The sequence below is a fragment of the Hermetia illucens genome, chromosome 3 (assembly GCF_905115235.1).
Source record: "Hermetia illucens chromosome 3, iHerIll2.2.curated.20191125, whole genome shotgun sequence".
Classification (NCBI taxonomy): domain Eukaryota; kingdom Metazoa; phylum Arthropoda; class Insecta; order Diptera; family Stratiomyidae; genus Hermetia; species Hermetia illucens.
Window position 1 is genome coordinate 170358404 of NC_051851.1, and position 144179 is coordinate 170502582.

Genomic DNA, 144179 nt, shown 5'->3' on the forward strand with positions numbered 1-144179 from the left:
TCGATCCTACTAACTTAAGCCCTGCTCAATATTTTTTTCCCATTCTCTTGGTGGTCAACCCTTGTCACTACAAACCTCCTTTAAACTTTTGGTTGAGGATTAGGGGGGGGGGGGGGGGGGGTCCTGACCGGACCACTCGGGAAGCAACTTACTTCCTCTTTTGTGGTCCACGGACTCCTCTTTTTTGAGTTAAACCCAAGTTTTCAAAAAAGAACGAAAAAGCTAAAGCTGTTTGGGTCTTGACTAATGGCGCATTTCACTTGAATATAATTCGTACCCATTGCGTGTTTGCGATAATATTTATCCATCTGTCGTTACTTTCGTGATGTTTGATGAGTTGCCTCTGCCCTGGATGAAACCGTCAATCAGTTTTTTCGTTCTCCTTTCAACACCTGGGTATATTCTTCGATTTTAAACTTGATTTCGAATCCCACTACATTGTCATCATCTATCGTCCGTCTAAAATGCCTGGTTTTATCCTATATTGATTCTTCGACTTTATACAGAAGCATCTTAAATGTTGATATGTAATCTGATCTTCCTCCCAAAGCTGTGACTGCGGCTCTTTTTCAAAAAAACTATCCCCGTGTGGACTGTCTTTCAATGTGTAGCTAGTTGCGTAACGTACATTATACTCGATCTGATAGTATTCTTCTATTGCACAAGTTGAAAGCATGCCTCACTATGAGGGCAACAATCGGACAGCACTTTCCCATACAGATCTGCCATCTAATGCCTACAGTTGCTTCCTTTGGCAACCAGGCCGCTGATAGCAGTTCCTGATGATTGAACAGTGCGAAATATCATACATGTTCTTGCTACGATATGCTTCCTGTTTTTCAATCTGGAGGAGCCACTACGGCATCAGATCTTAAGCGTTTCATCACCTTTCGGTAGCCCAACCCACCGATTTTGCTATTGACGCGAGGCTCGCAGGTCTTGCTTTTATCCCCATTTTCAGAGTCACGTTAGGTACTACATCCAGCCCAGGCGTTTTGTTGGTTCTTAACATTATGCAAGCAATGTTAGGCTCTTTTTCTGTCACAACTGGAATGATCTCTGCAGGATGGTGTCCTACAGTAGTAATGGTATCACCTTGCCTTAGAGTCAGAATCACTATCTTACGAACCAAAACTGGTGACTTGACCTGCATGGCCCTGTCACCTTTCAGCTTATATATTATCACTACATAGACTCTTCAGGATGGTTGATGTTAGTCTCTACGCACATTTCCTTAGATCGGTTTTGTCGCTCCTCATTCGGTCGTTGTTGTTCAAATAAAATTAATAATAATGGATATCCATATTTTGGAAGTTTGCCAGGAACCACCCCTATGTCCACTCTAGAATGAGGTAAGCGACAATGTAGTGCTTGATAATGGAAAGTTTGGTCGAACTCCCACTATTTTTAACACAGGTATTCTGGGTCGAAATCGCCACTTCTGTGTAAATTTATTGCAACCAGAAAAAGTATGAACAATGCTAATATCTTATTAAAGTGAATGAGGTAGGCACAAATCAAGCAACCGTTTTGCGACAAGTTATTTATCATATTGCAGTGCTATCTACAATAGATATCTAATGAATTCGATTTTCCCCCAAAAAAGCTTTTATTAAGATACGCTGGATGGGAATTTAAAAGCCTCGAGATTGCACCCAGATCAGGCATGCGATAGAGCCAAATGGCGAAAACGATCACGACAAGCGGACCCCGCTTGTGAACGGGACAAAGGCTGAAGAAAAAAAGGAAATAGAAGGAGAAGATCCTTTCTTGCCAGCAGAAAAAGGAAGGTGGCTAATAATTTTTGTATATTTAGCATTATTTCAGGACATCCTTTTTCTGTGTGTAAATTTCATATGCCCAACCCAATTTTAATTATCTTTTCTACTTCGCCAAGCCAAACAATTTAGAACAATGAATTATTTGCTTAGCTCAGTGGATATCGGTAACACTTTTAACGTAAATTTCCCCATGCGCAAAATATCTCAAAAATTATGCTCTCTGAAAATTTCCCCAAGTATCTTTCTCTCCTAGTATCTTTTAAATGAGGCAAACAGGTTTTTGAGGGGAAATATCTATAGCAGAACAAAACAGACGGACGGTATTTATCTAGATACGATTACCGAAGTTTCAGTCTGGAGATTCCGACAGAGAGAAAGTGGCGATTTTAGACTCTCCGACTGCGCTCAAAAACGGGGAAAAGATATCAACTCCCTTGAAATTCCTCTCATTTTCAGGCGCAGTTCAGATACATATGATTCGAATGCACCTTCAGCCCTCCGAAGTCCTGCCATTTCTAGTACGAAATCCTATGCACCGCGGTGATACCGTTGAAACTCCATACGGGCAGTACTAGTGCGAAATGAACTTGTTTTCAACACCATACAAACATTCTGAATGTTATTTTCGTACTAAATTCCATTTAAATGTATCTGATGGATTCCGCTCTGTGCGCTCCCTGTGTTGGCACAATCTGGTCTGGTCTTAATCGTGTGACGGCCCCTATATCGCGGCGTCGAACTACTGCGACTACTTGGCTTCAGTGCTGTGGAGGTTTACTACACTGAAAAGTATCTGAGAGAGATATACGAGCGTAGGAACAAAAAAAAAAAGATTTTTTTTCGTTGCATGTTGTTTAGTCGATGTCAGATAGTCGTACTGTCTCGATTATATTATTGCGTTACGTTAGTTGCCGACACGTTACGTGAAAATTTTCACACTATATGTGTAAATCGATAGTCGCGAATTTATTGTATATAGTCCTGTACGTGAGCAATTGACGGATTCAATACATACTGACATATATATATTCTGTTTAATATCATACGAAATGTGGAGTAACAGTTTCAAGGATCTGTAAGAATTTTAAAAATTGCTTAAGTTTGGTGCCTTTTTTTCGCAAGAGATCTCCAGTATTCCCTGTCCGATATGGGAAATTGGGGATGTCAACAGTTTTGACCACCCTCCGAGTATAGTGTTGAGTCCCGGTTTCAAGCCCAATTAGCCAAGCTATGGATACAGTGTTGCTTGTGACTAAAGCTGTTTAACTGTGCCCGGAAATAATGAGTGTCAAGTGATATTTCCTATGAAGTTTTTGCTGGATTCAAGGGAAGAATAGAAGAAAGCCCCCGTTGAAAATCTAACCCAACGTAGAAAACGGTTTGAAGCCGTTACAGTGCTATAGTGCCCGTTACTAATTACAATAATTCTCAAGCCCAGAAAGGATTAAAGCTCAACGCCAAAGTGGATTTTAACGACTACTACAAAATGCTGACGTCTAGTAGTCCTAGTAATCAGTATCTTAGACCGGATTACCTGGCACCACTACCAACAGCGGTGAGTTTTTTAGAGGAGCAAGTTTTAAGAAGGGTGGAATCTAAGTAAATGCCCGTGTAATTTTGAAAGTAATCCCGAGTAATTCCGTTTGGAAGTGAATAGACCCTATCAGGATTTGACTTAGCTTTATTGAAGTGTCGGACGTGAACTGATGGCTTATGATGATCTTAGGAAATCTGGAAGTTAAAACTATCCCCCAGGACCCTGTGGGGATTCTTCGTTTCGTTGACATTTTTATTAATGCGGTTGTACCTGCAGAATCTTCCGTTAAACTCTATGGAGTCAAACCAAAACATATTGTCAAAAACCCACATTGGGCGCCGATTTGAAAAAGTTGTGAAATTCCTTTTGTAATGCACTAGGTCCATAGCTTTGTCAAAATCTACATATCTCAAGGAAAGATACAACCTTCCGCCCTAGAAAATTGCTCAGACACCAAACATATCACCTTTATTTACGGATCTGCGGGACACAAATCCATTCACCCACATTGCAATTGCCCTCCTAGTGAAAAACTTTTCAAACTACATCCAACATCCCAACCTCGTCCTCTCCTGCTTCTCTTCCACCGGACACTTTGCTACATCTTTTTGGCTCGGTGGTCGTCCTTTTCGTGTCTTAATGACTTCGATAAATTTCAACTTAGTCGTAGCATTTAATACGAGTGGGTGGACAACACTTGACAACCACCTGGTGGGCATCAAAATTTATAGTCCATCGAATTATGCCAGAGTAAAATGTTATAGAGATAATTTAATGATGGAGCTTACTACTCTATAATTGACACTAATCTTGATACGATTTAGTGCTATATGATGAGCGTAATGGGGGAGGTATAAATATAAAATATGTTAAAATATGAATGTTGGCTTTGATGCGTAGTGACTTAATCCTAGAAAATGGAGACAGTTTTTTTAGATTTCGGGAAAGTCGGGGGGTTGTGGGTGAAGTTGGTTTTGAGCGTGGTGTTTGGGATCAGAATATCTTTTTCTACTTCAATAACATGAAATGTTTATTCAGAATTATATCCCACAGCGGAATCAATAGATACTAAGGAACAGAGCCAGCCTTGTCAGATTTGTTTCCTTCTTTGTTTGTGTTCCAACTGGATCAGTGGTTTGGTAGTATTTCTATTCTTATTCGCATATCCCGCTATTTCGAGAACCATTTGTTCTCTTCTTCAGTGCTACAGTGAAAAACTGTCTAATTAAAATTTTAAAATCCAAATTTCGACCTTCTCCAAACTTAGGAAGTTCTTCGAGATGTGACAACTTAAACTCGCGGGCTTTATGTAAAAGAATGGGTGACAATGGATTCTCTACTACTCCCTCCTTCTTCCTTATTTAAGACCCTCAGTTTGATGTCTAACTTTGACCTTTCAAAGTCTCTCTCTCGATTTATCCTTCGTTGTCGAGCGGATACAACTTTCAGTTCACAAAAGTGCTTACAATTGGAGTTTTCAATTGAGCTCTCCTCGTTTTTGTCATGGAGTCTATACAAAAATTTATAATCATCTAGGTTCTAGTCTGACCCTTTATGCTGGTTGCCACCTTCCCCTTCCACCTCAAAATGAAGAGACGAAGCTTTTCTACCATCTATATACTTCTGTGAATAGTCAAGGTCCTTTTTTTCAGCTGGACCATCAAAAATGCATGTATGTAAGGTTGCCAGACTGAAACTTTGGTGGCCTTCGTTCGTTCCTTGCACGTAATAATTATTAACCTCTCATAGTCCAGATTCTTACCCGAAAAAAAGAGATTGTCGAACCCAGATCTATTTTGGTATCGGCTAACAATTTGAGGCAATGCCAGCTTCCGGATTTATACATACGACTTTCTCCTCGAAAGTTTCCTTGAAAATGGGTAATGGTATTTCATTGACCTCGGTAAAGTTAGTTGATATAGGTCCGCCATTTGCCCTCTCATTCAGGAGTGATAAAATATGATCCATTTTTCTACCCTAGACGAACCTGTACCGCTAAGAAAATTAGCCTCCCTCATTTTGCGCTTTTGAAAGTGAACTGTAAACTAGAGCAAATAGGAAGAGGTATGGGGGTAAGACTATTTCTAACCACACAAGTGACCTTCTTTCTTTCAAGTCTGTCTTTCAAGCTTTTGGTACTTATGAGATCGGAAAACAGATAGAGCACTTCGAAAGCATGCATCTATATTTTCTCGATTGGTTCTTTTCACTTAAGGCACCGAAACCAACGTTTCCTTGCTGACTGTGATTCATAATATGCCAGAAAAAACAAACAAAACAAACAAACAAACAAAAACAAACTCCGCTGGAATGATCCATCTGAAACCTACCCCATACACCCTCTCATTTCTAAATTCAAGGTTGACATACCAGTATATAATGGTTGTAGGGCGGCAAATACCATTGTACAGACCGAAATTTACTAAAATTTCGACAGCGGTTCAGAAAATGGGTGATCTCTTGAAAAAGATGAGATACAGCAACATCAACCCCCATATCAGCAACCGGGTTTAATGCAATCCTAAAAGCTACTTCCGATGGGCCAAAGTGATTTCTGTTACCTTCACCACCTTCGAGATTTTTATGAATTTGTTGTAGTTTTCAAATCCGCTTGCACTGACGGAGCTGGTACTAAGCTCTTCCCGGTTGGCTTCTCGGAGACCAAGTAGGACGAGATGCAAGACCCTGCATCCAGGACGTATCGTCGCGGGCCAATGGCGGATTTCAGCGTCCGGGACAAACGTTCTAACATCCCATTGGATTGCGGGTGGCATGCAGTGGTCCTATGGCGTTTGGATCCCAGGAGTTTGTCTAGCTCAGAGAAAAGGGTGTACTCAAACTGCATTCCCTGATCAGTGGTTATCACAGCCGGGACTCCAAAGCACGGGATACACTCTCGACAAAGGGCTTTGGCACAAGATTGTGCTGTAATGTCAGCTAGAGGTATTGCTTCAGGCCACCGCGTGAACCTGTCGATGATTGTGAGGCAATACTTGAAGCCGTGCGAATCTCGCAAAGGGCCTATGAGGTCGAGATGGATGGTGTGGAACCGCTTTGTCATTCGAGGGAATGAATCCACTTATTTTCTTACATGCCTGGTGGCTCAGGAGCTAATCTCTTTGTTCATAGAAGTAGAAGTATTTTCCTGTAACTAACCGATCCGTTGTCCTGATGCCTGGGTGCACCAAATCGTGAACTACATGGAACACTTCCTTCCGAAAAGTGGCCGGAATGTATGGCTGAGGTCTCTTCTCCGAGCCTTCGCAGAAAATAGTGAGGTTTGAGCCAAAGGTAGGCAACTTTCGAAATTTGTATTTGTGGTTGGGCTTGAGGCTATGGAGTACTGTGTCACCTTCTTGTACTTTGGCCATAACCGGAAAGTCGACTGAGGCGGGAATGTTTACTTCAGAGACACGTGACTATGTTGTACTTGCTGGACACGTGTTATATATTAGAAGTGTACTGGCTTATGAAGCTCAGGTGTCGAAGCTGGTGTGGGGACGTTTTGTCGGGCTTTTGTTTTAAAGCATAGGTTAGAGGCTTGTGGTCCGTTAACACTGTGAAAGGCCTGCCTTCTAGAAAGAAAATTTTATGCTCAAGTACGCGGCGAGCAGTTGTCGATCATGAATGCTGTAGTTCCGTTGACCGCAGTTCAGCTGCTTAGAGAACAAACTCAGCGTTTGCCAGATTTGATTCACATTTTGGTGAAGAACAGCACATACTGCGATGTCAGAGGCATCAACGAACACCGCTGGGGGTGCATCTTGTTGAGGAGATGACAAGACTGTAGCATCAACCAGCTGCTGTCGGGATTTTTCAAACGCCTGGACAGACTCTTCAGACCACATAATCACTCGTGTCTCCTTGGTTTTGGGTCAGACAAGCGAGCGTTCAAAGCAGACTAGTGGTGGGCGCCCTTGTACAGGAAACGACGATAGAAGTTTAGCATGGCCAAGAACCTCCGCAGCTCTTTCACTGTCTTAGGATGCGGGAAGCTTGAAATTGCTTGCGCCTTGTCTGAGTCGGGTAAGGAGGAATTTCACCTGATTCTGGAGAAACTTGCATTTGTCCCCGTTTGGGATTAGTCCGGCCTGAAGGAGACGTTGGAAAACGCATTCGAGGTGGGCCAAATGCTCAGACTCTTAGGAAGAAGCGATCAGAACATCACCCGGGTATACCAAATCGAAATCAGGGTTTCGCAGGACTAAGTGGATAAGCCACGGTTGGCACAAGATTTTTACATACGTCAAATTTTCGATACCGGGATATGGAAAAGGATAAATAAGCTCAAAATTCAATAGGAAAAACTTATTTGTGTGGCCTCTGCCAGCTCCGTGAAGATTGTTAGACTTCACCTAAATTCCAACCACATTTCCTTCAAACTTAATCTGTAATTTTTGAAATGCATGAAGGAGAGGTTAATTAACTAGCTCCCATCGCCACCACTTCTCTCCTGATGATGATAGTATAAAACCAACCTTCCATCTTTACTTCTATCTCTCTACGTTCGTTTCGAGGACTGTTGCACCATCCGCGCGAAGCCTGAGGAATGATATGTTCGATCAGAATCATATCGAATAAGGACGAAAAAAGAATTAAGACTCATTCCAAACCTTACCTGATAGACCAAGACAAAATCAAAGCAAAGTTACACCCCTTTGTTAAAATTATTCTCATTGAAAGCGCGGCAAAAAATAAGTCCTTTTTCGTCAACGAAATTCAGGGTGCATCCTCTCCGATTATTTTGGACCAGCTGCCTCAATAGGTTATCTGAATTCGACTTATTTCAATAACCACACCAAACGGAATAGACCACAGGCTTTCTCGAAAAGTGTCCTCCTTCGATTCCTTCGATTACAGATTGACCCCCTGTAAGGGTTTCAATTTTTGTGATTGATGCTCATAAGTGATACACGCATTGAGGTGTACAGTTTCAATGTCTTCCTTAAGTTATAGGACTCGTCCCAAAAAGTGAGGTAAGAATGCCATTCTCATTCGTTTGTTTGTTTTCAATGACTTCAGTGCGTTTAAAAGGCCACCCCATTAGAGATCAGTTTCTACTAACTCCTAGCTGCAATATCCCAATGAGTTTTGCAACGCTTATGGTTTGTCGTTAAGTTGTTCTCGCCTAATTTAAGCCACCGCCCCTTTTCTTAAATGAATTTAAAAATTTTAGGATGTTCGAAAATTGGAGGACCTATTTTGCCTATTTTGTTCAACTCAGCAATTTTTCCAAGAATGGTGGCTTGTATAAAAGCTCCTTCCTGTATGTCCTTTTAAAGGACAACGTGAGTGTATTATCGTCCAAGGTCTGTTTTCGAAAGTCGACGTTGGACTGGTTAAGGTTTTCCTTCTATCTTCGGGGGTCCGAAAAATTCCATACCTTTCAAACCCTTCTTAAAGTGACGTAGGCGGTAATCTCTAGTATTAAAAGTTTGAATTTGATTCAGTTTTATTTCTAAGCTACTCACTGACTGTCGACCTAGAATTTGTTCCTTGAGAGGGTTCTGTTGTGATATCAGTACAATGGCTCGTAACTAGGACCTTGCTTTATTAGGCAGGCCTCGTATAAATTTAGATTCTATCGATAATTCCAGAATGCAGAGAGTTAAGAGTTAAATCTTAATTTTGGGGTCTTCCTAGAATATACATCCTTTGTGCATACATTCACCAAGACCTTCACTCTACTGAGCAAAAATTTCCATTGAATATCGGGCCCGTCTTTTTGGTTTCATCCAATTCCTAACTTGGTTCTTACTATTCAATAGAGAACGGGAGACGAAATTTGGTGCCATGTGGTAAGATTTGAGTAAACCCCGAATGTAGACTCGCGTCAGTTAGGTATACCGATGACACTACCAATGCTTAACTGGTGCGTGTGATGGGCATGTGTGCATATGTGCATCAGAGACGCAGGACCCCCTATGAATATAAAAAACCTTTCGTAAAGGAAAGGTGTTCAGAAACTACCAAATATCATACCTCAGAATGCGGTGATACATCAGGCTTGATCTAGCGGAATAAACGGATGAAGTTAAATGGAATACTTGGGGTATTCGCTACAGTTCTCCTATTGGTAATCATACACACCTTCATTGCTTGAATACGATAGATTTAGAGCCGTAATTTTAGTAGTGGCAGCTAGCCAATCCATAGGTACTTCAAGTTATAAAAGGCTATTTCGCTATACCTTGAGTTGAATCCTCACCCTGACCTATGTTTCCTCAGTTGATTTGAGCTACAGCGATGAGCCATATTGATTTTGATGCTGTCCTAAAGAAGACTTGATATTCCGGTCAGTCCCGCCCATAATAGAACCTACTTTATTAAAAGTCGAGTAAGATACCCAGCCACTTACAATGCTTGGTGCTACGGCTACTCCTTGCGCTTAACTCAACCTGACTGAAGCCGCCAGAATGTCATAAAAATAAACTAGGAAGCGGCGGGGCACCAAAATATTTCTTAACTTGCCAAATGGTGTACCACGTCAGCCACCAATTATAATGAAATTCAGCTAAAGGACACCAAAATGTCAACAAGTTACATGAGGAACTCACCTTTTTCCAAACTGGCGCCCAATGTGGGGTTTTATTCATAGTGAAACTTATATCTACATTGACTTCGGTACCCACGGTGCAGCCAAAAAAGATATGCGAAATGGCGCCCAACGTGGGATTCATTTTATAATGATTTGATTATCTCTTGGAGGAGTTTTAACTCTCTGACACCGACAGGAATGGCACAGAGTGGACACCTGTAAAAGGGTTGAACCAGTGAATAACAACAACCCCTGAAAGTAGAACCCGTGCGCCCCTCCATGGAGGTAGCACCAACTCATCTAAAGGAAATTTGGCTAAAAAATTAGTTCCATACTGAAATCGGTATCGGCCATCTATTCCTTCGCCAAGTTTCTGGGAAGGAAATGTATCCCTCAACTCACCCCTTTCCCCAAAATTCAGAAGGGTATTTTGCCTAAGCTGGTAGTGTTGAATCAATTCTTCACCCGGCTCTACTGAAAGCTCCAAACTTTTCAAAAACTTCCCTAAAAAAATTTTACAGAACGGAAAACTCAAGCTCTGCTGGTGAGAAAAGTCCAGACAAAGAACTTTTCCTGCCATTGGTACAGAACTAAATTCCCGAAAATCAAAAAGAAAACAACTTTCTCAGGAAAGGAAAATAATTTCACCTTTAGTCCCGCTAAACTCCTAGAAAGTGTTTTAGATATGATTCGGTTGAGTGTTGCTTGCGTTGTTCCTATTGCTGTTGTTTGTTGGCTTTTCTGTTTTTCAGCTCTTGTTTCTGAGACTTTTCCTAACAAAGAGATTTATGGCGACATGTGAAAGTTTATGGTGAGTTCTTTTGCCTTAATTTATTGGCATCATTGGTGTGTTGTCCACACTATTGTCGTCGTCGTTGAAAACGGTTTTCCTTATAAATTGGCAATAAATTTATGTTGGATCGAATAAAGTCGCGTGATGCAATTGGGGCTTATAAGGGTAGAAGATGGCATGGGAGAACTGTTACTTCAAGCGGATTCCGTGGGAAATGGAGTCATGAATAAATTCTCAATAATTATAACAATATTAAAGATATTTCGAGACTAATTAATTAACAACGAGGTTAGCTCTTGCAACAGGAAATACACACTCATAAATAACGCTCAAAATGTCGCTCGAAGGTAACCTTAATGACCCAAATCAAATTCCACAGGTTACAGTTGCTCCACCGTGAATCAAGATTATTAAAATTTATGATCGAAATCTGCTCAATCATAGATTATTATCACTTTAATAAATTACCCTAAGCCATTAATTGCCAACTAAAACAAATCACCATTTCGAAAATATTCAAATTTAAAAAGTATCTTGTGAAAAACTGGGACTATCATCGCTCAAAGACCAAAACTCATTTTATCTAAAAACTATTAGTTATCTTTAAGAAATATTTGAGGTTGGCTGGTCGGTCTAAATCAAAGCCCTACCTTGAGGTGCTTTTACTTCGTCTGTCTTTGATAAATTCATGATAAATGCAACTAACACGGGTATGAGGAAATTTTTCAAGATAAATAAAAAAAAACTGAAAATTTTAATTTACGATGGTACCTCCTTAAATGACAAAAACGAATTATAAAGTTGTACATTTTGGTTGTAGATTAATTAATCTCTTCTTCTGGTTAATTATAGATACAGATATGCGGGACCAGAGTGCATGAAAAAAACAGACAAGAGATTAATTTGATAAATGTATGAGAGGATGACTAATGGATATGGAGTTTTATTTTGCTACTAGAAATATTACGGAAAGATATAATTGGATGCTGACTTCCTCCAAATAAAGTTGAAGAAAAGAGCACGAAATTCGCTTTGATGTATTTAATGAAAGCAGTTATTTTAGATTTTATTGGGCAGTTCCTAGAAATGGCTCCGTTTTTAGAGGTAAACTTTTCTATGCAGGGTAATATTTGGATATTTCCGACTGTAATCAGACCTTGCTTTCTGCACAAGCCACTCGTCAGCGTTGTCGAAAAAGTGAGTTCTTAATTGCATTTGCTGCAACAGGGACATCCGTGTCTTCTAATGTGCAATATGTGATCATTCCACTGCCACTTTTGGCTTTTAATTAACTTAACTTCTCACATCCAACGTCTTATAGCAGGCGCAAGGTAGGTAGGTAGGTAGCAATCACGCAGGAAAGCAGCTCCCCCACTTTGCAGCTAGAAATCTCTCTGAAGTCCCCAAAGAATGGTTTACCATGTCCATGTCCATAGTCTGACTCTAGCTAGAGCTGGGCAATCGCAGAGAAACTGCATGAGGGTTTCTCTTCCTTCTCCGCAGCTTCGGCAATGCGAATTGTAGGGTATGTTGAGTCCGGTGGCATGGTCCCAATGGGTCACTGCCCCGTGCATTTGCACACGTCTGGCACAGGAGCTCTCGTGACCGGGCTATGTTATAAGCGGGCCAAATTCTTGTTGATTTGGCACAGCTCGGAAGCCTACGCCATCTAAGGCCCGCACTGATAGCCGCCAGCGAAATACCGACTGTATTCACCGTCAGCCCGCTCATTCCTCTCTCTGTTCCTAAGCCCAGGAACCCAGAAGAAGGTGACCTTAAACGTGCCGCCCAGACGGTTTAGCGCATCTCTGCACTTCCCCAACAACCTGGCAAATGTCGTCGCTGAGTACAAGGCCTTGATGGCCGCCTGGCTATCGGTGTGAATGGCTATGTTACGCTTGGGGCTCGAATTTCGCTCCAGCCATCGACAGACTTCCAGTATCGTCAGTACTTCCGCTTGGAATACACTGGCGAAACTTGGGAGACCATACGATTTAGACACACTGTGTGTATTCGCGAAAACCCCCACGCCGACTCCAGAGGCCATCTTTGATTCATCGGCAAAGAATACTGAGCCATAACCTTGCAACACACTGTCGGTCTTCCGGCTGGATAGTCCACAGGAAAGTTTCTTGTGAAGTTCAGCTTGCGTGTCGCATAGTCCGTGGGGCATACCCAGATTTCTCTAGGTACTTCGTCTAGGATGTTACTTTGGCCGTAGGATTTCGCTGCCGACCATCCAGACTCATGTAGTCTGACGGCACTGCACGCTGCAACGTATTTAATGTGGAGATGTAGAGGAGAAGATATCAGGAGTACATTGAGACCATTTGGCGGGTAGGACTGCAGAGCCCCAGTATCACCTGCACACGTGGTTCTTTGAATCCTATTAAGCTTCATCCTATTGTATTTGTTACTCAAAGCCTGCCACCATACAATAGAGCCGTACGTTAGGATCAAACGCATTACAGCGGTGTACATGCAGAGAACTATCCTCGGCCGGACATCCCCATTTCTTTGCAAAGATCCTCTTGTAGGCATAGTAGGCTATACAGACCTTCTTAACTAATCATCAGAAGCGAAGCACTCATAAGACTCAATGAAGACCGATAAAACTGGCAGAAAACTCCTTCCTATGATTGGAGGGAACTGATAGGTAAATAATAATAATCGTTAACGTAGCAATCCAATTGGATCAGGGCCTTGAAGTGTGTTAGAGCCTTTCATTCAAGACCGTACCAGTACGCTACAGGATTACAGTAACCTGCAGGAAGCAATGTATTCAGAATTTCACTCGCTCGTGATTGTTATCCTGATATCCGGCGCCAAGTCACGATTCAAATGCCGCTGATACCAGTGAGATTTGAATCATAACCTTCCGTACGACAGCCTAGTGCCCCCTTATAGAAGCAGTCTCAGATAGGCCGATCTATGCAGTCACCTTCTCCTTCTTTTTCCTCAGTCTTTGTCCCGTTCACAAACGGGGTCGGCTCGTCATGATCAGTTTCGCCACTTGTCTCTATCGAATGCCTGTGCTGGGTTCACTCTCCATCCATCCATCCAGCGTATCAAGCCACCTTTGTTTCGGCCCGCCTTTTGGTCGTTTACCATCGCCTTAATGATATCAATACGAAGATGAAACCAGTGGAGGCCACAAATTATCAAGATTTTGTTTTTTTTTTATTTAGAATGTACAGGGCGCTCAATCTGCCACCTGGTATCCTCAGGCTTATCAGTAAAGTTCACGATCACTGTCGTGTTTTTACTATTCTTCTTGGTCAGTGGTCATTGAATGAAAACGAACTTAGCAGGGCTTTATTTTGCGGCGCCTCAACCTTTCTCCATTTTTTTGCCTTGTTGTCCTTTTGGTTCTATTCAGGCTGTTTCGCTGGTAAGGGTGGTATTATCGGGATGATTTCAGTAGAAAAGCTCATTTCAACAGGTTGTTTTTCCGCCGACATCTCCCGGTTGAAATACTTTATGAATCAATACTGGGGTTGAATTCCACGGTTGTCATCTATCTACATTTTAAGCTGCTTAGCCGTGGTTGTGTAAGGATTTGCCAGTACTGATTCTCGTTTGTTTTTGCTGGAATAAACCACAATTCCAAAAACACTATGAGGGGACGAGGATTCCGGTAGAGTTTGCTGAAAACACCATTAAGGCACCTTTTAAAGTTCTGAGTTGACGTTTTATGCGGTCGTTGGCTCTATTCGGAACAGCTTTATGAAGACAGAAGAAGAACTGGCTTCGCTGCGGCGTCCGGTGAGGAACGCCGAATCTTGCTATCAAGGGTTCATAGGCAATTCAGGATGTAGTTTCAGAAAATTTTCGCCTGCGATTGACTAAACAATATACTTGTCGATGATTGCCTGCAGTCCTGTGTGAATGTCCATGCTAAACCAGTAGCCCTTGTGGAGTGACGGGACCATACAATTCTTCGAAGGTACTGAGGAGGTAGAGTTGGCTTTCCGCTATAGAAACTTCGCCGAGTAGACACTCTGGCATTTGACAACTGTGGGATACTTGTGTCACTTTCTGTGCAGAGACTAAAACAATAATGTCTCCGTGGAGTTCAATATCCCCCATTCTTGAAAAAGGGTCGATTGTGATATATTCATTATCTTTGAAGGGCTTTATGTTGATGGTAGTTTGACTAATACAGTTCCTTTGCATTGGCAGCGAATTGACGCTCTTCAAATTGAAGAGAAAAGTCGAAAAGTCAGTGGTTTCTATTCAGAATTGTCACTCTTCAAAAAAGTGAAGCGATGGCGGCTTTACGGTTTCTTACCAGGGCAGAGGCAAATCAGAATTGTCACTCTTCTATTTGTGGCTAGACGTAGCCCAGAATAGATAACTGCATGGATTTCCTGTGATATATAAAATATAATTTTTCTGTGCCTCATCTAAAGCTTTTGAGAACAATCTCAGAATATTGGCAGGTTGTCTCAGAGCGTTGCTGGAGTGCGGCTCCGACCCATAGCATTCCAGCCGAGTGGAATTCCTAATTTTGGTCAGGATTTTCTAGTGGGAGAGTGTTCTTGAGCTTCGCTTTGCGTTTCAAAAATGCAGTTATCACGGAGTCTATCCAAGCTATCCGAGCCTTGTCTTTATATTACTTTCGTCTTGGCAAGCATGGGTGGTAAATAGGGAGAATGGCGCATTACACGTAGCTACACTCCTATGGAATGATTTCTTGAGACCTGAATCCTGCAGTCTAACAGACCTGTTTAAAGATTGAAGTTGATTTCATGTAATGAAAGGTTCGGTAAAGTCTTATGCAAATTACCTCAGAGTTCCTCAAAGGTGAGGAGGCAAGTACTAGTGTTGTAGAAGAAATAGAAGAAATCGGTGAACAAAGGCTGGAACTCGGCTGGAATTCGGAGATTATTAACTGTGGGTATCTGGGAGACTCCACGCCAACTCCACAGACCAACATTGATCTATCGGATCCATCGGTGAATACTGTATCATAACCTGGCTTGACATCGCCGGCCTTCCATGCTACCTTAATTAGAAAGCCCGCAGCAAAATTCCACTTGGAGTTAAGCTTCCGTATAGTGTATTTCGTTGGTAATGCCAAGAATTCCCGAGGTACCCCATCCAGGATGTTACCATGGCAATAGGGCTTCACTTTCCAAAATCCATATTTAACTTGGAGACCCGGTTGGAGGAAGTGTAGGGGTACATTGAGGGCATATGCCTGGCAGGACTGGTCAGTAGTACCTACACATGTAGTTCTTTAAATGCTATTAAACTTAATTCTTTTTTACTTGTTGCTCAGCGTTTTCTTCCACACAATAGAATCGTAGGTCAGTTTGGGACCACGGCTGTGTACATCTTAAAAATCATTCTCGGCCAGAGACTCCATTTCCTTACAAACGTCCCCTCGCCAGCGTAGACGGTTATGCAAGCCCTCTAACCCTCAGTTGTTTCTTCACTCTTCACTTTAACTTTGGATCCATGATCACATCTTGATAATTTACATTGGAGGTAAGAGTCACTCTTTGTTCATCTAGACACGTGGGGTGGAATTCGGGTAACCTTTTTTTTGGTGGTAAATACCATCGACTCCGTTGGTTAGATTTATGCCGAGTTTTATCCTCAGCATTATTACTCAAACGAACAGGCAAGGTTCTCACTCAAAGTCCTTTACGCTAGCAGGGAAGTTCGTATGGACCTGCAGGTCCATAGTCTCACTAGAAGATTCCATCCTGGGGCATTCTAGCCTTTCAAAAAGGGATGTACTCCTATGTTCCTTGGGGAGAATCTTCCTAACTTTTACAGACTGTTTGGCACCATTAACAGCTCAACTGGGACCGCTTGCTGGCAATCTTGATGGCCGACTTCTCTCACTTCAAGTAATCCTTGCATGGCTTTCAGTATTTGTTCCTACAACAGATGTTCAATATCCGGAGCTACCCAGAAATGAAAAGTAAATTCTGAAGCTAACTGTGTAACCTATCCTTGTGCTATTGTGTCAATCTGATTTGTAAAAAATCATGAAACGTACGCATCAGTCTGACAAACAAAGGCCTCAAGAAACTTCAAATTCAAAGAAGCGCCAGAGCCTTATCTCCAGCTACTCGGTCCAGTTTGCCAGATTCTCTAAATGATTCAAGTCAATGGGCAAAACTTTGCGTTTAGGGGAAAACATTAACTGGTCCTTTGTCTTTTTCTTCATGCAGCAGTCATAGCCGGTTGACTGTGCTTCTCAGATTCTCCTTAGGTACGTCTACTACTTTAAAAACTTCGTCAAAAACCTGCTTGGTGTTTTTGCGTTCTTAGCATTTATTGTGGAGACCTCAAACCAGGGATTGGGGGTGTATTTCAATAGAATTTTGCAAAAATTTCACCTTTGTTTGATGAGGCCATTTCCTAGTCCTCATTTCAGTCCATCTTCTCTAGCTCCGCATTACAAATCAGCCATCGAAAGTTGCCGGGAAGGTACCAACTAGTTTACTATGGAACCATTCGGATTTGGCAGCCTCGTTGACTTTGTCGCTGCAATAGTTCCCATTATGCTCAGGACATCATAGCATGATAGAATGCTCCATATGGTCTTTCGTCGTCTTATCGCCGCTAAGTAATTGGCAGGTCTTTTATTTAAGATAGTTTTGTAGCCATGTAGTGAGTCTATAATAGTTACAATCTTGGAACATATCTCTAAAACTTCCATCAGGGGCCAACCGCTATAATCGAGCTGAAAGTACAGGAATTCTCCTGAGACATGTAAATTCAGAGGGCAATCTCGGTTCCCATGGTACCAATATATCCCTGGCAAGCCTTCGTGACCGAAGCCGCTTCAGATGAGCCTTCGTGCAGGCTCTGGTCCGATCGCCTGTATAAGCTTTAAAGCACTACTGCTGTCTACCGAAACTTCTGAAATAAGTCTCTCCCACTGGACCTAAAAGTTGATGGGACCAGTTGTTCGTTGATGGTACCAGTGATGTTTTTGATTTATACCGAATCAGTTTTTAAACATGGTTTGTCCAATTTCGAATGAACTAATCTCGGTCACCATAATATTCAGTGTGGTTAAAAAGTTTTCCGACCATAATTCGAGCCTAACTAGCGCAGAAGAGCGCTACTTACAGCTCCACTTCAGTTGAGCTGCACTTAGGTACTGGTGGACTTGCGTAGCTAACTTTCGCCAGATTTCTCTAGGCTTGGGAGGCTCTCGTGATTGGCCACAGTCAACCCTAACGTTCATTACAAAGAGACAGATGTGATTCAATTTGAGGATCGGATTGGATGAGATTGAAGTTGTTGCGAACCATTCCTTGTTCCTTCTTCGAAGGTCATTGTTCCGAGTTCTAGTGTCAACGCAACCTAACTAATGGCATCCACGTTTGCATTTAGTCCCCAAGGAGTCGATGTCACAGGCAAAACCCAGCTCTTCAAGGCATGAGGTGAAGTTTTAGAAACGTCACAAGAGAGGAGTTCGAGAAAGGTTATGATTCCAAAAAGGCCATCAAAACCTTGATGAGGAGAAGTGGAAAATACACCCCTGAGACGTCAAAACTAATCCCCGCCTTGAAATTCCCATAATTTCTGACTCTTGAAGAAGATACCTTGCATGATATTTTGGATACCTTGCTAGAACGCTTCGACATCCTCAGAAGGTACCCGCTACTGAATGACATGCCTTGAGTCACTGTTTGACGCGAGATCACTAAAGGTTGAAATTTCCATCTAGGTTGGAGAGAGGATTCAGAGGACGTTCGTTGTTGGTAGCCAGGGTTGTTAGCAGATTTAGGTATATATTTCTTGCAGGAAAGTCCATACTGGATATGAATGTAAAATTTTCTCAAAGTTAAGTAGTTAGGTAAGCGCCGAAATTTGCAAAGTTTTAGGTCTGAAATTTGAGCCCGCATAGTTTTTCAGAGCAAGCAGGGAGTATCCGTCGCTTCAGTGGGCCGGCTGAGTAATAAAGCTGATATTACCTCCTTCGATAGTCAAATGTGGCAGGTTTTCTCTTATCTAGTCCCGATCCTTGCCTCAATATTTTAGACCATTCAGACTGGAATGGTTCTTTGTTCACCACTTTTTCCACCAAATCTGGAACTAGGTTCTCCATCCAACATAAATTACCCAATTTTCTAATTGAAATATCAATATCACATGCCCCCTGCATCATCTTCCACTCCTTGCTATTTACTATAACTTCACCTCATTACCATTAACCGCAAAAACCAACCGTCACGGGTTCAACCAAGTTATTGTGTGTATATTTGGAGTACTACTTGCCACATATCCCACATTTCCAACAACAGAAGCCTGACGAGAAATTATTGGATATATTTGCTAATTTCGGGTTGTTATATGTATTTTTTTGCTAACCTTAATTAGAGAGCTCCAGTGAGCAATGGACAATATAAAAAGCACAATGAATTAGGTTTTCACAAAAATATCTGAAAGTGAGAGATGAAATGTTGTTAAAATTCATGAAGACACGAATGGGTGGTTTTAATAGGAATTTGTGGAAAAATTATGATGACGAATAGAAATTGCTAATTATAGTGGCTAAAATGGAGAGGTTTTTTTGGGGGGCTAATTCAGTTTCGGAAACCTAGTTGATAAAATTGGGTATGAAGTTTGAAGCTCAACCTGGCCGTGATCGCCTAATGGTTAGGTTAATATGGTACAAAGTAAAAAAAAAAATTGGCAATCAAAAATTATATTTTTTAATCGCCAGGAAAAGGAATTGTTTCTACACGAATAAAGGCAAAAAATTGCTTGACCATTTCCAGAACTGTCCCTGCTTCAGACGGCACGGAAATTCCCGGAATAGATAAATAGTCGACCCCACCTTTGCCAAGGCAGCACCCTACATTAACCTTGAAAATCTATCTATCTTCAAAAGCCCTAAGTTCAGTCGCTCATCTGGCTGACTGTAAATTGATGTTGAATTCCCTGACGAGTTCGGTGGTCCAATCCTCAAAAGGAACCTCCTAAGGACCCAATTTGATGAGACGCTCCTTCAATAGCCAGTTAGTATTCCATCGTACTTTTCTCAATCCCCGATCAATGAATAAATGAAAGGAATAGTTCAGGTGCGAGTACAATGGGCCAACACGGCCTGAGTGCTCAGAGGCTGTAGCTTCTCCCCCACCATACATACACAATAGTTTAGGTTGATCTATGTTTAGCTTTACCAAAAGAGGAGCTGCAACATTATCCTACTTTCTTTTACAATGCAAAACACAGGAACTTTCAGACATTTCTTTCTGGTTGTAGACGTAGACCTGAAACATGAATTTACATCCATTTAAATCGAAACGCACTATGTAATAGGATGTCCCTCATTTCTTCTGCAGCAACAGAATGCACAGAATTGCGGTGATTCTATCTCAAATGCGGGCTCTGGAATTTCTTAATTTTCCTTTTGGCTAACTAAGAAAGCTATTTCGAGCACATGGTTTACTGAATGGCCACTATAATATATGGTATAGTGACTCTTCTCGATGAAACCCGCCCCTGTTGCCGGGTTCCTCGTTCTGTAGTCAATCCAGTCCAAGGCTCCTTTTGCAGATTCGTAACAAGTTACTTTCCGTGTAGAGTTGTCACCCCTACCCAACCCCCAACCTGGAGGACCAGTTGGTACAGTTTCTCCCGTTTTTAGGCGCGGGAGGCTCGCCTTCATCCTCCTCCTTCTACAGCTTTTCGTTAAGAAAGAGCTGCCAGCGGTCACCACGTGGAGGTGGAGATAGGGTTTGGTAGCAGAGCTGTTAGTGTTCGTTCAGCAGGCGTTTCCCAGGTTTGGGCACCAATCCCTGGGTAGGTCCCGATCGAATTTTCAATAATGCAAGGATAACAGTATTATGTAGAACCAAACGTCTTCGCGGGAGGCAACAGTTGAGAGGCATTTTTTTATAAATTTGTGTAGCCGTTTATCTGCATTGTAAGTCTTTGTGCTTTTTAGTCCGTAGAAGGTTGAAAGCGGGAAAATAAGATATTTATCTGAAGTGCATCCAGGTTTTACAAAAACACTATGTGTGGCTACTACTTTATATTCACCGACCCGGGAACCCAATTCGAGTCTTCTCATTTCTCGGAGTTAGGTTAACTCCTCGGCTTCAAACGCCGTTGGACACCCGCAGTCCAAAGGGATGCTCGAAAAATGGGACACTACGCTGAAAGCCGGTGTGATGGCCCAAGACGACCCTTTTTGATTGTAAGGCCTGCCACCCATCTTACTTGGCCTCTAAACAACCGCGAAGAGTTTGCTGCAAGCCCCGTGGAACTGGTATACGAGGAGAACCTGAGATTCAACAGCGACCCTATACTCGACAGTAGGTTGAACCTTAGCATCCCTGGGTTGTGCAGTGAGGAAACCCAAGCACTGAAGCAGCCAACAAGTAGTCGTCGAAATATGTATATTTGCATATTGACCCTTTGAGAGAATTGCGGTCCTAATTAAGTGATTTCGTTGATTATAATTCCGAGTCTTTCCGGGAGATAAGAGAACATCTGACAAATCGCCTCTGCCTTGGATGAAACCACGATCAACTCTCTGCAATATCTCATTGGACCTAAAGTAGTATAGGAACCAACTACCGTATTTAACTCGTATATCTCTAGACTCTTTTAATATTCCTGACTGCTCATATGGGAGTGCACATCTAGTTTTCCACTAGATATTGGTCTGGCTAGTACATCCGGATCACTCTTCCGTAGATCTAAGGAACGCTAAAGAAGCCCAACCTTTTCTAGACTATATATATTCCACCGAACACCGGAACTACTGCATCTGAGCGTAACCTCCAGTCATCGTTCTGTCACCAAAATCTGTCTTGTCTACTTAGCCATTATACTTGCATCAGAACATGGATACTTCATCATGGATTTCGTTTTAGTCATTAATGAGTTATCTTTCTACTTCTATTAAAACCTATGTCAGCCCTCGTTTCAACCAGTATTTTTGAAGATGCACATGCCATCGAAATGAGTCACTTCCAAAACTAGCCTGTCTTGAGCCTATCCAAGCTTTGATTTTAGTGTTTTCAGTATTTTAAGCATTAAAAGGTTGAAAAGAGTTAACTTCTTTCCATTCGTGCCTCTTAATGGTAACTGAAATTCGACAGCCTTAGCTCGAGAATTTTTCAGTCAACCATTCTAACCCGCTTTTGTTGTGTTCAAATTTGTGGTTTGACTCGAGTTAGACCACAGTTTCAACCGTTTGGTGCTATACCCGGCGCATACTCCTACTTCTTTGATGAGCCATTTGCTAATACCAGAAATCTCTCTGCATTCCAATACGCCAAAGAGGTCAAACAGAGGGATCGTAAGTCCGTATGCACTTGATGTTGGACCGCACCGGATGGAGAGAAACTTAGTCCTCCTTTTTCTAGCCCACGGAACCCCCGGCTTATTATCCAGGTACTTTCCCAAACGAAAATCTATCTTTAGCCCAGCTTAAGTTGTTGCGGAGTTTGCATTGAATAAAATTCATCCCCACGTTATGTTTGCGCCTATAAAGAAGGGAAACCATTAATCATCTTTGTCTTTTTTGGTCATCTGTCACCCTCAAAGAATAAGGTAAAAAGACAATGAGCTGCTGCTCAGCAGAGTCTTAAAAAAATGGTCCCCAATAATGAAGCAATGACATCCACCAAAGTGCCCTTACTCGAGGAGCAGAAAGAAGCAGAACAAATTAATGTGAGATAGCAATAACACCAGCCACAGTCTCAAAGTGAATCAATTTCCACGTAAACACCTTATGCTGGCAAACCCATGGACTTTAATCCTTCATAGAACGTGGTAACTCAATGTCCTCACAAGGAGGTACAAGTTAACTTATTTAAAATAGTATTCAAGTGTTAGCACTCTGTTACCTCACTAGCTTTCTTTTGATTCGGTGGTCACCACCACGCCCAATGCATGATCTGATGGCTGCATTGGCCCATTTGAACCAGGCTCGACAATTATTTCGGTCACAGGCTTGGCGCGGGTGGAGTCAAAAAGTCCTTAAATTACAATCTAACTTATCAAGCTGCCGTTGTTTTGGTCGGCCATTGGCTTATTTCCTATTTATCTCGACGTTCAGATCAATCTCAGTCTACTGACAATACCATCAAAGACGCCCTTTTCACTAGGAAAAGCTCTACTCACTATGACTTGCTGGCCGTGATGCAGTAAACGAATGCTCCAAGGCTTATATAGGCGATCAGATCAGAGCTTCCACGGGGCTAACCTAAAGTGCCTTTGACCACTGGTATCATAGGAACCGTAGAGCTCTAGTAGGAGTTTCATGTGGGTTGTGGTTGCACCTAAGCGCATAAGAGGGGCCTCAAATTGGGAGTTATGTTTCTAATCGGGTGTCCTACTCCTTACTCCAACAGAGGTTTAGGTAGGTCTTGCATCCACCACTCAGCATAGATTGGTATCTCTATCCTTGATACAGTCATAAATAAGCCTCACATCATCTCTAAGAATTAAAAGGGGTTGGGTTTTCGATAACTTGGATGCTGCCACAAGGAACTCTTAGACAGGACTTTTTACTTCCTTCGCCCAACCCTTTGCCAGCTTTTCTTCGACCAACATGTTGAATATTCATTTGAAGTCATTTTGCATAATACAGAGATAGAAAGGAAACTTTTTGATCTAGGGAAGAGGATTCCGAACTTGTATGGCTGTTCAGAAAGAGGTTGCAACCTCGCAAGACGCCATGTCATCCTGATAAAAGAAAGGCACGTTATATGTAGAGCCCTGTAAAGATGTCCTCCAAACCTTCAAGTTTTACGGAGTACATGCTATCAAAATCTCACACTGTCCAAAGATGACTGACAAGGACGTCGTTAAAGAATCTAACGTAGCTCGTCCTTTAACAATCGGAAGTACATCGGTGGGCAGGAGAGTAGTTGAATCGCTATAGCCTGAAAATTATAGGTAATAAGGGAAATATGTTAAGGGTTTAAAGGCGGTCCACGTTTGACTTTGACATTAGTTTGCTGAATGGCTACCAATTATCGATTTTGTAACGTCGTTCTAGGTTTGCGATTCTCATAAAAAGGAAGGCACATACCAGTCAGCATTTTTTCTTCTCTCCTTTATGACAGCCTCGTTTTATCTGCGCTTAATTTCTATAATTACCGCCGATTAAAATAGAAATGGGAGTGATCGTTCATGTAGATTGGTCGTTTCTTTTTTCCAATTACATTTCCGCCCAAGCATTGTAAAGTTTTATTTAATGGAGAAAGTGAAAAATTAAAGTGGCCACCTTTTCTTATCGTAGTTTTAATTTAACCTGTACTGTCCTTCTGAAATCCACGACGTGTTGCAATGTCTCCTAACACATCTCCTTCCTCAGCTATTGAATCGTAATGTGCGTGGTGTCCCCAACTTTCTTCAGCACTTCCAGTTAGATTCTTTATATGGAAATTGATTATGATGTGGAGCCAGAGAAAACAGCAAGGACAACAGTTGGCCTGCCGAGAGTTTCGTTGACGCCATTTATTAATTCCACTTCTATAAAGTTTCGAGAGCGTCGTCAATATCTGGAGCACTCTATGTGGGAGCAGCATTCCCGGAAAACAAATAGCTGTTGTCAGCATGTCTCACGGCGAAATCGCGGTGCGCGCTCAAAAGCTGGATTGATCCCCTTACAAACTCGTACTAAGTGCCCAAATTATGAACCCTAGGGGCTGAGTCGAGGAAGCCATTTACATTGCTCACAACTCAGATGAAAGAAGCATTCGAGGAGGCCTGTCCACCTAGAATCCGATTTGGTAAAATAGAGAAGAACGACAGGAGTCTTTCCCAACCGAGCTGCGTAGTCTGATCCTGGGAATACTGGAATCTTAGTGAAGAGGTTCAGAAAGCTTGAAAAAAGATCATCATCACTCCACGACATTGCGGTAAACATTTAACCGGCGTTGTCCGAAAAGGACTTAGGCACATTCAAGGACATTTAAGGTGCAAGACATCATGGCCTCATCGCAAGTGAAATCCTCGCTTTCTTGTTATGGCTCGTAGTATTCAAAACAGAGGCACAAAAATCTTCTCGCAAGGATTTACTTCCGATCTAGCCGTAATACCTGTTGAAAAATTTGCAGACCCGTTATATAACCCCTTTAACGCAACTCTACAGATAATCCATAATTGGTGCTTCCGTAACGGCCTAACTCAGGAAAACGCTAGGAATAGTGGACTAGCTATTTTCACTATCAAGATTAGATCGGACAACGACACCATTACCTACGTTATTAGGGGTGGAAATCCGCTGGTGTTAACAGTCAAGTATTTAGAATGCATTTCAACTCTTAGTTCCAAATCAAATTCTAGAAAATCCTGCATTTTCCTTCGGTCCATCCTTACTTTTTCTCTAGCCAACTTCTGGCGTCGTGTTCAGCGATAACCAAAGTAGGTTTGACACCCGTATACACCATACTCTCACATATGAATGACTCATGCATTATGAATACAGAATCCCGATGTCGTCCGTCCTGTCGCGCTCTATGGTTCTGGGTGTTGGCCGACTATAAAAGACAATGAACGACGTCTTGCGATAATGGAGACGAAGATGTTACGTTGGACTAGTGGCGTCACACGTTTTGATCACATTCGAAATGAGAATATCCGCGATCGTTACGAGGTTGCACCGATCGTGGAAAAGTTGCGAGAGAAGCGCCTTCATGGTATGGTCACCGAATTCGTGCTAATGAGAATTCACTTGCCAAGATTGGTCTGAACATCGAAGTCGATGGGGAACGACCAAAAGGCAGGCCGAAACAATAGTGGCTTGATACTCTGGATGGGGATTTAAAAGCCTCGAGATTGCACCCAGATCAGGCATTCGATAGAGCCAAATGGCGAAACCGATCACGACGAGCCGACCCCGCTTGTGAACGGGACAAAGGCTAAATAAAAAGAAGAAGAAGAATCCCACATTGGGCGCCAATTACTAAAACCCCGTTGAGCCTTAAAAAATTTACTTTTTTCTACGAACGACAATTCAGTTTTTTTTGGGTAGGTTAGTTGTTAGAGCTGTCACAGCTGAAGGAAGTGGCCCCAATCTCACTGGTGGCAGGGGGACTTGTATGGGATGTCAGAGACTAGCCGACTCAGCTGTGAATGTGTATCTGAATCAAATCAGAGTAATAATCGCGGACGAGTGCCATGCTGACCACATTGCCTTCTACATGGTACCATTGTCCTGTAGTGTACCGTGATGGTCTTGGATGAAGGGCTCTAACACGCGTCAAAGCGCTGATTGAATTGGATTGTCGCACAGAGATCATGGTCGTTCCTCCTCTTCTTTCGCTTTAAGCTCTTTTCTTCAGTTTTATCGTGGATAAAACTAATTTAGAGGGGAAACTTTTATACAAAAAGTTATATGGAAAATTGCCCACGTTGGGCGCTCTTTTGGAAATTCTTCTTACTAGCCAAATGTTTTCCTTTTTTCATGATGGTCAAAATGGGGGCGCACTGGGGGCAAATGACTAACAATTTTCCAATAACCTAAAATGCTAACCAGCGGTTCTTAGCCGTTTTTGGCCGAGATTCCACCTTTGTTATTGCTGGGACCCTTGTTGACAGATAAGAGTGTTGAAATTCTTCCTCTGACCGCCTTAACGACAGTCTTAGGTCACTTATTTTAAAAACCAATTTCAATCAAATCGCTTGGACTACACGTTGTGATCCGTAAATAATAGATCAAGAGGATCTACCATTCTGGGGAGGCAATATTGACAAGGCAATGACAATTCTTTCTTCGCCTTATAATCCGAGGAGGTTTTTCTTTCCCCTGAACCCCACAGACACCATTGACCAATTCTTCCCTCATTTCCCAACAAATGAAAGATTAACCATTGCTTGTTGATTCCTTTCGCATTGTGAACTCATTATTTCTTACAAAAGAATTCATTTTCATGCCATATACACTTCCTCTTCCCATTATCAACACCATTTCGCCATGCTTTTTGCTTGGAAATTTATTTTCCTGGCAGTAAGTTCTCGCATCCCAATGTCTGCACTATGCTGCTTCATTCCGTCCCTAAGTGCGCGGTGTTACGTTTTGTGCCATGTTTTCTTTTTATGCTCGATGCCTTCCATTTCATTGCGCTCCATTCATATTCTTTCGGGGGGCTCTGTTGTGGCTTTAAATGCTCAATCAACACTCAGCACACAGCGTCTTATACATCAAATAAACGAGCTCAGCACGCAATCTTCAATTAATCACCTGACGTCGACAGCTCAACTTTTCACATTCAACTCTAATTACAGTAGCTTACCGCGGCGATAATGTCGAGTCTATGACTGACGCTAGGAGCGCTCGCTGGCACAATATGGCGGCAGGGACGCTTATGGTCGGCGTCATTTGGGGAATATAGCGGTAGTGGTGGCCTCAAGTTGCACACGATGTATTCATATGGGACCTAGTCAGGGGGCCAGACCCGGTGGGTGAGCATGAATATGAACTTGGCAGCGGGCAATTAGTTTGGGAAACACAACGATGTAACCCTCGACCGATTCCTATGAAATGTCTGTTGTCCAGCAACTTGCCTTGGTCATCAATCATCGTCAATATTAAACAATGTTTTTTTCGCCTCAAGTCGAAGCATGGACTGCCACTATGTATTTCGTCTCCGCCATAATCATGGGCTCCATCATCGTCATCGCTCACAACAGTTCATCCATCAATTCTCGTTAGAATTTTGAAAATTTCATCTTGTGCAAGAACTAAATATCTGATGGCTAAATCGTGCCGGTCGGTGTTTTTCATTTGTCCATTTCCGCCTGGAAAAACTTCGCTTCAAGACGGGAGCGATTTGATTTGGCTTCGACCCGTGGAAACGGCACTGGGACGAGGAACCACTGGGGAGCTCCAAGTGAAATATTAAATCAAGTGATTAATGTTCGAGATAAATAATTGATTTATGATTAATTACTCGCCGGCATCACATCGCATCATAGTCACAGTCAGTTAAAGACCTTCACACCATTCCGCGTGGCACCACGCGTTGACGTTGATGCTGACGAACGTTTTCTTGTGATCGCGTTTTTGCTGGGGCATGCTCGATTTGTCAATTTCTGAAAGGCTTGAGTTACCAGTTGGGGAGCTCTGGAACAACTCTTTTTGGAGAAAATTGATTTTTGAGCCCCAATGGGTTGTTCACGAAACTTTTCAGCTTAGCTCCAATGAATGGCAACTCGTTTCATTAGTGGCCTCAACTTTTCTTACCCCGTGAATCCATTCACCGCATGTGATGGAAAAGTAGCGCTATTTTTTCCTTGGAGGAAACTCCTGTCAATCAAAACTAATTTTTTTTTTCTGTGCACACTCCTCACTAGAGCCTGAGATTGTTCGAATGCTCATTTTTCTTCCGTACGACAGCTGATACTTTGACTGATGATGGCAATCCGAAGATAATGAAGAGAACGACAGGAGCACAGACATGCCATAAAGACATTAAACGAGATGAGCGATTAGTTGCTGCCTGGCTGGTGGCATTATCCATTATCTAAACCCTGTACCATCCGAAAAATCTATCCGTACTCTCCGTATGTATCTGCTATCCATCTTCCAAGTGTAAGATGCTTTGTGAATCTCGGAATGGTTTGCAGAGAAATCTATCCCTGTAATTAAAATGATGGCCTGTCAGATGCCTCTTGCTCTCATTCCCTTGTCTGGTCCTTCGAATGGATGCTTTACCCCCTCGGGGTGGGAGGATGGTGTTTTTGTTTGTCAGTCTTTCCGTCATTTGCCGTCTTGTCTGTTTTTCTTTGCTCTCTCCGAAATGTAGCTGACCCGGCCAAGAACCAAGAATGGACCTTGGCTCGGGTAGGTCATCTTGTTACATTGTTTGGATACATCATTTATGTCTTCATATATTTCAGTCCATCAATCAGTCAATCCCATCATTTGTTTTGATGGCAGAAAATTATAGTGTATATTTCAGCTTGGGTGTTTGTTGTTGCTACTCTTTCGAGGCTACGGAAAATTTCAAACAGAAATATATTTCACGTCCGAAGAACAACAAACTTTGATTGAAGTAATGGCAATGAAGGCTGTATGGGGAGCGTCAAGTAATTTCGCAAAGTAGACTGGTCTTCCCGAGTGCTTTAAGGACTACCAAGAGGGAAGTGAGTCTCGGGGATGAGCCTGTACGTGGCCCGTCTGTTTGCAAATTATAAGTTGGATGACATAGTCAGATTGGAACTATCCGACTTGCGCTCGGATCTCAGATTAGATCTAACCAACGGGACCAACTTTCAGAACGACATCCCACCGCCGCTAACTAGTCAAGCCATCAAGATTCAGTAAGTCCGTAGACCAGATTATACAAAAGGCTTTAATTCAATAATGTCAACCACCCACCGACTCACCATACCAGACCCCAACTGGCTGCACAACTAATAAGATAATTTTTCATCTAAACAAATTATTCATCATTAAAAATTCATAGTGACTGAACGTGGATAATATATTATAATTACATGCCTCACCGTATCTCTGTCACTTAGTTTAAATTACAGAGACAAATGCGAACAGATTTCAAGAAAAACAGAAAAAAAAAGATACTTCTACGCTTCAAAGGAAAAATTCAAAGCAACCCCCACACGAATTATGGTAATTAGTTTATGAAAGACATCCACAAAATCATTTTGTGTAGTTTATGGGGTATCATTAAAGTCGCCTACTACTTGTCGTTACGAAAATACTGTATAATCGATGGCTATTGATCACGGTAATCGCTCTATCGTTCATTATTATCATTCGATGTATGGTCGTTATTACTACCAGATCGTCCAGGGAATTATACTCGTTTAGGGGGCTCTGTTTATTGCAGTTTTCTATAGCGGGACCAACATGGAGGCTTTTATCGATGACACAAATTATTTGGAACGTTAAAATGTGAAATTATAATAAAATGTCTTGATATCAGTCAGGCTGTGTGGAAGAGTGAGTCAGGGGTCCCAATGGGGGGTCGGAGTTGTGGAAATAGAGAACATTGCGAAGGTTGGTCTTACATCTTTTTGGGTCCTTTGATAAAGCTAGAAGTCAGGAAATGTTCCTTTGATAAACTGTTGTCTAAAACTCATCAAGGATTGGCTGACAGTTCTTAGTCTTGTGACCAGCTGGGTTGTTATTTAGGATCTGCAGGGTCCTAAGTCCACATCCACGTGATGGTGGACCGGACTAAATGAGGAGCAACTTACTCCCACGTTTTTTAGTACATGGATCCCTAGTTTGGAGCGTAGCACCCCAAACATTAAAAATCGAAAAAAATCAAAAATTGACTGACGGTTTCGTCCAGGGCAGAGGCAACTCATCAGACGCTGCCTCACCTCTGCCCTGGGAGCAGCGTGACCAAAAGTGCCAACATGTGGAAAGACGCTCCCTTTTATCATCGCAAAAACACGACAAGTGACCAACTTTCAAGGGGCATTACGGAGAAGCTAACTCGGATTTTGAAAGTCTCTGCTGGTCTATAGTCCCAATTTTGGCGAATCTGCCCAGATTTTTTTCTGCCGTTGTGCTGGGTGTACCCTTTCGAATCCACCGAATATGACCAAGCATCCGAACCAACTTCATCCGCAAGTGGCTTTGTACTTTCGGAGCGACTTTTGGACCAAAAAGAAAATATGTGATCCAGTCTCGGTCTCCTTTTAATCTAAATTATTTTTCAAAATGAGGCTGGTTTCATCACTGTCGCAATTACAGCAGCTTCGAGCATGACGCCTCGGATAAAACATGGTGGGTCTGAAATCCCACATTGGGCGCCATTTTTAAAATCCCCATTATATCTTAAAAATCGATATATCCATTCATTTCATCGATTTGTAATCAACTTTCGAGGTTGCTACCTCAAGCTTTCCTTCCTATCAAATCCAAATTCAGACTCCTGGCGAAGTAAGTAGCTCCCTGCGTAGGCACTTCCGACGTTGAGACTCCTTGAAACTGCAGCTTTTGTAAGGATGCCTATTCTTCCTTAATTTGACTATTCCTTTTATTATCAAAATGGAAAAATATGCAGCAGCCCTATTGTCGTACCTTACAGTGCCTAGTTCCCTAACACCATGAGCTCTTAAGCAATCTTGATCGAATCGCGAGTTGGAATCGAGAGCCAATATCGAGATTTCTCGCCAGAATCTGTTTGTCTTTCTTGGAAGTGACGGAAGGATATTTCTGGGTATTTAAAGTTATAAAGGGGCACATGCGGTATATCGATCACAAAATCCACTCCATTCATAATCATCCTCAACGGTGCACCAACCGGTATCCGGTCTATGCCTGCCTTAATAAGGAACTCCAGACATCCCAAATTTTGCGCCAAGGTCCGCCAATTCGATATCCCTTCGTCTGACGTCCTGACGCTCCATCTTAGGCAGGGTCTGGCCCGTCTTCTTGTTCTACCGTAGATATTGCCCGTATAGACTTTCCAGCCTGAATCTTCCCCATCCATATGAACTAAGTGACCCACCCACCGTAACCTATTGAGCCGGATTTTATTCACAACCTGACGGTCATGGTATCGCTCATAGATTTCGTCGTTGTGTAGGCTACGGAATCGTCCATCCTCATGTAGGGGACCAAAAATTCTCAGAGGATTCTGCTCTTGAACGCGGCCAAGAGTTCGCAATTTTGCTTGCTAAGAAACCAACGAGGAATACATGAGGACTGGCAAGATCATTGTCTTATGCAATAAGAGCTTTGACCCTATGGTGAGACGTTTCGAGCGGAACAGTTTTTGTAAGCTGAAATAGGCTCTGTTGGCTGACAAAAACCGTGCGCGGATTTCATCATGGTAGCTGTTATCGGTTCTGATTTTCGACCCTTAATAGGAGAAATTATCAACGGTCTCAAAGTTGTAGTCTCCTATATTTTTTTCTCTCGTTTGAACAGTGCGGTTTGATGTTATTGGTTGATTGGTTTTTGGTACTGACGTTGCCGCCATATATTTTGTCTTGCCTTCATTACTGTGCAGCCCAAGATCCCGCGGCAATTATCGCCTGCTCGATCTAATTGAAGGGAATTTGTACGTCTCGGGTGGTTCTTCCCATGATGTCGATATCGTCAGCATAGGCCAGTAGTTGGGTGAACTCAAAGAAGGCCGTACTCCTCGCCTTTACCTCAGCAACACGGATCACTTTCTTTAGGGCCAGGTAAAAAAGGACGCATGATAGGGCGTCCCCTTGCCGTAGACCGTTACTGATGGCCAATGATCTTGAGAGTGATCCTGCTGCTTTTATCTGGCCTCGCAAATTGGCCAGGGTCAGCCTAGTCAGTCTTATTAATTTCGTCGGGATACCGACGCCTATCTCAGGCGGCTTTAAAGTCGATGAAAAGATGGTGCAACTGCTGTCCACATTCCAACAGTTTTCGCTTCTGAAATCTGATCTGTTGTTGATTTGCCTGGAGTGAAGCCTCTTTGATGTGGGCCAATGGCGTTCAGGGCGTATGGGGCTATCTGGCCCAGCAAGATAGCGGAGAATATCTTATAGATGTTACTCAGCAATGTGATACCTCTACAATTGCTGCACTGCGTGATATCTCCCTGTTTAGGTATGAGACAGACCTCTTTGCCAGTCGTTAGGCATTGATTCGCTGTCCCACAACTTTAGCACAGATTGATGAACCACTTGGTGTAATTGGTCGCCTCTATATTTAACGAATTCGGCTGTAATTCCATCGGCTCCTGGTGAGTTATGATTTTTAAGCCGATGAATTGCACGGACTGTTTCTTCTATACTTGGTGGTGGCAGTATTTGTCCACCGTCTTCAGTTGGGTACCTCCAACTCTGCCGATTTCCCTCTTTGTCTCGGTTGGATGAGCATCGAGGTGTGTAAGGTTTCATCGTATTGACTTGTTGGTAAAACTGCCGCGCCTAGTACGGTTGCTCCTTGTACTTTTAGAGTTCACAGACCTGTTGGTTCTCCCAGGCTTCGTTTTTCGTCTGTGAAGTCACTTCTCCGCTCGCTGGAGTTCGTGATGAATCCTCACGCTTGCCCGCGTCCTTTGAGAATGCCACATTACTCGGTATGCAGCATTCTTCCGTTTCGTTGCTAGCTAACATTCATCGTCAAACCAGCCGTTTCGACTCTTTTTGCGGCTGAGGCTAAGTATGTTTGTAGCCGTATGTATGATAACGTTCTTCAGGTGATTATGAAAATCATTTATTGATACTTCTTCCGCAGGACCTCTGTTGACTGCAGTTATTGCGGCATCCATTTCCCTCTTAAAGGTATTGCCGAGGGCTGTCTTGGTGATGGCTTCAGTGTTAGCTCTCACCTGATTGTCAGAGGGGATTCTGGGTGGTGTTGTTATTCGAGTTCGGAGCACTATGCCAACGAGATAGTGATCCGAGTCTTTATTGCCCCCCCTATACGCCCACTGATATGTCATGACCCAAAATGTCAAGTTTATTTCTAGTACCATCTCATAGATATGCTACCATCTTAAAGTGTACGGACCTAGTTCTGGTGAGGCCATTTATTGAGAACAATCGAAACTTAAAGCCTCTTTTTAAACTGCTGTTGTTCATCAGTTCCCACGAAAGGAAACCTAGGAATGGTTTGTTTCTATATATACGTACTATCGTCATACTATGGCTTTGTGATACATGCTACGAGTTTCCCAATAAGAGGTTGATGTCTCATAATGACCATATTGGAAATGGCAAGCGAAACGATTGTAGAACGGTTCCACTGACTGCGACTACTAGCATTGTTGGCTTCAACTATATTAATTCAAAAAGTCAACACGAATATGAATCATAGCGAGGGACACACCGATGGTTCAGGTCTTATTTGGCCTAACCTAGTTTGAGTTTGAGGCTTCGTGTTGGTCCTGATCTCTCATTTACTGGATCACACTAACTCGATGAGTAGCTGTCTCCTGCAGTCTAGTCCACGAGGTACTCCTTTTGGAGAAAGTACCTCAGTAACTTAAGGACCAACCCAAAACGTTAAGCAAAAGAATGTTTGCCTAGGCTTAGGCCAGTTAGGCAGGAAGAGACAGTGTATCATGCAAACAGATGTGAGGCAGCTTCTGAAGAGTTAATTCTACCTTTTCAACGAAACAGTAAGAAATTTTTGAACTAGAAAATTTGGGGGCTTGGCCAAAAACGAATGGTTCCTGCACTAGAATGTAGGCGCCAGATACTCCTCGAAATTATTGCCGTCTGCCATAAGTAGAACGGAGCTCAGCGCCTCAGGTGCCATCATTAATATTGCGATAGTGTCTAGAAATTGTGGTAACACTCTATGCAAATTCAATCTGAAAACAATGTTCTGAGAACCGAGGTCAATCCTATAGATATGGTCTTCCGCGGCGACCGGATATTCCCTTCCTAATGCTCACATCCTCTACCTTTTGGAATACGTCTAGCTTATTCATCACTCATGAGCCGTTTTGATAAAAACGTATGCCAAATTTCTTTTGATCAAATTCAGCAAATTAGCAGATTCATATAAGTATATAGATGAGGATGATCAACCTAAACTTTAAGGGTGTTCACAGACTACCTTTCTCAGAGGCTGCAAACAAACTTCCGCCAATCTCACCTACCTTCTTCTTCTCGCCTACCTCCCAATCTTATAATAATTAATATTCCCATTAGCACTGAAATGCTCTGAACATTTCCTACCAGCCAAAATACCCAGTAGGGTGCCTAATTATAAAAAAATATTCCGGAGGTCTGCACTCACCACGCCATGGAACGAAATAACGCTATTAATTTATTTTCATTTTACGTCCACTTAGTCTTTTTATGTGATCGCGCCATTTACTATAGATCATGTCAAATTAATAGGACAACATTTATATTATACATTCTAATCTCCCAACATAATATCATTGAATTCCATCTGAGAAAAAAAAATGTGGAAAATCTCAGCTCTTTATTTATTCAGGTTTTTTTTGTTTTCATTTGTCAAGCGTGATTTCAAGCCCGCCCCTAAAGGCCTGACAGCCCAGCTTCGTTTGAATGGACCAGATAGCCGAGATGAAGGCAAAAACTTTGTGAAATGAGATGGATATGAATAAAAAAACTGTCCCAGATAATTAACATTCGAATATAGCGACAATCTTGACAAATGACTCTCATATAAATAGTTGTCATCGAAAGATGGATAAAATACGAGTAAATTATTGATTTGGAGATATTTCTGCGAAAATTTGTTGTTTGGACGATTTGAAAGGTTCGGTGGAAATTATCATGGATTTAATATAAATTTTTTGAGAGAAAATACAAAGAAATGATGATTAAAGATTTAAAACTATAAATAGGAAATGGCGACCTAATAATGAAGTTGACAGAGCTGAAATTTATTGTTAAATTTCAACTTAACAAATAACTGTTTAGTGTCCACCTATTATATGCAAAATTTAACATTCACTGGCAATTTGTAGGAAAAAGTTGATTTGCTAATTACAAATATCATCCATTCTGGTTATTAATCGTTTTATCTCTGTTTTCTGATATAATTTCTTCGAATATAAAGGATTTTTTGACATTCATTTATTGGCGCCCAATGTGGGTAGTTGCCGGGCTAAAAAAGTTTGAAAAAAATTGGTTCCTTGCAAATGATACTCCACCGTAAGACTTGTGACAGACAAACTTCTTCCTTTTCTTCAGCCTTTGTCCCGTTCACAAGCGGGGTCGGCTCGTCGTGATCAGTTTCGCCATTTAACTCTATCGAATGCCTGATCTGGGTGCAATCTCGAGGCTTTCAAATCCCCATCTAGCGTATCAAGCCACCGTTGTTTAGGTCTGCCTTTTGGTCGTTTACCATCGACTTCGATGTTCAGACCAATCTTGGCAAGTGAATTCTCGTTTGCACGAATTGCGTGACCATACCATCGAAGACGCCTCTCTCGCAACTTTTCCAGGATCGATGCAACCCCATAACGATCGCGGATATCCTCATTTCGGATGTGATCTAAACGTGTGACGCCACTAGTCCAACGTAGCATCTTCGTCTCCATTACCGCAAGACGCCGTTGATTGTCTTTTATAGTCGGCCGACACTCAGAACCATAGAGAGCGACTGGACGGACGACATTGCGGGAAATTTTAGATTTGAGACGTTCGTTGATACGTCGATCACAAAGAACACCAGTTGTGGAACGCCACTTCATCCAGGTTGCGTTAATGCGTGAAGTAATTTCATAACGCAGTTCTCCATTGGTTGATAGGGTTGACCCGAGGTATTTAAATCGCTCAGTCCTGGCAGATTACTGCCGCTCCCTAAAATACAAGTATATGACTTCCTCTGCAGTGGGAATGGGCATATCATAGATTTCGAGGGAAAGGGTGGTAATGTCCCTTCTTGTTTTCGGCGTCATCCTTATGTTAGAAATTCGAAAAGGAACATGCGCGTTTTATAGGATTTTAGTGGGATTATGGTTAAAACTCGATTTAGGCAGATCAATGGTGAACGAGGAAAACAAGGTGGCTGGGATGACTGAACTCTAAAGAATATGTGTGGGGATCAAAGGTGTTGTTGAATGTTAATTTAAAATTTGCGCCCATTTAAGAAGGTAAGGATTAGCTTGCAGACATGCGTTTAAAAGTCGAAAATTCCGGAATGCTTAAAGGGACGTACGGACTGGCAGATCGAAGGATGAGTTGGAAGTCCGGAAGTGTGCATTTAGAGCCACGACAATCCTTTCGAAAATCCTGGCAGGAGAATAAACTATGCGAATAGGCCTATACCTATCGGGATCAATGGGCGTTTTCAATTTTTTGCTGTGGCAGTTATGTGACCACTGTTCTCATGAAGGGAATTGAGCGTGAAGGAGACAGTGGATGAGAATAGAGGAGAGGAAGGTGAGAATTCTTGGAGTATATATTTTTAGGACTACGGATGGATTTTTTTAAAAAGCTATTGATTTGTTGGTTTTAGATGTCACGACCGTCGTGCTGACAATACCGAGTTTAACTAAATGGATAGGTAGGCTGCTGATCCGGGTGAGTTGGGCGATGAATGAAGAAGATTTACGTGGCTTGGATGCATAAAATAATCGGATCGACTGGAGTCGGGAAATTGATTTGCTAATCTCGAAAACTTGATCGCTAATGTGCTGGGTGCAATAGTGTTCTCGGAGCGACTGCTTTGCCAGGACTTTCTCCTTTTCGACGGGTTGATTCTTTGAAGTAGGATTGAGATTTGATGGGTTATTTTTCTCAGGCAAGGACCAGTTTTTATAATTCCCTGGAACATGCCACGGTTCAGTTCGATGTTAGAGAGCCTGTTTATAGAGGTAGTCGGTTTATAAGATTGAAATTCATTTACAGATTGACCTACCAAGATTGCAGATTTTATTATTGTGGTTAGAGGTCTGCAGGGAGTATCTATTTCTAAATAGTTTGTGGTTTTCTATTTGTTACCGTCGAAGATATCATTATAGACTGAAATTAGGTTATTGTAATTGAGGAAGGGGCTGGAATCAGTTCATTGTATACTTTCTAAGTAACCTCAGTATGATTTCCTGGCGAGCGGTTGATGGTGTCGTTAGACACCACTGAGGGTGATAAAGGCAATTGATTAGCTGACTTTTAAGGCGGTATAACTATACCAGTCAGAGATAACTCTCTATACAGCGTAATGGAAAGGAATGCACCCAACCAAACCCCAGAAACTTCCCATATGTACTTAAGTGCCAATAGAATGGTGAGTTGTTTCGTCTTCAGTTCGCCCCACTTCTACTAACCCATACAGGTATCTTAGAGGGCTTTAAAGATTGACAAAAACAGTAAAGAAAAGGTTTACGCAACAGCCCACGGAAATCTCAATTTATGTGCCCAGTAAACCATGAAAAAATAACTTCATCAGCTTCGAGATGCGCAGTATTCCGTGTATTGTAACCAGATGACCCATCTTTCAGATGACGCTTCCAATCTCCAGCTTGAAAATCATTCGGGGCTGATTTCTTTAATGAAAACTAGATAGTGACCGCAGCAATGAGTTAAATATTGATAAAACCTTGTGATAGGGTAGAAGAAGCTCCAAGCCTAGGTGATACCCTTAGGAAGATCTTTGAAGTTTCTATGAAGCGTAGCGTATTTGTAGTATCACGAAACCGTATAATACACAAGAGATTAATTCAGGTTGTTGCAGTGCAGAACTGTCAGATTGACAGTATTATTTAAACTCATTCTCATTAGATCATCCACTGATGCCAAAAGAGGCTTACTGTCTTATGTATGAGGGATGCCGCTTAATAGAGCTTCTGTTAGTTTTAGTGATCAGAGGTGCTGGATGCTGTGAATCTGAGCAAAATTTTTCGACATCTTTGACTTATAGATGCACAGATATACGGAACAATTTACCGACGTGAAAGAACATGAACGAAACCTGATCATCTCAACCATACAGGAGACTTGAAATTGCTGAATGATTATACCCCACCGCCTTTGTTCGCGAGCAGCTGATTGGTATTTAAGGTGTAATCGGTTGGCCGAATGAAGTGAATGGTCCTACATCTTTATCAACGTCCCAACGACCAGTATTTGGTCTAGGCCTGCCTTAATAAGGAACTCTAGACATGCCGGTTTTGTGCACAAGACCACCAATTCGACATCCTTAAAAGCTGTCTGGCGTCCTGGCCTACGCCATCGCTCCATCTCAGGCACGGTATGCCTCATTTTCTTTTCTACCATAGATGTTACCCTGGTAGACTTTTTGGGCTGGATCAGCCTCATCCATACGGTCCTTACTTTATTCAATTATTCAACAGACTTAACTCTAAGCTGATACTGGTTTATGACTCAACTCATATCATCGACATAATGCTTAAGTCTTCAGCAGTAACTCTAAAGTATACCCTATTGATGGGGTAGGTACATTAAAAGCAATTTTACTGGATATACGCCGACCATCCATAGTAACCAAGAAGTCGACACTGTAAATTTTAAGCCCCAGTGTGGCATGTAATACTAAGGGGTATCAGAAGTAGCATGGGTACCATACGAATGTTTTTAGCATTTCAGCTAGGTTTCATTCCTTATTCTCATACGTTAGAATAGGAGCGCCATTCGTCACTCATGACCAACATCAAAGCTAACTGTGTTCCTGTAAAGTAAATCTCTCAAAAATCGTCGTATGTATTATAGTCCTTCGCATCTGAAAGCAGTTTAAGTAGGGACGGCTTTCAAATCTATCAAACCTGATATGAAAAGCGCGCCGTTAAGGCAGTAAAGTTTCTTGGTTCGCCGTCGAGTCACCTGACGATGGAGGATTAGCGCTTGGTGAATTCATACCCGCAGTGCTGCCGAAATCGATGGTAAACGACCAAAAGGCAGACCTAAGCAACGGTGGCTTGATACGCTGGATGGGGATTTGAAAGCCTCGAGATTGCACCCAGATCAGGCATTCGATAGAGCCAAATGGCGAAGCCGATCACGACGAGCCGACCCCGCTTGTGAACGGGACAAAGGCTGAAGAAAAAGAAGAAGAAGAAGAAGTGCTGCCGAAATCGGCAAACTGTTTCCTTCGGTTCATTCAAGAGAATATTACCAAAAGACCCAAGTTGTGGTAGACCCTGGTTTGCTTTGGAAACTGGTTGCTGCATTTGATCGTTGCTCAGTATATTTCCTCAGCCCTCTTATTACTTTGTTCTTATTGCCAGCATGCAATGTTTCTTCGCAAAGAATTGCTCCCATTTTACTTCCGCTTTGGCCTTGAGTCCTTAATGCAAGGTATCAGACAAGCTGGGGTCACTCTCAATATTCGAACTATCAATATCTTTGGGTTTGTTCCGGCCGTTTCTTGGAGTCGACCAATGTCTTCTGGTTTTCGGTAAAATTATAAATATTTTCAGGGAGTATATAGGGCAGGAGGTGATGGGTCTTGAGATGAGTACTAACTGACGATAATTTGTTGATTGAACAGAGACGGAAAGGAAGATTCCTTTTCCTTCTCTGGTTAACGTATCTAATCCAGGTCCGTTGCTTACCTCGTTCGTACCTTTCGTCCCAATCGTATCGAGATGTTTTTGTAGTAGAGTCTAGCAAGTCAGGTCGACATTATGTCGGCCTGTCTTTCGCCTTTTCCGAAGGATTTGGATTTTTAAGCTAACCTAAGCTAGCCAGCCATCATCAGCTTGGACAACATGACCATGCCATTGCGCCAGTGCTTTTCTGACAATCTTTTGGCGATTTAAACCACACAATGCTGATCAAGAGTGTTCTCAATTCGAAAACAATGACAACGAGTTGTCATTATTAAAATTAATAAATTTGGTGCAAATCCTACTATTGTTAATGAAAAAAGCGATTGGAAAAAACTATTTTCATTTGGAAATTAGGTCGCCTTTAAACGTCCTGTGATGACAAATCAGGAGCCTCAAAGACTTCCTCGTTTAATGCCAGTATAAAATGAATTAACGGGATGACCATTCCTCTTTCAAAAAGGATTCAGCTTTCGGTTAGCTATCTTTTGAAAAAAATATTAGCAATCTTAAAACTAAATAGAAATATTCGACTTTCTATTCAAAGCTTTGATACGAACCCATCAATAACCTATCACTCTCGACATATTGGTACCAACCCCTTGTATACTCCTCAAAAAACGCACAAAACCGATAAAAACGCCACTTTCCTTACTCCATCATATAAATCACATCATATCCAACCAATGCCGCCTTAATCGCTGAACGGTAATTTCCGTAAAATATATCTCTATCAACCCCTCCTTTGACAGCGAGAAAAGGTTAACCACACGAACTCAAATGGAATTTATTTTTATATGATCCTTTCATTCCTTCTTTTCTGAGTTTGTTGAAAATGTCGTTCCCAAGTGCTATCAGTTATTTAAATTGTCGTGTTCTCGACATGAAAAAAGGACGACCCTTCGCCATCGTTACATTATCGCAGCTATTGCTGTCACATCCTTCGTTCCAATTTCATTAGAAACTAAGTACCATATGATATTAGCTCGGCAGGAAGGGGTTCCACCGCTAAAATTGAGCGAAAGGACATAAAATAGAGATATGTGTTGGAGCTTGATATTTTGTCGTTCTAATAAAATTTTACGGCATCTTTTATCATAACGAATGGCGGATCATAATGTTGAATTTATTTGTACCCATTTTTCGGTTTTATTTTGTGTAGGAAGGGGACAAAGGGTGTGGATTTAGAATAGAAAGGGGTGCTTCGAAAGTGAACATCTATTCATGAAGACAAATGGGCATTTGAACTTCTAAAATATAAATTTTCCCAAGGGAGTTCATGACGAATTATCTGAATGCAATAACCATTATTTAATCTGATGAAGCTCCTTCCATAGGTCTAAATGGTATCCCTGAGGATTTGGAGGAAGTTTCGCTGTCTATTCCTTATTTGTATTCCAGGACAGCTTAAGTTCTGCTCCCCACTAAGCTTCCGCAGGGAATGATGATTGGAATCATTCATTGAATAATGGGAATCATAACTACGTAGTTACTAAAGTCTCACTCAATAAACCTGAATGGAATGTAATGAGCCCCCTCCACTTGGCAGCGGAAAATAAAGGGGCCAAGAGCTGCGACTCTTTTACTTAGGAAAACAGAATGCAGGAATGCCTTATACCGGGAAATACTGTCTCAAATACAGTCAAGAAAAGCGATCAGACCTTATTCTGTGACAGACTTATCTGAGGCGACTCTTTCCACGATACCTCACTAGGCAAGTTACCTTGCACCTTACGAACTGGAACAAGATAACTCTTAAAGGGTGTGCTTTCGACTCAGTTATATATGGTCCCATATTTTCTGGTACCTTCATTGACCTGTGCATTGCAGCTCAGTAACCGTACCCTTTAATTGCGTCAGAAATATTAAAAAGAGGTTGGAGTCAAAGAATCCCCCGTTGGGATGAAAACTAGGTGTTCCCTGCTTGTCGTGAGGGTAGGTAACCTTATGGGCAAGTGACCTGCAAATTCAAAAACTGAAAACTGAACAAGTGAAATGATCGGTTACAACCCTTGTTATTGTGAACGGACTAAGATAGCTTGTTCAGGAATTGAAGGGTCCTAAGTCAGCATCCACTTGATGTCGGCCCGGGCCAAATGGAGAACAACTTAATCCCGCGTTTTGGTTTCACGGACCCCTCTTCTCGCACTTAGCTCCCAAGTATTAAAAAAGAAGAGTCGACAAAGACAACTTCTGGTGTCATACCACAGCAGAGGCAACTCGTCAGATGCTGCCTCACCTCTGCGTTACGAGCAACGTGATCGAAGCGGTTAGAAGAAGCATTTAACTAACCGCTTTGGTCACGCTGCTCTCAGGTCAGAGATGAGGCAGCATCTGGTGAGTTGTATCTGCCCTTGTACGGAACCGTAAACCGTCTTCGCCAATTCTTGAGCTGGGTTAGGTTTTTGGGTTTCTAAAAGGGCGGGTCTGGACTTTGTTCGATCCTGCCAGACTTTCAATCGTTTACCATGGCTATTTGCGGTTGGTGTGGTACCGCAGCTTATTGCATTTTTCGTTATCGTTAAAGATATATCCTTTATACAAGATTCCCCTCAAAAACTTGATTTTTGTCTTTAATTCAACGACCTCTTTTTTAGTCGCAGTTTTATGCATTAATACTCTTCCGAATGTACTGTTTTAAGGACTGGAAAGCACCCCTTAAAGCTCTACCACTCTGGATACCCGGTCATTGTGGTGTGGAGGTCAATGAAATCTCGGACTCCTTAGCAAAAGAGGCTTAAATTTCCCCCTTTTCCGGACCGAAACCAGCAATTGGGGTATCAGTATCATTGGCTATTGCAGCTATCGAAAACTGGGAACAAGCTGCCCATAACGACAGGTTGCTGAGCCTTAATACCGCTAAACAAATCAAACTTTTCCTGACAAAACCAAACAAACATACTGCAGAGTTTATCCTGGTGAAAAACAGGAAAGCTTGCAGAAGTATTGTGGGCATTCTGACTGGTCATAAATCACTTGCTGGGCATATGTTCAGAATAGGAATTCTCCCAGATGATACGTGTCCATTATATAATGAGGTAGCGGAATCCAAGGAACATTTTCTATATGAATGCCCCGCCTATGCACGCATTAGACATCAGATTTTTGGTGCTGATGTGCAGCAACTGCAGCGGGTAACATCACATCCACTAACGCAAATTGTACGAATCCGGGATCGGGATAGGGGAATCGAGTACAGTGGACGAATAGGTTCTGAGTGCTCAGAGGCTTTGCCTCTCCTCCACCTCAAACACATAAATACACACACCCCTTAAAGCCTGCTCCGGGATGCCCCTTAGAGGTTCCAATTAGGTGAGGAGACAAAGAAAAGTCTAGGGGAGCCCTTTCAGATTGCAGGAAGACTTGGGCAACCAATGGGACCTAAATTATAGTAAGGGGATCATTATTTCGATCCTATAGCAAGGCTACCCACAGGTATGCCCCAGATCGATGAGAGAGGTTTTTATCATGGTTATATGGGAGACTCAACTGGATCAAAGTTGAAACAATCATGCACAATCCCCGAATTTTCGTCGGTTGAGGGATTCGGCGGAGGTCCTTTGGGAAGTTCGTAGGCAATTTTCTTCCTTCGCAATACTTGTGCTTTGAACAAAATATTATTTTCAAAGGGGTCAAAGGTGAATTGAAACCCTTTCGGTGACGTACTTCTAAAAATTAACACAAAATTCAGTGCAGCGTTATTTCTTTGAGCAATCCATTCTAGCATAAGGCGTAATTTCGAGACGGGGACTGTCACAAAGCATATTTGGAACCAAACTCTCCCTCTCTCCACTTAGCTCATTAGGAGGTCTTAAAACTTTTAAACATCCTCTAAGCCTTTGTTGGAAGCTTATCTTGATTTGTTACTAACAGAATTGATGGTTTCCATGTCCAATACAGGCCCTAAAAAGTCCCGAGGAAAATTTCGTTCAGAGCAGTCGTCTCAGCGTCTTGAATTTTCGCAACGTCACCAAGTGGTACCCTAGAAAGCCATGTTAGTCCTAAAAAAAGGGAGTGTGCTGAGGTCCAATTTGTCTGATATAGGACTAAATCATAGCCCGCTTATACTTTTCCAAGATCTTACGAACACGCTCAACGGTCTGACTAGAACTAGTCACAGGCTAAAACACTCAGGTAACAGCCAGATCTGAATACAGATGAAGAACTCTTTCTCTTATCGGTTTGATAACATTTGTGTAGTAGGGACTATTGACAGTTTATCCCAGCGATACCGAGTCCTTAAGAATTAGGGATTTTCAGTGAGACTATATGAGGCAAGCATCACTACACATCACTACATCATCGTTTTTACCTTTGACCTGCTCACTCTGATTCCTTGTGCTTGGCTGCACAATGTCAATATTTTGGCTCCGGATATAACGTTGCCTAAAAATTTTGCTCATTTTGAAAACGTTTTGAAAGTGAATTCATCAACGTGTCACGCCTGCTATTATCCTTGTCAGTCAACACTTTTGGCATGTTAAGGCCGTTTGTCATGATGGTGTGCATAATGCCGGTGCGCAGGCCAAATATTTGCGGAATTATCCCAGCCAATATTGTTTTCCAAAAGACCCAACGTTGCTAAACACCTCCCCTTCATCAGAGAACTAATCTGGGACCATTTCAAAAATTACATCACGCTGCAGCTTCTCCTCTCCCGGCTTAGGTAGGCTTTAGGGGGAGGGGCGATGAGAAAAGGAGCTCTTACTTTAGGGAACCCTTTGCTATCCAGTCCTTCCATCAGTCGAGCCCATACGTTCTCCGCAAGAGGAAAAACGCGTGCGTAATGCGCAATATAACATTCCATACATCAGCGCTCCCCAAAAGATCTCTCTGATCCCGGTATGCAGACGGAAGCTCAGGGTCTCCTTTCTTTTGCTAATCATTACGAGCCTCGCCAACTTCCAATGACAGTTACATCTCTATAGGTCTTACATGAGTAGACTTAATCGCACGGTATCTTTAAGACAGGTATTGATTATCTGACCAAAATCAGAGCCCCGCTGAGATAAACACAACTGAGATACTGGTAGATGCAAAAACCTTTGCATTGAACTTTGGAGTACGGCATCCGTGTTGAACCGCAACACCACGTTTGAAGCCCGAAGGTCTCTTGTTCGCTTGGATGTAACCACGACTGAGTTGAATTCACATCCTCCAGGATTTCTCCTGAAAGATGTGATTTCTGAGGCTACCCCGGTTCCCACGGTACCCAGTATACCACTCGTAAGGTTTCCTGACCGAAGGCACTTCAGTCACTCGCCCAATGCATGACGGCCAGCAAACCAAAGTGAGTACAGCGTTTCCCAATGCCATCGCAAGAAGGTTCTCCCCAGGCATTTCGTTTTGGTTTGGCCGACAGGGTTGCTGTCCCGTCTTCCCCACCGCCACCTTGAGCACTACCTTCCAACTATAAAGAAAAATACCCTCCCTCAGGCAGGCGTTGAAAGCCCTGAGCAGCGAATCTGGCCGCTGACGAAATACCTGGTTATAAACTTCCGCAAGGATACCCTCATCTTATTCCGCGCTGTTGACATCAACCCGTATGAGAAGTTTGGGGAATAATGCCCGTACGATGCGGTTCATCTAATCGATACTTGGTATGCAGGATTTCCGCAGAGCCTTAATTTTCCGAAGACAGCCTAGTCATCACGGTTCCACATTTACCTCATTGACTGGGTTCTGCTAGCCGCGAGCTTGACTTTTATGTATTATATTTATCGCTGTGGAGTCTCCTTTTTGCTGATCTGTACACTGTGTGTGGCGCATGCATCTTCGCGGGCATGTAAACTTTGTGTCAAACGGAGGAGCTTCTGACATTTCTTCGTAGGCCAGCAATTTTTGCAGTCCACAAGTACATAGAAGGTTAGTCATGTCCCATTGGGGCACGAAAGCTTCACAGACGGTCATTATCAGGTTCATCACTGAATTTATGATGGTATCAGCCACAGCGCTTCCACCACCGAAGTACTCTTCACCGCAATTTTGGTTATTTCAAGAGCTTGAAAGAATCTCCCAATGTTCAGGGGGGGCGCTAGATTGATGTATGCTGACAAATCGCGTCGACCGCTTCGAACGCATGCATTAGAAGCCAATATTCTGCACTAACATGGAAAGTTTGAGACACGTTACATGAATACGTAAACAACGAGGGTAAAACTTTTCAATAAAGCGAAAGATTGGCAAATTTTCACCTTTTCCATTCTATGAACGTGAAGGTTCACGAACCTCCAACGAAGTACCCCTCAACAAACGTTTACCTTCCTCATGGGTAGTCAGTTTGGAAAGTTGGTTCGAGCTTTCAACACTTCGTTCCTCTTATAATATTGTCGAAATTCAGATATCTTAATATTAACACATTTAGCCTTACACCGGTTAGGTATCACGTCAAATCAGTACGATATCGATGGTTTGACCTGCAAATTCAAATTTTCCGAAAAAGATTCCAAAATTGCCTTAAAATCATAAAATACCAATTTCAGTGTTTATCATCTTTCTCACTAACCTGCACCTTAAAGACAAGGACGGATTGTACCCGTAAATCAGAACACTTTTGTTGGATTATCGAAACTGTATGTTCAGCTGACACAAATGAATGCAATAGCACGACAAAAGTATTGTATCATAGATGGAATTTTTTTACCAAGTGTACTTTTTTTTCGCATTTTTAAAGTTTTGTGCATTTGCGTAGGACACATTGCCCTTACTGCAGATAACAATCGCCTCTGGACGAATTATGACTTTTGCTTTTCCTTTCACTTTTTTGCTGGTAACTTTAGTCCATTCATCGTTTTCGTTCGTGTTGAGTTTCACAACGCTGTCCGACTTTCCTACATTCGCTCTATGCTTCCTCCCTTCTCAACTATTAGTGCTGGTTTTTATAATAGTCTGTCCCCTTTTTTTTCTCTTAGGTACCTACTGATTATTTAGAGGATCCCCCTCTTTTCCCGTACTCGTTTATTTCGCCGTGATCCGTTGGCAGTACGGTCAGACGTCACTTGCATCACTTGTGACACACAAGGGTTCGGCATATCCTTAGCATTCTTTTCCTAGGTCCGTATTAAATATTATAAAGCTGAGTGAAGGATAATTCTCCCGGGTCGGGACTTTGTTCTCCATGAGCCCCGACATTGTTACTCCTTTTATACGCTCCTTTACTTTTGGCGTTTATTGAGCTTGCCTGTACCTTATCCTTTACCATCTTTGACGTTGATGGAGATCTCATAGTTGACGAGCTTCTTTTGGATGGACCTTTTTCTTGGTCCTGGAGTACATCTTGTTGTGGCGCATCTTAAACATATGTGGTGGGTATTATCACGGTTTTCGCCGTCCAACGATCTACCTTCAGTTCATCTTTGCTTGGTCTGGTTACCGGTGTTCTCGGTAAGGTCATACTTCGCTTGAAAACCTTCTTCTCCAGATCCATATCACTTGTAGTATTATATGCCACAGCGGTTAAGTTGTCCACCACCAAGGCACTGTGGTCAAGGAATATCGACGACCGGGGGCCCACTTGCTCACTCCCAAAAGCCGCCTGTACTGTATGCCCTTTTTGCCAACTAGGGTCGCGCCCGATGGGAGATCTGGCAACTCCTCACTGATCTTTCTGCCTATCACACGCATTTTTCACGGAGACGGCTTTAGCAATTGACACCGAATTCGATGGAAAGGTGGAAACTGTGAAGGCACACAGTTAGAGTGAGGTCAATCATTCTATGTCGAATTTGGGGGATGGGAGGATGTCAATTTTTTGCATCAAATATTGTCATGTGGGGTATCAAATAAAAGGTCTCGGTTAATACTTTTCGAAGCCGGTCTTAGTTTTGACATTTGTTGAAAAGGTGGGTAGGTAGCACCGCCAAATTTTGCAGCAATGTAGACTATAGAGCGTGATCCTACCAAGTTTGGTGGAAATCGCACTATGACTAACAAAGTTATAGTAGGTCAACGGCATCGCTTCTATGCAAATTCAAGACCTTGAATGCCAAAATCACCTGAAAGCGGATATTTGAAAGTATTATGATGCATGAAAGGGAAGGAACGAATGCAACTCGATGTAGATAATATTGAAAGATTTCAATTGACTCCGGAGAAAACTGCATTAATGACGGAGACAGTATGGTTGGCAAAAAGCGGCTTCCGATGCCTCCAGAGTTTAAGATAGCCACGACCCAGGACCACAGATTTAAGTACTATTTTGATAATCTCCGTTCGAGATCTAATGGGTTTGCTAAATTTTCAGAGAAAGGTGTCATGCTGAACTGATGGTTATGACTCCATATCTGCACGAGATTAAATATTCAACCTTGTTCGTCCTTCCCCGCTAATTTTGCAATCATTTCGGCATCCCTTAAGATAAAAATCATCCATTGCCCTCAATAAATCTCCACTCCCACCATGTCGCGAAGAATTCAACGTCATTATGTCGTATAAAAATGCATTAAATTGCCACATAAATTTCCGCAATAAATTGCTATCCAGCGTACAAAATAACCATAAAAAGTACACGTAGTCCGACGCAGTTCAGTTTAAAATTTAATACATGCCAAGATAAATACTTGGCTATTAGGAGCAGCACAATTTTGGTGTTGCCACACTTCCTTCGTCTCTCAATGTCTTATCCTTTCACTGTTCTTGCGCGCTCATCCCCTTCAATTTTCCCGGTGATGGTCCTTGTTTGCAATGGCGGCAAAATAAAGTGTTAATTTCTCATAAAAATAATCTCGACATAAGCGAAATTGCGATTAAAGTTTATGCGGGACGACCTAATAAAAACTGGTAAGACGTCGCGGGATTGCGCCATGTCCCTAAGACATGGAATGACCACCGACAAGGACAAATAGTGGTGCCAGATTTCATTTATTCTGTAGGCAACCTAGGGAGTGGTATCAGTACCACTGCCAACAGCAAGCAACTTTACATCATAAAGATATGATAAAAGGACCAGGACGGCGGATGAAGTCCGGGCCAGAGGTCAGAGGAGCCGGGAAAACGAATGTAAGATGTGAGGGATAAAATGAAAGAATAAAACTCATTTATGGAAATTTAACGACGTTTATCATTTTTTCTTGCCACTGTCGCTGCTTCTGCTTCTTAGAACGATAGCCGTGAACTAAGGAGGCTGCACGATCCAACAGAAGGGTCGCAGCATCATCCAAGGGACCGTACAAATCTACAAGGCACCCAACCATAGCAATAATGGTGGCTCTTAATACGAATATAACTTCTAGAGATTAAAAGAAAATTTATTGTAATTTCAGTTTTAAATTGCACATTAAAAGCGCACAGACAGCGCGACATGGGAGAGTGTGCGGTCCAGTGGACTAGGGATGATTATGTACTCGCATTTTTGCAGTGGCACCACAGAAAATGATTGCAAAGAAAATGCTCCTGGAATGATGGAAATTGATATTCGGAAAATGAGCAATTTTATATAAATAATTACTGCACTTTGTTGTGCAGTGGATCCTGCTTTTCAGCAAGATGTTACCTGGCTTGAGTTGTTTTTTTTCCGCCCCTAACAAAGGAGGACCGAAAACATCAACTGGTTATCAACAAACTATCATTCCCAGCATATTTGATAATCTCCTTCAGCTTCGTCAGCAAAATCCCTCCCTTTCCTTTGGCCCATCCCTTCTACATGTCCCGCTTCCCTCCCCTTCCATCCAGGCTGCGTTCTTCTCTTCTATCCAGGATTCATATCCTTCCCGGAATTTTCTGCATACAATGCAAATTATTTTCAATTTCCCTTGGTATGGCGGCGAGATTTTCATTATGTCGACATAATAATTTTTCAGTTTTTTTCGCGCTTCACTTCTCATCGCAAATTCACAAAAGAGGTCTGAGTTCATTTAAAATTCATAACAAGGATATAAAGCGCGAAGACTGGATGAAAATAATAAAAAAAAAGAGTGGAGAGAAAAGCGGCAGATGGGTTAGGTGGGGGTAAGTATGCAAGGGTGCAATGGTGCTTCCTAAGGAATGGGTGTTTGGTGAGGGTAAAGACTAAACATGGAATGAATTTCATAGGTAGCTTTCAGGCATTTGTACGGGTTTAGACTAGATAAATTCCAGTTTTATGATTTAGTGTTGATTTATACTCCCTTTCTGTCCATTTGATAAGCGAAAAGCGACGGAAGGTTTCCGATTTAAGTTGCTGACTTTAGAAATAAACAGAAAAAAAGGGGTAAGGATCTATTTCAGGTGTGCGGGTGATATCCATACCAGTGGATACAAAGCCCAAGAACTCTACCATCATTGGACACCGGCAACCAATTGGATGAAATTGCAGCTACTCATTGAGCCCAAGGGCTCCATTCACCTCCAATACGAAACTTTCACAAAAAGGAAGGCCGCAAATATTCGGGCGAACCAGATGCTTTCGGAGAAGTTCCCCTTACATGGGACTCATCCTGCTATGGTGCTACCAGATCAAATTTTTTATGTGGTATGCGACTCGACGTTAGCAACCACCTGAAGGGCATCAACGTTTTGCGGGTTTAACGTAAGTACCTGCCATATAATCTCACGATCCTTCCCAAACACGAATTGATTTGGTGACCACACAAAGCCCCGCGGTGAGTGACACAGCGGTGCTGGCTTGTACTGAGCGCAGATTCAGCTTCCATGCCAGTAGATGTGTGGCATATCTAACACCTCTGTCGTAACTATGAGGTAATCCACGGTTGAAACTGCTAGTAGCTCTCCCCGCTATATAGGCACAACCGTTCAACTCCCACCCCGCAAATAACCGGAGCGAGGCACATCCTCCCGGAATTCTTCTAGAGCATATCCCAGCCATCCCAGTTCCTATATCACCAGATAACCTCGGGTGAGGCTTCGTGAGAAGAGCCGCTTCAGATAAGTGCCTTGCAAACGCCCTAACGTCAATCAACCTTGGTAGAAATGCTTGACTAAAATGTTCGATCAAGTTGGTCGAAACCTACAAGGCGATTGAGACAGCGTTCTAGGCGTTTGCATCTCATCTGCCTCATGGGGGACCATGATTACAGAACAGCCAATCAGAACGCAAAGTAGCATTCAAAAATGACAGCCGCAGGAAGTGAACCTAAATATTGGAAGAATAAAAAATAAGATTCCAAATGTTCTGTTGCTCATTAAACTACTCCCGGGCGGCTTTGCCGGAAAGCTCTGTAGTTTCTCCTCATGCTTGCCCCTTTTTGACTCACATTGAGCTGATACTCGAATTAGCTTAAGGTTGTAATTTGAAATCTTATGTAGGCCCTGCATTGACAGCAATACCACAGTTCCTTATTAAGCTCAAATCTCAGCATACTCCGGAGGTATGCATAAACTTCCTTCAACATTTCGGGACTTCCTTAAAATTTATGAACGCATGTGTCCCCCTTTCCCTAAGATATTTCAGATCGAGCGAGGGACAACTGCCAAGAATATAGTTCAGTGGGGTTTCAGAGCTATGACAAGCCAAGGTAACTCTTTATATCACAAGGATAACACCGTCGCCACTGAGAGCATATTTTCTGAATCTGCAGCTCTGCCTGAAGTTCCTTTGAGGTAGACCATATTGGCCCTTCCATGATCTTAACCGCCATCCTGGGTTTGCCTGCCATACAATGGTGCCAGTCGACGGGGTAACAGGGGGCATCATGACCTGCAGACTATCCTCAATCAGCTGGCTGGCACAGGCCACACTCAAGGTACCTCTGCCCGAATTATTACTCCTGAACTGAAATCTAATAGAGGGAACAAACTTCACACCACAGACTTTGATCAGCGATCAGTTTTCCGGGTTACTTCGTAACACCACGATCATCTATCTACAGAGGAGCTAATGTTTCCGCCTAGATTTCTTCAAGTGCTGTAGATCCAACAGATTCTGACTTCCAGGACATTCTCGACTCTTCTATTCATTTCGCTGAAGAAGGATAGAAATAACTGCCGAAATACATATTGGGAAAAAATAAAATACATTCATCGTTTGTAAGGACCTAGGAACTTTTTAGTTTTTGATTATCCCCCCAATTTATTTGTAAAAAGTTTTGGATTGGGCAACCACTTTCGGCGTGTCTTTAACTTCGATCGTCACCTCTTTGCTTAACTAGGACTATCATTGTCGCTTCTGGTCTTCGATGTGGAATGACACGGCTTACACGACTGAATCTTGCTTTGGGCTCCAAAAATAATTTTTCAAGATATTGTTGGCCTTCTTATTTCCCCGAACTAGTCCTCATAAGACGGATAAAAGTGTGACCGGCTGTACTAAAACTAGGATCATCCAACTGACGTAGATCGGTTTGCCTACTAGTTATATTTTAGGGGCAACTGAATTCGCTTGGAGAACAACTAAAGAAGCAGCCCGGGACCCATCGTCCCACGCTGTAAAAGGTCCTAATAGGACCCTAACCCAATATGGAACGGCTCATACCGGGAGCTATTTGGTCTTCAGTGTGTAGACTGTGAATATCTTGAGCACTTTGGCGCTTATGCTACTGGCTGGAGAAGGATGTTTTCTACGAACAATTAAACGTAGTTCAGAGGAGGCTTTCTAAAAATGACATTGTGATCGTGATGGGTAATCTGAACATCAAGGTGGGCTCTAACAACCCCTTGTTAGCACATGCGATGAAAAAACATGGTCTTGTGATAATGGTGGAAAATTCATGGATTTCTGCAACTTGCACCCCCTCATCACATTGTTCCAGCGGAGAACCTGCCGTAAAGTCAGTTGAATTTCAACTGACCAACGTCGTGCGAGCATTCAGTTCGTGATCAGCAGTAGATTTAGGAGCAATTTCCTCAACATGCGTAACAAGAGAGATGCTGACATCGGCCTCGAAAAAGATCACCATCTGATGGTCGTTTACGTTCGCTTGCTTGTTGCATCCACCACTTCACGCAGGGTTGGAAAGCTGTGGTCCCTCAAGTTCAACATTGATTGCTTATACGATCCAGATGCGGCACGACAGTTAGAGAACTTTCTTGCTTATCGGACGGCAGATTCACTGAGTAACGAACCTGAGATTATTTTTGAGTATTGGACTGTCATAAAAAATGCTCTCTTCTCGAGTGCTGCACAGATCATCGGCCACGTGCCGAAGGGGCGTGAACAGATCTGGTTGATTGCCGAGTCTTGGATTGATGAACCTGAAGGGATTCTAGACTCTACTGACCACTGCGAATAATGGAGGGGTACCTTCGTAGTTCCTGCAGTCGCAAAGATAATAACTAAAATAATCCTGGAATGGATCAAAGAACGTCTCGAAGGCTTGACCGGGAGAGAGCAGGTTGGGTTCCGCTTCATATCTTCCTGCATCGTCCACATCAACACCCTACGGATCATTTTGGAACAGTGCGCAGAATTTCGATCTCCATCGATTTCGAGAAAGCTTTCGATTGCGCGAATAGGGAGTATATCTGGAGTTCTCTACGTTGGAGAAGCATTTCAGATAAATTAAACAATGCGGTCAGAGCGACATATGATAGCGCAAAATGTCAAGTACTATACCGAGGTAAAACTTCGGAGGATTTTGAGGTTCTAAGCGTAGTTCCCCAGGGTTGCATCCTGCCACCAATATTATTTCTTCATTCTGCCCTGCCCGGAGGACATGGAAGGATTCAGTGGACGATGACATATTTCCTCAAACAGCTCGACTGCGCTGATGATATCTGTTTACTCTCTCACCGTGTCATGGACCTTGGCCAAAAGGTTCTAAATTTGGAAAGAGGGCCAAGTAGAGGTAGACGGAAGGCAAACACCTACAAAGCCAAGATTCTCAGTCTGACGGGTCATCATAATTCCCCTGTCTGCATTAATTGGTAGAGCATCGAAAGCTTTGATCAGCTTTTATATCTAGGGAGCGTGGTTTGGGTGTTGCCTAACTCATTAACAGCGCTTTCGTTACATTGCCTAAAATCTGAAATTCTTATCTCAACCCCAAGACCAAGTTGAGATTGTTCTGTGCTAGTGTTGTTTCTATGTCGCTATATGGGACTAGCATATAGAAGGTGAACTCGACAGTTTCTTAAAAGTTCTAATTTTTCGTCAATACCTGACTGCGTCGCATTATCGGAGTATGCTTCCCTGACACTATCTGAAACGAACAACTTGCTCGGCGCACGGGCTTGGCACTCATATGCGATATGATAGGAAGAGGAAGTGGCAGTGGATAGGTCGCACATACAGAAAGGGCGACAATTGCATTGCGGGCTATGCCATGCAGTGGAATCCACTCTTCCAAGATAGCCGACGAGTGGGCCGTCCCAAGGACACTTGAGGCAGAACAATAGAGGACGAGTGGGAGCTTCTCAGGAAGTCGTGAGGGGAGCTGAAGCGCTTTTCAGGTAACGGCGAGTGATAGTGTGTAGGTGTGGTTGCCTTGCTATATCCCATCAAGGGGTGAAAGGCAACCATCTGAAGATGACCGCAGGAATAGAAGGTCCGCGGCTCAGTCGTAGACTTCTTTTTACCAATTTGGAGACTGCGCAGGAGTTTTTCGCGAAATAGTGATGGAAAATTGAAGTGGTTCGCAAAAGTAAACGATCGGTTATTGTATAGTTTTCGAACCAACTGAGGAGAATTCGCGACACATGTTATTCTTTCTGGCTAATCCGAGGAGAAATGCAAATGAAAGCCATCACATGCCCATGGCAACCAATAGCGATGCGGTTCCAACGCTAAACCCTTCCCAGTGGAAAACTTCAACTTCAAAGATAAGGAATACCTAAACCAATAGAACAAGCCTGAATATATCGTCTTGCAAGCATTATAAGACGAATACTCATGAAACGTCAGCAACAATTAGCGAACAAGCTCGGTATTAGCCAGCAAACATCTCTGATTATCTATGTACTGTAGGAAACCAAATGCGAATAGGGGGTGCATCGGGTCATGAACAGAGAAGAGGAGCAGAACTACTTTGAGAAGAATTAAAAATCCTCCACAATAGCGCCAAGACCCAATAGTTTGGCCCAGAACGCGATGTTGTTCAACGGGTGAGCTCAGCGAAAAGTGACTTACCAGGAACTGCTAAAGGCCGATGGGACGATCAGGATTGAGCACTACCAGAAGAAACCCACCTTCTTAAGCCATGCTCCTTTTGAAAAACGACTCCAATAGGCGCAGAAGACATGGCAAAGTCAATTTGTAGCAGGACAACGAGCTAGCCCAGTCAACTACTTTGGTGATACCATTTTTGTCCTTGGCTCAGAATCGTAGCCCCAATTGCTATACGCCCCGGAGCTGGTCCCCTCTAACTCCCATTTGTTTTCACCAATGACGCACTTATTTTCGTTACAGCACACGAGGAAATTGAATAATGAGTTCAAAGCTGGGTTGCCCCCAAACAGGAACTCTTCCTCTGGGAAAACAAGGCAAGCAAAAGAGCGTATTTTCCAAGTTATTCAGTTGTATATCTAGGACCCTAGGAAAGCTACTATTTCAGGCTCGGCTCTGCCTCGTCCTGCGGAGATTTGTATTCTAATGTATATGGGGAATGTGGCGACCTACATATGTATAGTATGAAAACCCTTGACGGCGGTGAGTGAAATGAACTTTCTTTGGATCACCAACGGGCTTGCAAAAGGACAAGTTAGCAGGTACCCTATCTCACTTCTGTAAGCATTGCTTATCTTGTAAGGAGTCATCTTTTTTTGAAAACGAAAGACTTGAAAAAATTTTCCAAGATCTCTTTTTCCTCTATGTCTCATTTAATAGGGAAGTCAGCTCGTCTGCACCAAGTTCCCTATTTCTCTCGATCGTGACCTAGATTCAAGTAGCGTCAAGTATTTTCTTGGTCGTTGTTTAGCGTGTCAAACCATCGCTGTTTCGGGCTATTTTCTGGTGACTTGGATGTTAGCACCATTCCGACAAGCTACCAACATGCTCTCAAATTTTATACAAATTCCAGATAAGGAAGCTTCCTCAACCAGGTCCTTTGTTGTACACAGAATGATCCTCACTCAAAAATATCCACGCTTCATCAATCTGAAGATACATCACCAAAGCACAATAGCAAAAAACTCTCAACTTTCTATTGATGATACCGATCAAAAGCGGAATTTTCAACAAATTACCGCACAAACAACAAATTAGTCTAAAATCAAATAAATACAATTCGAAAAATTACAAAATCTCAAAACACTTTTCACATCACTTAAGTAAATTACTTAAATGAATTTCAATTCCGGCTGCCGTCGTTTCTGCTTAAGCTCTGTCTCTTCCTTGGCAAAATTCCATTGTAACAGCAAAAACACTTCACAGTCACATTCATCCATTGGGCCCAGCATCCATGCCTGGTCCATTGCCGCCATAGATTAATTCTACATTTCAAAACTGATCTTTTTGATCTTTTAATTTTCATCTTGACTTTCTTGTGGCCGATGATGCTGGGGATGCTGGGGATGCTGATGATGCTGCCGGTGTTGTTTGGTCGCTCGCTAAGCAACACGACACAGTGGAAAATGCATCGTTGCAATAAATTTCAAAACTTGTCATGACTGTCTGTAATAAATGTCGGAATCAAAAACGCATTTCTTCATACATCGTTGCATTTATTATAGCCTGCAATTCGCCGTTGATTCTGATGATGCTATGTGGCCGGTACCGCGTTGATCATCGGCCGCATCTTCATTACAATTATCCGAAAATTTATCCATGTGTCATCACTTGTGTAAAATATATAGATAAAATGCAGAGGGAATGCTATGGGATGTAATTGCAGGGAGTTGCATGTTTATGGGACCAGTGGGAAATCTTGTACCTATTGAAGGTACTGTAGAGAGTTGATCCTTTTAAGACATTGCCCTTCTTCCTGGTTAAGCGCAGATACCAGAACTTAGACTTACTTTACGTTTGTATAGGGCAGCTTTCATCCCCATTTGATCCTTTCTTCTTAATCCTTCTAAGGTTTTGAGGAAGCCAACCTTCATACTTACCAGAATCTAAGGATGAGAAGAGGCCAACCCTCATATTTACAGGAATCTCCGCTCATAATCTTAACACTAACAGGGCGGCAGCGGAAATCAGGTTTTTAGTCTACGGTATGCCGATTCTAAGGCTCTCCACCCCGCGCTCATCGGCACACGATACCAACCTAAGCCTGTCAACTCCGCAGGAAATGCCACCAAAATATCCAAACTAAAAACCCAACAGTTCAGCTGCGAGAAACCTAGAAAAGGAGGTGTCATTTAGTGATTGAACTACCAATAATTGGACCACATATCTCATTGGCTACAATCCCAAATGTTTTAAGTGCGCGGGCCCACATGCCTCCAGGGAGTGCCCTTGCTGGGAATCGGCAGCGCCCTTCAATTTCTCTATATGTCCCCGTAATTAAATTAAGAGTGCTAAAGACAATTTTTCTACCCGACCTTTTCCATTCTCCCTCTATCCTGGACACTTCCCAGGTCTCAGTTTGCCTTTTTTTCACTGACCCCTTGTTACGATACAGTTTCCATAGATCACATTCACTCCTACACTCTTCAATCCGCAGGGATTTTTCACAGAAGATGGGTCCCTTTTTTAACAACCTGTGGACTACCATTTCTGACTTGCTTCACAACTACCTTTGTCTCCCCTTTGAAGATAAACCCAAAGCTTCAAGTTGTCAGGCAACCAAAATGAAGGTACTCACAATTAACTCTAACTCGCTCATTTCAAACGACAAACATTTCATCAAAATTCCTGAAGAGAATGATCCTAATATTACCCTCCCAAATGAAACTAGGCTTAGGGAAGTTCGCGGCGTCAATCTATGCGACCTCGAGTACATTACACTTCGCAATGATGCAGGCCGAGACACAGCAACAAAGGGCAAATATCATCCCAGTGGAGTCACGTCCTTCGATTCTTAACCGACTCTTCCTACTTTCCGGGTGCCACAGACCGCCGTCTCTCCCATGTCCTGTTCTTACTTTGGAAAATTGAAGCCAGTCTCGACGCTTTCATCCTTGAAGGCTACGTCAACACTTGGCATATATCTTATAGCGATTCAGGTAACATCGACAATCGAAAAACTCTCTTCGATTGGTTCCGTTCGGGTCTATTCCTTAGTGCGGACATTATTAATCCCTACAAGAAATTTCTTAAGTCGCTTAAACTGGGCCCTCGAATTATTTCAATGATTGGTCGATTGTCTGGAAAGAAAATAATGCATTCTCAACGTCAATTTCTCAATTCCGTCAATTTCCTTGAGCAAAAAATATCGCCCGCCGCCCCAGCTGGTACTCAGAAATCATCGCTGCTGTCAACGAAAACAGGGTAGTTTTGAAAGAGCCCTTTCTGTGTCCTGCATCAAGCCCCTCACCCTCCCAACCGCCCATTAGATATTGTCCGTCCGTTCCCCTTCAAGATGAACATGCAGTCATCTGGTTAACAATAAAAAATCATCGGGCCCGAACAGTATCTCGAACTTCATCCTTGCCTTGTCATTTTCCTCAGCACTTCCATGTAATCTGCAAGTGAACTCTCCTGATACCTATTTCTAAAAAGGGTGGATATGAGACCCGTCTCCCTTCTATCCAAAATTGGAGAAATCTACGAACTACTCCTTCCTCATTCCATTAAGGCAATTCAATTTCGGAATCTTCAGATCGACTGAACAGGCAATCGTCTGTCTGCAAGACCACATTCGCAATCATCTGGAAACCAGACAGTATACTGGAGCCTGCACCTTAAAAAGGCATTAGATTTAGTCTGGAAAGCAGGACTGTTCGGAACAAACGGCAAAAACTCACTTCACAGACAAGCATCCAAATCACACTTCAGAGCTGACAGGGAACATGGTAGCACCCGTGCGAGTTAATTGGTGTTCCATATATACAAATCTGCGGGCCGGATAACATTATTCTTGCCTAATGGATGCCTTGGACGCACATATTCGGAATATATATCAAGTATGATTTCTATAACGGTGTGTTGTGGCCTAAATTAGGGAAACCTACTTACACGGACGCAAAAAAGGTCCGACCTAGCATAGTGTTGTCAATTCCTAAACTGAGTAGTAGTAAAGTAAATTCCTTTCCGGCATCCGGGTGCACGAACGGTGTGCTATTTTCATCATCCCGGCCAATCTAAGGCGTTCCAAAGGAGGACTTCCAAACCAGGAATCTAATCCCAGCGGTCACAAACGTAAAGCAATGACGCTTGACTCGTATCGGGCTCGACACTAGATGGGGCCAGCAACCATTGATGTTCCACGGTTCTACCTCTCAGCCATGGTAGGAAGATCTGGAAACGTTTGCAATGGGACGGGTTCTACTTAGTTAAGGAGCACGCAAGCAATCAGGAAGTCCGCCAACAAGCGAAGGAGGATTTCCTAGAATGTATAACAGAAGCTGGAGGAGCTGGAGCACCGACAAAGGAGGAGGGAAGAAACAGCGAGGTCCCTCCACAGAAATTTGAGTGAATAGTCTCCTATAGTAGAAACATACCAATTGGTGTATCACGTAGGATGATGCCAACCTAACAATAGTTTCCTACCCTAAAAAACAGCATGAGATCGATGCATTGTTAATCAGTTGGATTCTTCACACGCTGAAGTGGAAAAAGATCTGTGTTTTCGTCTATCAAAACCAGATGTCTAAGGGCCTCCCATACATTGGCTCACGGTGATTGACAATCTCTCCAGGAGGAAACGCAGCCAACGCGAAAATCTGTCCAGCATGGTCAAGGAATACCGGAACCCTTTAGATGAAGGAAATGGACCAAGGTTGTCGACGTACCCCTGTTGGTATCTTTTATTTGGAAGTGGAAAGGGCTAAACTTCGTTTCTTGTATGCCTTCCGATTTTAGACCGCTGACACCATTGTCTCACGTTGCGACGCATTCCAGGCCACACAAATTTTTTAGTAATCGCACGAAAAGCTGGTCGTGCTCCGGGATGTAAACACTGATGAGCTATGTCAAATGCCCATTTACGCAGTGTCTTGCGGACTACTGGCCTAGGATCGCACTAGATATCGACATCCACAATGGTGACTAGCTCAATGGTAAATGGTGATGATGTACCATCAGTGACCAGCTGCTGCCACTGCGGATCATGTGTTTGTTCGTCCGCTAGGTCCTTCGAACTGAACTCAGCCGCCAGTGACACTTCCTCCACCCATGATTAGGCGTCCGTTACCGAATTTGCGTTTGATAGTATGCAAACGGTAGCCACCTATCGCCGTGCTTTTGTTTCGAAGCTGCTCCAACCGCTATGTTAGATCCGTCGATTACTAGCACCAACGTCTTCCTATGTTTTCAAATAAACCAGCAATGTAGCACCAGTCATGCTCTCGCAACAACGGTTGAACGCCTCTATCGTCAAGGTCTTCCCAGGGTTTGAAATAAACCAGCAATGTACCACCGACCAAGGTTTCGCAACAACGGTTGAACTGCTCGGTTTCCTGCTCGCTCCAAGTGATTTTCGTGCTGTCACCATTATGCTCCCCAGCTAATAAATCGGACAGCGGGACTTGCAGATTCGCAGCACTCAGTTGAAACTCTAGTTGAAAATGTCCAGAAACCTTCGCAATTCTTTGAAAATGTTAAGGTCTACACACACGACTTCGGTGAGGAGACTCCATCTTTATTAATAACGTGACCGAAGAACTCAACTTCTGTGACTCCAAATACGCACGCAACGATCTCGTGGCTGCTAAGTCGCTCTAATAGTGCGGGCACGTGCATTTTGTGTTGGTCAGAGTTTTTCGATGCGGCCGAAGTATCATCTATGTATGGCATGCCAAAATCAAGCCTACGAAGTGTTTCATCCATGAAACGCGATTGCACGGCGTTGTGGAAGGCAAAGTCATTACCGTGAACGCATTATAGGGCGAACGCGGTAATAACCGCCGTCCTTGGTATGTTATCTTCGGCAACCGAGATCTTATGAAACGCCTTCATTAGGTCGAATTTACTAAAAATGCTATTGCCCTCCAAACTTACGAAAATGTCCTCAATGTGACTCATCGGTTAGCGATCGGGACGTGCGATTGCGTTGAGGCGGAGATAATTCGCGGAAGATGGCATGATCCGTCCTTCTTGGGTATTGGACGAACGACAGTGTCCCACCCTCAAAAGGTATTCAAATTCCGCGTAAGCTGCCGCTAGCTTTTCGGGCATGAGCTTTCGAGCTCTTTGGGCCACTGGCGAGGGGAAGGTATCTAAGTGGTGCCGAATCCCACGGCTTCGGGAACTGGTTGAGGATCCTATGAAAACGGGTTTGACCCGCGATGGTGGCGGCCAACGAAACGTTGTTCGGTACCCAGCATCCTTTAGACAATTTACCTGCTGCCGGGTTGATAATGCGTTGATTTTGAATGTCGATAATGAGGCCCAAATGACAGATGACGTCAGCCACGCAAAATTTCCAGGGAAACTTTCGCCGAAAACCCAAGTCGATTTCGACGCGCAGTGTCGCGTTTACCCGGAATAACCGAGCTATCGGCACAAGTGTCAACTAGGAAAGAAAAATTTGTCAACTTATTCCGGACGTAAAGGCGGCTAGGTGTCTTGACGCTGTTAGTCGCCACTCCTGACAACGACGACTCTAATTTTCCAGACTCTTCAAATTCGGGGCCCGGTTGTACGGCGGCCGACACTTGCGCGTTCGACTACCAAAACGCATGCGATGATTTGGTAACGCCTAGCGGCTCCAACGACTGTCCGCTTGTTGGAGCTTCGATCGAATGGCACCCAGGTCTTTGAGGATGATGTGGAGCTTGGTTATCTGTGTGTCGCACCTCATGAACCCTGTCTGCTATATGCGTCAGGCGCGAGAGATCCGCAACCTCTGAAGTGCATACAATTTCGCCTACGTCCTCAGGTAGTCTGTGCACTCAAAATGATTTTAGAAACGACTCGGACACTCGTGTCGCGCCTTTAATTCGCAAGATGCGCAAGAGTTGCGACTACCGCTGATCTCCTAGTTCCAGAGCCGCATAAAAGCTCTTGCACCTCAGCTACCACAGGGGATGAAAATACCCTTGATTAAGCAGTCTTTTAGCACATGGAGCTCTTCGGTTGAAGGTGCCGTTTCAAAAATATCTGCCGCCTGAGTGAGGTACTCTGAGTCAGCTTTGTTGGAGCGAGCCAGGATGTCCAAAATGGCGGCAGTTAGCAACTGGCGATGGCGTTCACTGACAAAAAAGGCCCCTTTTCCCCGCTATCCTCGACGTCTACAAATGCTTCGTCTGCACGCACAGTTACTCACACCGGATATTTCCCACGATATGCACTGCATACTTCAAACTGCATAGATTTCCTGACATATCTCAAGACAGCTTCAAGTACCAATCAATTTCCCCATGGTAGATTCAATCTTCCCTAATTGATGGGGCCGTTGCAGCCACTCATATATCATCTATTTTAAGCACTGCATGCATGTACCCCGAACTCTCAATAAGCAGAGCTGATCACACATGATCCCCACTACAAGTGCGCCTAGATCATCTAGTTGGATCACATAAAACCGACATAATTTCGTTGACAGTTTATTACCCGTTTATGTTTTCTTCTAACCCATCCTGCCTCATATCTCGATCCCCAGTCTCCTACTATTTGGCCTCCAATAATGATAGCACGATCGGGCAGCCTCTTGTGTTCTATAATTCACTTTGATCGTTGAGCGAATATTTAATGGCGGAGACGCGTGATATTCAAATATTCACAGAGAACATGATCGTCAAAATGAAATATTCATGGATTCGAATATCATCACATGTGATGCTATGAAATATTCATGTATATAAATATTTCTTATGATTTCAATTTTTTCAACACACCACGCAGAAATTGTCGAGCTGATGAGAAATGAAAGGAGGAGATCGTTAAGGGTGATGATTGGTATGATCAGTGTGTGATTGGGATGAAAAATGGGCTGAAATCGGTTTTGGGGGGGGTTTGACAGATCTGGGGGTAGTTTGGATTAACAAAGAGCAGATGGAGTTCAAGGATCGGGAGAAAGGGGACTGATTTTGTCCTTCACTCCACGATCAATAGGGTCCGCACCCCGTTGATCTCATCTTCTTGATAGTTCCTTAAAAACTGGGTCGACCAGACACATATTATTCTGCGCCTGTGGTGATCGATCACTCATAAAAAACTGCTTCTCCGTCAACAATCCGAAACAACAAAGCGTTGAAACGACATCGGCCATCAGTTAAATTGCCAAACATTGAATGACTGATCATTTGCCCGATCCTCAGCAGCAACCCCAAGATTGATCGCCTCAATGATTCGCAGTCAACGATGTGAACCCACCCATTCCAACCACATGAATATGAGTAATTACTTCAATTGCTCCCATGATTGACACGATCATATCTCGCAACTTTAATAAATGTTTCCCGATCACTACATGACAACATGCCACAATTAATTTAAACTCTTGATGGGAAGTGAATAAGACGAATTGGGACCGGGTCCAAAGTGTTAATCGTCTGCATAACATATCAATCCCATTAAGTTAAATGAATAAAAATTCAAACGAGAAATTCAAGTCAGCCGGGAATTCAGATGGGAGATATGTATCTTGTGATGATTGCAAATACAGATGCCTTGGATGCTGCGTCTGCATGCCTCACTGAAATGAGAAAGAAACCAGAAAGATCGAAAGAAGTGCCAGGAAAAAAAAATATCCTTTTGATGACAAGCGACATGCTTTATCTCTGAAGCATTCTTTCATTGAGTTAGACATTTCAGACAGGGATATTTCGCATTTCCTGAATTTCAAGACCTCCACAGGTCAGCCGTGAATTCAGCTCTTGTTATTTCAGGCATGACCGCATCTCGACTCTTGGCAGAAGTTTTCGGTCATGACGGAATCGCGCTTTTCTGGTTGGACGAGCTTTGAAAATCGGAACACTGGGGAAAAAGTGAAAATCTTCAACCAATTACCAAAGGTGATCCACAAACAGCAAACGTCATTTGCTCTAGTGGCGGTGAACCCTTCGGAGTTTACCGAGACCCCTTAAACGTGTTGACTCCATTGCCATAAAAAAATCAACTCGACCCCTACACATCCCGAAGAAGAATTCCTTCTTCCACTGAACCAATCTATCGTCACCACCAAATTTAATGTTCGACAAGATACACATTCCACCCCTTCTGCTTCCCTGATTCACCGCGATCCCATTCTTCGCCGTCTTTGATTGATTGACTGACTGGTTACGATCAACTTCAAAGAAATTTCCTTTAATCTTGGCCCAAAACAAGAACACACTTCAAAATCGCCGCCACATCCATAATTCAAACGATTTTATTGTAGTTTGGTGCGTTCATCAGGGGATCCTCAGTGGGGCTCATATTAGCTCCACTATGAGGCCATACGTAAATGCATACATTCATGTGGGTAAAACAACACAAAGCGTGGAAAATGACCGTCGCTTCCTCCATGCGCTGCTACTCTTCCATCCGTTCCTGAAAGTTCCAAAGTTCCAAATGTGTAGCATTTTTATGAGGTGATGATTGAAACAAGCGTTTTAAAAATGTATCTCAAGTGATGATAACTGGGCCTGGGATTCACAGGCCTTTTCGGCTTCTTTCTTAGAATGTCGGCTTGCTGTTTCTTTTTCCGGAATTTCCCCCGCATCTTGAGAGCTGAAGATCTTTGGGTGCTGCTTATTTATGATATTAGTGTTCAAATTGATTGCAGAGAACTAAATGAATGAGTTAAAAGAGATTTTCCCGCGGTGCTGATCACAAGAGTTGGCCTTTGAATCTTTCAGTACACCCGAGCAAGCTCAATGTAGATCCCACGTCACTTATAAGGCTGATTAGCTATCTAAATTTATTGGATTTATTACTTCAATTAGATTAAAAGATAGAGCCATACATTTGGTATTTTATTTGATTGAATCTGACCCCCGGGCACTTGATCTATTTCCCAAGCGATTGATAACGAATAAACTTTTACTAACCCATCTCCTTCTTTTTCTCATTACAGTTGGATGCCAAGAACAGTCCACTAGCTCTCCTGGCGCAGACATGCAGTGCAATAGGAGCCGATCCGCCCAATCCGAAGCTACTGGCAAACATCGAGAAATCTACAAAACACCACAAAAGCAATGCTGAATCTCGTGACAAATCATCCCCAATAAGTCAGTCTTCATCGTTATCGAGTAGCTCATCAACTGAAGCCATCCAACACACAAAATCCAGTTTCAAGCCATACGAAGCCAGCTTTCGGGAGCGGACAAGTCAAACACCGGACGAACAGCAAAGGTCCTCATCCGCTGCTTCAGTGACACGAATAAAGACCCCAAAAGGCAATCAGGCAAACTCATCGAGCTTGAATGGTCGTTGCGACTCGAACCAAAGTGCCACATCACGGGAACAGGATTCACCAGCAAACACGCAGAAATCATCTCTAACTGCGGGTAGTCTAGAGTCTCAACAGCAACAACAATCCTCTCAAAATGCTAGTCCACATCGTGCCTCGTCTAAGGATTCAGTTGGTGCACAACAAGATAGTAGTCCTCTGTCGCGACTGTCAACAGATCCACAAACTAGTTCAACCAAATCTATACCAAGCATAGTCCCTACTACGAATAGTTCAGCAAGCTACTTTCCAGGATATCCCCCAGGCTTACCCTACCCAATGGATCTGATGACCGCTAGCGCTCTTATGTCTCCCCACCATCAAATGCTTAAAGCTGCAGCCCTTAGTCCATTTTTAAATTATGCCCGACTCAAGGGTGCAGATCCTGCAACTATGATGCAGTCCGTATGTCGGGACCCTTACTGCACAGGTTGCTCTCTTAGTCCACATATGATGAATAAAACAACCGGTCAGCCCTGCCCTGCAGGCTGTGCTCAATGTGATCATGCCACATCTAAGTCATATCAAGCTCATAGTCCTGCAGCTGCAGTATATGCCCATGCCCAACTTGCAGCCCTTGCTGCAGCCTCTCAGCTTCCTTATGTTTGCAGCTGGATTGCAGGAGATGCCGCGTATTGTGGCAAAAGATTTGCCACCTCGGACGAACTGTTCCAGCATTTACGCACTCACACCGCCTCCATGCCGGAATCAATGCTGAGTGCCGCGGCTGCTGGACTTCCTCCCACTCATCCACTTTTCCAGCGAACATATCCAACCCCACCGCTTAGTCCACTATCAACGGCTAGGTATCATCCGTACAGCAAACCGTCCATGTTACCGCCATCTCTAGCGCCACCATCCCTAGCAGGATTGCCAATGGCACCGCATCCCTCCTTGGCACAATACTTTTCGCCTTACTCTCTTTACGGTCCGCGACTGGGGACACCGCCCACAATGCATCCATAGTTGATTGAGACTATCCAATAAATTCTCAACAAAAAAAAAATATGTTTAAATTTGAAAAATTACAGAAAAGAAAAATAACACGTTGCTAAAAAGAAAATATTAATTTTTAGTATTTGACCGGAAAACGATGGAGATTAGCTGCTAGAATTGATTTAAAATTGAAAAGAGAGAGGAACCGAAAAAAATAATGGAATACTGAATTTTAAAGCGCTCGTGATAATTATATTATTGTGTAATTTATGTAAAATTAAATATTGTAAAAAGCGATGAAGAAATTCTCTAAGAAAACAAAAGAAAAAATGAATATGTTAAATAAGATGAAAATTTTGGTTTTTCATTCAAAGGAAAAAACAGGACTCAGTAAGTATAGCAAATTTTCAGTAGCAATGCGACTTCAAGATGTCATGGCAATCCTGTTTACAAGGCTAGACTCGTGAACAACTGGCATTCGCTGTCATTACTTTTTGACAGTTTGTCATGACAAGATCACCGCTGTAGCAAAGTCACCAGTAAACATCGTCATGTTGAATGCCTCCTGGAATTTGTCGGTTGGGTAGTTTCTGAGAATGAGTCCTTAAATAAGGTGACCTTTACACTCCTTGGTTTGCCAACTGATGTCGAAATTATTTGGTTTGGAAGGTACTCTACTAATCGAAACCTTTCATTTGATATACCCCACGGCTATATTCCTTGAAAAATAATTACACACTCTCTTTGTCCGTATGGGGAAGTCCCCTCAAACTCAATATAAATAGACAGCGCCTACTGCGTGTGTGTTCAGAATTCCAATTATCCTACCAGATTTTGTATCAATTAGTATCACTATTTGCACCAAAAATTCATGCAACGGACAGACAGAAGGAAAACACTCTGGCAATCAATAGGGGCTGAAAAGCTAAAGTCTGTCGCCTATTTGAAGGAAGCGAACTAGGTGTGAAAATGGTACCCAAAACTCTAGCCTCAACAAAGGACCTGACATCTAATATCAAAAGAAACCTGAAAGTAGGATTAGGATCCAAAAAGGGAGGAGAAAACTAGGATCCGCCCCGAGGCGATCATAATTCCAAGTGTGGAAAGTATGCCCAACCCAGAGATATTAAGAAAGGTAAAACCTAACTCCAATTTTAAAAACTTAGGGCAACCAAAAAAGGATCCAATGCATGAGCTGAAAAAGTTCGGCAGGAGTAAGGTCAAACGCTTCCGCAGAAAAGTGAAAAATCCGCTTGTCGGTAGGTCCTCGAAAGATTTTAATCTTTATCCAGTGCAAGGACCTAGGCAAGAACATGGACAGAAACAGATGGACAGTTTAGGTGGCAGATATCTATTGTAAACCTTAGAAAGGTATAGTGGCACACATATGGCAGGCATCCGGCTACCGGAAGAGGTAACCCATAAGCCCCTACACGTGGGGAAGATTGCATGGGATGAAAGATTGATCATCTGACAGAAGCAGGTCTCCTTGATGAAATGCTTCAAACGGTCTGACGAGGGTGTGTACAAGTACTTGAGCTGAAGTATGCAGATGGTAAAGGAAAAAGGCCCCATTGCCCGGGAATATGATAGAGTCCCAAAATCAGATTTACTGCCGGAAGCGACCAGTGTCCTGTGTTCAAAAAGGAATCCTTCGAAAAATAGAGGTTGATTCAAATCAACCTCAGTTACTCTATGGCCGGTCGAAAGCTGCTCTCGTAGACCATCGAAGGTTTTCTCTTTTTAATGGAGGGAGGTGGAAATCTTAAAAAGACGCTGCTGCGTCAGGTTGCAGCAGTGTGTGGGATTCTCACTCAATAAAACTACCCCCACTTCTCCGCCCATATCCTCGCGAGACCACCGTGGAGTATTACTTCGCGAAGAGGACTCTAATTTACACCAGCGCTACTAAGTCACACGTCCGTCGCGCGTTCCAGTTCCTTCAGCTTCTCCTGTATCGCAGTTACTGTTCCGCTTATCGCACTCCAGTTTGCTACGGACCTCAACATCTCCTCCACGAAATTATGGGGTCCGATAACTACGTTGAGGGATCGTTTAGCCTCCTTTTTGCATTCGCGAATCTCGGACAGTGGAACATAACATGCTCCGGGTCCTGGATAGTTTGGAGACTCATACAATCGGAAGCGATGCAAATACTTCCTGTATCTACCGTGTCCCGTAAGGAACTGCGTTAGGTGGTAAATTAATTCTCCATGCTTGCGCTCGATCCATCTCTCAATACACGGGATCAGTGTATGGGTCCAGCGGCTCTTTTCGAAATTATCCCACCATTACTGCCATCTCCTGTACAACTCCATACTAGTTACTTTTAGGAAGCCCGCAGTCACTTCGGTCGAATTCACCCTCCTCCGGTAGAGACAGTGTGCCTTATTTGCCAGAAAATCCATTCCCGCGATAGCACACACCGCCTCACCTGATACTGTTCTATACGCACTGCACACCCTCAGCGCGATTCGCCGGTATGCCGAACTTACCCTTCTCTAGTTCGCTGTCTGATACAATAGGAGCCGCGTATAGCAGGATGGATTTCACCACCCCTGCGATAAGGAGCCGCCGGCTAGATTTAGGCCCTTCAATGTTTGGCACCATCCTTGCTAGAGATGCCTTTGCTGTCTTTTCGCGAGCATAGTCCACCCGCCCCTTGGCATCGATCATTGCTCCCAGGTATCTAATCAACGATTCTGAAACGACCTCGTGATTACCAACCAAGATTTTGACAACGTTGTTTTTCCAGCGACTGGTAATAAGGACCGCCTGCGTCTTATCTTCCGCCAGGTCCAATTTCACTATTTGGAGGCATGCTTTGATAGCATGAATGGTTTCGCTTGCAAACACTTTCACGTCCTGGGGGTCGCCCGCAACTACTACCACTGCCAGGTCGTCTGCAAAACCAATCAATGTTGCCTCCCTTGGCACGCGAAGTCCGAGAACTCTATTCAGTATTCAGTATGTTTCACAGCAGGGGCCTAGTACGGAGCCTTGGGGAACACCTGCTGGCACAACATATTCCTTCGGTCCGTCGTCCATCTTGTGGCAAAGAAGTCTCTCCGAAAGGTAACTCTCCATTATCCGAACTAAATAATCAGGGACACCCAGTTTAGCCAGGGTGCTCTTAATTCAACCCCAGTTGACTGAGTTAAAGGCATTCCTGACATTCAGGCGTTACCACCGCGTAGTACTTATCAGCGACCAATGCCTCCCAGGCCGGGTCCATGACCGATGCAATGACATCAACCGGACCGCGCTCTACGAAACCCATACTGCCGCTCCGATACACCACTCCTTAGCTCGACGAACGGAAGCAGCCTTCTGCATATCATCCTCTCCAACATTTTTCCCATGGTGTCTAACAGACAGATAGTGCGATGTGAGAAGGTGCGCCAGGTGGCTTTTGAGGCTTCGGTAGTAGAACCGACCTCTGGCTCATCCACTGAGGGGGAAACACTCCTCCAAACATGCATGATTCAAATGTACTTATGAACCATGCGGGCCTGATTTTAGCAGCCAACTTCAGAGCTCTGTTCGGAATCCCGTCCAATCCCGGAACCTTATTATCCTCAATTCGCCCACAGATGTTCAGTAGCTCCTCCTAGGTCACCTCGGGGATTGTAAAGATGTCCCGCTGAACCATTGGATGAGGTCAGCTTTCTTCTTGTTGTGGGAGAAGGATTGCGATTATTTTGAACAAGAGTCACGGGCAGATCACTTGGAGGTGGTTTTTGTCCACAAATCTTGTTCATTACAGCCTTGTAAGCAGCGCCCCACGGGTTCGTATTTGCTTGAAGGCACAACGGCTTGTAGCAATTCCTCTTACTTTCCCGTTAAGCCTTCTTAAGGCTACTACAAAGATCGCGGTATTCTTTCTCCGAGAGCCGATGTTCTGACTTCCCTCTTGTCCTTTGGCAAAGCCTCCTTGCACGCAGACACGATGCTTTCAACAGCGCGATTTCTTGGTTCCACCAGTAGTTTGGTTTCCTACTGTGATGGAGGTTGCGTCGCGGCATTATAGACTCGCATGCATCAGTTATCCGTTGACACAACTAGTTCACTTTTTCCAGCGCGGTTCCACTTGGGTCGTAACCTCCTTCTAAAACCGCCAGGAATGTCTCTTTCTAGAAGCTTCAGTGGACCACCCATCTATCCTGGTTTTTCCAGTTTTGATGCTCACTCGACTATCGCCTCCCCCGTTCCTGATGCCGAGAAAGATGAAACTCGACTTTCCCATTTCTAAAGCCCACGCGTTGAAATCGCCGGCAATGATTTTGGGGCTGTGGTCTGTAGCGTCCACTACCAAGCCGTCTCCTCATATTGCGCTAATGTTGCAGGAGGAGCATAGCAGCTGACGATATGGACGCCGTTGACTTTCGGCCGGCTCCCAGGAATACTATTATTTCTTGAATGGCTTGCCGTCCACATGCCCATACCGCCGCGTTTCCCGATGGGTCTTTCACCCTCGTAGCACCAAGGTAATTTTGGGTACTGTTCACATATCAGCGCCACGTCCACATTCGACTCTCGAATGGTTTGCGAGACCAAGTCTTGAGCTGCCTCGCAACAGTTGATTTGTATCAACCTCATTTTGCCTTACGATTCAGTTCCCTCCTATATGCCGGGAACCTGCCACCACCTGCAACGTACCGGTCATCTATTCCTGTTCTCCCCTTGCAAAACATACATCGTGGATCTCCAGTGCACTCTTTGATAAGGTGACCCTCTTCACCACTATTCTTGCACCTTCTCGACCTATCGGCATCTGAAAGATCTCATGAGAGATATTCGCTTCCGACCAACCATTTCTTACCTTGCCCGCGGTAATCAGTTCCTGATTCCACCGGCAAGTTAATAATAGCGCTCTGTATACCTCCATATGCCTTCTTCATTCTCTTTACCGCGCTTTATTCTATTGCGCTAAGGTTCAATTGTTATTCCTTTCGCACAGCCCAGGTATCCTCTGATCTAGGTCTAGGTCACTGATCTCCATTTGTTGCTTCGGAGCTTTCACGTCTGCTTGCTCATCTAGCATCTTCTCCACCTGGCCGCGAAAGCTATCCACTATCTTCTCGCGTTCACAATCGTCTCATTCTGTGTTAGATAGACACTGAAAAATGTTACCTCCAAAGGTTTAGTGAAGACAAAGTCATCCCCTCGGCCTTGGCTAAGAACCCTAGAGAGGGTGCGTCCTGAATCCAGATGGCAGCGGTGCCTGATATGTACGGTTGTCATGATGCTGGGTCCTTGTTTCGGTACTGCTCACTGATGAACACTAAACCAGCTTTGGTATCTGCAGCGAACTGCGCTAGCAGCTCGTGAGCGGTGCCACTCCGGTCCATATTGATTTATAGTTCTACTCTGGAGACTGGACACTGCCGCGAGCCCGCAGTGTATGCAACGGTCTCATCAGACGCGCCATGGGAAACGGATAGGACGCAGCCCTCTTTTTCGTTCCAGGTGTTCGCTTTATGGACTGCCTGACCGTATTTACGGGATGTTGCCCTTCTGTCAGGTCCCCGACAAGTTGCAGACTGAGGACCTGGTCGATGCTCTGCTAAACTTCTGGCAGCATTTGCAGAATGCTTCCATTAAGGCGCCCAATGTCAACATTCAGGCTCTGCAGAAATCCTGGCTACTTAAGGTCGAGCAGATGGACCGGATTGTACGGGCACTATTCCCTGTGCACCCCATACTAGATGATGGCCTCTGCGCGGAGAGCGCCAAAAAAGCTCATTAGAAGTAGACTCGCAGAAGCGATACGCGTTGGCAGAGACTTATTCCCACGACAGTTCGGTTTTAAATCAGCGAGATCCACAATTGATGTTGTCATGCAAGTCGTGGATGCCATTCGACGAGCGGAAGCACATAGTCACGAACTCGACGGGTAGTGTTCCTCGTAGCGCTTGACGTTAGAAATGCCTTTAATTCCGTAAGATGAAAAGCCATTCTAGGCACACTAGACAGTACTTTCACTGTGCCGAATTACCTCTTACGGATAGTGGGGGATTATTTGAGGAAGCGCTCCCTGTTCCATTAAACGCTAGACGGTCAAAGGAGAGTACAGATCACGTCAGGGGTAGCAGAAATCCATCCTAGAGCCGGACCTCTGGAACGCTACCAGTGATAGTCCACTTAAACTCGACATGTCAGAAGAGTCGCGCCTGATCGGTTATGGGGATGATATCGCGGAGCTTGTTGCTAGACGTACTGTCGAACAGCCGCAAGGCAGACTTGGCATATGGATGTGACGGGTAAGCGGATGGGAAAACTGGAGTAGTCATCCTGACTACAAAAAAAAGAGAATTCCGACCCTGCGTCCCATGTCCTTCGGCGAGTCGATAATCAAGTCAAAGCCGCCAGTAACGCGCCTTGAACTGACTCTTGACTCAAAGATGAGCGAAACAGTAGCGAACAAGGCTACAGCTGGTGTTTCGGCCTTAAATAGGCTAATGGCAAATGATGAGGGTCCTATGTCTAGCAGGCGACGTCTATTGATGAGTTCACCACAGTCTCTCCTGTTCTACGCGGTAGAGGTATGGGCTCACGTTCTTGGCAAGGAGATTTATCGTAAGCTTCTCGCGCAGGTATAGTGACGGGGAGATTTGCGAGTGGCGTGTGCCTACTGCACTGTCTCTGAACCGATCGTGATGGGGATCGCGAGAATGATCCCCGTTGCCCTTCTTGCTAAGGAGCGTAAAACCATATACAAGCGCAAGGGAGAAGAGTTTAAGGAGGTACTTGCTCGTGAAGAACGGAAACGCATCCTAGATGAGTGGCAACTCTCTTGGCAAAATGAAACTAGAGGCAGATGGACTGCGGGGCTCATCGGACTATTTCCTTGCCCAGTGGGTAGGGAAGTCCTCAGTCTTAACTGCATAAGATTGGAAAGGCACTATCTCCGGATTGAGGGTTTTGCAATGAAATTGTGGATGACACCCTTACACTTTTTTTCTTAAGGAAGGTGGGATGGGATTCGTCAACAGCTCTATACAAGCACAGGAGATCTCTCTATAGAGAACATTGCTGAGGAGCGCTGACAGGTGGAGTCGTGTTGCCGATTACGTTCGGGCCCTTCTCGTTGAAAAGAAGATAGAGCTCGACCGAAGGAGGAGTCGTATGCAGCGGATTACTTGAACTAACAGCTCCCTTCCCCCTCTCCCCTCCCGTTAGTGAAAGGAATTCCCTAGTTTGAAGGCTCCGTAAAACGGGAGAGTTCGAGGACTAGCTCGCAGTAATGTGAGAAACAATTCCAGACTAACTCTCTGACAATGGGGAGGTGTTTAGTTGGTAGTCCGACGACGTACCGTTGCGGCAGTCCAACACTCTATGCGTAAAGGCATTCACTTACCCCACTCAAAAACAATTATTTTTGCCCCACTTTGTCCGGTAAGGGCCAGGCATATATGGTGCATTGCCCTGGCTTTTTGTAATGACAGGAGTGCGTTCTGCCATGGTTAGAAGATCATCCTAAGCGGCCGGAGATGACCAAGAGAACAATTGAGGACGCGATCCGAGGTAGATCTTCCCTTTTAATAGCGGTCGGGAGCCGTTATTTTTTTTTGTTGCTGTTTTAATTCCTATTTAGTTCGCGCTTCCGGTAGGCTCGCGCGAATTTCCATGTTGTTTGAGGTTTCAGATTGCGGCGCGGACCCACGCATTGGTAAAGGATATGTGATTTTGGATAATGACAGATGAAGGATCGATGTGTTCAGAGAACCATTCCGGTGTTTCTGAGGCTAGCTAGCATAGAGGCATGCAAACACGTATCAACGTAAGACTTTGATGGAACTTTAGTAATTGCGAGTGAACCTTAAAGGTCAATCCGCAATCTTATTAGGCTTTCGGGATAGCTCTTCCCTGCTGGTCGTCTCCGGCCTTTTAGACTACCAAAAGAGGTAACCAATAAGCCCCTACACGTGGAAAAGATCAGATGGGATGAAAGATTTATCATCTCATAAAGCAGATCTCCTTGAAGAGATGCTTCAATGGAATACGGACATCTGATGAGGGTGTGAACAATTACTCGAGCTGAAGGATGAAGATGGTAGAGGAAAAAGGTTACATTGCCCGAGAATATGACAGGGTGCCTAAAACTATACCATAGGAAGGAAAGGAGGGCGTGGATAGCAGATGTACTTCCGGAAGCGACAAGTGTCCACTATTCAAAAACGAATCCTTCGAAAAATAGAGGTTGATTCAAATCAACCTCAGTTGCTGTGTGGTCAGTCGAGATCTGCTCGGAATCGAAGATACAAATAGGTATAATATGGGATCCCAATAGAAACCCAGAATGTAAGAATAGGATGTGACAGGAGAGTGGCTTTGTAGGCGAGCAGGCTGCACCTAGCTTCGAAATATATGTATATGTAAACATATGCCCGAATTCAACGACAGGCCCATCCAGGCAAGTCACCCTTGGATCCGTGGGCCACAAAACTGGGGGATTCACTGACCACTAGGCACTTCTTTCGAACGAGAAAGACGCGAACGTACTGGGCAACACGGCTCCACCTGTTAACGCTCCTCAGCATCGACATTACGGCTTGTTCAGAGGCAGTGCGGTACGCAGACTGAACTGATCAGGAGACGTGTCTGCTAGCCGTAGGACCCCCAATATTTGCCATTAGCGTACACAACATCGAAACTTCGACTGCAGCCTTGTTCGCCACTGCTTTGATTTGTTCAGAAAAGATTATCTTCTCATCAACTTTTTTATAGAGAAAAGTGGACAGTCCTCGACGTCATCATCCTGTGCGGGGTACGCAGGAAATAGCACCCGTACAATGTATCCGTCGGTTCGGCCTTAAGTGAGCAGGGTTTCGCAAGTCCTCCAGCGTGGCCCTACCTGTTCCAAGGGTTTTGACAAACCGCCCGGTGTTCACTTTCATATGCGCTGAAAGAGCGCAGGGTGGTGAACACCCAGAGTTTGTGTCAACAACTTCAAAGGCAATGTATTGACGATCACTTGTCGAGAAGTCTTCCACCTATCCGCCAGCGACACCAGTGACTCCGAAACGAAGGTTTCATCGGAAATGTTTCCCTCGCAGCATGCGCGCCGAAACGTTGGAGTGGGTCACGTGTTCAAAACTAGAAGTCCTATTCTCGCCACCATTTCGAGAATTGGTTTTCTTCTGAACTCTGGGTGAGGTATGCCCCATTCAAGTACCCTGGCATTGAAGTCACTCCCGATCATGATCCGCCCATCCGTGTCCAAGACAACGTTCTCTAGAACATCAAGCCTGCCTCGAAAGTCCGGCAACGTCTCATTCGATGTAAGATAGACACTGAAAAATGTTACCTCAAAAGGCTGAGTCAAGACAAAATCGTCCCCTTGGCATTGGGCAAGAACCCCAAGGAGGGTGCCGTCCCGAACCCAGATGGCAAAATTACCTGATATGTCAGGGTGCCATGAAGCTCGGTCCTTGTTTCGCTACTGCTCACTGATGAGCACTAAATCAGCTTTGGTCTCCGCATCGAACTTCGCCAGCAGCTCCTTAGCAGTTACCCTCCGTTGCATATTGATTTGTAGGATGCGAATCATGTCGACCGCGCCTTAGCTCTTTTCTTCTTCCCTCCTGGTCGTCTCCGTCCTCTTAGGATGATCTTGTGACCATCACACAGCGGATTTTGTCCCTACAACTTGAAATAGGCTATGGGGGAACTATAATGATGCCTTCCTTTCAGGCTGCCATTCAGACAACGTTTCGCTGGTTGCTTCGCTGGGCTATTTTAAACTTATTTAATTTGGCGCCCAACGTGGGTTATCTCGGAAGTATTTTTTAAATATTTGCTCTTAAGTTCGTTGTCAGCTTAGATTCTAGCCTAAATTTGCCTCTAAGCGTACATGTCTTCTTGCCTCTTACTTTCGATAAATATACATTTCCATCAGACGCTCCCAATGAATAGCCTCCTCCTCCCCCAACCTTCGAAAGAATTCCAATTCCCCCCACCCAATATTTTGTTAATTCATACATAATTTCTAGACTTTGTTGCCTCGTTCCCGTTAACATGTAATTTATTCTCCCCATCTAAAACTACTTCAAATTCCATGACTTCAATTAATTTGCAGAATGTCTCGGAGCTATTCCACTCGCAGGATTTATAGGGAATTGCACTTTTGGTCGGATTCTTGACATAATCCGAAATCTCATTTATTGCCTCCTGTCGTTCAGCTAAGTTACATTCATTACCGCTGCCACGCCGGCTTTCTCTGGGGTTCTACTTTGGATGGGTCCCATGTTGAGACGTTCTAAGAGCATATTAGATGTGTTTTCAGCCCTAGCTGTTCCTGCTTAGTCGGGGTTCTTCAGCTGGAAGATAATTTCCAACCGGATGCTTTTCAAGAGCCCCAAGTATTTCGGTCAAATGATCTTGATTTCGTTTCCTGGATAAATGCTGACTATTGAGCTCGGACAGGTCTTCCTCCCTTCTGATGGTTTCTGGGCCCCGGTGGCTAGAGGAGTGGCAACACCGACCGCTAAATATAGCAATGGAAATCATCGAAACGTGCTGAGACGATACATCAAATGATGATGAAAGCCAACAGCAGCGGCAACGGAAGGCTCCTCTCAGATATATGCGCATATCTGACACAGCCTTGCAGCGTCATTTCCTTGTAAATGCCAGATCCGAAATCACAATTTCGCTTCGATGTGCTCCAAAGCATAAACTGTCCATGTCTCTAGCTACTTGTAAATTCGCTCCATAAATTACAGACGAAATGTCTGGAGTCAAACATAACAGGAGTTTTGTTTAAATTATGAGTTGTACACAAGATACGATCATAAATCATAAACACACATACTCGCCCCCAGCCTTTGGCATCATGCATTTTGCATATTTCATATTGCATCGTTCGCTTTGGCTGGGGAGTCTCCAATTCCGGTCTCCCCTGCCGCCAGTATCTGGCTTAGTCTCGGGATGTGCTTTAGCTAGTTTAGAAGGACCCACTCACTACTATGCTATGCACCCTGCACGTATGATATATTTGACTCGAAGGAATCGAATTTGACTTAGATGTAAATTTAGGAGGGGCTGAAAAGTCGTGGATGGGGGGTCGGAAGGAAGAAGCAGCAGAGCAGGCGGGCTGGGCTGTTGGACGCCCTGTCGTTTTGTGTATGAAAAGGGTACAGACCTGCCATGCAAAGTGACTTTCTGCCACATGGATATATGATTGGATGTCGGGCACAGGAAATGGAAAGACACAAGTGCAATGCTATGACGTTAAACTTTGACATATTTCAATTTAACTTCCTGTGAGCTGGGAAGGATATCTCATGCTATTTTTGATTCTGATCCGATTCGATTTTGAAAGTACCGTCACATCAAAGAGAGGCTTGATTGCAACAGCTTGATGTTTGGAATTTCACAGAATAAAGGAAGGAGGAACATGCGGGGAACTAGGCAGGAAGGGGGCAGAAACATTTATCCACAATCCCAATTGAAGACGTTCTTGCAGTCGTTTTTGAAGTGAACATTTCATGACCAATGAAACGATACGTTGGGCATCATTCCCTTCGGAAAAGTTATGCCAAGCAGATATTGAATTCATATACCAAAGAGGGGAGGAGTATATACCAGCCACAATCTTTCTTTTAAAGATAAATTGCCCTCTCGATGGAAGAAGAACTATTCCAGGGTAGTTTGAACCCCGCCAAAAAACAACATCAATCCAGCTAACAAATGTCCAGTAAATGCTTTTTCGAAACATGTCTGGAAGTCTGAGGTGTAAAGGAAGAGGGTTTTTTGGTAAGAAGGGGGTGGGGGACGGGGGTAGGTTAGATGAATGAATTTACGCAAACAGTATTGGACTCCCGGTTCGGTCTGTCGTCGGACGACCAACTAAACACCTCCCCATCGTCAGAGAGCTAGCCTGGAACCGTTTGTCACATTACTTCGGGTTAGTCCCCGATCTCTCCGCCTTGCGGAGCCTTCAAATCAAGAAATTCCTTTCACCAACTGGAGAGGAGAGGAGGAAGGTAACTGTCAGTTCATGGAACCCCCTGCTATCCGGCTCCTCTACCGGTCGAACTTTAGCTTCTTAGCAACGAGAAGGGCCCGACCGTAATGGGCTCCGAACGTAACGGCTCCACCTGTCAGCACTCCTCAGCATCTCTTCGACAATGTTGTCTGGAGAGAGATCCCCTGTGTTTAAATAAAGCTGCTGACGAACCCCATCCAACCTTCCACAAGAAATGAGCCGCGTAGTCCATCTGCTTCTAGTTTCATTTTGCCATGAGAACTGCCACTCGGCTAGAGTGCTTTGCCGTTCTTCGCGAGCAACCACCTCCATTGGCTCATTTCCCTTGCGCTTGTATATAGCCTGACGCTCCTTATCAAGAAGGGCAACGGAGATCACTCCCGCGATCACAATCACGGCCTGTTCAGAGACAGTGCGGTACGCAGACGCCATCCGCAACGCTCCCCGTCTCTGTACTTGCGCGAGGCGTCTACGATATACCTCCTTGCTAAGAGCATCAGCCCATACCTCTGCGCCGTAGAGCAGGACAGACTGCGTTGTACTTATCAGGAGACGTCGGCTGCTAGAAGTAGGACCCCCATTGTTTGCCATTACCCTACTTAACGCCGAAATTCCAGGTGCAGCCTTGTTCGCTGCTGCTTTGATTTGCTCAAAAAAGCTCATCTTTAAGTCAAGGGTCAACCCAAGGTACTTTACCGCTAACGATATGGGACGCACGGTCAGAATTCTCTTTTTAGTCAGGATGACTACTTCGGTTTTTTCCAATGCAAGGTTGAAACCATGAATAACCATCCATCCGCTTACCCGTCGCATCAATATGCCGAGTCTGCTTTGCGCCTGTTCCCCCGACGTGACCTCCACCTTTCTTTGACCATCTAGTGTTTCATAAAGCAGGGAGCGGTTCCTCAAATAGTCCCTCAATATCCGTAAGAGATAGTTCGGCACGTTGAAAGTATTGTCTAGTGTGCCTAGAATGTCTTTCCATCTTACCGAATTAAAGGCGTTTCTGACGTCAAGCGTTACAAGGAGCATCACCTGGTGACTTCGGCGGCTATGTGCCTCCGCTCGCTGAACGGCGTGCACGACTTGCATGACAGCATCAACTGTGGATCTCCCTGCTCTAAAGCCAAACTAGCGGGGGGATAAATCTCCGGCAACGCGTATCGCTTTAGCGAGTCTACTTCTGATGAGCTTTTCGAACACTTTTCAGCAGTGTCAAGTATACATAGTGAGCGGTATGAAGACGGCAATTCGGGGTCGCCTTTCCCTTTATGGATCAGCGCAAGGGGTGCGCAGAGAAGAGTGCCCTTACAATGCGGTCCATCTGCCCAGCCTTAAGTGAACAGGATTTCCACAGAGCACCGATTTTTGGGGTTACCAGTTCATAACACTTTTCAGCAGTGTCAAGTATACATAGTGAGCGGTATGAAGACGGCAATTCGGGGTCGCCTTTCCCTTTATGGATCAGCGCAAGGGGTGCGCAGAGAAGAGTGCCCTTACAATGCGGTCCATCTGCCCAGCCTTAAGTGAACAGGGTTTCCACAGAGCACCGATTTTTGGGGTTACCAGTTCATAACCAAGTTCCCACGGATCCCCATTCACCTCGTCGACCAGATCTAGCCAGCAGCGTGCATTGCTCTGGTTTATTGCGTTGCAGAGTCTCCTTTTGGCTGATTTGTACTCCATCATTATGGTACATACCTCCTCCCGGTCGCTTAGACGTTATGTTAAACGGCGGAGCCTGTGGCACTCTTTCCAGAACTCTGTGATTTCCACTGTCCACCAATACATGGAAGATTTGCCGCGCCTCAGTGATCTCCTGGGCATGGAGGCTCCGCAGACCGTCGTTATAAGGTTCATAACTGAATTTACGACAGTAACAGCTGCAGCGCCACCGCCCCCAGGAGTACCCTCCAGCGTGACCCCACCTGTTCCCAGAGTTTCCACAAACTTCTCGGTGTTCACTTTCGCGACGTTCCATGTACAGAAAGATCGCCCGGATGGCGCACACCGAAAGTTTGCGTCCACCACTTCAAAAGCAATGTATTGATGGTCGCTTGCCGAGAAGTCTTCCAGAACTCGCCACGCGTCCACCAGTGATTCCGACGCGAAGGTTACGTCTGGAATGCCTCCTTCGCAGCCCGGGCGCAGGAACGTTGGTGTGAATCCGGTGTTTAGAACTACCAGTCCTGTTCTCGCCGCCATTTCCAGAATTCGTTTCCCTCTGGAGTCTGTGTCAGGCATGCCCCATTCAAGTACCCTAGCATTGAAGTCACCCCCGACCAGGATCCGCCCATCCGTGACTAAGATAGCGTTCTCCAAAGCATCAAGCCTCCGACGAAAGTCCGGCATCGTCTCATTCGGCATAAGATAGACACTAAAAAATGTTATCCCTGAACACCGGATCCAGACAAAGCCGTCCTCTGGGCTTTGGGCAAGAACCCTAAGGAAGGTGCTGTCCCAAACCCAGATGGCAGCGGTACTTGATATGTCAGGGTGCCAGGAAACTGGGCCCTTGTTTTGGTACTGCTCACTATTGGGTACTAAATCAGCTTTGGTCTCCACAGCAAACTGCACCAGCAACTCGTGGGCGGTTGCACTCCGGTGCATATTGATTTCTAGGATGCGAATCATGTTGGCCGTGTCCTAGCTCTTTCCAATTCTGCTCTGAAAACTGGACACCGCCCCGAGACCGCAGTGTGCGCAACATTCTCATCAGTCGCGCCACGGTCCCTGCATAGGATGCAGCTTTCCTTTTCATTGCAGGTGTTCGTTTTATGGCCTGCCTGACAGCATGTTGCCCTTCTGTCAGGCCTCCGACGGAAAGAGGTTTAGGTTGAAAGTAAGGTACGACTGGTCAGTGATATTGTTGGATTAATGGCTAACCTGTTAATGCGATATTCTCTCATGACCTAGCATCTACAGGACCTACGAATCAGAGCTTAGGCGACATACTTTGAACAGCTCGACTGGGTAACGTCTTCTCACTTCTAGAATTTTGAGGTTTCTGGTCATATAAATCAGGATTACCAAAAGACAGCAAGGGGAATATAGTGAAGATGAAAAGGGACGAAATCAACTGCTACCTAGGATACATTTTGCCAATAGTAACCTCGAACTCCCAACAAGTCCATCTGATTTCACTAATATAAAGCGCCGAGTAGGTATCATTAGACTTCCATCATATTTTCACTTCTTCAAACCCAATTGTCTGTCAACTGCCCTAGGCTAGACATAGAACCCGAAAAGGAGTCTGATGATTCCTTTTTAACTCAAAACAAGGCCTAATAGTGGCCTGGACATGTATAACGAACACCAGTATTTGGAGGTATTCAGTCGATCATCCCAAGTTGGCTATGGTAACCATGAAGCCTAAGTCATACCTCAATTTGAAAGAATGGCAACTCCAGATTTATTAAGTCCGCTCACACCAGCCAAGGATATTCGTACACAATCTCACCCGATCATGTCCTCGAGGCTAGCTTACCATTTGAATATTATTTGAGACCTCGATAGTGCTGGATGACGAAGAGCAATCTTCAGAAAAAATGTCAGGCGATGACGGCTTTACGGTTTCTTACCAGCGCAGAGGCAAATCGTCAGACGCTGCCTCGCCTGTGCCCTGGGAGCAGCGTGGTAAGAAACCATAAAGCCGTCATCGCCTGACATTTTTGTAAAGTTTGGGTACTAAGCCCTAAACGAGGCGTCCGCGGAACAAAAAAAGAGGGAGTAAGTTGCTCCCCATTTGGTCCGGTCCAGGATTAAGTTGTTGCGGACTTAGGACCCCACAGTTCTCAAAAAAATACGATCTTCAGATTTGGAAGAATCGTCCGTGTTGACCTAGCGTCAAATATAACTATGGTAGCTCCACCTTATCCCATCATCCGCGATGTATTCATTTATCTAATTAAGGCAATATACAGAAAGGTGACTTCCTAATTAAATATTGTCTTCAGAGGAAGGAGCAAGTAAATGGCTTAACATGCACTCAGAGCTAAGGAAGCAGACAGAGCCAAATGACCCAAGCTGCAGGGCGTTGTAAGACTAGGATAGCCTCGGGATTGGGAGGTGAAAGTAAATATCAAGCTCCGCAAAGGGTGCTTCAAAAAAATTCCGCCTACTTTCGGCTGTACAGAAAATAATATTTGAGTTGGCAGAGCAGTCCATCAGGCAATTACAGAGTTTGAAAAGGGTACACATATCAAGGAAGATGAAGTGTTGGTACAAAGAAGAAGGACTGAGTACAGCTGTGATGGATAATCCACCCGCCGAGGGTTCTTTTTGAAAAAGAAGGTCCGGGTGAATTAACGTTGTACAGCTTCAAGAGCACGACAATCCTGGTTGCAGTAGGGGGACCAGACCACACAGCAATATTCAAGGATGTTTTTGACACGGGACTTGAAAAGTGTTAAGAAAGCCTGAATTGAAATAAAGTCAGAGGGGGAATGTAGGATAAAACCAGATATTTTAAAAGTTCAATTGATGATGTCAATGAGGAGGACTGGACTGGAGTTTGTCATCGAAGAATACAGCTAGATCTTCAACGGAAGTCAGTACCGAAAGGGGTTGTCCACCAAGAGAGTGGTGAAACATCCTTTCCCCACTCTCTTGGTGGGATGGTTTAAAGGGATAGCACATCCAGTGGCATTTGCTGACATTCAGAGCCCGCTTATTAACCGAGCACGAACAGACCAAAGAGTTAAGGTTGGACTACAAGTGAGCACAATCCAGCGGAGACGAAACAAAGGCAAATAATTTGGGGTAGTCAGCGGAGAGTAAACATGAACAGATAAGGATGAAGGGAAGGTCATTCATAAAAAACGGGAATAGGAGGGGACCAGGAATGAAACCTTGGAGAATACCAGAGGAGGAAGAGAAGGAACAGTATGGGTAAACATGAAAAGAAGTTCTGTAGGAACGATATGAAAGGTAAGAGGAATGCCTAAAGATGATTGAGGGGGGAGGGGAGGCAGAAGTTGAGTAGAGAGAGTTTGGAGAGGAGAGCATTGTGGTCAACGGTATCAAAGGCTTTGTCGAAATCGATATAAATAACGTGCACCTCCTGTCGTGAATTACGGCATTTAGCAACGAATCTGGTAAAGACCAAAAGGTTTCAAGCGGTAGATCGGTGTTTCACGAAACCATGCTGTTCTTTCACAATCAGATGAACAAAGTTTTGTGGTCAGCCAATCGTAGACGTATCTCTCGAGGATTTTGGAGCAAAACGAAAAAAAAGAGATGGGACGGTAGTTCACAGCTAATGAAAGATCACCGCTTTTCTGGATAGGCGTAATAAGGGCCTCTTTCCAAAGATATAATACAGAGGATACACAGAGGAAGGGAAATATTTTGTTTTCAGTTAACATGCAAGAGGTTAGAAAGCCTATAAAGACCACGTCCGAAATTGGCGTCACGATTAAAAATGAGAAAAAAACTAAAGAGGGCGTGAGGAGAAGAATAGCAAGAGATTCAGAACAGCCTGGATCAAGAAGGCATAGAGGGCACACTGGTTGAGGGAGTAAACACGGATGTAACAACAAAGGAGGTCGCAGGATTATTGTGCTAAGTTGACAGAGGGGGGGGGGGGGAATTACAGGAATGGCGAGTGTGGGACCAACATGGTTTCAAGTTACCGGGGGGAGGGGCGGCTTTGACTCTCAACAGGTATCTCTTATTCGCTATTTTAATCATCGACTTCACAGTGCGCATAGCCTTGAAATAAGCAATGTCGGTGTAATTCTTTAAAGTCCGAAATTTCCTCCGCAAAGCACTTTTCAGAAAGATCTTGGTAAGGATCTGCTTGGTGAAGTAGGTTGGGTAGGAACGAAGACAAGTAGGAGAAGAAGGAACAAAGCCGGAAGGGAGATTGGACAGAATATTATAAAAGGTGCCAAGAATTTGATTACACGTAGAGGTTGGTATTAAAAGATTTCCGTTGATTGACGATAGGGCTGAGTTTAGATCGTCAGAGTTGGCTTTGTGGAAGTTGAATTTAACAGAAGTATGCGCAGTTTTGGGGTCTGAGTGAGGGAGCTCTACATCCGATTCAAGCGGGGATGGTGAGCGCCAAATTTGGCATAGGGCAATAGGCGAAGAAATAGAAAGAGGTGGTGCTGGGGGGATTGGAATGGAAGAGATCGTATGGCCCAAAAGTTTTTAAAAGTGTTGAAATTCAGGGCAGAACATGTGTTCATAAAGGAAAAGAGTAGAAGGGAAGAGGAGAATAGATTGTTTGGAGCGATAGGAAGGCTAGGACAGCTAGGCAAATTAAGCATGGAGACGTTAAAATCTCTACAAAAGAAAAAAAGGTAGGGAAGGAAATTTGTCAGTAAGGAGTTCCGATAAGCTGTCAAACAATTCTTCGTAGCTGTAGGAAAGGCTATCACAGGGGACGTAGACACAAGACACAATGAACGAATTGGAGTTAGTCGGGGAGACAAGTAGGTCAACACAATCACATGGTGCGCCAGAAGAGGAAAAGGCGAGTCCGGTGCGGATTTGATCTTTAATTGCATTTAGAACTCCACCGCCAGTGGACTTACATGACATTAGGCAGTTCCTGTTGCGGCAGAAAATGAAATACCCTTCGGGGAGCTCAGAGTTCAGTATATTTTCATCAATTTAGGTTCCGGAAATATGAATTACATGATGCTGCTGAGCCAGCGCGGAAGATTGATGACACCCAGCGTGGTTTTTAAGCCGCTTACATTTTGATAAAACAGACGGACAGTGAACACAGAACTAGTTACGTTAATCGGCGAAACAGGCGGGATGTACTAAAATTCACTGGCCAATTGCTATCTACGGCCTAACAAATCTACTTCAACCCAGAAAGAAGAATTGGCGTTTGTGTCATATTCGAAGAGATAAGCGACTATAAAAAAAGATATCACTCGGTCAGGGTTGTTGTTTTTTGTCAGTTTGACAGAAGAAAACGGTGACGGCGCACCGACCTTGCATTTTATGTAACCCAATACCTCGTCCTTAGAAGTAGCAAATGCAAGCCGAGAAACAATCAGCTGTTTTGGTGGGGCGGCTAGCTTCAACCCGGGGCCGCTGGTATGATTAAATGAACTGCGAGGATTTAGAACAACAGCGGGGAGTGGAGGGCAGCTGTGCTGCAATTCGTAGTCTGCAAAGGAGACTACGGCGTTGAAAGCGCGCATGAGCGAGACAGCGTCGGAGACTTCTTCGGAATTGTACCCGTATCCAGCTGCGTAGCAGTCTGTGTTATAAGCTAGGTCGAAGGTGGACCAGCAGACTGGGCAGTAGGCGGTACAGTCGGCTAAGAAGCAGCCGGTGGGTATGAATTGATACACTCTTATGGCAAAGTGGTCAAAGATGAAGATAACAGTCCTTTGCTATTCGGTCAGGGCACCAATGACTGGTACTCAAAACACCATCAGGATATATGAAAAAGGAGCTGGACGAGTAATTCAATTATTAAGAAATCATTGCCAGAATTGGTTATAGCTCTTTTAGTAGAAATACAAGAGGTGGACTAAGGCTCGAACGACAATCAGGTATAAGTGAAAACTACCTCTCAATATATTAACTGTCAGCCAGTGGTTTTATTATATTATAAGGTCTAAACACTCATCCTTAGCGGCCTACAAGCTTGGTACCAGTCTGCGATCTGATCGGAAGACGAAAGTGGCAGTGGATAGGTCACAAATTCACTCTCCCGAAATGGTGATGAGTGGGTGGCAATTGGCACAGAAAACTGGAGAAGGAGTGCGAAGGTCTCAAAAGGCAATGAGTCATAGGTGGGGTTGAAGTGCCATTCTCCACCAAGCGGTCAATGGTTGAAAAGACAAAATCTTACGGGGAGTCCGAGCAAAGGCGGCAACGTTCTCTTAACCTAACCACTAATGTTCACTATTATAGTGTAAGTAGTCAAAAAATGTGTGATGCTATTCCCACTTCCAAATCAAGTGCGTGAAAAAAGTTAATCTTGATTTCAACAGGATGCATTTGAACTAAAGGGCCTCGTTTAATCACATTGAGATTAGTACAGAAAAAAGGCCGGGAAAAAGTCAGTATAATGATGGATCTAGTATATATAAATTGGATCGGATAGAGAACCAGATCGGAGAAGTTAGAACCAGATCTGCGAAATTAGCACTTTCCAGGTCTTCCTGGCTTGATCTATCATCCCAGCACACGCCAAAAGTCCGTCCGCTCCCTTTCTGGCAATTTGGGGAATATAGTCCTAACCCAGTCCGCCGTATCCTTCGTCGCGTAGTCTACCACTAGATGACCTGGTCTGAAACTTATACTAGTGAACACGAGCTCGTTATTCTGGCATCTAGACTTCGGTGCACATTTTTTGGGAGGATTCAAATAGTGGAAATACCATTTAGCTCCTGCGCCACTGAGGGCTGCCTCTTTCCTGACGTCTCATATATAGTGACCTCAGACCATACCCTTGGTCGCCCCTGCTTTTTGAGCGGGGATCTTTGTTTACTGCAGTCTTCGCAGTAGGCCAATGTTGATTTTGGCTCCACTACTTGAACTCCCAACTTCTATCTTCTTAGGTGTAATCACCTGGCGACAGGTTTGACTTCTGGAAAGCCGCATATCAACCCCAGAAGACTGCATTCTGCATCAGTCTATCCTGCGGTCCACAAACTTAAACACGACTCACGCTATTTCGCAATCCGACGGAAGAGTGGAGGGAGGCGGAGGTAATTTTAGTGAGTAAGAGTCCGATATAACCCTCTGTCAGCTGTTGCTTTCAAAGTTTTCTACTCATTCATTGAAAAAAAGGCAACCAGTAAACTGTCATCAATAAGCGTTTGTTTTTCACAAAATTTTAAAAAGGAGACAGAGAAGGGAAACTAAATACAGACGAGCACGCTTTGTTCTCTAAAAAAACTTCAATTGTTCGTAGATTTCTCAGCCCAGAGGAGACAATCGTTATCGTGTTAAGCGTTAAGCGTTAAGATATGTCTAAGCAGATTGTCTTCTTAAAACTTACCCCCGAAAACATTCCCTATACAAAATATTTCGAAGCATTCCTGACAAAGGGAAGTTCCGCCTAATCCTCCCCTCCACCCAACTAGTAAATAAATAAATTAACTTTCCATCACGTGTATTTCAACCCCAATTCCAAAAATCACTCCCAGGCAATACCAAAAAAAAAACTTTGAAAAATAGTTGCCAACTTTTCACTTACATCTGACCGTCCCTCAAATCTCCACCCCCTCTTCTGCTAGAATATTCAAAGCACAGGGCTCGCCTCTGTGAAAAACCGTAATGCACAAGTCAAATGCAAATCATGCTGATTGGCATAAATCTATTTATCCTTCGTTTCATTTTCCTTTTGAAATTTTAATGACGGTATTGGTACAATTGACAGCTGTGATCCTTTTTACCCTTGTCTTAGTATTTTACAGGCGCTTTATCCCGGCCCAGCCCGGTCCGCCCAAGCATTTCACTTTTTTCGGTTCACCCCACTCCAATGGGGGCAATCTTGGCTGTTAATATATTTTCCTTTTTCACTTTTTAAAAACGACTTTTGCTTATGGCCCCCAATTTTTCTTCGTTTCTTCGCCTTACAGCACTATACTTGGTCTCGTCCTTTTTGAAGGATTGCGTGGTGGTTGTTGTTAGTTTGTTGTTCTTGTTTTTTTTTGTCTTCCATGCTTCACATCCAGGAAGGATGGATGTATTTGTTTTGAATCGATTTGTTTCATTTTTAACTGTTTGCCTTTGAATTTTGCGATTTTTCTTTCGTCCTTTAAGTATTTTCAATTCAACCTTTTGTCATGTTAAAAAGCAAAACATTTGTCCGTGTCGCTTTGGATGTTGTTGTTGGTCTGGTAGTGTCGTTGTTTTCTGGGATTCGTTTCGTCCTAGTACAGCCCTTGTGATCCTTTTTGCAGATGTTGTTTTTCTTTTGGGCCGGGGTCTCTCCCGAAGTTGGCCCGAACAAACAAACTCTGAATAGGACCTTCAAAGAAGAATGAATTGATGAAATGGAAACAAATGAAAGGTGATTTGTTGCTAGTATTGATGTTAACTGAAAATCGTCCTTTTTCTCCAATTCAACTTTACAACTTGCTAGGGAAAACCGGGGCTGAAAAATTTTAGGAGCCAAAAGTTTAACATTCACGCAGGTCCTATTAGCTCGCGTTAAACTTTTTGTGTCCAACAGGACTTCAGCATCGAAAATACCAAAGAACTGTCCCGCACCCCATGATTCTGACTTCCAAACTTGTTATCCTTTTTTCGTCCTTTCGATGAACTGATAACACATAAATACCAAAATTCGGAACAAATTTATTCATCTCCAGCACAGTCCCGACCACTACACCAGACCAACCACCAGCCGAGCGAGGATGTCTGACACAAAAGTGTGGAGATGATGTGATTGATGAGAGGATGTCAAGGACTTATTTCCTTTTTTGTTACCGTTTCCATTCGTATTTCTACTTATACAGACCGGATGGAAGTGAATTATAGCCTTTGTGTCAAGACTCGGTTCCCGCCTCCTCTTTTGTTTGTTTGCTGATATATTTGGCTTGTCCTGACATTCGCACCGTTTCCTTGATTGTCTGTAATAGAGTGAAATAAAAGTCCTGGCGGGGTACAGTGACTGGTTGAGGAAAAGACATTGAACAAAGGCGAAAAATGTAGGTAAACAGAATGTAAGAAAAGATAAAAGAGCAGGTGGAACGAATTCCATGCCAATATGGATGGAAGCAAGGCTTCATAGAGCACTACTCAATGTCAGGGTGATTGAAAGGTTTTACGAGTAATGAGAGCCAATTTGTTTGAGGTGATGATTTTTTGATTCGTTTATTTACCCTTTCTCGTACCTTAGGGGGTGGGGGATAAGTGATGACTTGACATTGAAGGCTTTTCGTTATGGAAAGAACAGTATTCGCATTGATATGAAGGAATTGAACCGAAGTGTGGGTTTAGTTAAGGATACAAATAGGAGTCATTTATTAGAGAAAGGAGATTCTATCACTTTTGGGATTTGAAATGTGATTCGTCTAGTTATTGAGCGATGAATTCAATCTTGGGTCCTTTGAGAAGTGGAGGGTACTAAAATGCTTGGCAAGATGGAATTGGCAGTGTCCGTAGGTATCTCCAGCTTCCCTAGGTGATAGTTTAGCCGACAATGACCGGTGAGAATTCCTACTATGCTTCGGAGGGTTCTTTTTGGTGAGATTTAAGCAATCCTTTTTGCGTCTGGGATCCCCCAATAAACATCCTGCACTGCTCCATTCCTGGTAGGCCCGCCCGGTATAGTTCCCTCAACCGTTCCTCTTCCTTAATATTATAGCCATGAAACCGTTTTCGGTTCCTCAGAAGGGTTCTGCCCCGTGTAGAGGCGTCCCTACTCCCTTCCTGGCTAGTTCGTCATTTGCCTCGTTGCCTTCTTACCTAACATGACCGGAGTATCCTGACCTTGCTGGACGAGCCGAGCGTATTCAGTCTCTCAAAGCGTTCCAATACCAGTTTAGAGTTCACCTGGTTGGATTTAAGTGCCTTGATTGCTGCTTGGCTGTCAGTGAGAATAGCAATGTTCTGCCCTAAATAGTTCCTTTGGAGATTAAAGGAGGCACATCTGTCTATGGCGTATATTTTCGCCTGGAATATGCTAGTGTACCTACTCATTGGCTCCTTGGACCAATGACACCCGCACCCACTCCGTCTGCTGTGAGGACTGCGTCAGCGTACCAAATAATCAGTTGCTGGTTTAAGCCATATGTTACAGCCACGCTCTCCCAGTATGCCTTGTTACTCCAACGTATTTCGAACTTCTTATCGAAGTGAAACCTCGTCGTCATGTCATTCCTTGGTATCAATAATTCGGGATACCGCCTAGAAAGAATATTAGTGTTCCTTCAGTTTAGGTAGCTCCTCGTCTCATTGATACTGGCAGTCATCCTGAATATTGCCTGCATCTGTATGTGCAGATGGAGAGGAATTGATCCCAGAAGGACCTCCAGGGATGCCGTTGGGCATGTCCTGATTGCCCCACCGATACACACGCAAGCCAGCCTTGAGAGTTTGTATAATTCCCTGGCTTGGGTGCTGAATTCAGTTCTTTCTGCCCAGATTCTCGCCTGATAGGTAATCATTGGCCTTTCTATTGCAGTGTATACTATATCCAAAATAGTATCTTCGTGGTGCAACCCCATTTTTTCCGGTTATGGATCTACAAGTCATCAGAGCCATTGTGGCTTTCCGACATGTGTCTTCCAGAGTAATTTTTGGTCTAGCGTAATACCCAAATAATTGACCTTTGCTTCTTGTTTCACCTCCATTTCATATAACCTTATGCCTCTCAGGTAAACCAGCTTACGTCTCCTAGTGAATGGTACTATGATGGTTTTGGCTGGATTGATCCGCAGTCATACCCTTTCTGCACCAGGCACTAGTAACCCTTAGTCCAGTTTGGATTCTATAACATAGGGTATCCTCGTATTCGCGTCTACAGTTTAAAACAATGTCGTGTGTGTAACCATGGACCTCTATTTCAGTATTTGTTAGTTCGTCCACTACCATACGCCACATCTGCGGCAATAGTATCCCGCTCTGTGGGCAACCTTGAGTAGTATTCATCACAATAGAATTTGTACCTGTCGGTACTTCTATTTGCCTACTCTCTAGCATTTTGTCCATCCGAAAAGCCAGGGTGTTTCTCACTCCCTTGTGCCTCAGGGCATCCGCCAGCTGATACAGAGTAGTTTCAGTTGACCATCCTGCCCGGTAAGCGTGTTGACATTGATGTAGGGGATTACGCTTTAGAACGTTAGTTCCAATATAGTTGTCAATGACTTTCTCCACCGTTTTGAGTACGAACAAAGTTTGGCAACTTGGTCTGAAAAATTTACGGTGAAAAGAACCCTTTTTACCCGCTTTCGAAATAAAGACCACTTTTGCCCACCTTCATGCCCTTGGTATCTAACTCAGAAGAGACTCTAAGATGATTCCTAGGAAAATGCCATCTACTCTGGGTGATTTCAGTGGTTTAAAAGTTACTCAATCCCTTCACAGAATTCCTTGAAGCTGTTCCGTTTTGCTTCCCTGATCGGGTTGCGGAGTCAACGCATTTTTATGTCTCTGTCAGTCCCCGGTTTGTTTTGCCTGGTTGAAGAGTTTTCGTACCTCTGTTCTCATTCTGGCCAGATTCCTGTTCTAACATGGTACATCCCTTGATGACTTAGCTGTCTTAGCCGGACAACTGGCCTGATATGCATCAATGACGACTGTGTTGAGGTTTTCCACCACTGTTTCTGGTTCCAGTTCGCTCCTGATGTCATTGCTGCTTTGAGGGTGGGCCATGTTGACGACGTTGCAATCCGTTCTCCTGCGATGCCTAATTATTCTTTTTATTTCGGAGTCACCCTCAACGTCGAATCTGATTATTTTATGATCAGGCATAGAGGGTTCACCCGCAACCTTCCAATTCCTGACCAGCCCGTACATTAGAGTATTTCCTAGATTTATGCCTAGTACCTCATGTGCTAGCCACAAATGTAGGAGTGTTTCCCGAGTTATATATTTCAAACTTATTGCTAAGAATAACCACCTCTTCGATTAGTGTCGCTGCTTCCCCAGACTTCGTGATTAGCATCGCAGCCGAGGAGAAGTGGTAACGTCCTCTTCTCACAGTACTTCACCAGTTTAGCGACTTGTTCCGGTGGAGCTCGGATGTCGTCTCCTGGGAAGTATCCCGATGCCACGACTGCCTCTCGAGCGCTCCTTCCGGCTTCCAATGAGACTCGGATAGCCACATACTCTCCAGTCAGGAACTCTGAAAAAACATATAAGTTTGAAATTACTATTAAGAATTATGCAAGCTCTTGGTTTTTCACAACAAGAATAACCTCCATGCTTCCTCCTTGCAGACCGCGAATCTGCCCCCGGTATACCCAGGGCTCTTGATCCAGCACTATTCTAGTGTTCTCCTTGCAGGTTTGTCTGGGCTATCTTACTGCTGGCCATTGGTTCCGTTATTGGAGCTCTCCGCCTCCGACATGGCGCTTTCTTGCGCGTCGCTATCGACTCTGAGCCCTAGAATTCCTAGGTCTAAGCCGTCTCTTCACTGGACAGCAGGTCTACTTCCCTGGCTGATCCAGTTTTTTCCGTCTATATGGCTTTCGAGATTGTCTCCTCTGAGATGTCTTTCCTCTATTTTTCCCTATGAATAGGTAGGTATGTTGCCATATCGCTAGTTGATACAACAATTCCGACGTTTGATTGCCTCCAGGGATCAGTCATCTACCCTGATCGTGAAGAGTCTACCCTTGCCCTCCACCTTGCTTTTGAATCGCATATGGAGATCATCATTCTGAGCGATTAGGAGGTCCATGAGATCTCCCACCTCGATTGTCGCGGCTTTCGGGTGAAAAACTGTCATCATGTGTGCTCCTGGTATATCATCCCCAGCACATGTTGAGAGATCTACTCCTTCCTAGCCCAGCAATTTAGGAACTATGGTCCTAAGCCACTCTGCAGTGTCTTCCGTCGCGAAGTCCACCAGTATATGACCTAATCGAAAGCGTATCTCGGTGAACACAAGTTTGGCAGTCTATCCCTTGCACAATTGCCTGACGAGAAGGTTTTCGATGGTTTCCTGCTCTTCACGAGTGAGTATTTGCTCGGGAAACATTTGTGGCACTAGCATAGCTAATGGCGAGCTTCCTGATTTCTGCTTTCACGCCTGACCTGCCTGGCTTCCTCCCCCCTCCCCCCTCCCCCCCTCCTCTTGGGTACAGGTTTGGATTTTTTAGGAGCATTCCCTTCATGCGGGCTAATCTCCGCTGCTCCCCGCTTTCCTGGCTCCGATAAAGATGGCTTAGCACTATCCTGAGCTTTCTTAGGGGCCTCTTCTGGTTTCAGGCCTTCCTTCAGGTAACGCTTGACCCCTGAAAAGCCGCACATCGAGGAGAGACAGCTCACCCTCAAAGAGAGATAGGTTGGCATCAGGGAGCTATATTCTACGTCAGTCTATCCTGCAGTGCCCTCCTTGATTTATATAAAATCTTTGGTAAATTCAACGTTTTGCCTGGATCCTAACTATCTCATTCATTACAGTACTCACGTCCCAATAGCTTCAGGACAAGTTTCTGTCCATAACATTCGGTGCATTTACCCTAAAATCCGATATTCAAAAATAATATTTACACACTCCCAAGCTCTTCCAGGAATCGGTCTTTTATGCTCCTACCTTCGACCAAAAACAACAAAACCCAGAAAACCTCCCCCAGTGGGATAACTCTGTGTGGTATGCACAAATGAATGCATGAACATACATTTGAATGCAAAGATACCAGTTCCAGCCAACTAACCAGGCAACTTATGCAAATTGCTCTTTTGTTTCTTACAATTCGTTACCTTCATCTTACCTTTTGTCGCCTTATCAGGGAGATCTATGATATTGTAATGCCAGGTTTTTTCTTTGTTTTATCAATGTTCAGATACATATGCACATATGTAGGTCTAGGGACGTAGTAACCAGCCTAAGACAAAGTAGATATGGAAATGATCCTAAAGTCTAATGTGTTAATGTGAAATACAACGTGATCATGAGGTGAGAGTCAGAGTCCATTGTCTTTCGGGGACATGTTCCATATGGATGGGAATCTGCACATAGAACTGCAGGGAAAAGTGATCATTTGACGATTGCATATACTAAACTCGATGAAGTTGATAACTCGAACTGTAGTTCACCTCCTGTAGCAACAAGCACCTATGTGGGATGACCCTCCCATGAAGAGATACGTATTTTTTTCGGGCCAACTGGAAGTGCATATCCCTGTGAACCACTCAATTAATAGCAAACATACTCCTTATCTCGTAGTATCTATAGAAGTAAACACTTAAGTATTAGTTCACGAGGCTAAAACGAATTGTCTGCTCTTTTAACAAGACAACATTCTTAAATGGCAATAACCTAGCCATGCAAGGCTTGTCCAATAAAATCACTCTGGCTCTCCCCTCCCTTCGCCCATGGAACCACCATAGTGTATTACATCATGGGCGAAGTTATTTTGCTCTAACTTGGTCTCTTGGTAACCGCATTTTCCTGGTCCCCACTGCCTTTCCTAGTTTGCTCTGAATAGGCCTGATAGTGGAGTTGATCGAATCCCAATCCTCATGACAGCATTCGTCTCAGATTTCCCGGTAACACTTCTCTAATAGAGAGTTGGGCAAATTTTAGACAAGGGAAGAATTCGTGCTCTGTATCCTATAGGACTACAATATAATTTGGATAATGGGGATATACGGTTTAAGCCTGTACAGGCACCTGTGATACCTTGGACGGTGGACTTGGTCCTTTCTCAAACATTCCCAATGCTCTTGCTATCTATTTACCATATATATCTCTCCCGACATTCTTCACCTTCGATAAAAGAGAAATGAACTTAAAGTTGTATATGGTCGTCATCTCATTTGCCAAGATGTCAGTCGGCATCATTTCCAAAATGACAAACGATGCTTCATATGAGGCAGTCCCAAAGGCAGAGTACTTCCCATACTGGGACTGTATAGAGCACGATTGAGCCTTAGGAGCCTAGAAGTATACCATGTCCTTCACCACAGTAGTGGGCCCAATATGCAGCCCTATAAGATACCCAAGAAGACAATGTACTGCTGGGGTCAGCCAGTCTCCACTCTAGTAAATACTCATCGGCAAAAATAGCGAGATAGACAAAAAATCTTTGCTAGGAATTTCCGTATTGGATTCCAATTGGCCAGGTTGAATGCATTTCTCACGTTCAACGTCATCACCAGGTAACATTTGTTGCAACTACCCTTGCCGTGAATTTTATCATTAACCCAGCCAGTAACCCATTTGATGGCATATATATATTGTTGACCTGGCTCTATGGAACCTACATTTTCAATCTGAAACGCCTCTTCGGCTCTCAAAAATCAGATGGAATCTAGAGTATCGTCACATTCAGAAGTCGCTGGAAGCTAGGGAATTCATCGATGGCTGATTTTCAATAAGAAAGTAGGGCACGTGATCTAGGGAGAAGAACGGCCTCTGAATTATCCCAACATGGCTTTATAGGCGCTCTAACATTGACTTACGTCTGCGTCTAAACAGAGCTTCTTAAAACATTCACTCTTTCTCCGCTGTTTTCGTAGGCTTTCCTATAGGCTGCTCTTTTTGCCCTGATAGATCCTAGCTGACAAGCTTCGAACTATTGGTCTGGCTAGATGGCCGGCTAATCGAAGGTTAGTCAATTGAAAATTCAACCAGTAGTTAGATCTTCTATTAGGGAAGGAGCTTTTTCTAAATATGGACGCATGGCACGCTTTAACAGTACATTGTTCGCCTCTTCCCATCTTTCTGTACACCTCCATGGAGGTTTGTTTATCCAAAAACGAGACCAGACCAGTTAGGCTAGTATAGGTCCCAGGACGAACCGTGGATTAGGCTGCTGAACCAACATCAAAAACTCAACTACTCCACCTCCCTGTGGTGACCGCTGGGAGTTCTTTTCTAATGAAAAACTGCAGATGGAGATGGATGAAGGCGAGTCTGCCGGACAAAATGCCTCAACTGGGGGTTATGTAGGGCGGGTGACCCTACAAATTAAACAACTTGTTACGAAGCAAAAAAGGAGCCTCGGAATGGTTTGTTTTTGTTACGGCAAACCCGGCAACAAACAAAGATTTCCACACTCGCTCATGGTACGTGCGCCCCCTGTATAGGTCGGATGTTGCCCAGCAGCTAACCGATACCCTTTCCAACATAAGGCTCAAATCCTTGAAGTATATACAAATGTATCGAAAGCCCTAATCATATCATTATCATTATTCATCACTGTTTCTGCAGTTTCTTCGATGGTTACGTATTCCGTTCTCTTTACCCTTCCTCCTAGCCGAAAAATGGAGGAATTTTTTGGATAACTTCAAAGGCTCTCTCACTGTCCCAGCCCCCCCCCCCCCCCTTATTTGCATCGATGATGTCGTTTCGGTTCTTCTAATGTCCCTTACCTAAAACTACCCAGAACCTTCCTCGATATGTGGGTGTTCTTTAAACTCTTTACTGTCATGATGATTGCTCCGCCGTACGACCTTGTATAACACACCTAACGCAGAACTTTTCCTAGTCCTTTTCGTGGAACTTTACATCCACTCTTCGATTGTAAGGTTGTGATAACGCCATGACGCCTTACAGCTTGGTCCATTAGACTCTTCCTCCTACTAGCGAAAGCTTTTTAATTTCTCCTCTTATTATCTTTTTAAATAACTTAAACAATCCGGGTAGCTCTGTGGCTAGAGCGCTAGGTCGTCAGACAGAAGATTGCGGTTCAAGCCTCATTGGTAGAAGTGGGATGTATGGGATGTATGTATATTGACTTGTCCTCGGATATCAGTCGGCTTAACTATGAGTGAGCAGTTAAGTAAAATCAACAATTATCTCAGGCAAGCGCAATGCTGACCACATTGTCTCTTACGGGGTACTGTAATCCTGTAGTCTACCGTTACGGTCTTGAACGAAGTGTTATAACACACTTCAAGGCTCTGATCCAATTGGATTGCTGCATCAATGATCATTATTATAAGGCACTAGAGTTGAAAGATACATGGAGAAGAGCCCCTTCTTCGATCTCAAGACTCCTGTTGTGCCCCTTTTACTAGTTATAGTGTACCTAACTATAGTATATCCAACAAGCGTATATATCACGACTTTTAATATATTCCCCACTTCATAGTATATCAACTTGGCATCTGATATTGAGTATGCTCCTAGCCCTGCCTCGACCTACTTTACACAAAGGCCGGACACTGTCCCAGAACGTGTATGGAGCTTTCGTCGCAATCCGGTTTAACCAATCCCTTGCACGCTTGGGTTTGCGTCCTCCATGAGCGACGCCTGCTCCCTCAACCTTTCCCGATTCCGCAGAAGGGTTTTAGTCATAGTATTTAGACCATATTGTACGAGCCAATTTTATTCAGTCCCTCAAGGCATTCTCATACCAGTTTCGAGTTGGACCTAGTTGAACGTAAGTGCCTTAATCGCCGCTTGGCTGTCGGTCAAAATAGCAATGTTTAGGCACCAATAATTCCTTTAGAGATGGAAGAAGGCACATCTGTATATGGTGTATATTTCCGCCTGGAATATACTAGTGTGCTTAACCATGGATTCCAATTACCTCGGCCTTCCCTCCTTCGACTGTGAGGGATCCATTAGTGTACCAGTGAAGCAGTTGCTGGGGCTAGGTCACTGTGACGCTCTACTAACTTGCATTGTTTCTCCAGCGTGTTTCAAACTTCTGCAACTTTGTTGTCATGTTATCCCTTGGTATAGATAACTCGGGGTACATCCTAGAAAAGATATCAATATTCCTTCCTAGAATGAATATCAATATTCCTTTGATTCACTTCACGGATACTTCATCTGTATGCTGAGTTCAGTTCATTATGCCCTGACTACCCCCTCCCCTCCACTCCATAGGCAATCATTGGCTTTAGTATTGCAGCATATATCCAAGATAGTACCATGGGAGTGCATTCCCATTTTTTCCTGCTATGGACCGGCAAGTCATCACAGCCCTTGTAGCTTACCGACATATGTTTCCAACATGCGTCTTCCAAAGTAATTTTTGGTCTAGTAATGGTGCGACTGTCTTCCCCGGTTTCCAGTAAAACTTTGACTAACTGTAGCTCCTGCCTGGTGGAGTCTTAGCTGGTTATCTTGGTGTTGGTCATTGGTCATTGGCCGGATGTCTCAAGTTAGAGCGCTCTGCTGACCTAGCGGAAACTTGCGGCTCAAAACTCACAAGTAAAAGAGGTATTTGTTATCGTGACTGGATGTCGGATGCCAGTCGACTCAGCTGTGAATGAGTATCTGAATCAAATCAGGGTAATAATCTCAAACGAGCGTAATGCTGACCATATTGCCTCCTACAGTGAATTGTACTATACCGGTACCGTCTTAAATGAAGTGCTTTAACACACTTCAAGATCCTGATCTAATATGGATTGTTGTGCCAACGATTATTTATGGCTCCATTAGTGCTTGAAGCTAGTCTTCACTGTCGGAGTGTCACCTTCCTCCTTCGACATGGCGGTTTCCTTCATATCACTGTTAACGTTGAACCCAGGAAAATATAGATCTTGTTTTCCTCCTCACCGGGCAGCAGATCTACTTCGCTGTTTGGTCCTGCCCCTTCAGCTCCTGTAGCTTCCAAAATTTCTCGGGTACATCGAATGGTTTTCCGCACGATGTCTCCTTTGAAGTATCTTTTTTCGCACGGGTATGTTGTCAAATCTATAGTTGATAAGAAAATTTTATAGTTTAATTGCCTAAAGGGATCGGTCATTTATCCTAGTCGTGAGGAGTATGCCATTGTCCTGCACCTTGCTTCTAAAAACTTTCCATATTTCCCCTTCTCTAGTGCTGCGGCTTTAATGCAACTCCTCGTTTTTTGGTTCCAATGTCGAAGGCTTAGATCTGTACTGAACTATCTTAACGGCTTCCTTTGGTTTCAAGCCATCCTTCTAATAACGAAAATACCTTTTAGTACCAGCGACACTGAGGCCCGTCTCCTTCCCGACTTTTGATATCAGATGTAGTCCCCGCTTTTGAACAGTGGCCTTTGTTAGGTGTGGTCTTGGCAGTAGGCTAATGTTGACCTTGGCTCCATTGCTTGATTCCACAGCTACTCGCTCTTTGAGGGTAGCCACTTAAATTTCAGTATACTGTGAGCTGTACAGGGTCCTGCTGGTTTGTTGTTATTTTTGTTTGTTTACTCATTGGTTCCCACACGTATGGGGACTAGAAAACCCGCTGCCCCATAGTCCCCGTAGTATAGATAAGGTCAAACTTTTTCGCTGAGATTTCCAGATATCAGTGAAGTTCCGTTCCAATGTGGTCAATTACCGTCAACTAAAAACTATCTAAACTAACTAAGACTAACTCCTCAGTCTAGATCCGTAGCGTTTTGTTAATAGTAAGATCACCTCGTACATACGCCCACTAGCAGTTTTGGTATACGAGGGACAATGACCAATGGCCCTATAATCCACGTCAGTCTCTCATGCAGTCCCCTGCTTAATCCCTTCTTTTGTGTAACATTCCGCGTAAGCATGGCTATGTTCACACATCCCCAGATGCGTGCATATGTATGTTCATACCCGCTGAATTTTCTCTTGAAACGAGTCTTCAATGATGGCCCCGGGGAAGTTAAAAGACACAAGAACAGTCATTTTGAAGCGAATGCATCTTTCCAGTCAGTTTATTTGAACCTTTTCTGTCACCAGCAGTTGTTAGTAGTAATACCCTGAAGATACCAAATGAGTCCTGACTAAGGTCCTATCTTCCCTGAGTCGGGAAAAAATGAATCCAGCATACCACCCTAAACTTAGTCTCTACAGAACATAAAAGTTTTCATTGTCTTGGACCGGCATAATCTGGTGACTTTGTCTCAATCAGGACTCCCATTGTACACTGTCCGAATTGACTGCGCTGTTAAAGGTCCTTTAGCCGCACGACATCCTTAAGTTCATCTTTCGACTTTAAGAAGAGGTCATTGCTCTCTAATAACATTTCTCTTAATAATTGTTCTCTCAAGTGATTACGATTATTCCATATCATGATCTATGGGTCCTTCTGTCTTAGGTTTTTGCTCTTCAATTGCCATCCTTTTTTGGAAAAGAGGGGGAGGGTAGGAACTTTTGTTCTTTATAAATTAAACATTCATTTCGTCATCTTCATCTTAAGTCATCTAAGGACATTGATTCACGATGGTAAAAGGATCAAATTGATTTATGCCGGTATTCAGGCTTTCTCTGAGCTAGGACAGTTGATCCCTTAAATCTTCTGGATTAAATGATCTTAAAGCTACTGAACGTCCGGGGTCAAGCAGTGCATTGCAGGATAGACTGATGCGGAACATAGCTCCCTGTGGCCAACCTATCTTTCTCTAAGGATGAGTTGTCTCTCCTCTGGGACGGTGTGTGCCTTTTCCGGGGCCAAGCCTCTCGCCTACCAAGACCGTTAGTGCGTGGTAATAGCCACACCCTGTACGAGGTGACCCTACTATTAACAAAACGCTACGGATCTAGACTGGGGAGTCGAAAAACACCTCCCCCAATCCAGGGTGTCATGCGAACCGTGCCCATTGGATAGTTTGCAGTCGGGGGTAACTGACTGTATTCGAACGGAGCCTCACTGATACCTGGTCGCCTCAGTAAGTAAGTTAGATCTTACCGTGCTACGGGGAGCTGTGGCACTGCGGACCTCTTAACCCCCATACTCGTGGGAATCAAATGAGTACAAAACCAGAAAAGAAAACAAAAACCAAAAAAGCGGGGCCCCGTACCGCACCAAAACTGGTTAATCAGGCGGAGGCACGTCTCCGAATTACTGAAAGCCAGGTGACTACACCCAAGAAGGGAGAAGTTGGGACGTCAAGCAGTGGATCCAAGGTGAGCATTGGTATACTGCGTGGACTACAGCCAACGAATACCACTGCTCAAAGAGCAGGGATCAGCAAATGCACGTCTGAGATAAATATAACAGACGTCAGGAAGGAGACAGGTCTCAGTGGCGCCGGGGTTAAATGGTACCTGCGCTATCTGAAGGAAGGCCTGAAACCAGAAAAGGCCCTTAAGAAGGCTCAGGACAGACCTAAGCCATCTCTACCGGAGCCGAGAAAGCGGCGAGCAGCAGAGATTAGCCCGCATGAAGGGAATGCTCCCAAAAAACCCAGACCTGAACCCACGGGAGGAGAAAACCCGGGCAGGTCAGGAGTGAAGGCAAGACCCAGGAAGCCCGGCATTAGTTATGCTTGTGCGGTCAAGGGCATTCGACTGGCCATACTGCCAAAAAGGTTTCCCGAGCAAATACTCACTCGGGAGGAACAGGAAATCATTGAGGAACTTGTCGTCAAGCAGATGATCAAGGGTTGGACGTCGAAACTGGTGTTCACCGGGATACGCTTTCGACCAGGCCTTATACTGGTGGACTGCGCGACGGAAGGTACCGCAGAATGAGTTAGAACCATAATTCCTAGATCGCCAGGCTGGGAAGGGGTGGAACTGTCAACATGTGCTGGAGATGATATACCAGGAGCCCACATGGTGACAGTTTTTCTCCCAAAGGCCGCGGCAATAGTAACAGAAGACCTTATGAGACTCCTAATTGCTCAGAACGAAGATCTCCATACTCGACTATGGAGAGTCTTCAGAAGCAAGGTGGAGGGAAATGGTAAACTCCTCACGATTGGGGTAGATGACCAATTAAACGTCGGAGCTGTCATATCAACTTCCGATTTGGCAACACACCCGTACATGTGCACAAGGAAAAGCCAAGGAAAGAGACCTCGGAGGAGGCATCGGGTGGAAAACTTACCGATGTCCCTGAAGAAGTCGCGGAAGCCATAGAGGCGGAAAGAACGGGATCAACCAGGGAAATAGACCTGCTGCCCAGTGAAGAGCAGAAGCTGGACGACCTAGACCTAGGACTCCTAGGGCTCGGGGTGGACAGCGACGCGCAGGAAAGCGCCATGTCGGAGGAGGAGGGTGACACTCCGACAGTGGAGAAGAGCTCCAAACAATAACGGAGCCAATGGCCAGCACTAGGATGGCCCAGATAAACCTCCACCATGCGAGAGCTGCATCTGCAGTGATTGCAAGGGCAAATTCGAAGGAGAACATTGGAAAAGTGCTGGCTCAGGAGCCCTGGGTGTACCGGGGGCAGATTCGCGGTCTGCAAGGAGGAGAGATGCAGGTAATTTGGGACTCCTCTTGTGAAAAACCAAGAGCTTGCATAATTCTCAAACGTAATTTAAAATACATACGTCTTTCAGAATTCTTTACCGGGGACCTTGTGGCTATCCAAGTCTCATTGGAAGCCGGGAGGAGCACTCGAGAGGTAGTTGTAGCATCAGGATACTTCCCAGGAGACGAGAGCCGGGCTCCACCGGAACAAGTCGCAAAGCTGACGGAGTATTGCGAGGAGAGGGCGTTACCACTTCTTCTCGGCTGCGATGCCAACGCCCACCACGAAGTGTGGGGAAGCAGCGACACTAATCGTAGAGGTGAGTACCTTCTCGAATTTATTCTTAGTAATAAGTTAGAAATATACAACGTAGGGAACACTCCAACATTTGTGGCCAGCACCAGACAAGAGGTACTAGGTATAACTCTAGGAAATACCCTAATGCACGGGATGGTCAGGAATTGGAGGGTGTCGGATGAACCCTCAATGTCTGATCACAGGATAATCAGATTCGACATTGAGGGTAACTCCGAAATGAAAAGAATAATAAGGAATCCCAAGAGAACGGATTGGGAATCCTACACAATGCACCTGAGCAACAACATTGCCCACCTTCAAGGGGGCGGTGACATCAGGAGCGAATTGGAATTAGAAACAGTGGTGGAAGACCTCAACATAATCGTCATTGACGCATATGAGGCCAGCTGTCCGGCCAAGACAGTCAAGTCATCAAGGGATGTACTATGGTGGAACAGGAACTTAGCCAGAATGAGAACGGAGGTACGAAAACTCTTTAACCGGGCAAAACGAACCGGGGACTGGCGGAGGTATAAAAATGCACTGACTGCGTATAGCAACGCCATCAGGGAAGCGAAACGGAACAGCTTTAGGGAATTCTATGAAGGGACTGAACAGATCACAGAAGCAACCAGGCTGTACAAGGCTGTAGCCAAAGTCGGGGGAATATCCTCTGTCTGCTTGAAAAAGGAAGTAGGAACATTCACCGAGAATGAGGAGGACAGGGTACACCTGCTTCTCAGAACTCATTTCCCGGGGTCCTACCCCTCGGCGGCAGGCGACAATAATCTGCCGACACCCCAACAACGAATAAAAGGGGAAGGAAAGAGAGCTGGAAACTAGCAAAAGAGGTATGCTCAGAAGCTAGGCTAAGATGGGCAGTGGGAACTTTTCAACCAATGAAATCTCCCGGAGCAGATGGCATTTTCCCAGCACTTATCCAGAGAGGCCTAGGAATTATCTTAGAGTGTCTTCTGAGGGTGGTAAGGGGGAGCATAGCACTGGGTTACATACCAAGGGCATGGAGACGGACAAAAGTGGTCTTTATTCCGAAGGCGGGTAAAAAGGATCCTTTTCACCCTAAATCTTTCAGACCAATCTGCCTAACATCGTTCGTACTCAAAACGGTGGAGAAGGCCATAGACAACTATATTAGAACTAACGTTCTAAAGCGCAATCCCTTACATCACTGTCAACACGCTTACCGGGCAGGAAGGTCTACTGAAACTGCTCTATATCAGCTAACAGAGGTACTACGGGACGCCATAGAAACAAAAGAAATTGCACTGTACGCGTTTTTGGATATCGAAGGAGCATTCGACAACACATCGCACACAGAGATACAGGATGCCCTGAGCCGCAAGGGAGTGGGAAACACCCTGACACTCTGGATGGGCAAAATGCTAAAAAGCAGACAAATTGAGGTACAAACAGGTACAAATTCTATTATCATGAACACCACTCAAGGCTGTCCACAGGGTGGAGTACTATCGCCGCTGATGTGGAGTATGGTAGTGGATGAACTCCTGGACGTGTTAACTAATACTGGAATACAAGTCCAGGGCTACGCGGGCGACATTGTTCTAATCTGTAGGGGCAAATATGAAGATATCCTATGTGATAGAATCCAAACTGGATTAAGGGTTACTAGTGCCTGGTGCAGGAAGGTGGGACTGCGGATGAATCCAACCAAAACCACCATAGTACCATTCACTAGGAGGCGTAAGCTGGATCACCTGAAAGCCATAACATTACATGATATGGAGGTGAAACGAGAAACAGAGGTCAAATATTTGGGAATCACGCTAGACCAAAAATTACTCTGGAAGACACATGTCGGAAACACTTGTCGAAAAGCCACGAGGGCTCTGATGACTTGCAGATCCATAGCAGGAAAAAAAATGGGGTTGCAGCCCGAAGATACTACTTTGGATATATACTGCAATAGTAAGACCAATGATTACCTATGGAGCGGTAATCTGGGCAGAAAGAACCCAACTCAGCACATAAGCCAGGGAATTACATAAGCTCCAAAGGCTGGCTTGCGTGTGTATCAGTGGGGCAATGAGGACATGCCCAACGGCATCCCTGGAGGTCCTTCTGGGATTAACCCCTCTCCATCTGCACATACAAATGCAGGCAAGGAGATCAATATTCAGGATGGCCGGTAGTATGAGTGAGGCGGGGAGCTGCCTAAATCGAAGGAAGATTGATATCCTTTCTAGGCGGTATCCCGAATTACTGATACCGAGGGACAACATGACAACGAGGTTTCACTTCGATAAGAAGTTTGAAACACGTTGTTACTGCACAAGGCAAACTGGGAGAGCGTGGCTGCGACATACGGCTTAAACCAGCAACTGATTACTTGGTACACTGACGGATCCCTCACAGCAGAGGGAGCGGGTGCCGGTGTCATTGGTCCAAGGAAAATGTACTTTGAGCCAATGGGCAGGTACACTAGCATATTCCAGTCGGAAATTTACGACATAAACAAATGTGCCTCCTTTAATCTGCAAAGGAACTACAGGGGGCAGAACATAGCTATTCTCACCGATAGCCAAGCAACGATCAAGGCACTTAGGTCCAACCAGGTGAACTCTAAACTGGTATGGGAATGCCTTGAGAGACTGAATACACTCGGCTCGTCCAACATGGTCTGGATACTCTGGGTTCCAGACCATACTGGGTTGGAAGGCAATGAGGCAGCGGATGAACTAGCCAAGAAAGGAGCAGGGATGCCTTTACACGGGCCAGAACCCTTCTGTGGAATCGGAAACGGTTTCATGGCTATGAATCTAAGAAACGAAGAGAAACGGTTGAGGGAACTATATTGGGGGATACGAACCCATGCGTACAAAGGATTGCTTAAACCTCACCAAAAAGAACCTCCGAATCATAGTGGGAATTCTCACTGGTCATTGTCGGCTGAACTATCACCTAGGGAAGCTAGGGATATCTACGGACACTGCCTGCAGGTTCTGTGAGGAGGAGGACGAAACCTCTATGCACGTCCTGGGACAGTGTCCGGCACTTGTGCAAAGTAGGTCGATACATCTGGGAGAACACTTAATACCAGATGCAAAGCTGAAACTTCTGGAAGTGGGGAACATACTAAAGTTCCTAACGGTTACAGGCCTGCTTCAGATACTATGATCAACAGGTACACTATAACCAGTAAAAGGGGCACAATAGTTCTTGAAGGACGCGGTGCGACTTTCCCTTAACAGAATAATAATAATACTGAACGTCCAGTTGCTGCATCCTGAATTTTCTTGAAAGTGGGATTCGCTTCTTAAGTCAATGCTTCTTTGCTCATTTGGTAAGTTGGTCATATTAGATGCCGAAGTAACCAAGACTGTGGTCGCAACCAAGGAGTCACTTTCCCACAACATACCCACCCCATTGAAATTAGGTCCTTGCACCCTTGCAGCGTCAGTAAGCAGAAACGTAGTGTTGCTCCTCATTCTACATAGACCACCACCCCATCCATGATTTGCTCCGACTATCACTTAATCCCAAATTCACTGATGTCACCCCAGTAAATTGAAACAAATCGTTCCCAAACAACCATCTGTCAGTCATATATCGTCAAAGTGGATTAACAAACTCCGCCGTTTTCCTAACAAACTATCACAAAGTATCACTTAAAACTCGCTACACCGCCTCCTACATGCATTCAACTCATTCCACAGTCCCTCTCCCACCCTCATCCGATCTGCATTTCAACGAAATCGAGGATAATTCTACCAAGAAAGCGTTTGACCTCCCATCACGATCGTGTCGTCAATTATATTCCTTTTTCACATTGAAGCCTTAAATGCAGCGCGACGGCGTGTATTATTTACATTTGTGTGTGACAAAATGACATATCCGCGTAATTAGGCGCGGAAAAACTTTCGAGAAGTGACAAAATGCATGGTTGAACATGGGATGAGGGATGATCTCGAAAGTGATTGCCAGTTGTCGCGTATTCTGAAAATGCACCGAGTCCAATGGGAAGCATGCATACAGGCCGGGATACGCTTAGATCGGATCACACATATGCCAACGGAGATTAAGAAAAATGATCATGATCGTGTCATTTCTCTCAAGGATCGGATAAGATCTTTCCCGTCCCGGCGTAATGGCTTCTAGCCGGAGGGCACATTAAGATTAACTACAAACAGAAACATTTTGACACTTGGCCATCGATATTTTTAGAAAAACCCCACGACAGGGACGCGAGATGGTTTGCGCATTTCAAGTTCGGGTTGACAAGAGACCGTTTAACGGCTAATGATGATGATAAAAGTGCGTATCTGCGTTCGCTACAAGATACTACTGAAGTAGCTGCTTCAGCACTAATGGGGCCATGTTCTCGGTATCGGGACCTAGAAGAAACATGGTGTGACTAATTTTCTAGAAGTGACTCTTACCTCCGTCTAATGTGTCACTGTAGCTAATTCATAGCGACACTAAAAGTCACTCTTGGATTGGTGTAATTTATGGACCGGGGTATGCTCGCTGCAATCGAGCTGTGTCGTGGAAAAGAACTTGGTCTGACTTGAAGAAATTCCCTCGAATTTGCAATGCTAGAAAAGTGCTAGCTCCATTTCTGTTTTATACTCTGGATGATGGACTGACTAGGGTTTTCTCAATCCTTTGGACTGGGCTCTGTCGGTCCGTCACCTTCCAATCACTCTTCCTTCTAAAAGCTGAGTTTTTGGACCCAAGGTTCTGTTTGTGAGCTTCTGCGTCAAGGCTCTCTTCACCTAGGCATGAGCAGGTGATCCCTCTCTCCATCGCTACTGCATGGCTATTCATAGAACTTCCATCGTGTGGAACAGTCCAATTAGTTTCCAGCCTTTTTTTTTATGAGGATTTCTGGGAATTCTCACTGTATGTCGTCAATCTTCGGCGACAAAAGAGTGTTATGTTGACACAAGTTGTTAATGATGGCTATCTTAAAGCGACCCACGTAGGCACATGTATGACGTTTGGGGCTCTGTCTATTTATTTGGGCACTTTATTTGCAAGACATCATCGTCTACGCCATCGTCACCATCATCATCATCAACACGATTTTATGTCCGCGTGTATAGATTCTAATATATTCTTCCTGCCGAAGTTGATGTTGTTCATGTCTATCCACTGTTACTGTTTCCACACCGAAACAGCCAGCCAACGACCAAACGAACAATTTCATTTGATAAATTCCGACGACATGTGTGCTATAAATTTTCTTGATTCATGACCGTGGAGTAAAGATACTGATGATAATGGCGTGTCTAATTCTACTCGGTAGTATCGTTCTTAATGGCCATGAGCAGATCTAGGGTCTAGTACTGACTTCAGCATTCGCTATCGCTCCTAGCTTTTGGCTCGGCCTCACCAGGCATGTGAACCTTCGTTAGCTAGGTCTCAGCGGATTGCTATCATATGTTAGACGAGCAAACATTATCATCCTCGATTCAATCTAATGTGTGTTAGGCAACTGCATCGTAAAGCCAAATTAACCCCACAGAATCATCTCTGATTGTATTTCGGGGCATTTTTCGCTACTTTATTGGATGTTCTTGGAATGTAGAGGAGTCAGGACTACTCTAGGACAGTTGGATTTGATAGTGATTAGGACAGACAGTTAGAACGGAGGAGCGCCAGTCACAGAAAGCCATGATTGACGGGACCTTCCAGCAGTGATCCTTCGGGCCCATCTTTTCGTAGCATTGCTTCGACAAATCGAGATAGATAAAGCCCCAATTCTGGTCACATATGAGACTACTATTCAGCATGGTGCTACCACAGGACACAGACTATTGACTAGAACAAAAATATGATTGTAAATTTTGAAGTACCCAAAAAAAGTCCTGTAGATATCGAGGCCATCTAATCTCAAACTCTATAGATGCTCTCTCCACTCTATAGATACTGATAGATGCTGATTTCCACTCTCTTCCTTGATACTAAAAAGGGCACGAAAGAACCCCTATCCTCCCCTAGAAGTCACGCTACAATAAGCAGACAAATTTTGTCCACACCATTATTTCCTTACATGCCTGATTGGGGATTATGATGTACAGAAGTGATGAGTGTTTTTGAAAATTAATGATCCGCGGAATGAATTTGGATTTTATTGCTTAGGAGCTAGATGGAAATGCTCTGCTCTTTAGGATGGAATTCGTGGCTGCAATAATTATTCAAGATGTCACCCATTGGCGGAAATGTGAACTCATCCGGAGTAGTTGTTTAATTAGGGTATTTCCCTTCTTCCAGGATGGAGGTCGATGGAGACGCTACCAACCCCAATTTGGAGCTCTAAAACAGCAGGGAGACAGACAGGGCAGCAATCTTATCAGGCGACTAAAAACCAAGTGACCAAGGAGAACCTTCAAGTGGTGTCACCAGGAAACGCTGCATTTACTTTGCCTTGCTGGTCTTGATACAGTAAGCGAATGCTCCTGGACTTAATTAGAACGATCAGATCCCTAAAGTGGCTTCAGGCATGAAACCTCACACTGGCACTATTGGACCGTTTTTTTTTTTTTATGGATGGAGGTGGAAATCTTAGAAAGACGCTGCTGCGCCAGGTTGCAGCAGTGTGTGAGATTCGCACCCACTAAAACAACCCCCACTCTTCCGCCCCTCTCCGCGGGACCACCGTGAAGTATTACTTCGCGGGGGAGGCTCTGGTTCGCTATACCAGCTCGTCCGTGTCACGTCTCCGTCCCGCCGCCTTCCGAGCTCGATCCAACTCCAGGAATTTCGTCTGCACCACGGCTACTGCCTCATTTATCGCCATCCAGTTTTCCTCCGACTTCAGCATCTCTTCCACCAGGTTCGAGGGCTCGATGTCCGCCCCTAAGATGCTGTTCAGCCTCCTTTTCTGCTGCAGAAATCTGGGACAATGGAACATAACGTGCTCCGGGTCCTCGGGTGTAGCACCGCATTCAGGACAGTTGGGAGACTCGTCCAACTCGAAGCGATGCAAGTACTTCCTATAGCCACCGTGTCCCGTAAGGAACTGTGTCAGGTGGTAATTCAATTCTCCGTGCTTTCGGTTAACCCATTTCTCGATACACCGGATCAATGTATGGATCCACCTGCCCTTGTCGGAGTTATCCCATCGTTGTTGCCACTTGCCACACAACTCTCTCCTGATGGCTTTTCGGAAATCCGCATTCACCTCGGCTGGATTTGCCTTCCGTTTTTCGTAGAGCCAGTATGCCTCGCCCGCTAGAAGATCTATAAAGATCATTCCTGCGATGACACACACTGCCTCCGTCGACGCCGTCCTAAATGCGCTGCACACCCTTAGCGCAATTGGCCGGTATAGCCGAACTTATCTTCCTTCGGTTGACAGCGTCTTTCAACGCTCCCGCCCAGACAGGGGCCGCGTATAGCAGGATCGACCTCACCACTCCCGCGATGAGTAACCTGCGACTATACTTCGGCCCTCCCACGTTAGGCAGCATCCTTGCAAGGGGTGAACTGGCATTTGCTGCCTTCTCTCGCGCATAATCCAAGTGTCCCTTGAAACTCAGTTTGGCATCGATCATCACCCCCAGATATTTGACAACCGATTTTGAGATGACCTCACGATTACCAACCTGGATGGTAACCATGTTGTTCTTCCTACGGTTGGTAATGAGGACCGCTTCCGTATTTTCGTCCGCCAAGTCCTGCTTGGCCATTCGTAACCATGACTTGATGGTATGAATGGCTTCATTTGCGTAAAGCTCCACTTCCTCGGGATGCTTTGCAATTGCAACTACCGGCAGGTCGTCCGCAAAACCAATCAGCGTGGTCTCCTCCGGCACGCGAAGGCCAAGCACTCCATCGTACATTATGTTCCACAGCAGCGGTCCCAATACAGAACCTTGAGGCACACCTGCTGTCATAATGTACTCCTTCGGCCCGTCGTCCGTCTCATACCAGAAAAGTCTGTCCGAAAAGTAACTCTCGATGAGCCGAGCCAAGTAGCTAGGAACACCCAGTTTGGCCAAAGTGCCCTTAATGCAGCCCCAGTTGGCTGAGTTAAAAGCAGTTTTGACGTCCAGCGTCACCAGAGCACAGCATTTGCCCATGGCTATTGCATTTCGAGCCAATTCCACGACCTTTGCTACTGCATCGACCGTAGAACGGGCTCGCCGAAACCCATATTGCCGCTCCGAAAGACCACCCGCAAGCTCGATGAACGGGAGCAGCCGGTTATATATCACCCTCTCCAACATCTTCCCCATGGTGTCTAAGAGACAAATAGGGCGATATGAAGAGGGCACGCCGAGTGGTTTCCGGGGCTTCAGTAGGAACACCAGCTTCTGCCTCTTCCACTGGGCGGGAAACACTCCTTCCGCCACGCACGATTCGAATGTGCTTGCGAACCACCTTGGTCTGGCCTTGGCCGCCACCTTCAGAGCCCTGTGCGGAATTCCGTCCAATCCCGGAGCCTTACTGTCCCCAATACGTCTGCAGATTTCCCAAAGTTCCTCTTCGATAACATCAGGGATCGAGAAGACGTCCTGCTGAGCTGCCAGTTGGGGTTCTCTTTCGTCCTGCTCCTGCTGCGAGAAAAGAGTTGTAATTATTTGCAACTAGAGCTGTGGGCATGTCACTTGAGGTGATTTTCGCCCGCGGATCTTCTTCATTAGAACTTGGTAGGCTGTACCCCACGGATTCGTATTAGCCTCCATGCAGAGTTTCTGGTAGCATTCCCGCTTGCTTCTCCGAATGGCCTTCTTAAGGTTGCTTCGCAGATCCCTGTATTCCTCCTCACGCTCCTGGTGCTCCGGCCTTCCCCTTGTCCTGTGGGAAAGTCTCCTCGCTCGGAGACAAGAGGATCTCAACGCAGCGATCTCCGTGTTCCACCAGTAGTTTGGCCTCTTGCCGTGGTGCAAACGTCGTCGTGGCATCGTACCGTCGCATGCTTCGGTTACACGCTGAGACAGCTGCGTGACCCTTTCCACCGCTGTTCCATCCGGATTATGGGCTCCCTCCAATGCGGCCAGGAAGTCTCCTCGTCGAAAGCTCCGATAGACCAGCCAACCGCCTTAGCCTTTCCACCTCCAGAGCGTCGTTGACTGCTTCCCCGGTTCCCAATGCGGAGAAAGATGGCCTGGTGGTCACTGTGGGTGTAGTGCTCACTCATTTGCCAAGCCATCTCCCTCACCAGGGAAGTGCTAACAAATGTCAGGTCAACGGTCCGAACCCGACCCTCTTCCCCGAAAGGTGGGCACGCATCCAAAGTTGGCCAGCACGATGTCCAGCTCCGCAAATGACTCCAACAGAATTTGACCTCTGGTGTTCGTCGATTGGCTTCCCCACTCCAGGTCCCACGCGTTGAAATCGCCCGCAATGATTTTAGGGCTGCGGTCTCTAGCGTCCAACACCAGACTGTCTAACATCTCCTCATATTGTGCTAAGGTTGCACTAGGAGGAGCGTAGCAGCTGTAAATATGGACACCGTTGACCTTCGCCCTTATAAAACCGGCTGCCGGGGAGGGCCATGACTTCCTGAATGGCCTGTCTTCCGCACGCCCAGATTGCGGTGTTACCAGACCCATCCACCGCTCAAGTCGCACCGCCGTGGTTTCTGTACGGCTCGCAAATAACCGCGACATCCACATTCGACTCTCGAATGGTTCTGAGCTGCCTCACAGCGATTGAGACTGATTTGTATCAATCTCATTTGCCTGTGCGGTTCAGCTCCCTCCTATATACCGGACATCCGCTGCTTCCCGCAACATGCCGGTCGTCCACGCCCTCTTTCCCACTACATAGAATACACCGTGGATCTCCGGTGCAATCTTTGATGAGGTGGCCCTCTTCCCCACACTTCCTGCAACTCCTCGACCTATCATGCTGGCTAGTGCATGCCGCGGCAAAATGGCCGAAATCGAGGCATCTGAAGCATCTCTTTAGAGATATTTGCTCCCTGAGCCTGCACACGACCCAGCACTATTGGACCCTAAATAACCCCCTGAGTACATATGTCTTAGGAGAATTTCTTGGGCATACGTTCTTAGATCGGTCATTTTCGCTTGGCTCCCTAGTAGAAATTGTTGGTTACGTCCATTTGGACAAGAGACCTTCAGGCCTGAAACGTGGAGTTCGGTTTACAACCCAGGTACCGTACTCCTTAGTCCGGCAGAGATTTATGCAGGTCTTGCGTCCATGAGCATGAATGCTAAACCATACTGTTGACACTTGTCACAGCGGAGCCCTGCTTGTGATCACAAAGTCAAACCGTGCTCCAAAAAGACCATGGGGTCAGCCCTTAACGACGGCTAATCATGTAAAAACACCAGGAAATAATGAGCAAAATCTGCACAAACTCAAAGCATCTTGTCTCCCCAGCAGCCTCTTTCTGTCCACCTCCACGAAGAATCACTCCTGATTGTTGCCCAAAAATGGAAAATCATCGGACTCCCGCGAACCATGTCTTGATCGAAAGGGGAGGCGGCCCAGATTCTGGAAATGCAAGAACTTTCAAACTGCGATGTCGGAAACGCGAGATATCGCGAAAACCGGCCGGCGGACAGGCTGGCTGAAATCCAAGAAAATTGAGAATTTCCACGACCCCCGGGTGGTCAAAATGGCCAAAAATGCAAAATCGTCGGATTCCCGCGAACGATGTCTTGATCGAAAGGTGAGGCGGCCCAGATTCTGGCAATGCAAGAATTTTCAAGCTGCGATGCCGGAAACGCCAGATACCACCGAAGAAAGGGCGGCATCAGGCTGGCCGAAATCCCAGAAAATTGAAAATTTCCACGACCCCCGGGTCTCCAAAATGGTCAAAAATGCAAAATAGTCGGATTCCCGCGAACGATGTCTTGATCGAAAGAGGAGACGGCCCAGATTCTGGAAATGCAATAATTTTCAAGCTGCGATGTCGAAAACGCGAGGTATCGCCGAAAAACGGCTGGCGGACAGGCTGGCCAAAATCCCTGAAAATTTAAAATTCTCACGACCCCCAGGGGTGTAGACGCGTAACGTGGAGTTCGACCTCTCGTTGAGCAACGATGAGGAGTTGTCAAGGCCTCCGCTTAGTTTATTTGGGCCAAGCTGTTGGCGGTTGTAAGTATACCTAGGTTGAGACGTCGTGACCTTGGCAACTTCTTCGTATCGGAGTGCACCTTTACCATAGGGAAATAGTCCAGTACCCCAGCATCACTCTAGACACAGTTTCGTGGCGCTGTCTGCAATTTCTAAGTGTTAAGTGAGCTTCCCATTTGGGTCGGGGTCAAAAATTTATCTGTGACTGGTCCAGATGATTGTTGGGGATTCTGAAGAGGTTTCGTTTAGCTCCAACCATGGAAAAACCTATGACTTGCTTTTGAAATTTCTAGAGCAGCCTCTTGAGTGTAATCAAGTCAGAACAACTTGATGATGATAGTGTGATGCATTCTCCAAATCAACATTCCATTGTATACATTTCATCAGAATCATAATAACGAGTCGTTAGTCACTCAATTTTGAACGTCATATTCCCATGCCATCATTATGTCGCTTCCTGGGAAATCATGCCATGAATGTTATTTCCCCCGTGAATTTCCAGTTTGTTGAAATATTTGTCTATTCATTAGCAACACTCTTAGCCTGAATTGTTTTACTGTCAACCCAAACCTGTCACTCATATTCACGCTCCATGTACACCTTTTGTACACACGCGCCCAACAATGGAGACAACATTAACAAAAACCATCAACTAACTACTGTAATATTTCATGTTTGTTTGTTCATTCCATACACATGGCTTTCCCAGCTCTCCATACGCTCGCCCATTTGGTCCCGTGCAAAGAACGGGCCCCGGTGAAACACTGAAAGTCAAATATATCCGCCATTAGTTAGTTTAATCATGAACTTTGCTGACAGCAATACGACAAACCTCTAATCACTTCGCACATTATAAGCGACATTAATCATTGACGAAAACATCAACACCACAAGTCATAGGCAGGCGAGCCCGTCATTTTGGTGTCACGTATGAAACGCAATGACATTGGCGTCCACCCACTCAAAGGGGGGCCTACTATCGTGAAAAGAACTCTAATGTTGGCCCATCATCAGTCAATGTTGATGAGGGGCTTGTGGTGAGAGGATTTAGTTGGTCCCTGAAGCAAACAAAAATATTGACAAACTTATGAGCACGTGTAAGGGTGGATATTTTTATGGTCGGCCGAGCCACCTTCGCACATGGAAAATGTGAAATGCTCGGAGCTGAATTCCACCTCGAAAACAATAATTTTGTGAACAAAATTTTGATATTGTCGACGGGAATGTTTGCGAATTGCTTGGGTCGATTTTTGAAGAATTGAGACAGAATTTATTATTAGAAAAAGGAGCTCACAAAAGGCCTTCGTAGGCGGATGAGAATGTTTAAAAAACATTCTTCGAAATTATCGTTTCTAGGAAAATCTCACTACGTTTCATTTAGGACCTTTCGGTACAGAGATGCCCACGGGACATGCAACTGTTACACCAAATGTGTGTTTCCAATAGACTAAACCTCTCAATTTTTGAAAACCTCTGTCTGTAATTCAAGTGGGAACTCAAGGGTCGTCAACAATCCTTAATGGGTCGCTTACGATACGGGAATTGACGTCCCCGAGGTGCCTGAGCGAGTACTTCTGACCCCAAGCTGACAGTACCTGCGTCCTAGGTAGTAGCCTCTAGAGAGTTCCTGGGAGAAGAGCGAACTGCTAATGATCGATACACGCCGGGACACACTGGCAGTCCCCGGGGCCGTCAGCAACTCCTTGTCGACGTCGATGGGGTGGTGTGAACCTAGCTCTGTCAGGGTGTACCCACTGCGCGCGCTGATCTACCCGTGACTTCTGAGATCAGCTAATCGTAGGTTAGGGCTCAGGGAACTGGGCTAGGGGCTTTGCCCCCGAGTGCATACCCATTCCTCAGCATGTCGGTCGTTCCCTTGCACACGATTCGCTGGTGAAAACCTTAAATGGCGAAGTTAAACAAAACGAACCAGGAGATAGTGGAAATGGAGAGTGAGCTGGCTGCGTTTATACGCAGGATGAAAATGCGTCATTCGCCGCAACTGTCAGCGAAGGACGCAGCAAGGGCTGAAATACCTGACGAGACCATGGGATGCGCAAACAGAGAAAAAGACTCATAGAGAGTAGGAGAAAATCCGCGGGAAGCAGAAACAACCGAGCCTCCCGATGATCACACTGTGAATGCCAAACGGATCGCAAGGATCGGAATGGATCAGAAGGGACATCCGAAGAAAACTTCACTTATGTATTCTCCATCGCTCAAAAGAAGGAGGCGAAGAGGGACAAGAGACAACAGCACGCCGCGTCGTCAGAATACCCTCTGCTTAAAATCAAAGGGAACGCGAAGGATGGAGCACCAAATCGAAAGGTGAGGAGACGAAGGAGGACTAAGCCTCCAGCTCTGCTTATTTTTAAATCGACGAAAGGCAAAACATTTGCGGAAGTCCTGAGTGAAATCTGTTACAAGATCAAGCTCAAAGAAAGCGGAGGAAAAGTGTCTTCCATTCGAAAGACAAAGGGTGGTGGAGTCCTTGTTGAATTAGGTCTAAAGGCAACAAATAAACTTACATTTTATGAAGCAGTCAAGCAAGTTCTTGGAAAGAAAGCTTTGGTTTTCAGCCTAGAACCCACGTGTTCTCTGGAAATACGATACCTTGACTACCTCACAGAAAAGAACGAGATATAAAAGGCCATCAGATGCGAATAGCCGGAGGCAACCAATTTCCAGATTGGTATCACCTCCTCAAAATCTCGAGGCCTAAAACTCACAGTGGTGGAAGTTGCGGAGCAATACGTGAGGAACCTTCTAAACTACCGGAAAATGAGAAGTCGTTGGGTGGTGTGTAGGATACGAATCCGAGCCGCACCAACCAATTGTTAGAGATGTTTGAATTATAGGCACACTCTGCAACCTGTCTGGGACCTAACAGAAGGACAACATGCCACAAATGCGGTCAGTTAGACCATAAAGCGAACACCTGCAACGGAAAGGAAAGCTGCGTCCTATGCAGGGACTATGACGCGGCTGATGAAAACGTTGGGCACACTGCGCGCTTGGGGTGGTATCCAGTCTTCAGATCAGAACTGGAAAGAGCTAGGATGCGGTCAACATGATTTGCATCCTACAAATCAATATGCACCAGAGTGCAACCGCACACGAGTTGCTAGCGCAGTTCGTTGCGGACACCAAAGCTGATTTAGTGCTCATCCGTGAGCAGAGTCTAAACAACGATCCAATTTCATAGCACTCTGACATGTCAGGCACCACGGCCATCTGGTTTCGGGACGAACCCTCGTTAGGGTGCTTGCGCAAGGCCGAGGAGACGGCTTTGTCTGCTTTCGGTGTTCAGAGATAACGTTTTTTAGGCTCTATCTTACGCCGAATGAGACGGTGCGGGACTTTCGACGCAGACTTCATGCTTTGGAAGACGCTATGTTGGGCACGGATTGACAGATCCTGTTCGGGGAAGACATCAATGGTAGGGTACTTGAATGGGGCAAGCCTCATTGGTTTCGACGGTGGACGGGTGACGAGTTCTGGAAGACTCCCCGGCAAGCGACCCTCAATACATTACCTTAGAAGCGGTGGACACAAACTCCGACCACCCCGGCACTCTTTCTGTGCATGAAACGTTGCGAACGTGGAAGGTTTGTCGAAACTCTTGGAATTCTTTGTCATCAGCCAAAATGAGACTCTACAACGCAATAAACAGGAGTAAATCTCGTTACAGGCAGGATCTGGTCGACGAGGTGAATGTGAACTCGTGGAAACTAGGTTACAAACTGGTAACCTGAGAAATTGGGGCTCAGCTGAAACCCTACTCACTTAGGCTCGAGCGGATGGACCGCATTGTACAGGCATGTCCCGTACGGGATGATGACGTCGGCGCGAGGAGAGCCGAGGACTGTCTACTTTTCTCTGTAAAGGAGTTGAAACAGCAATCCTCTGAATGAAACGCAAGAAGGCGCCAAGACCCGACGGTATTCCAGCAGAGGTATACAAACTGGTATACCAAGATCGGCCAGACCTATTGCTTGGCGCATTAAACGCTTGCCTGAAAGAGTGTGTTTTCCCCTCTCGTTGGAAGATGGCGAGGCTTGCACTAATCAGCAAAGGGAATGGCAACCTTGAGTTGCTGTCTTCATATGCCTACTTTGTATGCTTGACACTGCTAGAAAAGTGCTCGGAAAGCTCATCAGAGGTAGACTCATTGAAGTGATATCCGCTGCCAGAGACTTATCTCCAAGGCAGTTCGGTCTTAGTGTAGGAGAACCCATATTGATGCTGTCATGCAAGTCGCAGATGCCGAACTCGACGGGTGGTGCTCCTCGTATCGCTCGGCGTCAAAAACGACTATAATTCCATCCAAGAACCGGAGCTTGGGAACGCTACCTATGATAGCGACATTCCAGAAGAGTCGGGCGTGATTGGTTATGGAAATGATGTCACGCGCTTGTTGCTGGGCGCACTGTCGAACAGACGCAAAGCGGACTTAGCATATCGATGCGACGGGTAAGCGGATGGATGATTGCTCATGGTTTTTGACCTTGCATTGGAAAAAACCGAAGGAGTCATCTTGACTAAAAGGAGAATTCCGACCCTGCATACCGTATTGTTCGGCGAGTCAATAATCGCGGCAAAACCAACAGTAAAGTATCCTGGGCTGACTCTCCAGATGACATTGTTGAGGACATTCTGAGTAGCGCTGGCAGGTGGAGCCATGTTGCCCATTACGTTCGGGGGCTTCTCGTTGCAAAGAGCATAGAGCTCGCTCTGGAGAGGGCCCGGATGGCAGGAGGTTCCTTGAAATTGCAGTTCCCTTCCTCGTCTCTTCTCTCCCGTGGGTGAATGGAACTCCCTGATTTGAAGACTCCGCAAGGCGAGAGAATTCGTGGACTAGCCCGAAGTAATGGAACAAACAGTTCCAGGCTGACGATATAGAGGTAGTTAGTTAGTAGTCCGACGGTGTACCCTTTGCGAGAGTGCAACAGTCGCGTAAATGCATTCACCCACTCCACCCCAAAAAAGAAGTGGGACAAATTATGCACCACCGCTGAATGAAGTGGTTACCGGATCTAATCAAAAAATAAAGGACTACAAGGACATTCCTAAGCAATGTCGATAATCTTGACTTTCCGCTGAGCCCTTTCTGTCATATTTGCCAGCTCCTTTAATTTAGAGAATGTCCACATATCGGCCGCATAATGGAGTGATAGATAGTGCCCTGTTTACACGGACAACTCACGTCAGGTACAAAATAAATCAAAATCACTGATACCCGAACAGGATTCAATCACATAATTCGTTTATAGTATCACAAGGATACAATAAAGCGACACTCACAGGAACCTTCTATACACAGATATAGGCTACTTGACCAGGAATCCACAGAATAGACATTAAATATTGACACCTTAGTTACAAAGGATAATTAAGTCCTGCTTCTTTGAACAACATCCTTGAAGACATGATGCTGAGTCTCTTTCGCTTCTCTTTCTGAACCTCGGGCAAAACATTCAAAACTTGATATTTTGGAAAACAACTTTGGATTTGAAAACTTTTTCTATAAAGTTGACCTTCTGTGCCAACAGGATGATATTCAAATCGTAGAAGAACTTCCTTTCCCTTCCCTATAATTTCCATCTTCATCTTGTACCACTATCCTAGCATCTCAGCCCACACCTTGTGAAATTTCCCACCCCCCACAACAAAAGAATCGTCCATACATGAAAGCCATACACGTCTTACTATTCACTTTGACTAGGTATGACCCCGAAGGGTGGCTAGGTGACTCCCTACACGATGTACCTTGCTCTGATAAACTGCACATGATTAAATGGGCAGACATGGCGAAATTCCATACATAAATATGGCAAGCAATAGGGACAACAGCAACAACATCAGGACACGACCGACAAGCCTGGCAGACAGGCAGGTCGTCTGACTCAGTGCAAAATGATTGATTATGGAAAAGTATAAGTGGTACCGCACCTCCTGACAAACTTGTCATGCATTACAAAGATATTTGACCGGGGGTCAGGACCAGAACTTACTTGACTCCAAGCGGACGTCAGGTAGGGGATGGAATAGATCTGGGTAGCAATATATATGCTCATGCGATACTTCAAACTTCATTCCAGAATGGATGTCCTGGCGGACGGACACACGTCCTGTGCATGCAACACACAAAAGACTGATGGATCAATATGTTATTTTCGCTCTCAGGTTTTTAACTCACGTCAATTTGGGGTTGGTATGTTATTAAGGATATGTCAGCATCACCATTTGCTTGGCATATTTTATGCCATTCAATGTGGGTGGAATGTCAAAATTGCTTGAAAATAGGTGGTGACTGGGACTTTGAGTTGCCTCTGTAATTTCCACAATTTCTCAATGCAGGGGTGCTTTGCGTAGATTTAAATGTTTTGAATTGGTGGTAGCATAAGCTTTGTAGCCTCCTTTGAAATGTTTCGTTGTTTCTGTCATGTTAGTTCAAAAAGGATATCAAACGGGGATTGATTTCAGCTATTTTAGGCAGTTGCAGTCAGAGCTGATTCTCGTAAGTGGAAGATGGAAGTGGTTCTATCAATCTAGGTTCAGGTCAGGACCAGGAAGTCAACGAGAGAAAGCCGTTTCCGTGTTATTTGTCCGACAGTCCTTTGGTCTTGAAAACCATGTAGGAAGTCTATATTCACTTTGTTGTTCTTATTTTTCAGCCTTTGTTTCCTTCATTAACGGAGTCGGCCGTTCTCGATCAGGTCCAATACTTCTCTCAGCTTGGTAGATAAAAAAGGTAGCCATCCAGCGCATTAATTCACCCCTGTTCTAGTCGCCCTTTTTGTTGTTCCCCCAGTAAATGAAATGAAGGTAATGGTTTCAACACTATCCTTATTATTATATCTTCGAACAAACCGACTCCGAGCAAACCAGAACCCCGGGTGCGGCAAGGTTGAAAAACAAGGATGTTTGGGGTATCCACAGTTAAAAGTAAACAAAACAATAGCTGTCCTTTGACGAACACAACTCCTCAGCCCAAAGGACTGCAAAGAGGGCTCGGCTCGAAACTTAAAGGGACCAGGACAGGACAGGACAACTTGGTGTCCAGTATAACCTCAACGTCTATATCTGAATTCTGCCAAGTAATGAAGCATAAGTGCCAGCTAATAGGCAGGAAACCTATCGACGTTCCTGAACTGGATACAAACCGACTGCCAGATCTCGTACGCACACAAAGCGACATTACTTAACCGCCAGATTAACAGCTGCAAAATATTTATATAACCCTTGCAAGAACCTTGGTTTGCTGGTGGGGAAATGCTCCATTATCATATCCCGTATACAAATATTTCTCCCGCATCAACCCACCTAGTCACATTATTTCCCTCTCATCCTTTTACCCTCTCTGACGACTCTAATCTACATATGCTTTCGTCGCCTAAAATCCATGGCCTTCCATCCTTTCCCAATGACTCCCCTAACCCCCCTGTTCTTTATCCACCTTCATGAACACTTGTGCCGCGATCCAATTCAACCTTTCCAGAGATCACTTAATTCGCACTCTTACGACGTTCATGTGCGTTGCTCTTTCCAATCCCCTCATGCCCCTCTGATGTTGCTTCTGACACCTGCCATCCTGATGCCAAGTTTGACAGTCAATTGGGCCCCTCGCATCTCTGCATTAACGACCACACAGGCACTTATCATTTTCTATATCATTCTGTGAGATTTCCTTCCTTGTTTCGTCCACTCCAAACCTAAGTCACTGAGCTCTTACTCAATCTGATTCCCCATTAAAGTCCACAAAACTTCGTCAGAAACTTATTGCCAGGAAAAATTTCTTGTCTTCTGAAAACCATGCTGAATCCAAAAAAAAATATATAGACAGTGTTTAAGCCCCACTGAAGCGCAGAAGGGGAAACCACTCTAGCCTAACATTCGTAACTCCCACCAAGCTTTGACGTCAATGTTGGTCCTGGTCATGATTGTCCTCCAAAACTCTTTTTAATTAAAGCTGACTTGTACATTTCCTCTCCCCTTTTCATACAGAGGCCCGATTTTGAATAATTTTTCAAATAACATACTCTTTTACTCTTTTACCAAAAGTAAGAGATCTAAACATCAAGCTGTTGGATACCAATTTATTTGCCCTAGCTTTCCAGCACGACGGCATCTACGTTACTGAAACCTGCTTGGGTGACAGGATTTTAGATTCCAAGCTCCTCGAGGGCTGCTCTTTCATTCGCTGTTGCAAAAACTGCGCTGCACTTGGCAATCCAACCGGCGGAGGCGTCCTGGCAGCTAATAACTCTTCTTTCCCCTCTCCCCCTAAGTTTCTATCACCATACGAGCCATTCCATTCCAAATTGGGGTTGGTGATGGTCAGTGGCCACCCTCATTGACCGGAGACGACCAAGTGGGAAGAGCTATCTCAAAAATCTAAAAAGATGGTGAAACTTATTGTGAAAGTCCGCCCACAAATACTGAAGCTTCATTGTGGTATTCCAGCCGGATACGAGGATGTGGGGGATCCTTTAAATACTTCAGTCCCACACGAAAATTCCTAACTTCGCTATCTTTTTAGGTTTTGGGATAACTCTTCCCTTTTGGTCGTCTGCTGCCACTCTGGATGATCATTGACCATCTTTGCCCTTTCAAATAAGGGGCATTCTCCAATAGAATGGCAGGGGGGGAACCTCGAAGGTTACGTCTCAAAATATATCTAAGGCAGAAGAAACATCGATAGTGGATGCGATCTGTCATGGATCCTTTCAATCCCGACACTCAGATCCGAAGTTTTACGGCTCCACACGGGTAGTTGAGCATTTATATTTTTTATTTCTATTTTTCAAGTTTAGCTTGCGTGATAATATTCACCTAGACTCGCGCGTCGACAAAAGAGGCGTGAATTTTGTATAAAAACACGTGAGGGATAGAAGTGTTCCTCCGGTCCCACATTCCCGAGCATCGTTAGCACAGAGGCATGCAAGCACATGTCGACCGCTTCGATGGAGTCTCAATATTTGGGGGCGGACCGTCGCGGTCAATTTTCCTATTTTTTTAGGTTTTTGGGATAGCTCTCCCCTATTGATTTTCTTTGGCCACTCAGGATGGTCTTTGACCCTAGCCCATCTCATTTTACCATTACAGCTTTCTTAGCGTAAAACTCTCGATCTTCCATCTCTTCCCAATAACTCCCCCTACCCGTCATGAAAAGCTGTGCCACACTCCAATCCAAACTTTCGATTAAATCTCTAATATTTAATTCCAGAACGGAACATCTGGACATTCTGGTCTCGCCCAACTTTCTCCTGTTTTCGATAAAATCGCTGGCTGCTCTGCCTCCTCTTCAGTCTATGTTCCCTCTTCCCCATTTTCTTCTCTCCCTAGACTGGTTGCAGCCTGATCGCGCCTCCTACCATTTTGCCCTTCACATCTTTCCTAGTCCTAACTTACCTTATTGGCAATCTTGACGCTAACGTTGACCCTGGCTATGACGGTCTTCTAAAACTTTTTTGATAAAATTGTTCAGTCCGTTTGCTCTACCCTCTCCATAAGATTCAACAAGAGCCTTCAGGAGAATCATTTTCCCAGCCTGTAGAAAGGCACTGTAAATCACAGGATACTTTCATTCAAACTCGTCTCTCTCAACGTTCGCACATTACTTACAACATAGCTTGCCCGTTACATTCTCAACTTATCCTGCCAGGTTTCTTCTGATGGCTCTCTCGTTCTCTTCCCCATTCTTTGTCATTCCACAAGGTTCTACTCTGGACCACCAATTATTTCTATCAACAACTTTCCCCTCTTCTTACTTGTCTCTGCTTAGTCAACGCCGACGAACCGCAGCCGTTTTCCGCTAAAATCTGATGCAGCCATTGGCTGGAATCGGAACAAAGAAGCTGAGGAAACTCTGAAGAAAAGCACAAGGTCGGCTGAACAATTATCATGGAGACCCAAAGGGGACGAAGACGGCTACGGTTTCATACCAGGGCAGAAGCAACTCATCAGACGCTGATTTTTGAACTTTAGGTGTTAAACCCAAAAAGAGCAATCCGTGGACCATAAAGAGTGGGATTAGGTTGCTCTTCATTTGGTCCGGTTCGACATCAAGTAGATGCGGAGTCTTCAATCCCTAAACAAAAATTTTCATGGGGACACTTTTGCGGAGCGACTAACTCCTCTGATGCAACCTGGAAATGCGCAGCAGCTGGCTAGGTTTACGGAACTGGAGGTACACAGAAACGAAGAAACGGCAAAGCATTTGTTTGAAGTGCGCTTCCGAGGCTATATCCAAAATCTTAACTCAGAACCGTCAGTCGCATACAACCCTCAACTGGGAGACACGATTTTGCATGCAAAATAGTATCATTTGAGTGAATAAAATGGGCATTTAGATCGTTACATAGATATAGGTCTGCAATCCAGGATGACAGGCCCAGGTTCTATATATTCGGAAAATTTATCATCCGTGCGAGACGAAACGCACCTAGGCCCACACAGCCTCATTGTTCCGACAGTCAGGCATCGTTATCAGCACTGAATAACAGGAAGTGTGGTGTGGAATTGCCGCCAATAGGGCGCTCGAATATCGCTGTTAATGGGGAGGCTGACAGACTAAACCGCGAAGCATCTGTAAATGTCATCTGAAAAATTTGAAAATCATTGTCAAAGAGGCCTGGGTCTATAGAACGCATTTATTGGGATATGAAAATCCTTTTGACTTTTGACAGGCCATTGTTCCTTGAACTACCCCTCTCTCATGGCCTTAGGTTTCAAATTAAGCATTTGAGTCCTTGCAACTGCTAGTAAATTTCGGTGTATACGAACATGTCATATCATTCTAATAGATTTCTGGCTCTTTCCGAGGACTTGTTCTTGACTATTTCAAATTAACTCATTAACTAAACAATTTAGGGTAGGTAGGTATCAGTGGCCGCTCCGAGGAGCCCAATTAGCGCTTTTGTGCACCGTTTTCATGCCACACACTCTTAAGACCGTGACTATTGTTATGGGAGTAGGGAAGCAGAGCCCAGCCGGCTCGGATCTTCAGAGCCAGCCCGTAACATTCACGAAAGAAAGCAGCTCTCCCACCGTGTAGCTAGAAATCTCTCTGAGGTCCCCAAAAATGGTTTACCAGTGTCCGCAGCCTGACTCTAGCCAGATCTGGGCAATCGCAGAGAAAGTGCGTAAGGATTTCCCTTCCTTCTCCGCAGCTTCGGCAATGCGAATTGTATGGTTTGCCGAGCCTAACGGTATGGTCCTATATGGGCCAGTGCCCCATGCAGACCGCCGTAATCTTGAATGAATAAACAATTTAATTCTATTCTTCGATTTCTGTCTGTCCTTCTGGTTGGTTATTCTGATTAGCACGAGTTGTGGGCTGATCAAATGCTTCACGCTTTCGTAGGCTTTGGGTTGGAAATACTTCCCTCGCGCAAATAAATTCTCTTAGGTTCCGTTTTCTTCGGGTTTATTCAGCGTCGCCATAGATCTTTATTGGAACCGCCAGTGTAGCCTAAAAACATATCTATAGGTAAGCAGGTGCATATCGCCAATTTATGAAATGTTAAGTTTCTAGGCCAAGGTGACTCGGCACCATTGCAGAATTTGTATTTCAGGTGACTATATTGACCTGCTCCACGTGAGGGTTTTGAGGCTGGTCTTTCGCTCGTGTCTTGAAAATAGCCAGACTAGCCTTGTCGCGGCTGTAGCCCTTCCGCGGCATGGAAGCCTCACACGCCGTCGTTATCAGGTTCATCACAGAATTTAAGACGGCGTCAGCTGCGACGTTATCACCCTCCGAAGTGCCCTCCAGTGCGGCTCTGCCTGCTCCAAGAGCTTCGACGAATTTCCCGATGTTCACCCTCACGACAGTCCACAGGCTGGGGTAGCGTCGCGTTGATGCTCGCCAGAAAGTAATATCAACCACTTCGAACGCGATGTACTGGTGATCACTTGCCGAGAAGTCTTCCAGGACTCGCCACCCGTCCACCGATGATGCCAGAGATTCCAACGGCGGCGCCCGATAAGTCAAGATACCATGAAGCCGGGTCCCTGTTTCAGTATTGCTTGCTGATTAGCACTAGATCAGCATTTACCTCCGCAACGAATTGTGCTAGCATATGTTGAGCGGTTGCACTCCGGTGCATGTTAATTTGTAAAATGCGGATCATGCCATTCTCCCCTAGCACTTTCCAACTCAACCCTGAAAATTGGACACCGTCCCGAGCCCGCAGTGTCTGCGGCGCTCTCACCAGACGCGCCACGATCCCTGCAGAGAATGTAACTTTCGCTTTCATTGGAGATCTTCGCTTGGTGACCTACCCGGCCGCATCTCCAACATGCTATTCTCTTGTCCATGTCCTTGCAAGTTGCTGACGTTTGTCCATAGTCCAGACACTTGTAGCACTTGATGGGGACTATCTGCATTCGTACCCTGCATACTACCCATCCAATTTTGATTTTACCGCTGCTAAGTATTATAGTTTCCTCCCGTATTCCTCGAGAACTTCCACCACGGCGAATTTTTGGCCTCGAGCATAGGTAGAGGTGATGCCTATCCGGGCATTGGTTACCTCTGGACATTCACGCTTCATCGCGTCCTCCACTTTGACCTTTTCTGTGAGGCAGTCAAGATTCCGTATTTCTAGAGAGCACATGGGCTCTAGGGTAGAAATAAGAACCCTCTTCCCCAAAAACCCCTTAACCGCTTTGCCGAACGTACTCTTTCCAGTCGTCTTCGGGCCCAATTCGACGAGGACTCCGCCATCCCTCGTTTTCCGTATGGAAGACACCTCTGCTCCGTTGTCTTCGGGCTTCATCCTGTAGTGGATTTCACTAAGGACTTCCGCTAATGTCTTGAATTCCGTCGGCTTAATGAGCAGAGCCGACGGTCTAGTCCTTCTTCGTCTCCTCGTCTTCTCTGCTACTGGCTTTTGATTTATAGCCTCCTTGTCTTGTGTAGATAATCCTAGAGAAATTCAGCTCTTAACACGCAGCGAGGTGGCTTGTGGACTACTACCAGTAAAAATACTTACTAAAACCCCATACCAAGGAGGAATTCGCGCGGTTCCACCTACTTGCCCCACTTAACCTGCATTATCTCCTTCTCAAGCTGTGATAGGGAAGATTCTGAGGACCCTTAACAATTCATTTACTCGGGTTCCTCATCATGCAATATTGTGGTTAGTTTCATATCACATCATTTTTGAACCCTTTAACCGATGCTGAAGGGACATAATATGTTACGAAACACCCTAAATCCTCGCATGACAAGCACTTTTATTAGATAACAACTGCCTACCATCTCTCAAAACATGTTATCTATTTTACGACACCACTCAAAGCACTATTTCACTTAACAAAACGAAAAACATGCATTTTCTATCCACACATTTCTTTGAAATTTCTTCAATAAAATCCCATGTTTATGTGACTCTAAATTGCTCTCCATAATTTTGCTCAAATTACCGACAAGAAAGGAGCCTTCCCAACTAAAAATTTCACCGCTTTCCTTCATTATTTACAAAAGATCACTTAATCTGTCCACGACCCTAAACCATTTCCAATTTTCAAAACAAATAAGAAAATTGAGAGATTTACGACTGCGACTGTGTTAGCTCCAATACCGCACATTCCCTGGGCCGGGCTTAGATATCCATTTTGGAAATTCGAAATCTAATTGTTATTGTGACATTCAGATACTTGTACAATTACAACATCCCTCATTTGGCGTGATCCATTGGTCCCGCAGTCGAGCCGGGGAAGATGCATGGCTGACAGGTGTGTACCATTTTGATTCCATGCCAGCCTGCGATTCATGATATCCTGGCTCCCATTGATAAGATTTATGGTGGCACTTTACATGTTCGCTCGCCCTCAAAGCAAAACATTGAAAAAAGATGGGAGTCACGGAGAAAGTATACATGCTTCATGTCAACCAAGCATCTCAACACCAGACAGGGAGAGAAAGTACTCTAAGATCCATTTCTAGGGAAATTTTTCGTGATTTTCAACAAATTAAAGGAATTAGTTCAACTGTTGGAAAATTGATGGCTGCGTTGAAAAGAAATGAGATGAAATGCACAAAGAAAGCAGTTTCTAAGTGGAAAAACATTGTGTCGGCTATATTTCATGGGATCACAAGAACAGGAGCATCGAGGAAAGCAAAACATATCCCGACTGGTATTTAGTTCTCAAACTGTCATTTAGGGTCATAAATTTTCCGGAAATTCTTAGCCTTGTCATTCATTTGAGCATATTAGGTTTGGAGGAATCACAGATCAATGGAGAGGGTGTGGTAGTGCAATATGATGTCTGTAGCTTGGAAAGGGTTTCAGTCATTGTCCTGGAGTATTTCGCTCTCACCTTCATTTTGATACTATTACCTACAAGTGACGATAACCTTTAAACGAATGATACTCACTTGGAAGGAATTGAGAAAATTGCTACCGTGCCCCATATGAACTTGAGTAGTGGTCCTAAACGGGGTCGAAAACAATCTATTAAAGGTCCCAGAAACTTGACATGGTTTGATTTTTTTTAATTTTGTGCAGGGAAGACTTGTGCTCACTAAAGAGTCGACATAGAAAGTAGTCACACCGATGAGCTCCTTTGACTGAAGTCAGGATCCTTGATAAACTATAAATACTAATCCAAACTTCACTCTTCCGGGATAACCGCCATGCAATGCAAAGCTTTCTTTGTGGGAGACAACTCATTCGCCTTTTGAATATTTGGAGGTATATTGATCCTGGCTCCTACGGACAATTCCTGCAGCCCAATAGAAGTTCAAACAGGTTCCTTTCTATGCTAAATATACTGATAAGGCTCCATTCAAAATTCGAGTGGGGGGGGCATCCTCTTTCCCATTGAACTTCACTCCTCCGACCTCTTAGTGGGAGACAAATCAACTATTGCAAAGTTTCTGTTAAGTGCACTTTACTGAAAAGTTAATGAGGCCTCGTTTGCGTTTATCGCAATACAATTTCCTTCCGACTTCAGAATCCCTTCCACGAAAATGTTGGTCCAATAACTTCGTTGAAGCCATCGTTTAACCTTCCTCTTTCGCTGGCGAATCTCGGACAATAAAACATAACATGCTCCGAGTTCTCGGGTGTAGCGACGCATTCGGGACAGTCTGAGGACTCATCCAATCCGAAGCGTTGTAAGTATTTCCTGTATCCACCATGTCCCGTAAGGGATTGCGTTCGGTGGTAATTCACCTCTCCATGCTCTCGCTCCACCCATCTTTCAATACACGGGATCAGTGTATGGCTCAGCGGGCTATTTGAAATTATCCCATTGTTGCTGGCATCTCCTGTACAGCTCCTTCCTAGTGGTTTTCCGGAAGCCCACAGTCACTTCGGCCGGTGAAAATAGTGTGCCTCATTCTCAGGGAGATACCAGGGGATCATCCCCCCGATGACACATACTAACTCATCGGATAGTGGCCTATATGCACTGCACATCCTCAGCGCGATTGGTTGGTATGCCGAACTTACCCTTCTCTGGTTCATTGTGTTATCCAGTGCGCACGCCCAGACAGGAGCCGCGTATAGCAGGATGGATTTCACCACCCCTGCGATGCGCAGCCGGCGACTAGATTTTTAATCTACAATGTTAGTCATTATCCTCGCTAGAGATCAGCCAGCCTTTGCTGCCTTTTCGGGCGCATAGTCCAGGTGCCCCTTGGCATCGATCATTACCCTGAGGTATCTAATGATCAATTTTGAAACAATCCCGTGATTACCAACCCGAATTTTGATAGTATTGTTTTTCCTGCGATTGTTAATAAGTCCGTCTTATCTTCCGCCAGGTCCACCTTTACCATTTGAAATCATGATTCGACGGTATGAATGGTTTCATCTCCATACAGTTCTCCGTCGTTGGGGGTGTTCCGCAAATACTAACACCGTCAAGTCATCTTCAAAACCAATTAAGGAAGCCTCTTTTGGCACGCAAAGGCCGAGCAAACCTTCATACAATATGTTCCACAGCAGGGAAACCAAGACCGCAGCCTTGGAGAATACCTGCTGTCACAACACATTCCTTCGGCCTGTCATCCGTCTTGTACCAAAGAAGCCTCTCCGATACGCAACTCTTGATTATCCGAGCTAAGTACCCAGGGACACCCATTTTAACCGGGGTGCCTTTAATCCAACCCCAGTCGGTTGAGTAAAAGGCATTCTTATCATCCAGCGTCACCAGCGCGCATCATACCAGCGGCCAATGCTTCCCTACCATTGCTGTTGCATTGACAATAGGCCATGCTCTGCGAAGCACATACTGGCGCTCCGGTAGACCACCCGGTAGCTCGACGAATGGGAACAAGCTGTTGTATATCACCCTTTCCAACATCTTCCCCATAGTGCCTGCAAGACAGACAGGGCGATATGAAAGCACCGTCCCCAGGTGGTTTTTGGGGCTTCGGTAACAGAATCAACCTGCGCGGGAAACACTCCTCCCACCATGTACGATTCAAATGTAATTATGAAATATAATCCAATCTCATTCAAAGGACTACCATCCATGTTGAGCCAAGAGCTAACTTTTCCCCGGACCTGTAACCCACTGGACTGCATCCAAACTAAGCTCACAACGAAAAGAAACACCAACCCCCCCCCCCCCCCCATCTTTTTGAAAAATCCGCACCCCCTTGTGGTCCATCTTCACGTCGTCTTGGAAGCAGTCATATCTGGATACTTAATACGTAACTAGGCTGCAGATTTGGTCTAGTAAAGAACAGTTTGCAAGTAGATTTTCCAAAAGTCATACAATGGAAAAAGGGAGTAAGTTGCTCTTCAAAATTAATGCGGACCATTCAGTCTTAAGGGCCGAGAGAGTGTTGGTCTTCCGGCTCAGATCAGCCAGTGTTTCAAATCAACGGTTTTCGCTCATTATAGTTCATACCCATATTGGGTTTTCGAATTGCTCTTCTCGCCAAAAGGAAGTGAATACTCTGGTATATATGACTCCTGTTCGCATCTACTAGGGCATCTATGATGAACCGGTATTCGAAACATAGATAACGAAATCGGGACGTTGACGCTCAGCCAACTCGGTCACCACGTTGTTAAAATTCAAAGGCAATATCTTATCGATAGCAATGGAAACCTTAAAGAGACGCTGCTGCTCCAGGTTACAATAATGTGTGGTATTCACACCTCCAAAAAACACCCTCCCTCACTTCTCCGCACATATCCCGGCGAAATCACCGTCAAGTATTGCTTCATGAGCGAGCAATGCGAAGTCTTCTTTAATCACAGTGTCCCGTAAGGAAGTGTATCAAGTTGTAATTCAATTCTCCATGGTAGATCCAGGAAAACCTACCGCTCAATACACATGATCAGCGTTTCCGTCGTACCGGCTTTTAAGGGAATTATTTCACTTTTGCTGACATATCCTGTGCAGCTCTTTCGAAAGTCGTAGATCACCTCAGACAGATTCACTTTCCTCCTCTGGTAAAGATAGTACATTTCATTCACTGGAAGATACAAAGCAGTCTTTCTCGCGATAACACACACTGTCTCCCCCGATTCTGGCGATCTGACGATACCTGCAATTACTTGACGATCGATTTTCAAAAATCTAATGATTACCAGCGCGAATTTTACCAGCATTGTTTGCCTGCAGTTGGTAATAAGGACTGCCCGGCAGATCCATCTTATTCATCCTCAACCAGTATTTGATGGCACTTCCATTAAGGTCCACTGCCTCCTTTCGCACGTGAGGACCAAGCGTTCGATTAGCAGAGGTCCAAGTACGGAACCTTAAGGCACATAAGCTATCAAAATGTGTTATTTCAGCCTGCCATCCATTTCATTCAAAAGGATTTACCAAGCTAAGTAATTAGGGACACCCAATTTTCTAAAAGCGCATTTCTGACATCTGTCACATTTGCGCAGCGCTTACCAACGGCCAACATCTCTCAAACGGGCTAACTAAAGACAATACTACTTCAGGGATACCCGCTCGTTCGACCCAAAAAAGCAGCCTTTTGTGGAAAACCTTCTCCTTCGATGTGAAGAGCGAACGCCGAATAATTCTTCGACAGTAGAACCATCTTCAGGTTCTTGGAGCGCGAAATGTTTCTTCCACCTAGTGCGATTCAGATGTGGTTACGAGCTACTCGGGCCTGGTCCGGCCCCGGAGCCTTGTGATCTCCAATACGTCTACAGATTTCTCTTAGTTCTTCCATTCGTTCGTTTCTTCGGTAACCCCGAGTTCGAGATATTATCCTGTTCAAAATTTCTCTTGTAAAGGCGTATCTTATTCAGTAAAACCGTGTAGGCAGCGCCCCAAGGGTTCATATTAAGTTCAAGGCACTGTTGCGTTAGCAATTTGATTTGTTTCCCGTATAACCTTCTCAACGCTGCTTTTTCCGTATTATCTTTTTCAAGCTCTTGATTCCCCCGCTTCCTTCCAGTCTCCTCGCTAATTAAACCAGAAGTTTGGTTTCTCGCGAGGAGACAAAGGTTGTTGCGGCATTTTAGCGCCACATGTCTCCGTCACACGCTAATACAGCTCACTCACCTTTCCAAGACTGGGCACTTTATCTGCGGACCCCTGCTTCCTTTCCTTTCCTCCTTTGCCATTGCCGCTCTATAGGCTCCTCTCCACGTTTTAATGTCGGCCTCTTCACAGAGTTCTTTAAAGGCAGTCCGTTTACTTTCACAGATTGCCTTCCGCAGCTCTCTTCGACCAGTTTTGTACTACGGTTTCCTCTGTGCAATTTCCTGCTCATCATTTGCGCGTTGGTAATTTTTTCTCGGTTGCAGGTATATGGCACGCAGCCATCTGATTTCGTCATTCCACTACGGTTTCGGTAACATGTGAGCGTTATTCCTGCGCCTTGGCATACAGGCATCACAGGTTGCGACCATGTTTCTTACAATTTGTTCAAATTTTTCACACGTTATACCTGTTGGCGAGGAACTATCCCCAAATATATCAGGAAACATTTCCACGTCAAACATCTTTGAACTCCACCGCTTCGTCCGGCATGCCTTTATGTCTTTTGGTTACTCCATTCTCCTGTTCTCCACTACAGTAAACAGTATAGCCTGATAGTCACTAAACGTGTAGTATTTACTAACTCGTCAGGTGATGTCTCTGATCAACGCACTGCTAACGAAGGTAATATCTGTCACTGAAGCTATCCTCCCATTCTGGATATTAGCAAGAACAATGTCCAGCGAAGAAAAAGCTTGCAGCAATATGAGCCCTTTGTTCTTAGAAACCTTGCTTCCCCATTCGGTAAGCCATGCGTTGTAGTCTCCCGCGATGACAACTGGGGATCGCACATTTGCATCTAACGTCAATTCATGAAACATTCGCTCATATTCCACGCTTGCTTCACTTGGCGGAGCGTAGTAACTACAGACATTAACATTGTCAATGTTAGCTCTTACGAACCTCATAGGCCTGTTTGTCCGTCTGTAGGTCTGTCGATCTATGTAACGCACTTTTCTCAGAAGCTGCTATAGTTTGACACCAAATTTTATGTAGAGATGAGAACCTGGACGCCCACGCATATAGTGAGTTACATCGTTCTATGTTGCATCTAAGGGCGATCTCCATGCATGTATAAGAGGGGGGGGGCTGGAAAGCGGTCATTTCTTTTAGGGATCCATTCTCAGAACCAACTCAACCGAGAAATCTGAAAAATCTCAAAGCTGTCACTATACGATTCCTAGGCTCCGAAATACCTTGCAGTATGATCCCACCAAGTTTGGTAGGAATCGCACTATTACTAACAAAGTTATAACAGATCAAAGTTGTCCCTTCAATGCAAATTCTAATACTTCGAACGCTAGTGGTAACCGAAAGTGAATATTATGACATAATATATGCATATATAATATATTACATCATCATCAACGGCGCAACTACCGGTACCCGGTCTAGGCCTGCCTTAATAAGGAGCTCCAGACATCGCGGTTTTGCGCCGAGGTCCACCACTTCGATATCCCCAAAAGCTGTCTGGCGTCCTGACTAACGCCATCGTTCCATCTCAGGCAAGGTCTGCCTCGTCTTCTTTTTCTACCATAGACATTGCCTTTATAGACTTTCCGGGCTGGATCATCCTCATCCATACAGATTAAGTGATCCGTCCACCGCAACCTTTTGAGCCGGATTTTATCCACAACCAGACAATCGTGGTATCGTTCATAGATTTCGCCGTTATGTAGGCTACGGAATCAATCGTCCATCCTCATCTAGAGGGCCAAAAATTCTTTGGAGGATTCTTCTCTCGAACACGGCCAAAAGTTCGCAGCAACCTAAGTCTCCGAGGAATACCCAAGGACTGGCAAGATCATAGTCTCTGCGTTCCATGAGAAAATGCGTAAATCGTTAATTCGTGGTCGTTACTGGGTTCGTCGTTATAAAATCCATCCTGTCCGAGACTCCTTCCGTGGCTTCCTAACATCGGTTTTGCATGTAGGGTTGTTAGCCCTACCCAACCCTCAACCTGGACGACCAATTGGTGCATTTTTTCCCGTTTTTAGGCGCGGGAGACTCGACTTCATCCTTCTTCGTCTGCAGTTTTTCATGAAGAAAGAACTCCCAGCAGTCACCACGTGGAGGTGAAGATAGGGTTTGGTAGCAGAGCTGTTGGTGTTGGTTTAGCATGCTCAGCTCATTCGATGAAAAAGGGCATAACGTACTCCAAGACCTTCTTCATAGTGTCTTAAAGACACTGGTCTCAGCAGTCAACATGAGGGATTTTTTCGGAATTCCGTTCATCCCCGGAGTGATGTGATCTCTAATACGTCCACAGATTTATCTTAGTTCCTTCTCGGTAACACCGGGGATCGAGAAGATATCCTGTTGAGTTTTTGGTCGGGGTCCATTTCCTTTTCCTACGGACGTATCTTCTTCACTATAACCTTCTAGGCAGGGCTCCAAGGGTTCGTATTTGGTTCAAGATACTGTTACCATTGCAATTTCGTTTGTTTTCCCGTATGACTTTCTCAAAGCTAGTTCTAAGATTTCCATATTATTCTTTTCCAGCTCTTAATGCACCGGCTTCCCTCCAGTCTCTTGACAAAGTCTCCTCTCTGGCAGGCAAGTTGAGATTTCCTAATTAAATCAGGAGTTAGGTTTCTTGCGACGGGACTAAGGTCGTTGTGACATGTTAGCGCCGCATGCCTCCGTCTCCCGCTGATACACTCAGTTCCATCAATGTATCCTTTTTTTTACTTCCAATGCACTTCCCGACTTCGGTTGCTCCCTTTCCAAAGTTCAGAACATTGGCTTAAACTATGAGTGAAATCTTCAATCACCCGCTTGGTCACCCTTCTAGATAAAGGGATGCTAAGGTCAATTATCGGCCCTAGGCATGTACCTCTCAAGTTGGCTATGCATCCAACGTTGGTTCTGACGATATCTAGCCCAACAAAGGTTTGAAGAAGGACCTGACCCCTGGTGCTCGTTACTTGGCTTCCCCACTGCTGCAGTCTCTGGATTCCGGCCTTGAAGATATCTCCAGAATCTCAGCCTTTCTGCTCTTTATTGCATCACTCTATAGAGAGTCTTAAAGATAATTTCAAAATTTAGGAAGAAGTTGAAAACAGTCTAGCTAGGCAGGTTTTTATGAGTGCATCCAAGTTCCAGCTCCAGCGCAAAGTCACCCTTCAGACTTTCACATAAATTTCCACCAAAATATTTCCACATCTTCAGTAGGTTTTTAACGCGTGATCTGTCTCATATCTCAAGCCTCTTTCCATTAACACCAAAAGCACATTACCTCCTGGCCGTCATCAGCCATTCACCCGGGTATCTTTTTTGGTATTTTTAGCGTCTAAATCCTATTATATTGCCGCATAAATTCAAAACTCAGATACTTTCTATTTTTTTGTTGACGTAAAAATTATTGCAAAATTTATCACAACTTTAGATGCAAAGTGGTTTGTATTTTAAACAAAATTTGTATAAATTGTGCATATTTCATTCAACATATTTAATTGTTGGCTGTCTACAACTGCGACTCGGCCGTACGGACTCCATTCGCCATTACCGGAGATTAGGTCAAGCGTGAATAAAATTCATATATTTCAGATACACGTCGAATATCTGTCGCATATTAACTCCTACTTAGTATCAATTTTCAATTTATTCACGTTCCGTAAATTACCCGCGATAGTCTAAGGCGAATATGTTTGAATAGTGGTAGATTCAGGCGAACATCCACTTGGCCTAGGAAAGTGCCCGGGGGGCGGAAGGGGCGACACAATGAAAAAACGGCCAACTTGAAGAATGCCACTAAAATTATTTATACACGAGGTGACTTTATACAATCATATGAAGAGTAATTTATTACTTATTGATTGTTATTGGCTATTATTTCCATGGCTCGATCGAAAATTAATCAATTTATATTCAATGGAGATATATTCACGGTGAATTAAATGCTGGTAACGAAAATATCGAGCGATGGCGAAGAGGGCCCCTTGCCCGGCCGAGACATGGCTGCCATAGATACACCCCGGTCGCGATGTTGAAGACAAGCAGTAAAAAATGATAATTTGCCAATTTGAAAGGGACATTAAAAATGAATAATCGCATAATAAAATGATTTGAAACAATATTCCGTAGGCAATAAATTTGGATTTTATTCGTTATTATCTTATTGTCTGCATTGCTAATGGCGATGACATAGATTTTCACGAAAACAAATTGATATTTCGTTTTGAAATTCTTTTTGGGATTCATGCAATAAATTTATCCCTGGTTTATTCGCGGAAATGGTATGGTTTTCATATGATAATGTATCGCGGTAAATCAAAATGTTTGCATAAAGATGGGTAACGGTATGCCGTTCGCCTTATATATTTGAAATTTGATATTTTGCTATTCATCTTGTAACTTCAGAAAGCTTTCTTTTTGAAAAGTTGAATGGTTGGGCGGATTTGCGCATATTTTCTAGGCTGACAGCTCGGTAGACCCCCCAATGTGAGAACTGCATCTTTTGACCATCCAGAATTTTGCTAGGTCTTCCAGAAAATTATGGTATTACTTGAACTATCTAATGAGCCTATATATTGGGGGTGGCCTCTCTGATGGTTCCTCTTACGTCATCTACACACAACCATATGTCTTGGGATCGCACCATGATCTGAAATCAACAATAATTGGAGAAACTTACAGAAGGCGCAAAAAGTAAAATTGAAACCAAAAAAATAACGGCTCGAATGCGTACCTAGAGACCATTGTTCCGCGATCTAAGAGGAAAAACTAACTTCACATCACATCCTCATCCTTCTCTTGTCACAAGTGTATATGGGGCGCAGCTTGTGGGATTCCCATTTTGCCTCGGCATCGCCCCAATACACACGGTGAAAGTGTCGTTTCAATCGTAAATCTTTAACAATGAAACATACCATGCTCCGAGACCTTGAGTGAAGTGGCGCTTCCTGGACAGTCTGGAGACTCGTCCATTCCGAGACGATCCAAGTACTTCCTGTATCCACCGTGTCCCATAAGGACCTGTACTAGATGGTGATTCAATCCTCCGCGTTTTCGCTGAATCTATCTCTCAATACACCCACCGTTTATGCCACCTCCTATACAGGTCCTTCCAAGTGGATTTTCAGAAGTCCGCAGTCACATCTGCCGAATTCCTTGGTAGAGTCAGTGGACTGTCATTCGCTAGAAGATCACCCGATACTGCCCGATATGCGCTACGCACCTTCAGCACTATTGGCCTGTATGCTGAATTCTCCCTTCTCTGGTTCACCGTGTTGTCCAGTGCGTAAGTCACGTAAAGCGGGATGGATTCCACCAGTGACTACATTTTGGCCCGCCAATATTAGGCAACAACTGATAGTCTTTACTGACTTTTCAAAAACATAGTCCAGATGCCCCTCGAAGTTCAACTTGGCAGCGATCGTTACCCCCAGGTATCTAATAACCAATTTGAAACCGACATCGTGATTACCAACCTAGATTTTGACAGTATTGCTTTTCCTACGGATCGTAATAAGGACCACCTTCTTCTTATCGCACGTCAGGTCCAGCTTCACCATTTGTAACCTTGCTTTGATAGTATGAATGGTTTCACTTCGATACAGTTCTACGTCCTCTGGTGGTTTTGCAACTACCACCATCGGCAGGTCATCTGCAAAACCAATGAACCTTGCCTCCTTTGGTACGCGAAGGCCAAGCACTCCACTATATATTATGTTCCATAGCAGGGGCCCAAATAAGGAGCATCCTTGGACAGCTGTTTTGACAACATATTTTTTCGGCCCGTCATCCAACTCGTACCAAAAAGTTTCACCGAAGGGCAACTCTCACTTATCTGAGCAAAGTAACCAAGGACATCCATTTTAGCCAGGGCGCCTTTAATCCAACCCCCATTGGCTGATCTAAAGGAGTTCTTCACATCCAGCGTTACAACTGCGCAGCACTTACCACCAGGTAATACCTCCCAAGCCTAGTCCACAAACTTTGCTATTCCATCAACCGTTAAACCCGCTCTCCAGAACCCATGCTACCGCTCCGATAGACCACCCAGTACCTCGGCAAACACAAGCAGCCTGTTGTATGCGCTCCCCTTCAACATTTTCCCCATTGTGTGTAAGTAACACATAGGGCTATATGAATAAGGCGCCTCAGTGGTTTTTGACACTTCCTCAACAGAATCAACCTCTGCCTCTTCCACTAGGCCGAAAACACTCCTTCCATTCAAGACCGTAACGGTACACTACAGGATTCCAATACCCTGTAGGGGCCAACGTGGTCAGCATTGCATTCGACCGAGGCTATTACCCTCACTTTAATCCAGGTACCCATTCACAACTGAGTCGTCTGGTATTCGACGTCAAATCACGATGCAATTTCCACTGCCGCCAATGAAATTTGAACCGCGACCTTCCGTACGACAGCCTTGTGCTCCAACCACTCCACGAGGATATCAACGTCGAAACTATAGTTCCACCAGTAAATTGGTTTCCGACTGTAGTAGAGCCTCCGTCATTGTAGAATCGCATGACTCAGTTACCCGCTGGCATAGCTGACTCACTTTTTCCAGTGTCATTCCGTTCGGGTCGTAGCCTCCTTGTAAAATGGAATCTCTCGTATTTGCAAGCTCCAGGGGATCAGCCAGCTATCCTGGTTTTTCCACTTCATTCAACCAATTGACTGTCGCTTCCTTTGTTTCTGCTGTCAAGAAAAATGGCCTGGTGGTTACTGTGAGTGTAATGTTCACTAACTCACGAGACCATCCCCTTCCCCAAGGAGTCACTGAGGTAAATCAAACCGAAAATTGAACCTAGCCCTCCGCCTTGGAAGGTGGGCACGCAATCAACGTTGGTAGTACGATGCCGAGCTCTGCAAAGGTTTTGAGTAGGATTTGCCCCTGGTGTTCGTCTCTCGACTACCCCAGTCCAAGGTCCATGCATTGAAATCGCCGGCAATAATTTAGGGGCTGTGATCTATAGGGTCTAACAGCGAGCTGTCTAGCATTTCCTTGTATTGCGCTAATGTTGCACTAGGAGGGGCGTAACAACTGTAGATATGGACCCCGTGGACTTTTGCCCTTACAAAACCAGTAATACCATTGTTCCTTTAATGGCTTGTCGTTCCGCATGCCCATATCACTTCCTTTCCAGATGAGTCTTTCACCCACATGGGACCACCGTAATTTCGGTAATGTTTGCAGATCACATTCGACCCTTGAATAGTTTTCGAGTGGTTGAGCTTGAGTTGAATCAACCTTATTTGGCACTATGATTCCCCTTCCTCCTGCTTGTCGGACATCTGCCACCAGTTGCAACGTGCCGATCGTCTATTCCCTCATTCCCTTTGCAGTGCAGTACAATTTTTGATAAGAAGATCCTTTTCTCCACACTTCCTGCACCTTTTCGACCTATCGTCCTCACTAACAGCTGCGGCAAAGTGTATGAAGTCGAGGCATATGGAGCTTTTTTGCGAGAGATATTTGCAACCAAAGTTCTATTTCAACCCCTGACTCCACCTGTAAGCTAATAATAGCGGTTTGCGTACCTCCACACGTCGTCTTCGAACTCTCTTGTAATCCGTTAAGGTTGAATTGTTTCCTTAGCACAACACAAATATCCTTTCGCGAAGTAACCTCGTCTCGGTCTTATACTCTATTACTATCTTTTACTTTCGGACTTTCTCCAGTGCTTGCTCACCTAGCACCTTTTCCACCTGGTCCTAAAAACTATCCACTGTTTTCTCTCTAGATTTGTTTAGCTCCAGAATCAGGTCTCCCTTCTGATTAACACTAACACCCAGGTCTATCCATTCCAGATCCGTTCTGATTTGCTGAAGGATATCGACAAAAACATATCTCCTTTCTTGAAAGTAATTAATATTCTTTTCCTGCTTTTGTCACTTTTTGCCACCCACCTTTGTCCATTGCTCGGGTTTACAAGCTGCAGATTCTTCCCCTTTTGTTAAAGTCGGGGCCGTAATCAAATAATTTTCTGGAACCTTCACCAGCTCAGTTTTCTTTCGCAAAGAAATTTTTTTCTTCTTGGCCACTGGTTGAGAGTCAAGGGGATCACCGATTCTATCCCCACTCCGTTTTCCTGCCTTCTCATCTAGCTTGTGTTGAGGAGGTGTCACCTATGTTTCTCGCATGACTTTGCCACATGACACTTGAGCATTTTTCTCCTCCACCGCCCTAATATACGACAACTTAATGCCACGTATCAGATCCCTGATATTTTGGTGGATATTCCTCTCTTCCTTGATGAACTCACAGAGTTCATTTATGCGTTCTCCCAGTGAAAGGAACGTTGCAGTTTGCTGCCTTCTACGTTCATCCTTTACAACAGTAGCATTCATGTCGATACGAGGACGACCCGTATTCCATTCCGAGTGCCAGGAGGACTTTCTCGACTGTCTACGGGTAACGTTGTCTTTGCTAGTGATCTTTCAATTGAGCCCTTTCGAAAAGGATCCGGTGTGGATCTCATTTCCACTCTACTATTGTCTCTTGTAGCACTAGATGCCAAAGTTTCTTCTACTGCACTGCGGTCGCTGGATATCCAGGGCCAGGAGCCCTCTTACCCAAAAACTGCCAGTACTAGGTTTCCGAAGGGTATCCTTCTCATAACCGGCGCGGTTTGAAGGAGTAGGGCGTCCAATCTCGCTGCTCTGGGTTCGAATTCCAGTTGTCATGGGTGTCTGCGCTCGTATTGTAATGATAGGGAAACTGAAACATAATGTGGGGAAGGGATGAATAGGAAATACTACTCCCTAATTTTTATCCAGGGGTGGGCGTTTGCTACCACCTATAGGTCCTGCGTATAAGCATAACTATGAGCACTGCTGATGCGTACATGGCTAAAATGCGTTCCTTTATCCGCACGAAGGAAATCGTCTGATGAGAGGTTTGGCAACTCCACATGGGAGTTAAAAGAGGTGCGTCACCACCGAACAATGAGTCATTTTCTCTAAACTTGATTGGAGAACCGACTTCACCAACCACCCCATTTGCCTATCCGGCAACGGAAAAGGTATTAGAAAGAATCGACACCTTGATGCATGACCATCTGCTGAAGGAGCTGGGAAAGCTCTACGTACCCGCTTTATCTGGTGATGGCTGATGGTCTCATGCTAGTATGACAACATATAAGAAGCAGTTTTCGCAAATGGGAGGTGTCAGATTCTAACTTACTTAGTAAGTACCAGCAACATCCATAGTATTGTCCCATTTTTTTCAGTATATGGCTTTGCTACAACAAAAACGATCACAGAATCACAGAAGATCTTTTTATTAGTCGTTCGGTCCTTGAAATGTACAATATTTATTTATAGGTTATACCCATAAGCATTAGATATTTTTTCAGGCAGAAGATACTGTACGTCTTAATACGATAGGAACCAGGATAAAACGTGAGAAGTAGGCATGCTTTGAAAGATGGAATTTGATAGGATTCCAGTAAATCAGCCTTACCCAAAGGAAATTAGGATAGACTTTGGGAATGCTCTGCATGGATTTGATTAGCAACGAAGATGTTCCCTAGACCGCTGTCCTAGATATGAATTTAACGGAAGTTGGTAAAAAGGAGTCCAGATAAGCCATAAGTAGTTTGAAAACCTGGAAAAGCCTTACGCAGATCAGATGTAAAGTTTCTAGTATAAGAAGTTTATCAGCATTATTCGTAGGTTGGAAATTGTGTAAGTCAGATCATCAATTAGACGGAGAAATTTCCTCTCTTCCTTACTGTACAGGACTATGCAGATATAAGAGCAATAACTTGCTTGCTAACCCTCGGCATCATAATCAGTGAGTACCTCGTGACAAACATTTTTCTCTCTCCCAAAGAGCGCAGACCATACTGGATACAGCCTAATAGGGAAAGTTTTTCAGTCAGAGAAAACATCAGAGGAGCAATAAAACAGAGGAGGATGAGAGGAGAGTATTTTCAGCCGTGGACAGCGTACAGCGGCAGCTTCCTGATTCTTTTTCAGACTTTTCGGTTGGGTAGTGTGAGTTTTTGAGAAGTGGTCCGTTAAAGCAATCATCACTTTCGGCCCCTCCCACTCTCCGACTTTCCAACAAATGTCAAAAAGAATCATAGAAAAGTACTAATGAAGACCTTTCATTTGACACCCAACATGACTATATTCTGTGGGAAAAAATTGTACACGCCGCTTTTGCATGTATAAGAACCCCCACCCCCCCGCCCCCTTATAAATAACAAAATCACAACGTAGAAAGTTGCCACTCACTACATGTCTGGACGTTCACAGTTTCCGCCTTCTCACCAAATTTCGTTTCAACCGGTATAGCCGTTTCTGAGAAAAGTGCGTGTGACAGGCAGAGAGACAGACATTGAACCGATTTTAATAAAATTTTGTCTTGCAAACAAAACTTTAAAAATGTGCTAAGGAACTTTATCTGTTCACTTACACAAAAAACTGGACCCATATATGTGCCAATTTGGTGCAGAAACAAGACAGATATTTCTCTTGAACAATCCTTCTCTGGCCATTTAACAAACCGCATCGGAACCTGAAAAACGGACAAACATCGGGATATCGCAGGTACCTAACGGAAATAAACACGCAAGCTAAATCTGAAAATTAAAACAATAAAAATAGCGGCTCGAACGCACATGGAGCCGTAAAACTCCAGACCTCAGTGCCGTGACTACCAGGAAACCGCTACAAGGAGGCCAACCGAACAGAGAAAATACCTCCTAGGAATTACCCTGGGATATATGTTTTCAGAGGGTATCCTGGTTCCAATAGAATTTTTCTGTTCACTCCTTGGTGGAGTATAGGGCATGCAGACAGTCAGTCATATTGTGCTTCAATTTCACCAGCATCACACTTAATCCTCTGCAAATGATAAGGTCACTGCAACGAGACAAATACAAGATGAACACAGACACCCTTGGCGACTAGGATTCGAACCCAGAGCAGCGAGATTTGAAGGCTGACTACCCCCGGAACCACTGCGTCCTCTGGTTCCTATAGTACCTGATAGCCTCTGATGAGGCTTCGTGGCAAACGCCACTTAAGTTGACTCCTTTACAGACTTGGGTCTGATCGCCCTAGACCCCAGAGCATCCATGACCAGCAAGTAGATTTGAATAAGTCGGTTTGCCAGTGCCACCACTTGACAATTTTTCTTTGGCCATTTAGTGTTGACTTAGCAGGGAGGGTTGCTACCTCGTCTCCCTCCTCGCCACTCCCAACCCTCAATACTGCAGAAAAGTTCCAGAAAAGAATATAATATATGAGTCATCTGCTCGCTCGGGATTCTTTAACAGACAGACATCACCCACCCTTCAGCAAGTCCGAAATCATTGGCTTTGGCATAGCCATTTTCACAAAATTTCCCAACTGCACATTCCAACCATAGCTCCACCATTGAACCATAACTTCCATTTTGTCTGGAGTCTATTTCCAGCTTCATAGATAGACATAAATTTCATTTCCACTTCTTTTGCTGAAAGCGTATTTCAATCAAAATCAAACTTTCCCAACCAGACCGGGTTGCAATACCATCAGCGCCGTCCATAGTTGCATAGGTGCAGTTCGCCATAAATTATTATGTAAAGCAACAATGCCTAATGAAATGATTAATAGACTTGAAACCAACACAACATACCACCGTCAGCCCGTGTACAATTTGCTGTGATTACACAAAATTAATGTGATTAGCAATTAACGGTTATTGCGGTGATTTTATCGTTATGTGTTTAATGGTTGAGGATAATATGGCGGCATACCTATGCCTTGTTGGTAGTGATCGTGTAAATTGTAGTTGAGGAAATCAAAATTTTTCAAATGTTTGATTGATTTGGGAGGCCCTTTTAGGGTTGAGGATGCTGGGAATCCTGAGTCCTCATCCACCGGGCCGGGCTCTTTTAGGGATTAGGAAACATGGAATTTGGGAAATCACCAGGACTAACCCTGGTTTGGTTTAGAAATTTGTTAGTCATAAGGTCTACTTGCAAAAAGGGTTTCTCATACCTAGCTCCCGTTGTTCATTTGTCGTGCACAGGACATTTCGTATTTTCGTTAACTTTTCTCTTACTTTGATTTTCAATGCCTCATTGTGTTTCAATGTCATTGTCATTACACATTAGGAGTAAGTGAAAAGCCTACAACAGCGGGGCAACACAATGACGAACACAAATACCCATGACGAGCCGGGATTCAAACCCGAGGTAATGAGATTGAGAAGCTGACATTCAGCCAACTTAGTCACCGCACCGTCAATTAATTTAAGGTCCCTGGTAATATTGAGGTGAAACCACAAAAGGGTAAAAGGATATTGAAAATGGAAGCTATACACCAGGAAGTGCGTTTCGTATCCAGAAAAAAACTTGAATTATCAATTATTCTCTGCCTAACAATCGCGTCCTTAAATTTGAAAACTTTGAAGACAATATGTGGATTTCCCTGCAGTTTGTTTCCATATGCCCTGAGTTTGAGGCCACCATGCCTCTCCTTTTTCGATACCAATATTTGGGCCTTCCTTCATAATTCTGTAGAAGGGATCCCTTATGAGATGCCGTGATTTGTTGCTGAATTTTGTAACGTTTTTTGGTGTCCTTTGTGAGTGAAACACTATAGGTAGGTAACCTGGACTACCATCTTGATGTTCTGTCTGATGAAGACCCGGTTGACAGAGACCTACAAATTTTTAACCCAAGACCTAAAATTTAAAATACTTTTGGCAGCCCTTTTCTCGATACGAATACGATAAAATTACTTGACTGGTTTCATTAACCAATCTGAAAAGTAAGTAGCATAGCCTTTGTACCAGATCACGGCGCATCCTCGTAATCCTTCCTTCCAGTTGACAGCCTTAGAGACCAACAGCGCTAACGAGAAAAGGTTCTGATTTAAGTTCGTATCTCCATGGAAGACATGTATATATTGCCATAACCTCCTCATGCAATTAGGGAGAAAATTCAG

The 144179-nt window shown here is 44.5% G+C and overlaps 1 protein-coding gene across 1 annotated transcript; it reads left to right on the forward strand.

Annotated features, from left to right (window-relative positions):
* Nucleotides 1-2342: 2342 nt before the first annotated feature.
* Nucleotides 2343-66110, forward strand: LOC119652976 (zinc finger protein Elbow). The gene is made up of 2 exons (XM_038057386.1): nucleotides 2343-3336; nucleotides 64459-66110. The coding sequence occupies exons 1-2, from the start codon at nucleotides 3268-3270 to the stop codon at nucleotides 65797-65799; spliced, it is 1410 nt and encodes a 469-aa protein (XP_037913314.1). The 5' UTR covers nucleotides 2343-3267; the 3' UTR covers nucleotides 65800-66110.
* Nucleotides 66111-144179: the final 78069 nt, after the last annotated feature.

Coding starts and splice junctions, on each gene's coding strand:
- LOC119652976 (XM_038057386.1), top strand. CDS start 3,268: ATGCTGACGTCTAGTAGTCCTAGTAATCAGTATCTTAGACCGGATTAC. Junction 3,337..64,458: donor TGGCACCACTACCAACAGCG/GTGAGTTTTTTA, acceptor TTCTCATTACAG/TTGGATGCCAAGAACAGTCC.